Below are 132,221 nucleotides of genomic sequence, written 5' to 3' on the forward strand. Positions count from 1 at the left end.
AAAAGCGGTAGGGTTTTATTTTTTCTGCATTTTCTTGAATTTTTCCGTGCAGAATTTTAGACCACTAACGCAAAAAATATAATCGAAAATTAATTTTTTTTCTCAAATATACATAACGTAGATAAACAAAAATAAAATAGTAAGAAACTTTAACGTAGTGTAAAATTTCGAAAATTAAATAAATATAATATTATAATAATTAACGAGATATTTTTTTTGTGTCATTATAGAAAATGCAATTATTAAGTATTATAATTTATATATAAAAAATAATATAATAATGAAATAGAAAAAGAAAATTGCACTGTCGGTCCCTTTTTCTTTTAAAATTACAACCTTAAAATCTTATGACATATTATATTATATATATATATTCACCATTTTTAAATGTTTGATTCGCGTTTAATACTTCAATATCTACAGCTGAGGGATTATTTACAAGGGGAAATATAGATAACATTTTTTTCTTCTTCTTCTCGTCTCTTGAATTTTTGTATAGTCGCTACATCAATCTAGGCTTTTTATTCAATATAGATATCCTCTATTGGGAAAGCAGTCTCAATGAATTTGGTGTAGAATCGATGAAAGGCTCGTCTGTAAATTGAGACACTACTTTTAATAGTGCTTATATTTTAGTATACAAAAATTCGTTATTATTTAAATTTATTAAAAAGTTCATTTTCATTTTTTTATTTCTTAATTTAACTAAAATGTCTTAAAAATCTTTTCACTTTAAATATATATAATATAAATAATCAATATTAAAATTAATATAATTGTACCTAATTATTAAAATTAATTTTTATTTTGTTGAAAATAATTTAATTTTTATTTTGTTGAAAATTTGTTTTTTGAACTCACCCAACAGCTTCAGCAACTGGTCGAGTGGATTCCTGACCAATGAAGACGTGACAAGCGAACCTCTGCAAGGTTGGATGTTTCGTGATGAAACCGAGATAACGATGATCATGGGGATGAAATGCACAGAAGGATACGTTTTTCAATGAATAGAAGTAATCGTGACAAGGACCTCGAGTTTTCTGCAAAAGAAAGAAAATTCGAATTTATTAATTTAATTTATTTATTAATTAATAAATAAATACTAAAAAAGTCATTAGCAAAAACAATAATTAATCAGTAGTAATGAAAAAAAAATTTCTTAGGTTCAACAGCACTCACTGGAAGTTTGCTACGATCAACCATTCGAAGACCTTGATCAGAAACCTCAAGAATGCAACTTTGAGAATTAGGAGAAGATTGAGATGTATTTCCGACAATTCGTCGCACAGCCTGACAAACAACACTTGTCCCCTTGTGGGCCAGTGTCTCCACGGAGCCCAAATAACCCAGAAGATAACGTTCTCGCTTCACCTTCGGTGCCGTTGGATCAAAGTCACTGTAATCCATGTCCACCACGTAGGCAGATGGGAAAATTCCCTGACGTCCAGTTCTCAAATTCACACCTAAAATAAAATTAAAACAAAAATTAATGCCCTTTTATTATTTATTAAATTTAATGCGAAACAAAAAATACCAACCTTCGCACCAAAGATCATCAGCTTCCTTCTGAACATAAATAGGATCACCGATTTCAATTTCAATTTCATCGTGATGACGAGGAACGAATTTATGCAAACCTCTGTGAGTTGCTTCCAATAATTCAAGTTGTGTGAAAGGAATACCTACACTTCCTGTTAGAATAATGCATAATAATGTATATTAATAATCATTGTATTCCGGTAATCTGTTCGCAGTTTCAAGTTAGTTGCTCTTTGCTTTTTTATTTCCTAACAATTGTTAAATAATAATTTTTCTTTTTACCTAAATGTTTCAAATTTTTTAATTAATTTTAATATAAATACTTTACAAGAATTCAATGATTTAAAAATCATTGAAAGTATTTATAAAAAAATTTGAAAATAATTGAATTCATTTCAAGAATTTTATCGACATTTTTTTCAATACTTAATTTCTTTCGAGAAAATTTAATTAAAATTGTATTGAAAATAATTTAATTATTAGCAAGATTTTTATTAAAATTCTTTAAAATAATTGAATTGTTTTTAAGAATTTATTTCAATGTTCTTGAAAATAGTGGAGATTTTTTAAAATAATTTTTACTGAAAATTTAGAATGAATTGAATTGAATAATTGAATTTCATCAAGAATTTAATTATTTTCAATAATTGTAATTAAATTCTTTGCAAAAAGTCAATTTATAAATAATAAAAGTGTTCGTACAAAAATTCAATTATTTGTATATACCTAAATATTAAAATTCTTATCAGGCTTTCACTTATTTTCAATACAATTTTAATTAATTTCTTCGAAAATTTCAATTATTCTTAAAAAAATCTTGTAAAATTTTTTCGAGAAAAATTAATTATTTTAAAAAATAATTGAATTTTTCACAGGAGTTCAATTATTTAAAAAAAACGTTTAATATAAAATTCAATTCAAGAATTCAATTATTTTCATAAATAATGAAATTTTCGCTGGAATTCAATTATTTTAAATACAATTTTAATTGAATTCCAGGGAAAATTAAATTATTTTTAAACATTTTTTTTAAATTCTTCGAAAGAATTAAATAATATCAAATTTTTCACAGGAATTTAATTATTTTAAATACAATTTTAATAAAAATTCTTCTCAAAAAATCACTTGTTTTTTAAAATTTTGCAAAAATTCAATTATTTGTAGAAATAATAAACTTTTTCGCAGAGATAATTACTTAAAAAAAGTTTTAATAAAATTCTATTCAAGAATCCAATTATTTTCAGAAATAATTAAATTTTCGATGTACTGAAAATCCTGAAAATCATTGAATTCTTGCAAAGTATTTATAAAAATATTTGAAAATTCAATTGAAATATTTATTTAATTATTTAATGTAAATATATTAAATTATATTAAAATTATTCATAGATGATTGAATTGTTTTAAACAATTTTATAAGAATTTTTGTAAATAATTACATTTTTTTTGAGAATTTCATTAAATTTCGTAAAAATAATGAATTTTTTAAAGGTAATTTTAATTAAAAAAATTAAAAATTTAATCGAAAGTTACAAAAAATTTTATTAAAAACTTTTGAGAACAATTTATTGAATTGTTTAGATAAACTTTATTACAATTTTTAAAAATAATTGAACCTGTTAGAGAAATTTTATTAAAATTATCTTGAATGTAATTGGATTTTTTTCTATAGAAATTTAATTAAAATTATATTGAAAATAATTTAATTTCTCAGAAGAATTTTATTATTTACCAAAATAATTGATTTCTAGTAAGAATTTTATAATTTATAAAAATAATTGCATTGTTTCGAAGAATTTTTTATCAGAATCGTTAAAAATAATTAAATTTTTATTAAAAATCTTTAAAATAATTGAATTTAAAAAATATTTTTAAAAATAATTGTATTTTTTCGAGAAATTTTATTATAATTGTATTGAAAATAATTGAATTCCTTCGAAACATTTTATCATTTATAAAAATAATTGAATTCTTGCGGAGGATTTTACAATTCATGAAAATAATTGAATTGTTGCGAACAATTTTTTTTTGAATTTTTGAAAATAATTGAATTTTTTTGAAGGAATTTCTTTAAAAATTTTGAAAATAATGATTTTTGAAAAAGAATTTCATCAAAATTGTTTAAATTAATTGAATTTATATTAAAATTCTTAAAAATAATCGAATTTAATTAATTATTTTAAAAATAATTGTATTCTTTCGAGAAACTGTATTAAAATTATATTGAAAATAATTGAATTGCTCTAAAGAATTTTATTATTTATGGGAATAATTTATTTTCTTGCGAAAAATTTGTTTTGAATAATAAATAAGAATATTTAATATTATGTACTTAATTAAATGAATTCTTTAAATTTTGAATCTGTAAGCATTTCGAAAATTGATGTTTATTCTTGAAAATAAAAATCTTTTAAATTTACAAAATAATAATAAATAGAATACGCGTATCATTTGCTAGTTAAATAATAATTACTGTTAAGTAACTATGTAAATTCTCTTTTAAGTTTCATCTTACCAGGTGTACTGTCAGGCGAGACAGAGTCGATATTTTGAAGAGTACTGCAGGGAATTGGCGATACGCTTTTGGGACCATTGTCAGGTGAATGAGCAGTCGAGTGACCGCTGTCAGTTGCCATTCTTTCACTATCAGGAGAGCTGTCCTCGTGACGTAATCTAGTGTGAGATTTTCTCAGCATCAAATGATGTCTTCCCGGCGATGAATTTGCCCCAGCTGCCGCTGCCGCCGCCGCTCCCAATTCCTCCGCCAACGACATTTGACCCGTATTTGCAAAAGCTGTGTAATTATTAATTACTTATTATAATAATTATCATTTCGTACTGCTATTGAAATGATGAAATTTGAATAAATATAAGTAATTAAAATAAAGATACAATGGAAAATTACCCTTTTTGTTTTTAGGAATTTCCGGAAGTCTTCGGCGCTTTCGTTCCATTCCACCGCTGTTTGGACGATGCTCGGGAGTCGCCCAGGAACTCAATGAGGAAGATGAATCGCCAACGTCGCTGACGACACTGTCACGACCCTCGCTTCCATTCCGAAGACTGTTATTAAGTCCTGGACCGTAGATGGATCTTCCTCTGCTGTTCAGTCCATCGAACAAGCTATTATCACCGAAGGACAATCGAAATTTACCAGCTAACTACTTGTCATGCTCTAAGGACAGAATTTTCACACTAATGCGGGAAATTTTCATCAGATGGTTCTAATTATCAAATTTTTTTTCTTACTTTCTTAATTCTTTTTCTCTCTTATTCTCTTAAATGATTTATTTTTTAATTCAATTGATTGGTTTTTCAATTTAATTTATTGATTATTCAACTTATTAATATATTTGGTACTAAATTTTTTGGTTAATTATGTATTTTAATTAATTCAAAAAAATTTGTTTTAATTTCTAATTCTTATTGTTTCTATTCTTCTATTGCTTATTTTTTTTAATTTCTATATTCTATTTGCTTCAAGCAGTTGAATTTTACAAATGAAAATTTTAATTTTTACTATTTATTATTTTTTTTTTAACGAAAAATATGTCTTATTTCATATTCTTTTGTTAATTTTTAATTAATTTTCAATTAAATTTGAAATGTTACTGACTTTTTGACTTTTTTCAGAACCATCTGATTATTTTCTGAAAAAAGGGTCTATTTTTAATATTATTGCCTCTAGCATTCAAATTCCAGCAGTCATTTAATTAATTTATTAGAAATAAATTGCGCTATAAATTCACTAGCAAATTATAATTTTAATCTAAAATCAAATGAGACAATGTAAATTAATTTCTCACTCGCAGATAAATTATTTCATACTGTACTAATGAGCAAAAGTTACAGAATTTCTACTGGATAATATTTACTTGAAATGGATTAATTTTTTTATTCATTGTAAATAGAAGAAAAGTATTTAAAAATAAAAAAGGGAAATTTAAAAAAAGGATTTAAAAATAAAAATAGAAAATATTAAAAAAAGTATTTAAAAATAAAAAAAGGATTTCAAATGACTAAAAAAGTACAAAAATCAATGCAAAATGTACTAAAAAATACACTAATACTACAAAAAATAAAATATTACACGCAAATAAAATTTATAGAAAAATAAAATTGTATAATTTAAAAAAAGAAGAAAACTGTGCCGTAAAAAAAATTGTACTTAAATTCAAAGGAAAAAGTTTGAATCAATACCTAAAATCGCTGTCAGCCACTATGGAGCATCGATGTTCAAATTCAACTTCACTGTCCGGTGAACTGTGTCCACTTTGATTTTGATGCCTATGAATAACGACAACATCCTCGTCCTCAGAATCGACGACATCTCGACATGATCTACCAACATCCGCATCACTTCCCTGTGACGAAGTGGGCGAATCGTCGACCATAACATCGTGAACGAGTCTACAACAAAGCATTATTAATGATTTTTTTTCTCTCCAAAATAAGAAAAAAAATAAACAATCGTGACTCGAAGAAAATCGAAGAAAAAAGGATTATATAAGATAAAAAAAAATGGTGAAATTTATCAGTGTATTCTTTTTTTAATCTACTTTGTCAAACCCCTTGATATTAAAAATAAAACGCGAAACAAGAAAAAAGGGACATGATAAAAAATGTCATTTTTTAACATTATGCAAATGACAGTAACAGGTTTGATACTGTTTTGTCTTTTTTCATCGTCTAATTTTTGTTTTTTCATTTTTTCTATTTTTACTTTATTTTTTCACTTTATTTGTTAATTAAAATATTAATATTCAATATACTTTAATTTCTCCCTTTTTCAGAATTAAATTGAAATTAAATTTTTGTTTCCATTTTTTAAAAAATTTTTCTATTTTTTCCACTTAATTTTTAATTAAAATAAATAAATTATTATTCAATAAACTTTCATTTCTTCACTTTTCAAATTACCTAAATCTTTTTCAAATTAAATTTTTTTCTTCAAATTATATTTATTAAATTTTTATTTATATTTTTTTTACTTACTTTGTGACTAAAATAAAAGAAATTATTATTATTCAATAAATTTTAATTTCTTTATTATTTAAATTCTATTTTTGAATTGAATTTTTAAAGCTCGTATCGTTTATAATTTTTGTTTATATTTTTTTCACTTAATTTGTTATTTTTAATTTCTTCTTTTTTCAAAATTAACTTTAAATTAAATTAAATTATTGTTTCCAGTTTTTTACTTAATTTGTGACTAAAATAAATTATTATTCAATAAATTTTAATTTCTCTTTTAATTCCGAAATTAAATTTTCCCTTTTCAAATTAAATTTAAATTAAATCAAATTTTTGTTTCTATTTTTTCTTTACGTACTTAATTTGTAAGTAAAATAAATAAATTATTATTCAATAAATTTTAATTTCTCCTGTTTTCAAAATCAAATTTTTCCTCTAAATTAAATTTAGATTAAATCAAATTTTTTTCTATTTTTTCTTTACTTAATTTGGGACTAAAATAAATTATTATTATTATTCGATTAATTTGAATTTCTCATTTTTTCGAAATTAAATGTTTCCTTAAGTTGAAATGAAATCAAAATAAAAAAGAGAATTTGGTGAAAAATAAAAAAAGAAGGAAACAAAATTCCTTTGACAAAACTGATTTAATTTTCCAATCTCATCAGGAGCACTCGGGACATCTTCTGTTTTTCGGATAAAGCGAGATTCTTTTTGAGAACAATACCTGTTGAATGAAAAAACAACGAAGGATTAAAAAAGGGAAAATAATATCGAAAATAATATGAAAAGGGGGGAAAAAACGATGTGACCGCAGAGATGCAGATTGTGCTTTATGCGGCAGTCGAGCATCGATTTGTTGGCACAAGTGAAAAATAAAGAGCTGTCTCTCTGTGAATGTATTATATACGTATATACATGGGAGAGACTTGAGTATTGTACATACAGGTATTCAGGGGGCCTCTTTTACTTTTTCACTTTGCAAAGAAAAAAAGCTCTTTACATATTCGCCTTCTTATATTTCACTATATATTATTCGTGAGAAGAAAAAAAATAGATTATCTTTTATATCTGTGAGACAACTCCTTGAGATATACTTCTGCAAGCCGGGGGTTCAAGGAGGCTCACGAAAGGTGCCCTCTTCCTCCTTTTTCAAACTTTTACTTTTCACAAGGGTTTAAAAATAAGATCTCCAAAAATACTGTTTTTATTGACCTGTCTCCATTAATTAGGACTAAAAATATATAATATATTTCTTTTTTTCGACTCTTTATAATGAAATTAATAAAGTACTTAATTAATGTTCTCACAATTGTTCTCTTAATTCTTGAAAATAACTAATATTCACAAAAAAATATTAATTGTTAAAAATAATTAATATTCGAAATATTTCTCTTAATTCTTGATAATAATTCGATTTTTAATTTTCATATCTTATGCTCCCTTTGTTATTGGAAAAAATTGGAACAGAAATTAATTTTTCTTCCAATTATACTAAAAATTGACAAAATTTGATTTTTTATTTTTCATATCTAATTCTTCTTTCGTTATTGGAAAAATTTGACTAAAAAATTAATTTCTTTTCGAATAAAATAAAAATTATTCTTCTTTTAAAAAATTGGACCAGAAATTAAAATTCCTTTCGATTAAAATAGAAATTGGCAAAAAGTTACCTATCATTCAATTTCTAATTGTAATTTTTTTAAAATAAAAACTAGTTTTTATATTTTATGTTTATTTCGTTATTGAAAAAACTTCGGACCAAAAATTAAAATTCGTTTTGATTAAAATAAAAATTGTATCAGAAATTAATTTTCCCTTCGATTTAAATAAAAATTGGACCAGAAATTAAAATTCCTTTCGATAAAAATAAAAATTGGACCAGAAACTAAAATCCCTCTTGATTAAAATAGAAATTGTATCAGAAATTAATTTTCCCTTCGATTTAAATAAAAATTGGACCAGAAATTAAAATTCCTTTCGATTAAAATAAAAATTGGACCAGAAACTAAAATTCCTCTTGATTAAAATAGAAATTGGACCAGAAATTAATTTTTCCTTCGATTTAAATAAAAATTGTATCAGAAATTAAAATTCCTTTCGATAAAAACAAAAATTGTACCAGAAATTAATTTTCCCTTCGATTAAAATAAAAATTTAACAAAAAGTTTTAAAGAAATTGGAAAAAATTCAAATATTTTCCCTTAGTTTCTAATTAATAAATTAATTACCCTACATAAATGATAATTTCAGAATTGATTCGATAAAAATTGATTCACTTTAATCGTAAATAGAAAAAAAAGTTCCAATTTCTTTTTTTTAGGAAACCGAATCGCCGACCTTATCAAATTCCCCATCGGAAAGAACCCTTTCTCTCGAAATTGAAGGTTTTCGAATACAATTTCGACAATCAATTCGAAAGTACAAAAATAAAAAAACACCATTTATTTTTCTAAAGGAAACAAAAAGAAATAAAAAACAAAAAAGGAAAATATTGCGCGACAAATTTATCACTTATATTTATTAAAAATTCAAGTTCCTTACGTGCTCCACTTTTATGCCCTCCTTTAAAGAATTATTCGCCAATTGAGAATTTTCCCCACTATTTTTTTTCGCAATTTTTTTCGAATACAAAATTTACACTGTCAATGAAATGGAAATTTACAGAAAGTAAAAAAGAAAAAAATAATTTTGAACAACCTTGCTAAATAAGAGGGCGAGACTAATCTATAAACGGTCCATCCTCTTCTCTGCAATTTCTCCATAGCAAAAAATTACAAAATAGAGCAATTTTCAATAAAAATTCGGGGTGAAATTAATTTTTTTTTCTTTGTTGAATTCTTTTTAGCGAAAAAAAGAAGTTGGCGAAAAGTAAAAAAATCTTTCTTGGGAGAAGTATTATTAGTTTTCTAAGGAAATGTCATTCGAGGGTAAGAATGTTTAAAGAAAGGTGGAGTGTAATTTTTCACGAGAGAGAGAGAAAGGTGAATTTTTTTTGCTTTTTGAAAAACTCACCTGTAATTTGAGACGGGGGCTTTGATGTGTTGGGGAAGTCTTTCGAAATAACGGCGAAACTCTTCAAATTCAATGTCGGCCATTCTTGCGATGACCGTCAGTCCTGGAGATGGTGGAGGTAGAAACCCAGAGGGGACCAACGTGCAATCGTCGTCGCGTCGCTGCCGTCGAGTTTTCCCCTATTGATTCTGGCGAGGATGACGCGCGCATGTCACCCCACGTCAAACGCCTCCACCTTCGCCAATATATGTACATGTATACATACAACGTATTCCGCAAAAGAAAAATTATTTAACATCGGCAAAGACCTGCGCCTACGTTCGACCGATTTTAATTTTTCACTCCCAGAAGAAATGCAACCATTTTTTAGGATTTTTTTGGTATTTTCTTTCTCTTATCCTTTTTTTGGTTCTTTTCTTGGTCCTTGTTCTGGTCTTTATTCTGGTCCTCTTTCTAATCCTATTTCTGATCATATTTTTGGTCCTATTTTTGGTTCTCATCGTCAAAATGGATTTTCGCCCAACACCTGTAATTTAAAATTCTAATCAGTTTTATGAATAGAAAAACAATTATCTATCAAAAACATGAATTATTAATTATAAATAATCAATAAAGATAATATTAAAGAAAGAAGATATAAATATAAAAAGTAAATGAATTAAAAGACGAGAAAACGGAAAACAGAATGAAAATTACAAAATCAATTTAAAATTTAGTCCTGAACTGAGAGTAATTTGTAAAGAAAATAAATTATAAAAATAAGGCAAAGAAAATTTAATAAGATAAAAATTAAAAAAGACTAAGAGAAGTAAAGCGAAATTTGTATTATCAAGAAATAAATTTTATTCTTTTTTAAAAAAGATAGAAAATATTCCTGAAAGGAAAAAAATAAAATCAAATTATTTATTTATTTTATGAATTTATAATTTATTTAATTTGTGTTTTTTGAAAACAAATTTTTTTTATATTGAGTGAGAGAGTATAAAATATATAAGAAGTGGGACTTTTAAATATCGAAAGAAACATTTTGTTCTAAACGATGAGATTTATTTTTTGAATTTATTTAGTTTTAAATTAACGATAAGCGTTAACAATTGAAAAAATCGAAGAGAAATAGAAAAAATATTGAAAAAATTTACCTGCTGATTAAAAATTAACCGTAGAATTTCTTTTCCAATCAAAAAAAAAAAAAAAAAACCTCCGTATAATTTTTTTTCAATACAAAAAAAATTGTATGGTTCATTTAATTTATTTGCATACTTTTTATGCATCTCGTCCTTATTTTTCCTTCATTCGTGCCGAGAGTTCATTTCGAGAGGATCTTTATGTCAACTGACACTGAATATCCGTCTGCAGTTCAATGAAAAGCCGCATTCAAGAACACTTCAAAAATAATTATTCTCGTCTCCATTGAAATCTGGACAAAATTAAATAGTTAATTCTAAATATAGATAATACTTCTATGAACTTGAAATTTAAAGTACAAAAAACAAAAATAATTTTTGTCTTCAATTGAAAAAAAAAAATTATTTTGAAACTTTAAATAAGTTTTATATTCAATTTGTTTGTTAATTTCATTATTCTTCTTTTTACTGCTCGATTATTAAAAACAAAAGGCAAAAAATTCTAGTCCTCCACACACATTCAATTTGTTTTTAATTCAATTATTATTCTCTTTTTACTCCTTGATTATGAAAAATAAAAAGCAAAAAATTCTAGTCCCCACACCTTCAGAAATTGATCTAAAAAATTAATTTAAAAAAATTTAAAAACAACTATATAATTAAATTTTATAAATCGCATGAATAAAAAATTCCAAATTACAAAATAATTGAATTCAAAATTTTAAGTTTCAAAATATTTAATTTTAACATTTTTATATCTATTGGTATTTAATTAAAAAAATATATAAAAAAAATTCAATTTAATTTAAAATAAATAATTGAATTTAAAATTCCTAAATTGAAAAATAGTGGAAATCAAAATTCACAATTACAAAAAAAATTATTTACAGGAAAATAATTGGATTTTAAATTCATAAATTAGGAAATAATCAAATTAAAAATTCTAAATTATTAAGTGAATAAATTAAGTGAAATTGAAATTCTCAAATTAGAGAATATTTGAATTTTAATACAATAATTTAAAATTAAAATTCTTAAATTGAATTTTAAGATAATAATTGAATTTAAAATTCTTAAATTTGAAAATAATGTAATAAAAATTCAAAAATAAATTAATTTAAAGAAAATAATTGAGTTAAAAATTCCAAATTACAAAATAATGGAATTTAAGACAATATTTTGAATTTTAAGAAAATAATTGAATTTTAAATTCTTAAATTTGGAAATAATTGAATTAAAGATTCCAAATTATGATATAATTTGGTTTTTAAAAATTCTAGATTACAAAATAATGGAATTTAATGCAATAATTTCAATTTTAAGAAAATAATTTATTTTTAAATTCTTAATTTTGGAAATAATTGAATTACAAGTTCTAAATTACAAAATAATGGATTTTAAGACAATAATTTCAATTTTAAGAAAAAATTGAATTTAAAATTTTTAAATTTGGAAATAATTGAATTAAAAATTACACGATAGAATTTGGTTTTTAAAAATTCCAAATTACAAAATAATGGAGTTTTAAGATAATAATTTTAATTTTAAGAGAATTATTGAATTTTAAATTCTTAAATTTGGAAATAATTGAATTAAAAATTCCAAATTACGATAGAATTTGATTTTTAAAAAATAATTGAATTTAAAATTCTTAAAATTGAAAATAATGGAATAAAAATTCAAAAATAATTAATTTAAAGAAAATAATTTCAATTTGAAGAAAATAATTTAATTTTAAAGTCTTAATTTTGGAAACAATTGAATTACTTAATTTAATTTTAAATTCTTAAATTTGGAAATAATTGAATTAAAGATTCCAAATTACAAAATAATTGAATTTTAAGATAATAATTTCAATTTTAAGAAAATTATTGGATTTTAAATTCTTAAATTTGGAAATAGGGTAAGTGCAGGTATAGTCGGACAGTACTAGTAGTCGGACACTTTCGTGTTTTTTGGCAAATAAATAATAATGCATTGTGATAATTACTTTAAAAAATATACTGGACGAATGTGTAAAGTTTATATTTTATGAAATTAGTGTTATTTAAAAAAATAATTAAACAAAAAATATTTTATTTAATATTTTAAAAATCATGGTGTCCGACTATAGATACAACCATTTTCGAGTAGCGCAATGAGTAGCACAAAGTTTTGTTGATAATTAATCATAAATATTAAAACTTATAGGATTTAAACATTATATAAATAACTTTTAATTTGCTTTAATTCCATTTTCCAGCAGATAGCAATTAAAAAATTATCTGTTTTACTTTATAAATCCAAAATATCTGACAGATGTCCGACTATAGAAAAAAGGGAAAAAAGTGTCCGACTACTAAAGCATTCGGAATTTTTCATTAAAATGTTTATATTTTATTAAATACTCAAGTATTTGTAACAAATTTACATGATTTTTAATCCTGAAGAACTCCTTTAATTGATAATGTGCTTATAAACACAGTAGATATTTGTTCTTTCAAGAAAAAAAGCATAATATAAAATCGTATCCTTAAGTGTCCGACTACTAGTGCATTTACCCTATTTGATTTTTAATTTTCCAAATTAGAAAATAATTGAATTAAGATTTTCTAAATAACAAACTATTTTCGTATTTTTTTCAATAAAATTGAATTTCTGAAAAACAAAATCTCTAAATTAAATAAAATTTGTCCCTTACCATCTAATCATTAAAGAAAATAGTGGAAATTCGAACGTCAAGCTTTCAATTAATGCTTTTGAATCGAGTCTTTTGTTGAATGAACAGATTCTGTAACTATCCTCAGAAATCTCTCTTGAACCAAGGAGTGCATTGTGGTGGAAAATGGAACTCATCCTTATATAGATGGTCCCCCCAAGGAGTTTTCCTCCCCATGTGTAAAATGCTAAACTAAACGATGCGGGCAACTCTAAGTAATTATATAATTCCCATTCTTGTTAAGGACACCATTCCACTCTGTAACATTTCAAAATTTATATTAATTGTCAATTTTCAAAATTGCAACTCTAAAAGTGTATTTTTCAGTATTGAAGCATAATTAATATCTCAAATAAATAATTAATAATAATTAATAAAATTAAATTCTATTTTATTATATTTTTTTCTCAAATTAATAAATTGTTGAAACAAATAAATAAATAATTAAGTTAAACAAATAATAAATAAATAAATTACTGTATTCATTTTCTATTTAGAATTTTCTAGATATAAAATTACAGAAAAATCGATAGCAAGTAATTAGAAATAATAAATTTCATTCAGCACAAGGATTTTGAGAAGTGCAATGAAGTGAAAGATTCCTTTTCTTTTTTTTTTGACGTAAAAGGTATAAATAGTTTATTTTTGGACAAAGGATATGTAAAAGTATTGCATTAGTCTTCGAGGGGTGGAGGCGGTAGGAGAAGAAAAATATACGGTTGAAATCGTCTGGAAACACTTGATTCCATTAGTGTTAATAAAAAAACCTCGTGGTTTTATTCAAGGAGGTCACTCACGATGGTGGTGGTTGCGGTGTGTGATAACAGTAAGTGATGGGCCTCGGTAATGTGCTGCATCTACTTTATGCCAAAGAGAAGGAAAAACTCCCATGAGGCGAATCGAGCTTTGATTAAAGATTGTGTCTTGGTCTCTCGATTCTCACTTTTCTCTTGCAAAGAAAAATAATATTCTATTCTTTCAAAAGAAAAGGAGTTTTGTATAAAAGATTTGTTTTTCACAATTTCATAATATTACATATTCTTATATTATTTAAATTTTTAATTCGTAAATTAGAAAATAATTGAATTAAAAATTCTAAACTAAAGAATAAGTTAATTTTAAGAAAATAATTTAAATTTAAATTCCAAAATTAGAAAATAATTGAATTAAAAATTCTAAACTAAAGAATAAGTTAATTTTAAGAAAATAATTTAAATTTAAATTCCTAAATTAGAAAATAATTGAATTAAAAATTCTAAATTAAAGAATAAGTTAATTTTAAAAAAATAATTGAGTTTAAAATCGTGAAATTAGAAAATAATTTAAATTGAAATTCCTAAATTAGAAAATAATTAAATTTAAAACTTATAAATAAGTTAATTATAATAAATTGTTTACTTCTAGAAAATAATACAGAAATAAGAAAAAATATAGATGTCAATAAATAGAAAATAGAAAATAGAAATAAAAATAAAAAAATAATAGAAAATAAATAGAAAGTACACCAAATTTAATTTAACGAAAATAAAAAGAAAATATAAAAAAAAATTTTATTTAAAAGAAATAATAAATAGAAAATAATACGAATTTTTAATTAAAAAAATTATAAATAGAAAATAGAAAAAATAGAAAAAAAGAAAATAAATGGAAAATATAAAAAATTTTAATTTAAAAAAAATTAAATAGAAAATATTAAAAAATTTTAATTTACAAGAAATATCTAATAAATTGAAAGTAAAAATACAAAGAAAATAAATAGAAAAAACCGCTGCCAAGTTGTACATTTTTATAATTTTGGTGTTCATTTCATGAACACTTTGCTTCCTCATAGAAATAATAATAATTGAAATATAAGAATTAATTTTTATAAAAGAGTTAAAAATCATTAAATCTTGGTCCAAAAAATATAATAAGTTAATAAACAAGAATGTTGAAAAAATGTTATTTTCCACAATTTTTGATTTTTCAAATACCAATAATTTGATAATTTCTGACCGAATCAGGTTCAAAAATAGGTCAATCGAAGCCTTTTTTAATGCTCTACAAGTTGGTAATGATACTTTTGAAGTTACTTTTATAATTTTCAACAAAATTTTCAAAAAAGTGTTATTCTCGAAATATTTATATTTTTAAAACTTTAATATCTCCGGCTAATATAGACGAAAAATGTTCAATGAAGGCTCAAAAGATGCGTCTGAAAAAACTCTACAAAACTAAAGAAAAACATTTATAGGTGTCCTAACATTTTTTTTAAGTTAAGGCCAAAAAACGTTTTTTTACAAAATGAAAAATGCAAAAAAAATATAGTTAAACTTTATGAATCGGGCTGAAAATACTCTCATTTTAAGTCCCCCGGGGAGACCTACAATTTAAAAAAAATTGAGGCCTTTAGCTCTTTCTCGTTCTGAGATATTGAGGCAAATGTAATGTTAGTACACACACACACACACATCGGGACAACTTTTTAAAATCCGTTTTTTGGACTTCTGAGATAAAATTACATAAAAATTTTTTTATATTTATTTATAACATTTATACGGGCAATGCCCATTCGTGCATAAAGTACTAAAAGATTAGGTATAATGAAAAAAAGTTTGTAAATATGTCAAAAAATCACAATCAAAAATTTTGCTAATACAATCCTTCCTCTATGAGGAAGCAATATTCAAAAATTTAATTTAAAAACAATAAAAAGAAAATATACAAATTTTTAATTTAAAAAAAATAGAAAATAAACAAATTTTTAATTTAATAAAAAAATAATAAATAGAATATCAGGAAAAATTCGAAACGTTTCCAATACGAATCGAAGAATATTTATGAATACGCAGTCTTGAAAATTAGAAATTGAAGATACAAAAAGAAAAAGGGGGGGGGGGGGGTAGAAACATTGAAAGAAGAAAAGGAAGAGCAAGAAAAGATGCATTATGCACCAATGGGAATTTTTCCACCCTGTAGTCGAGGACCAATCACGGTTTGGATTTTCATTCAAGAAAACGACCCTTGTGGAGGGGTTGAAAGCTTAAAGAGCTTGCAATCAAACGGAAACGGACACAGTTACTATTGAACAACCCTCAACAAGTGGTTTTTCCCTGTTTCTTTCCTTTGAAAGAATTTCCTCAAAATTTCCATTAATCTTTTGAAAATAAAAAAAAAGTACTTTTTTCCTTTTTTTCTAAAGTGTCTTTTGTGAAATTTTTTTTTTTTTGAAAAATGAGTGGTTCCGGAAAAGGTCTTTTGGGAATGTGGTTGTACAGAAGAGGCGAGGAGTGGACAATTAAAGAAGGTAGTCCTATTCATAAACCGCGAAATGTAAGTATCATTATTACTTCAAAATATGTATTTACATTTCTTTCCGTTTGTTATCTTTTTTCTTAGCAATAAATTTCAAATTATTATTTTTTTCTCTCTGCGACATTGTCTTTTTTGTTAATTTTTTATTTGTGCGATAAATTGCAAAATATTGTACTTTTTTGTTAATTTTTTTTCTTTGCAATATTGTTTTTTTTAAATTTTTTATCTCTGCGATAATTTTAAAATATTGTCGTTTTTATGTTAATATTTTTTCTCTGCGATCAATTTCAAAATATTGTTTTTTCTTTTGCTCATTTTCTTTTCTTCTCAGCAATTAAACCGCAAAATACTGTTTTTCTTTACCAAAAAAATATTACTTTTAATTTAAAATTACGGTAATATTCATCACGCAGATTACTCACTTGGAGAAAGGAAATGAAACAAAAAATTCCGTTGTCTTCTCCCTGAAGAATCAAGTCGGCGGCTTAGCTCGTGCTTTGCAAGTGTTTCAAGTTAGTACCGATTTTTTTTTCTCTTGCGAAAACTCGAAATCTGAAAATAAATTTTTTGTTTTAAATTCAATTGAGTAATTTTCTTTCTTTGAACTTATTTTTGAAAATTTATTTTACAAAGATTGAATAAATAATTTATATCAAGAATAAGAGACAAAAAACATGGATAACTTTTTTTTTACCTTTGACAAGGATCTTGGCGTAAATGTGGTACATATTGAATCGAGAAAATCTGCGAGAAGAGGATCGGAGTATGAAATTTTGGTAGACGTTGAATGTGACTCGAGAAAAATGGAACAATTAACGAGAATGTTGAGTCGTGAGGTAGCGGCGATAAATCTTTCGCAATATGAAGAAACTGGAACCGTTCCTCATTCTCCGCACGCTCCCATGCTCTCGGCAGCTCCCAGTTTTGGTAGGCTTTTCTGTTGAAAAAGAAAATTCAAAAAAATTAATTATTAACAAATTTAATATTTATAAATAAATATATTTATTAATATCTATAATAATAATAATTGTTAATAATCGTTGTATTCCGGTAATCTGTTCGCAGATTGAAGTTAGTTGCTGTTTGATTTTTTGTTCTCTAACTTTTTAAATAATTTTTAAATGTTTTCAATTTTAAAATTAATTTACGGAAAATCATTGAATTCTTGCAAGGATTTATCAAAAAATTTGGAAATAATTGAATTCATTTCAAGAACTTTATCAACATTTTTTTTAATAATTGACTTCTTTCGAGAAAATGTAATTAAAATTGCATTGAAAATAATTTTAATTCTTGGCAAGATTTTTATTAAAAATCTTTAAAATAATTGAATTGTTTTAAAGAATTTATTTCAATTTTCTTGAAAATAATGGAGTTTTTTTTAAATAATTTTTACTGAAAATTTTGAAAGTAATTGAATTTTATGAAAATTTTCTTTTAAGTTTTTAAAATAATCTTGTTTAAAGATTGTGTGTTTATTATTAAATGTAATTAATAATTTTCCTATTAAATTATATAAAAATTATTCGTAGAAAATTAAATTCATTTAAACAATTTTATTAGAGTTTTTGTAAATAATTACATTTTTTTAAAAAGTAATTTCAATTTTTAAAAATAATTTTAATTTAAAATTTTGAAAAATAATTGAAGTTCACAAAGAATTTTATTAAAAACTTTTAAAAACAATTGAATTGTTTAGAAAAATTTTATTACACTTTTTAAAAATAATTGAACCTGTTAGAGATACCTATTTTATTAAAATTATCTTGAATGTAATTAAATTTTTTTCTAGATTTTATTAAAATTGTATTGAAATTAATTGAATTTCTCAGAAGAATTTTATTTTTTACAAAAATAATTGAATTTTTGCACAGGAATTTAACAATTTATAAAAATAATTGAATTGTTTCGAAGAATTTTATATCAGAATTGTTGAAAATAATAGAATTTTATTAATATTTTTAAAAATAACTGTATTCTTTTGAAAAATTTTATTAGAATTGTATTGAAAATAATAGAATTGCTCCGAAACATTTTATTATTTATGAAAATAATTGATTTCCTTTGAAGAATTTTATTATTTATGAAAATATTTTAATCTTTGCGAAGAATTTTCTTATTTATGAAAACAATTGAATTTTTGCGGAGGATTTTACAATTCATAAAAATAATTGAATTGTTTCGAAGAATTTTATCTGAATTTTTGAAAATAATTGAATTTTTTGAAGAAATTTTATTAAAAATTTTGAAAATGATAGTTATTTTAAAAGAATTTCATCAAAATTGTTGAAAATAATTGAATTTATATTAAAATTCTTGAAAATAATAGAATTGCTCTAGAGAATTTTATTATTCATAAGAATAATGAAATAATTTGCTAGTATTATTAATAAATTATTTCTGTTGAAAAAAAAATTAATTATTAATAATAGTACTAAAAGAAGCAATAAATTCTCTGCATAAAAATAAAATTCAAGATTGCTACAAAACTTTGGTTTTCTGATTTCCAGACAGAATCTAATATTTTTCTAAAATTTCCATAGATTTCAGTGAAGTGAATATGCAATGGTTTCCAAGGAAAATTGCCGATCTTGACAATGCTCAAAAAGTTCTTATGTACGGTTCTGAACTTGATGCTGATCATCCCGTGGGTCTAATTTTCATTATTTACATAAATTATTATTTTTTAAATTTTATTCTACTATTTATTTAATTAAAACTAGTGGAGATTTTTTCATACTGCAAAAATATATTTCAGGGCTTCAAAGATCCCGTTTATCGCAAGCGACGTGAACAATTTGCTGATATTGCTAATAATTACAGGCAGTAAGTTTTCAAAATAAAAGGAAAATTCTAATTACTGTATCTAGGAAATAAAAAATTTAACTAATTATTAGTCGAAAACTTTTAAATGAGTATTTTAATTTAAATGGCATTCGATAACTATAGGAATACAAAAATTATTTTAATTATTTTTATTTAATTATTGAAATTTCTTTACAGTGGACAACCAATTCCCAGGATTCAATACACACAAGAAGAAATAAAAACTTGGTAAATAGAGGAAATTATTGCTTCGATTTGGAATTTTTATTACATACCCAAGTTTCTTCTTTATAAATTATTTAAGTTTTTTTAGTAATTTTTTCTTCCTTTTTTTTAATTACTTTATATATTTTGATTTGTTTTTAAATTTATATTTTGAAATCTAGTTTCATTGATTTTGAATATTTTATTCATTTTGCTTCCAGTTATTTAATAATTTATTTACTATTATTTATTTTTAATTTAAAAATTCCAATTATTTCGTTTTTTTCATTACTTCTTAATTTTTTGTTTTTTATTGTTTTTAATTATTTCCTATAATTAATATTCTATGAAAAAACAATTACTTTATATTTTTCCTTCAGAAGAAATAAATTTTAATGATTTCTTTTATCAGCAAAGTTTTTAAATAATAAGAAAAAAGAAAATAAATTGGAAAAAAAATTCAAACGTGTTTCTTCGATCACGAAGGCAATTGATCAGAGATATTTTTTCTCAAGAATCTCGTTTCTTTTTTTTCATTCTTAATTTTTTTTCCCCTAGTTTCCTTCTAGTATTGAATCTGTAGCTTTAACGTACATCTTGAGTTTAAGACGACAACCTTAGTGAATTGGAGAGAATTAAGGATGCTTTCTAGTATTGAATACGTCTTAATTGCCCTGATTTGATTCATTTCGAAGCGAAGTGTTAATGCAGTTTGTTGTTTATATATCAAACGAAGGAGTTGTTTTTTCGTAAATAACTCACAATAAAATTCAATTTCCTTCATTTTTCAACGATAATTGTAAAATTGTTCCCGAAAAAAATGATTTTTAACACTTTTTTATAAAATCAATTTTCCAGTTTGTTTTATTTTTTATTTTAACGAAATTTGTTCTCTTAAACAAAATAATTTTTAACGTTTTCTCTAAAATCAAATTTAAGGAGAATTTTTTCGAATTTATATTATTTTCTATTATTTGACAGAAATTGTTTCCAAACAAAATGATTTTTAATAGTTGTTTCTAAACTCAATTTTAAGGACAATTTTTTTCCAATTTATTTCATTTTTTATTATTCAAAAAAAAGCTCCATTTTCTTTAAAATCAATTTTATGGACACATTTTTTTCAATTTACATACTTTCTTTATAAGAATATTAATTTTGAATTATTCTTTGATAGAAATTTAAAAAAGTAATTAATTATAAAACTATATTGAAATTATAAAATTAATTTTAAATACTTTTAATTAATTTCGAAATTATATTTCTCCATCGATATTTTTAGGGGAGTAATATTTCGCGAATTACATCAGTTGTATTTGAAATTTGCCTGCAAAGAATATCTCGATAATTGGCCAAAATTGGAAAAATATTGTGGTTACAGAGAAGACAATATTCCTCAACTGCAAGATGTGAGCTCTTTTCTAAAAAGTAAGTTCGAATTAATATATTTTGTTTCTTGCGAATTTTTGGGCAAAAAAAAGGGAAGAGGGTCGAATAATAAACAAAGAATCGTAAACAGTGCTAATAAAATAAAAAGGAAACTACTTACATTTTATGCTTTCTTTTATATAGGAATGACGGGCTTTCAGTTACGACCTGTTGCTGGTTATTTATCGCCACGAGACTTTTTATCTGGACTTGCATTTCGTGTCTTTCATTGCACTCAATATATTCGCCACTCATCTGATCCATTTTACACTCCTGAGCCGTGAGTCTCACAAATTGTTCCTGCGAAACAAATTAAATTAGATATTGCTAAATTAAATAAAAATACAATCAAATGACGTTAAATTTGAATAAATTTGAATGACGTTTAAATTTTACATTTATTTTCTATTTATTTTATTTAGAAACTATAATTATTTTTTTCTCTCAATGACCCAGAGTTTTGGTATAATAAAAATTTAATATGAAGAAGAAATAAATAAATTTCCGTTCACTTGAACGTTCAGAACTTTAGGAACAATTATTTAGAAATTATTATTAGTAAATTAATAAAATTAAATAAATAAAAACGATAAATTTTGTAAATGTATTTTAGGGATTGTTGCCACGAGCTTTTGGGTCACATGCCTTTGTTGGCAAACCCCAGTTTTGCTCAGTTTTCACAAGAACTCGGTCTCGCTTCTCTTGGAGCCTCCGACGAGGACATTGATAAATTGGCCACAGTGAGTTACAAATTAAATTAAAAATTCTCTCTTTCTTTTTCTTGTTTGCGTAAAAATTTACATGCATTCAATTTGAAAAATAATTCAATAACAATTAATCAGGTTGCGCACTCAATAATTTGTTTTAAAAAAGTAGCTACTATCAAAAAATTAAATTTGTCGACTAAAAAATTTATTTTAGATGATTCATAAAATTCATAAAAATTTCATTCTGTATTTCTCTGACATTTTCCTGATTTCCGTCAAAACTTTATTTCTTCCAGATAATAACTTCAATTCTAAATTCTTCTAAACTTCAATTATTTTCTAAACTTTTAAATAGAAATTTTAGAATTCTTCAAAAATTCGATTACATTACAAAATAACTCTTAAAAGTAAGAAAATTAATTTCTTTAAATCATAAAATTTATTACAATTAAATTTGACAAAATTTTCCATTAATTGGAAATTTAAATAAATATTTTTAATTTTTTTTTTTTTTTTTTTTAATTACAATTTTTCAAAAGACAATTTTTTTTATAATTATTAAATTAAATTATTTAAATTTTCAAATTTTTGTTCAATAAGTATGTAAATACTAATTTATATTTCCACAGGAATTAAAATTTGAAACAATTTTAATGTACAAAACCTTTTTCAAATTTATAACAATTTCTATAAAAATTCATATTATATTATTTTAATCTAAAATTTTATCTGTAATTTATTTTTAAATCAATTCTTATTAAAAAATTCTACAAGAATTCAATTATTTGAATACAAAAATAAATAATTGATAGAATAACTGATTGTTTCTTAATATTGAATACTAAAAAAGAATTTTACCAAAATTTTTGAAAATAATTCATTTCTTTCGAAGAATATTAATAAAACTTTAGAAAATAATTACATTTCTCGAGGAATTCTTTTAAAACTGTATTCAAAATAATTTAAATTCTGTAAAGAATTTTATTATTTATAAAAATAATTGAATTCTAGCAACGAATTTTATTATTTATGAAAATAATTGAATTCTTGTAAGAAATTTTATTAAATTTTTTTTAATAATTGAATTCCTGGGAAAAATTTTATAATTTGTAAAAATAATTGAATTTTTTTTCATTTTATAAAAATTTAAAAGAATAATTCAAATATTTCGAATAACTTAATTAAAATTAGATTAAAAATAATTGAATTTTTGCAATGAATTTTATTATTTAAAAATAATAATTTAACTATTATTAACGAATTTTGGCAAAATTTTAAAATATAATTAATTTTTTACAAACAATTTTATTAAAATATTTAAATAATTGATTTATTATTTCACATAATTGAATTACTGTGGAAATTTTATTATTCATATTATTTGAATTTTCGCTTTGAATTTTATTAAATTTTATTAAATAAAATAAATAAATAAAATAAAAACTATCAAATGATACGCGCGCTAGGACGCGGATCATTTTATTCAATTTATTATTGTTATGCAAATTACAAAATTTTTTATTTTCAAATATAAATTTTTAAAATAATTTCATAATCAAAATTTTAAAAATTCACTTATTAAGTACAAAATTGATTATTGCTGTTCATATTTTAAAAATTTTTTTAAATTTCAAGATAGAATTCAATTATTTTCTAAAATTTTAATAAATCCTTTTAAACAATTCAATTATTTTTTTAAATAGTAAAATCTTTACAAAAATTTAATTATTTTCAAAACAATTTTAATTAAATTCCTCGAAAGAATTCAATTTTTAAAAAAACTTTTATCACATTTCGAAAAATTCAATTTCTTTCTAAAATTTTAATAAATCCTTCCAAAAAATTCAATTATTTTTATAAATAGTAAAATTCTTCGCAAGAATTCTATTAATTTTATAAATAGTAAAATTCTTCGCAAGAATTCAATTAATTTTATAAATAGTAAAATTGTTTGCAGGAATTAAATTATTTTCAAAACAATTTTAATTGAATTCCTCAGATGAATTAAAATATTTTAAAATATTTCCATAAATTTCAATTATTTCCTAAAATTTTAATAAATTCTTCGAAACAATTCAACTATTTTTATAAATACTAAAATTCTTTGCAGGAATTAAATTATTTTTAATCCAATTTCAATAAAATTACACGAAAGAATTTAATTATTTTCGAAAATTTCCATAAAATTCAATTTCAACAAGAATTTAAAATTCTCTAAAAATAATTCAATTATTCTCAAAATATTTTTAAAAAATTCTATATAAAATTAAATTACTTTCAATGCAATTTTTAAATATATTCGTGAAAAAATTGAAAGAATTCAATTATTTTCAAAAAATAATAAAATTCTTGTGATGAATTCAATTATTTTGAATATAGGTACTTAATTTTAATAAAATTCTTTAAAAAAATTCCATTATTTTCGAAACAACTTTAATTGAATTTTTCTAAAAAATTCCATTCTTTTCAAATATTTCTATCAATTTCTTTATAACAATTTTATTATTTCTTAAAATTTAAATAAATTCTTCGAAACAATTCAACTATTTTTATAAATACTAAAATTCTTTGCAGGAATTAAATTATTTTTAATCCAATTTCAATAAAATTACACGAAAGAATTTAATTATTTTCGAAAATTTCCATAAAATTCAATTTCAACAAGAATTTAAAATTCTCTAAAAATAATTCAATTATTCTCAAAATATTTTTAAAAAATTCTATATAAAATTAAATTACTTTCAATGCAATTTTTAAATATATTCGTGAAAAAATTGAAAGAATTCAATTATTTTCAAAAAATAATAAAATTCTTGTGATGAATTCAATTATTTTGAATATAGGTACTTAATTTTAATAAAATTCTTTAAAAAAATTCCATTATTTTCGAAACAACTTTAATTGAATTTTTCTAAAAAATTCCATTCTTTTCAAATATTTCTATCAATTTCTTTATAACAATTTTATTATTTCTTAAAATTTAAATAAATTCTTCGAAACATTTCAATTATTTTTATAAATAGTAAAATTCTTCGCAAGAATTCAATTATTTTTATAAATAGTAAAATCCTTTGCAGAAATTCAATTCTTTTCAAAACAATTTTAATAGAATTTCTCGAAAGAATTTAAATTTTCAAATCATAAAATTCAATTGCTTTCAAAATTTTCAATTAAAATATTTATCAATTTTTTTTATAAAATTCTTTGCAACAAAATTAGTGTTAAAATTGAAAATATTTGAAAAGAAAAATTATATAAAAAAGTTAAGAAACAAAAAAGCAAACAACAATTAACTTCAAACTGCGAACAGATTACCGGAACATGTACTTTATTATTATTAACTAGCTAAACTATCCGCGCGCAAGCGCGCGGGAATGTCGTATCACACTGCTTATTTTAAACAATTTAAACTCCATTTTATTTAAAAAAATGTTTAAAGAAATAATTATTATTACTTAACAAAAAGTTTGAAATAATTAAAAGTGGAAAAAGTTAACAATTATAGAGAATTAAATTTTCATTTTATATTATTTTGAAACTTTAAAGTTTACCAAAAAAATTTAAGAACTTCGAACTTCTAATTTTTTTTTAAATTCAAATACTTTCACTTAATGGTCTCAATTTAAATAGAATTTACATTACTGGACCTGAACTATGGCTAGACATGGTGGCCACTGGTCAGGGAAAACCTGGAAGTCAGGGAAAAGTCAGGGAAAAATAAATAGGTCAGGGAAATCAGGGAAAAGTCAGGGAATTTTTTAATTAGTCAGGGAAATTGTAAAGATTATAAAAAGAAAAAAAAATTTATATAAGGGAGACTAGGGCTAAAAATTAAACAGCCAAAACAGTCAAATTGCATTATCTTTCTAACGGAAATAGTTAGATATAAATATCAAATAATTTTTATTTATATCAAATATCCAATTAATTGAGTGAAATAAATAAATTAATTGTTTCAAATAACTAATTATTTGCATTAAATAAATTCGTTTATTAGAATTAATTAATTATTTAATTGATCCAATTAAGATTTATTTGAGTTAAATAAATGTGATTCAAATAATTCAAGTTATTTGAAGCAAATAAATATTTATTAGATCCAAATAAAAATTATTTGAATCAAATAAAATTTTTGCAAATAATTCGAATTAATTGAATCAAATATTTTTTTTCAGTATATTTATGTCATTAGGCCCATAATTTTGTTTTTTATTTATAAATAAATTTTAGTTTATTAAATTTATAATTGTAAAATGTTACAAAATCAAAGTTTTGAAAAAAGAGCAAAACATTTATTTTACGCTAAAATATTAGAAGCTTTTTTATGAAATGTTGGTGAGGACAATTGGCCTATACAAGATTGATCTATTTATATATTTTTGCATCTAAACGGATTTATTGACTAAAAAACATCTTTTCAAAATTTAAGTTTTAGCCGCAGTCTCAGCTACTTTAAGATTAAAGATTTAATTTTAAAAATAAAGAATTTTATCTACTTCTACAAATTGATTCAAAAATCCTTAAAACATCCTTCTCAACTGTTTGAAATGAATAGTAGTTATTAATAATAATTTGAGAGATATATTTCTTATTTAAATTATTGTTCATTAGAAACCAAGTTAAAAACACCCAGAATATTGGTCAGGGAAAGTCGGGAAAAAGTCAGGGAAATTTTTTGACTGTTTTTAGTGGCCACCATGCTAGAACAATTCCAATTAGTATCTGGGTCATAAAAATTAATTTAATTCACAATTAATAAAAAAATAGCCACAGCCGGTAACCAGCAGGAGGTGAAAAATTATTTTTTGAGCAAATTTTATCTTTTACATTGCTTATTTTAAACAATATAAAGCCATTTTAATTGAAATATACTTTTTAAAGTATTAATTGAAGCACTGAAAAATTTCGCTAATAAAGTGAAATCTGTAGTTTATCCAGGTAAATGTTTTTTGTCGTGCATAACGAAAAAATAATTAAATTAACATCAGATTTTCTAAATTTAAAATAACGAATTCAACATAGAAATTAATCATTTTAGAACTTTACCAAATTCACCCCAGAAATCACTGAGTCCGATAAATTAGAAGAAAGTCAGACAAATGGAAGTTCTATTTTGAATTTCTAAATTTTAATGTCATATTTAACGTATTAGAAACGAATTTTAAGTGAATCCTATAAATTTTGTTAAAATACTATTACTGCTGTTAAACTTTCATGTTGTACGAAGAAAATTGAATCTCGCAAAAATTGTTACATATTTTATACTTTTATTTTCAAAATAATTTTGATTACGAAAATTTTAATTATTCCAAAAATTAAAAAAATAATTATTCATTTAGCTTTTTAAACAAAAAATTCCGTATCTTTTGAAACTACCATAACTGCAAAAAATTAAATTAATTGAAAAATAATAAAGTTAACAACTTTTAATTCTAATTTCTTTGGAAAACAAAATATCTATAGTATAAATACAAACTATAACTTGCATTAATTATTTAATTACAAGATGTAATATAATATTATAATGAAGCATAAAAAAAATATTCTAAATTCGTTTTTAGAAACAAAGAAAAAAAAATTTCAGTTAAATTTTAGGCGTATGATAGCCCCTACATTTTAATTCTATATATTGGTTGTTTAATTGAATTTTTAACTTTATAATTATTATTTACTCGGCAGGTATGTGTCCATAATTTAATGTTAACATTATTTAAATATTGGGAATAGATATTTGATGTAATATATTTTTAATTGAAAAAATTGACAATATATTTTCATTGATTTGTTGAATATTCTATAAATCACGTATTAATTAAAAACATATGAAAATTAAGACACGTTAAAAGTTAATAAAATAAACATGACATTAGACAATATTTTTATGTAATAAAAAATATAAATATAAAACTTGTATTAAATTACTATTTTATAAAATATACTTTGATAATTTAAATTTATGTTGTAGTCTTTAATAATATAGTAATTATTTTAAATTATTATGACAATAATTAATAATTTTAAATTATGAAAAATAAATATTATATTTTTAACAATTACATTATTTAGAGTTTTGCAAGTTAAAAATTTATTAAAAAGTTAAAAAACTAAATATTCTGCATTAAGAAATTTATAAAAATAAAATTCAATTGAATGTAAATTATATCAAATAACTTTTTTCAATATATTGAAATAATGTTAACATTAAATTATAGAAAAGTATTTACCTTTAGAGTAAATGATAGTTGTAAAGCTAAAAATTGAATCAAACACTATAACAGTACTGCCAGATGATTGAAACGACAAATCTTCAGAATTTTCTTATTTATCTTCAGAAATCTTTAAATTAATCAAAAAAATTTCTTCAGATTTTGGTTATAATTTTTTTTAGAATATGATAAATGAAATTAAATTTCACAAAGAATTATAAAGAAATAAATTAATATTGCTGTGTTTGAATCTGTTCGCAATTTGAAAGTAAAAGTTTTCAATGTTTTTAATTTTAAAAATTAATGCACTGAACATGACTAAAATTTTGCAAAGTTTTTATTGAAAAATTTGTAAATAATTAGTCATTTGATTTTTATAAAATATTTTTTTTAAATAATTAAATTCTTTCGAAAACTGTTATTAACATTTTTGAAAATAATAAACAAGAATAGTTAATTATGTAGTTAATCTGAAATTAAAAAATTAATGTTTATATTTGAAAATATAACATATTTTTTGATTTGCAAAATAATAAATGGAACAGTAACAATTACTTTAGTAATTAATAATTATTACATTTATTATTATAATCATAAAAACGTAAAGAACAAAAATTATAATTTATCTTTAAAAAATGGTTTATTTATATTATTTAAATGTTTATAAATATTTTCATAATTACTTGATATATACACAGCCTTCACAACATTTTCAAACAAACTTCAAGTTTTTACTATATTTCTTCCAATCTGGCAGCACTGTACAATAATAACATAAACATTGAAAAATTTGACATTTAAAAATATAAAAAATGCTAATACTTAACCCAGAAAAATTAATTTTCAAAACAAACGTATAAAAAACAAAAGAATAATTATAACTAACTTCAAGTGTGGACAGAGATCCGGAAATCTGGAATCACGACGATTATTATATATAATTTTCTAATTATTTCTAAGAAGAATTTTATTAAAATTTTCAAGAATAATTTCTTTTTTCCAACTATTAGCGAATCCTACAATTTTCTAAATTCTTTTCTAAATTTCAGTTATATTTTTTCACCGTTGAATTCGGTTTATGCAAACAAGACGGAATTCTTCGTGTATACGGAGCTGGTCTCTTGTCATCAGTTGCTGAATTAAGACACGCGGTGACTGCGCCGGAAAAAACTTTTAGATTTGATCCGGAAGTAACTTGTAAACAAGAATGTATTATAACGGCCTTTCAGAATGCCTATTACTACACAGACAGTATTGAGGAGGCAAAAGAAAAAATGAGGTAATTTTTAGTAGAAAATTTCCAATAAAAAAAAAAAATTTTTTTGCCATAGCAACAAATTTATTTTTTTTATTGGAAATTTTTTGTTATAGTATTAATAATAAATACCTGTTTTCATCCGCAGAGAGTTTGCTAATCAAATTCAACGTCCATTTGGTCTGCGCTACAATCCATATACACAATCAGTTGATGTTTTAACGGATGCACAAAAAATTACCGCACTTGTCAGCGAATTACGCGGTGAATTCTGTATTGTTTCCAATGCTCTTCGTAAAATTCAGGAACAAGACGACACTGTTGATATTGAAAGTATCACCAATTTTTTGACCCATGGAATTGATATTCCCGCAGAGAGTTCATCAGAAAGTGACGATGACAAAAGTCCCAATGAGAGAATGAAGAATAAAAATCCAGAGGACTAAAGAATTTTCTTCAAATAATTCTACTGCGAGGAACCTAACACTTTTTTCCTGCAACTAAGTCTATTAGTAAATATATTACATGAAATAAATAGAGATATTTAATTACTATAGTCACTATTATGTATATTATAATTTTAAATTAAACGTTTTAAACAACTCTATTTGTAAATGCAACAAGTGCATGAAGATTTTATTTCTATATATAAAAAAGTGTTACCGGGATTTAGAATTTATCCAATTAGAGTTGTTTTATCAAGTATAAAATAATGATAATGTTAAATATTCATCAAGTTTAAAGTTTAATTGTAAATATTTCTTGTATAATTACTTCGTGTTGTTTAAAATTTAATAAAGTCTAGTAGACAAAAATAAAAAATGTAAAAAATTTTATGACAAAAAAAAACATAACCTGTAACACAGACACACACGCGGTACAGTGATTTTTGACAAACCCACTATTTTTGTAATGAATAATTAGCAATATTTGTTCTTTAATTATTAGCACAAAGGTTACACTGTAAACAGCAAGTTTATATTATTATTAGTTAATCATAAAATTAAAAGAATGCAAAGAAAATATTTTCATCAGTTACTTTGACAGTTGACGAAAATTCGCGCCGTGTCTTCAAATGGAAAAGTACCGACAGTCGGTAAAGCAAATTCCTGTAAATCTATGCGCTGCGAGATGAAGCGGGAATATTTAAATGATTAACAAATCAAAGAACGTTTTCGAGGAGTTGAAGATTCGACAAAAAGGACATTCGTCGAAAAAAGTAAATAAATATATTGCGTTCAAATTTTTATTTATTAATTCTCAAGATATGCTTCCATTGGCAATTAATTACACAATAATATGAAGTGTTCACAAATGTATCATAATTAGTAATTGAAGCACAATTCATAATATTATTAGAATTAATATTCAAATAACGCTATAAAGATTTTTGGCATAATTTTGGGACATTTTTTTTTATTAAAATTTTTAAATATTATATTTTTTAACGTAACTTTTTTTCTAAAATGATAAAATATATCATGATTTCTCTACACACATTCTTCAGTCTATAAAATTTTCTAAATTTTCTAAATTTTCTTTAACAGAAAAATATAGTATTTGTTTTTTTTTATTTTATAAAAAATTGTAAAGCCTCTATATCAGAAAATATAATTCTATATATCTCTCTAATTATTTTTTAAATCTCTTCAAACATTATTTGTGCGTCTAATAAAAAGTTAATAAAAAATATTTCATTATATTTTTAAGTATAATCTAAAATTATTTATGAAAATATTTTCAAAAAAAAAGTATAAATCGTAGAAAAAAATTAGTAAATTGGTTAAAAAATATGAAGTAAAAAAAAAAGTTTAATTAAATTTATTAAAATATTAGGAGAATTAGAAATAATGGAAACTGGCAATGATAATTCCAAATAATGGAAATGGCACGAAAATGGCAGTTTTTTTTCAATAAGATCACCTTATTCTTTAGACTCCTTTTTGATTATCATTTTGACTGGTTAAAAAAAAATGTCACACTTTTTTTTGTCTTTCACTCTCTCTTTTTCTCCTTCTTATTTTTTTTCAGATCTATAATTCGTCTCGATTTCTTGACTCGTTGGAAATTTCTTTTTTTAGAGTGACAATATTTGAGTCTTCAGTGTCACTAATATATCCATTTTCTCCGGTATAATGCGTCGGATAAATAAGAAGAGGACTCGCAGAAAGTGCAACTAGATTCCTTTCTGGATATTGTTCCTTCCAAATGTCCCTGAAAAAAATCTACATTAAATTCGAGAATTAAGAAAATTTTATTCTTCAATTTCTAAAGGAATTAAGATTAATTGAAAAGAAAATTAAAATTATATCTAAATTGAAAAATTTCTAATTTAATTATTAGCGAACTAATATTTAGTAAATTAATAAATACCTCGGGTGTTTATCGAATAGAATTGGTAAATACTCATCTACAGGAACCATATTTTCGAGGGGTTTTGCTGCTAATAATTTCCTTGCGCCCTGAGCCGACAAAATGTAACCTAATGTCCAATAACTGTAACCAGCATGAACGAGAAATTGTGAACCCTCCACGAAAGGCTCCTCTTGTTCCTGCATTCGTTTTCTTCCCAAGTATCTAATAAGAAAAATTAACAATTTAATCATTATAATAATAATAAAAAAAACAATTCGTTTTCCTTTCAAGTATTTAATAATAATTAAATTAAATTCCCTGACTTTTCCAGGTTTTCCAGGTTAAACAAATTATTAAACAAAAAATTTAATTTTCTTTTCCCCTGACTTTTCAGACAAAATTTTTACTTTTTCCCTGACTCTAAAAAATATTCTAATTCACAGTAAAAATAATTAGACACTCAAAAAATGTTCCATTATATTTTATTTACGAATTAATTATTCGCAAACACCAATAACTTCATTTTTAAATAAATATTTAATCATTATTATTTTTATAAAGGAATCAAAATTTTCAAAACATTCAAATTCAAACATTTTTGAAATTAAACAACTTATAAAAAATTATTATAAAACATGAAGAAATCGATCACTCCGAGTCTTCGACTCAATTAAATATAAGTACATATTAGAAAAAAAAATTTTTAGTAATTTCAAAAAAAATATTCAATTAAACTTTTTTAAAAACATTAATTCTACAGAATTGTTAGTAAAAAATTTGAAAGATTCAAAGTGTCAAAGATTTTAATTTAAAATCCTTTCAAAATTCAATTATTTCTATAAATTTAATTCACGCTATACTACTTTTATAATTTTCAATTATTATCTAAAATTTGAGATTCATTTTTAATTTAATTTTTATTACGAAATTCTACGAGAATTCAATTATTTAAATTAGATACAAAAATAAATAATTTATTGAATAATTGAATATTTCTTAAAATTGAATTTTCATAAAGAATTTTATCAACAAATTTTTAAAAACTTGAAATTCTTTCGACGAATTCTAATAAAATTTTTAAGAATAATTACATTTTTCGTGGAATTCGATTAAATTGAATAAAAATTATTTAAATTCTGCAATCAGTTTTATTATTCATGAAAATAATTAAATTATTGTGAAGAAAATTAATACAAAGTATGTAAATAATTTAATTTCTGGAAAATTTTTGTTATTTATGAAAGTAATTAAATGTTTGTGTAGAATTTTATCAAAATTTTTTTTAAATAATTGAATTCTTTTGGAAAATTCTTGAAAATAATTGAAATTTTGCCAAGAATTTTATTAAAATTTTTGGAAATAATTAAATTTCGGAAAAGAGTTTTATTAATTATAAAAATAATTGAATCTCTGTAAAAAAAACTTTATGGTATTTATCGTATTTATGAAAATAATGAAATCGTTGGGAAGAAATTTATAAAAAAATTTTAAATATGTAATTGAATTCCTGTGAAATTTTTATTATATATGAAAAAAATTAAATGTTTCCGCAGAATTTTATTAAAATTTTATTTAAATAATTGAAATGTTAACAAGAATTTTATTAAAATTTTTGGAAATAAATGATTGAATTTCGGAGATGAATTCAATTTTTTTAATTATTTGAAAAGAAATTATTGCCCAGAAATAGAAAAATTTGAAGGTTTTGTATTTGATTTCAAGAATAAACACGATAAGTTTAGAAGACGACAATTGTCCAGGATTATTGTTTTCCATAATTTTGAACTAAAATTCTTCTTAAAATTAATTACCTATTTTTAAAAATTTTTGAAAAATTTTTTTGAAAATTTTCAAATTCTTTTGTTTACAATTCAATTTTACGAAATTTTATCGATTATTCAGAAATTCTTCAATAAAATATATATATTAGAAAATAAAAACTTCAAATAACTTAAAAAAAATTCAATTAAACTTTTTCAAAAAAATTAAATCTACACAATTTTCAGTCAAAAGTATGAAAAATTCAAATTAGTAAATTTTTCTATTAAATTAGTAGAAACAACTATTTGTTAGTACAATCTTAACTGAAATTCATATTTAAATCATTTTTTATTAGCAAATTTTTCAAGAATTCAATTATTTAAATACAAAAATAAATAATTTATTGAAGAATTGAATGTTTTTTAAAATTGAACACTCATAAAGAATTTTATCAACAAATTTTTAAATAGGTAGTTAAAATTCTTTTGACGAATTTTAATAACATTTGTAAAAATAATTTCATTTTTTAAGAAATTAGATTAACATTGTATTAAAAATAATTGAATCTCTGTAAAAAATTTGATTGAATTGAAAAAAGCTTTTGAAAATAATTGAAATTTTGACAAGAATTTTATTAAAATTTTTGAAAATAATTGAATTTTTGAGAAAAATTTTATTATTTATAAAGATAATTGAAATTTTAACGATAATTTTTTTAACTTTTGACCATAATTGAATTTTTGCGAAGAATTTTATTACCATTTGAAAATAATTGAACTCTTGAGACGAATTTTTTAATAATATTTTTGTATAAATACCTAATTCAATTCTTCTGTGAAATTTTATTGAAATTAATTAAATTTCTAAGTAGAATTTTATTAAAAATATTTTGAAAAAAAATTGAATTTTGTTAAAAAGATTTTCATTAAAATTTTTGAAAATAACTTAATTCTTTCAAGAAATTGAATTTCTTTGATGAATTTTAATAAAATTTTTAAGAATAATTACATTTTTCGAGAAATTCCATTAAAATTGTACTAAAAATAATTGAAATTCTGCGATGAGTTTTATTATTTATGAAAATAATTGAATCTCTTTAAAAATTTTGATTATTTATGAAAATAATTGAATTATTGCGAAGAAATAATATTAAATTAGTTTAATTAAAATGAATTTATTACTCACACAAGATCCCAGTCTGTTTTTAATCTTTGGATTTCCTTCAATACAAAGTTCACCTTATTTCTGAAATAAGGTTCGAATCGAACGTCGTCTTCCAGCACCATCACACTTTCATAATTATTCTCTATCACCTGTTGATTTAAAGCAATTTTTGTTAACAATCATATAATAAATAATTTTAATTATAAGTAAAGAAGTGAATAAAATAAATAAAGGGATAAATAAATTAAATAGCAAACCTTTTTCCAAATATAATAATGACTCAAAAAACAGCCAATCTCTCCCATAGTCATAGATCTAAGAATAGAAGAAATATTGAGCAATTTTTATTTTACGAATTTATTGTTTTTTTGTAAAAATAAGTAATTTAATTTATTCAGAAATATACCTTTTGTGATATGGATCAGCATAGTTTGACATCAATCTAATACCCATTGAATCCAAAGTTGTACGATTTAAAGTTCTGAAAATATTTAATTGTTAAAAAAAACTATTTTTTTTTTACTAATAAAATATTATTTGAAATTAAATTATTTGTTGTATTTATTTAAATGTAAATTGAATTCTCAGTTATTTTTATTGAAAATTAAATCTTCAGCTACTTTATTTGAAAATTAAATCCACAGCTACTTTAATTGAAAATTAAATCTTCAGCTACTTTATTTGAAAATTAAATCCTCAGCTACTTTAATTGAAAATTAAATCTTCAGCTACTTTAACTGAAAATTAAATCTTCAGTTATTTTAATCAAAAATTAAATCCTCCATTAATCAAAAACTAATTTCTCAACTATAGTTTAATTGAAAACAAAATTATTTAATTCAATTGTTTATACTTGAAAAATGATCCATCATTTTTTGGAAATCTTACTTTCCATCAACTGCGTCCATTATTTCTGCATCAATTCCTAATTCCTTAAAACAATTTTGCATTCGCCTTCTTCTTTCCGGTCTTCGTAGTAAATTAATCATAATAACTCGCGATACGCCAGCGGTATCTTTTTCTGGATGGCTGACAAATTTCTTTAAACTCTTACTCAATGGAAGATTTTCTTGTAAAGCTAATTGCAAAAAAAAAAGAATAATTAAAATTATATCCAATTTAACAAAAATTCATTCGATAATTTTTCTATATTTTTATATAGTAGACAATATCTTTTTTGTATAGATAAAGAATTTAAAAAGATTTCAATGATTTTTAAAGATAAAAAACTTTTTCTTTAGATTAAAAAGGTTTACCTAGAATTTCTAATTTTATATTTAAAAGTTGCTTCTTATCGTGCTCGATTCCATCGTTATTTTCTAATGGCACTGTAATGAATCCATATGATTTATCGTTACAAATATGCATTGGCACTCCTGTAATTGATAAATTTAATTACTTGTTAGTTTTCTTTCGCATTTTTTTCGTATTAATTAAATTTTAATTGAATTTAATTAACTAAAAATCCGAATTAAAATTTATTTAGAATTCTTTGAATTATTTGGATTTTAATAATTACCAGAGCGATTAGCAACGAGTGCAAAAGTTATAATATCATCGACAGGTCCATCATAGTTTTCGATACTTTTTGACGAATATGTCAAGTAATTACTCGCTTCCTTACGTAAATCTATCAACACTGCGCTGTGCACCATAGGAACTTGAAAACATCCACTAACTTCGCCCTTAAGAATCGGTTTATACTGCTCCGTTCTAATATAATAATAATCCTGTGTCATTCCAGCCCAAAAATTACTGTACATTCCATCGGATTTCAAAAGTGGTGCTGCGACAGTTAAATTTTTAGCTACCAAATTGTCCAATGTTTTAGGATTTATCAAAAATACGTCCGCATCCAACATCTAAAAGAGAAAATAAATTTTTTCCATTATTTTTTTATTTTTATTTTATACTTTTTCCATTATTTATTAGAAAAAATATTTTTTAGACTTACAAAAATAAAATCGGCCCACACTTTTCGCGCATAATTAACTGCTTCCTCTCGTAATTTGATAATGTGAGAAAATCTACTAGATGACCAATCGGTAATTCCTTTTTCATCCTCAAATCCATTTGCTTCTTCATGAAACGAAAAATCCACAGAATGATATTTCGTCTTTTCCTCTTCTATCCAGATTTTCAGAATTTCAATCGAATTGTCAATATTGTTATCGCTTCGAATCCTGTAATTGAATAAAAAATTTCCTTTTAGAAAATTCTTTTTGTATTATTTAAGAAGAAATAAATAAACTACGAACTCAATAAACTATTGAGAAATTATATCTTTGTATAGAAAAAATTTTCTTCAACAATGTTATCCTGTTTTAGAGTGTTATTTCGTTTTCTCTAAAAATTGTATAATTCAGGTAAAAAAATTTATTTAAAAAAAATAAAATAAATACAAATGAAAAGAAAGGAAAATTATTTTAGAAAAAAAAGTAATTCGATACTTAAGAATGAAAACATTTGTGGGCAGAAGTTTGTTACGTCCTATAGACACGAACTAAAGATCGAGTTACGATTATTGTAAGACTCAATAAAAAGATTATTGTGTCTGACTCATATTGTGTGATATTTATTAAACACAATTAAATTCCATCTATCTCAAGAAAGAATAAAAAGTAAAGAATATAAGTTATAACATAAGAATAAAAAAAAAGAATCCCTTTTTTTTCGACTATGGAAATAATTTTATTCAGGGTGCTCACAAGTTTCAGTAGTTTATTAATTTCCCTGACAATTTACTGACATTAAAATTATTTTCCCTGATAAAATTTTTTTACAAAAAAATATGAAAGTTTACGGAAAATGAGTAAAATTTATGAAATTTAATAATTTCTAAAAATTACAATCATAACCCTTCCAGAATTAAATTATTTTCTATATTTTATTTATTTTATCTGCGAGAATTAAATTATTTAAATACGAAAATTCAATTTTTTATAATAATTAAACTGTCCATGTTTTTTCTTCAGTTTTTGAAGGTATAATATTTTCAAAAAATAAAAATAATCAAATTTTTGAAGAATTTTAATATTTTAATGTAATTTTTTGAAAACAGTTGAATTTCTTAAAAGAGCTTTTGTATTATTTAAAAAAAATAATTAATTTTTTGATGAATTTTAATGAAAAATATTTAGAACATGATTTTTTTCTCCAAAATGTTAAAAATAATTCTAAAATGTTATTATTTATTGTATGTATTTGAATTTTCGGAAATATGTAATTGAAAGTATTGAAAATACCAAATTTTAAAAAACTAGAACCTAATTTTCATTAATTTTCATTTTTAAATTTCGCACTAGAAAAATCAAAATAAATTACATTTCATACTAAAAAGTATAATATTTTCTTGCAATGTGTGGAAGAAAAGTTGAAAAAGTAGCAATTTTTGAAAATAAGTCGAAAAAATCTCAACTTTCTAAATTTTCCTAACAAAAAATTTTTTCTCCTGACATTTCCCTGACTTTACATTTTATTGACATGTGGGCACCCTGTTATTGAAATTCTACTCTCATTATCTCAAGTATTAAGAAATAAATTACTCTTTGTAAAGAAAATATTTCTAAAGAATTCTTAAGATAAAATAAACAATTCTTTTTTATCAAAAAAAAAAAGAAAATGTTAATTACTATTCCTCCAATGTTATCTATTTTAGAGAGTAATCTCTTTTTCTAAAAATTGCATTATTCACGTGAAAAAACAAAATAAATGGAAATGCAAAAAAAAGGAAAAATATTTAAAAAAAAAAAGTAATTAATACAAACAAGACACTAAATTTTTTTTTAAATTAACCAAAAAACTATATTGATGAAAAATTATTAAATGAAACATATCAAAAGTATTATTCTTTGTCTGAGTGTATGTTGAATACATTCAACTTCAGCAGCAAATTTTCAAGCAGCGGTCATTATCTCGAAAGACTTCAGTTTATCAAGACGCATATTATTTTTTAACAAATCTTTTTGTGTCTAGAACAATAAAATACAAAATAAAAAATACTTCAACAGAAAAGGAATAAAAAATTGTATCAAGTTTGGTGGCATTTTTCGACACGGGGTGTGAAAATAAAATTAGAAAAGTAAGTAAAAACGATTTAGTAGTTTTAAAACAATTTCAAAACAAAATCTAAAACTTCTGTGAGATAAATTATTATAATTGCAATAAACAAACGGAATTGATTTAAAATAAAAATTATTTTATAACAAAATAAAATTCTATAGAAATTTTTTAGCAAAACTGCAAACAATATATTTTTAATTTCAAAAAAAAATTTCTGTAACATGTTTTATTTTTATTTATTTTTTTATTTGTTATAATTAGTCCAAGAATGTAAACTGTAATTTTAAAATTTAATTCTAATGACTAATTATTATTAATTAAAATTAAAAATAATAGATATTAAATTAAAATTAACTCTAATGACTAAAATTGAAACAGTTAAACTGTAGGTTTATAAAAATGATTATTTCCGTTTAGATAAATAATTTTATTTAGTAATTTTTGCTCATTCAGCATATTATTCTTTATAATATTTTTATTATTATTTAACCAAACGGAATAAAATAGACTACCTATAAGAAACAAGTTTAAAAACGAAGTTTTAAAAAATAAAAGAGAATAAAATAAAATTAGAATAAAAAAGTGTTAAGATATAATTTATTATTTAACATATGACTGACAATTATGACAAGTACGTATTTACTGTAAAAAGAAAAATTCAATTTTTCAACAATTTAATAAAACTAATAGAAAAAAAACACTTACTATTGTTTACCACAATTAAAGATAAATTTCGCTCACGAAGAAAAAAACATTTGACTGCCTAATTAAACAATAATAATTAAGCATAAAATTGAATTATAATGCCAACTCACCAAAGAGATATTCTATTTTTTGGATAATCAAGATTCCCGAGAAAACTGAGAAAATATGGCAATGTGTGTGCTTTATTTCGTACCAAAATTCCAATTAAAATAGTTGGTTTTTTAAAATTATCACAAAATAATTGTGCACTTTGTAAAGTGATGAAAAAAATGATGAACCACACAATATTTCCATTATACATTTTTCCTTTACTAATGTCGACGTTTCGTATATAGAATAATCATCTGCATCATGTCATTCTAAATATGTGTAATATATAAATAGGAAAGCTTATCTTAAATTTGGACAGATAATGTAAACATGAAGAAAATTGAGGGATCCATTTTTTTTTCTAATTTATAAACATACGCTACGCGCATGCGTTGAATATTCCTCGTCATTTTACGCGCGCAATTTAAATATAAAAGGAGAATATAATTAATTATTTGCACTGTAAACAATATTTTTCGTCTCTATGTACCTATTTATTTATTTATTTATTTTAGATATTAATATTTGTCACATTATGTTTTTTTCTATTTTTCTATTTGTTCTTTTCATTTGTTAATTAATTAATTATTTTTGAGAATTAATTATAAAAATTAAGAACATAAAAAGAATTATTCTTTTTATTATTTTTTTTATTAAACTTGGTCAACTTGGTATAAAAATAAAACTTTTGTCAATTTAACTTTTAATTAATTTAACTTTAGTGAATTTGATTAATTATTTGAGAAATTGTTTTAAATATTCAGAAAAATTGATTTTAAAATTATAAGTAAATTAAAGAAAAAAGTTGTTATTGTTATTATTTATCACAAAATAATTGAAAAGCAAAATTATTATTGCTATTATTATGAAAAATTTATTTATTATAAAAATTTACATTCATAATAATATTAATTATTTTTAATATGATTTATTACAAAATAATAAAAAAACGGTTTAAACAAAAAGGAAATATTATTATTATTATAAATTTTCAATTCTAAAATTAATTTATTGAAAATCATTAAATTCATGCAAACAAAAAATTTAAAAATAATTGAATTCTTGCGACGGATTTTATTAAAACTTTAAAAATCATAATTAAATTCTTTGGAAGAATTTCTTTGAATTTTTTTTAAACTAATGGAGTTTCTTTAATAATTTTAATTGAAATTTTTGAAAGTAATTGAATTTTATGAACAATTTCTTTCAAGTTTTTAAAATAATCGTGTCTCTTAATAATTGAAATATTAAACATTTAATTCTTGAATTTTATTAAAATTTTTAGAAAATAATTAAATTCTTCTCAGAATTTTTCTTTCGAAGAATAGACACATTTTAAAAATTCTTTCAAAAAATTTCTTTAATTTATTGAATATAATCGATTTTGTTAATAATTGTACAATTAAAATATTATTAAAATTATTTATAGAAAATTAAACTCTTTTAAACAATTTAATTAGAGTGTTTGTAAATAATTAAATCTGTTGAAGAATTTCTTTAAGCTTTTTTCAAAATAATGTAGTTTTTTGAATAACTTTAATTGGAAATTTTAAAAATAATTGAATTAAACAAAGAATTTTTTTCAAATTTTTAAAATACTTGTGTCTGTTAATAATTATAATGAAATATTTTCGATTATTGAAGTTTATTAAAATTATTGTATTGAAAATAAATGAATTCATGAGAAGAATATTATTATTTATAAAAAATAATTTAATTCTTGCGATAAATTTTTCTGCTTCTAAAAAATTGAATTGTTTCGAAGGATTTATTAAAATTTTTTAAAAATACATAATTGGATTCTTTCGAATAATTTTATTAAATTTTTTTTGAAGAATTAAATTGTTTCCAAGGATTTATTAAAATTTTAGAAAATAATAATTGCATTTTTTCATAAAATTGTATTAAAATTTTATTAAAAATAATTGAATTGTTTCGAAGGAATTATTAAAACTTTAGAAAATAATTGTATTTTTTTGTGAAATTTTACTACAATTTTGTTGAAAATAATTGAACTTTGGATTAATTTTACTATTTATAAAAGTAATTGAATTCTTACGAAGAATGTTATTATTTATGAAAATAATTGAATTCTTGCAAAGAATTATACTCAAATTTTTGAAAATATAAGCAATAATAATTAATTATGTACTTGATGAGTCAAGTGGATTTTTTAAATATTGATTATAAAATTATTCAAAAATAAAAAATGTTGTAATTACAAATAAATATTAATAATCAATAATAAAAAAATAAAATTTGTTAAAGATTTATCATGAAATTGATTTAAATAAATAAATAATAAAATTTGTTTATTTTAATCCAGACATGAATGCTGATCAACTTGGAAACATATTAAAAGAAATAACAAAAAGGTTCGAAGATGCATTTTCTGTGAAAGCTCAACAATCACGACAGGAACAATTTGACACAAGAGCCGTCTTAAAAATGGCAATGAATTGCGTTAATAATAAAACAGACGAGCTATTAGTGGACGTCGTCGAAATGATAACACTATTCCTGATAAGAGGGCCAAAAATTTCGAAAATCAATGAATCAATGAAGGAAATTGGCAAGCAACGAATTGATATTTTAAAGAATAAATACAAATTAAAGGATTTTGCCAGTTCCGAAGATGTGGCAACGGGAAAGGCTCTATCATTGAGAAAAATAAATTCCGCCTTTCCCTATCAATTTCTAATTATTATGAAAAGTGAAAAATATCCACGACCACTTGGCAAGGAAACACTGAATTTCGCCAAAGCACCAAACTTTCCAGGTTTTCTCAAATCAACAATTTTCCTCAGTGTCATTCCATTTCCAACGAAGCAATCAAGTGAACATCGCATTTGGTCAGCAGACAAGGAGGGAATCATGAAATTTCTAACAATAATTCATGGTGTTATTGCTTATGAATTTCTTGAATCGTTCATCGTTCATAAATGGGGTAATAATGATGTTCTCCTAACGCCCTGTAAAGCTTTAACAAATGCAATTAGTGTTGCGCAAAATATTCTACACTCAGATTTTATAAATCAAAAAATTCGCGAAGAAAATTATGTGAGTATGTTTCAAAACGAAATGAATCTGAATTTTCAATCTATTCAAAATTTGATCAATTACACTGAAAATAAATATAACGGTTTTAAAGATGTCTTAAACACTCACTTTAATTACAACATTAAAAGTATGAAATTCGATTGTCGTGCAAAAGTTTTCTGTCGACACATCGAACGCTGAAAAAGAAAACTATTTTTCTCAATTAATAATTACTTCGTGAAATTTTAATTTTTGATTAAAATTAGAAACGAAAAATTTTGTAACAGAAATGTAAAAACAAATGTCAACAAAATATTCTAATTAAAAAGAAAATAAATTTTTTTACTAATATATTTGTGTTGGAAAAACATTTTACAAAAATTATCTCTTTCTCTGTCAATAGGAACACGAAAAATATAATTACAAGAAGAATATTTACAGATTGTAGGAGTAGAAAACTTACGATAAATTGAAGAATATTTCTGTACAAAAAAATCTATCACTGTTTTTAAAAGGAGAAAAATATCACGTTGATTCGGAAGTTAGTTCGATTTCCTCTTTGTTCGTGTCTTTTTGGTCATTGGTTGTTTTCGATTTTCTTTTGGAAGAATAACTTAAACTTGATTTATCAAATTCAAGCAGCATTATTCCTAAATCACCGCTGTAACGATTTTTTGCAACTTGTAAGTACTTTTTCCCTCGAAGACTAGTGAGTCGTTTATCTTGAATAATTAATACATTGTCCGCCTCTTGACTAGCTTTTGCACTACCAAATATTGACGAGACCGATAATTCCTCATCATTTCGCTCCTTCCTCGGATGAATCACTAAAGTTACGTGACAATTATGCTTTGTTGCGAAAGTCCGAAATGTACTTATTATCTTGTCCTGTCGCCAGAAACTGAAATTTAATTATAATAAATTTAAAAACATTTCTTTCACAATTATAATTTACAACTAGCAAATAATACACGCGGAACGCGGTATTATTCCATTTTTTATTATTTTGTAAAATAAAAAATTTTATATTTTCAAGAATAAACATCAATTTTTGAATGATTACAGATTTTAAATTTAAAGAATTCACTTATTAATAAACATAATATTAAATATTCTTGTTTATTATTACTTAAAAATTTGTCGCAAGAATTTCATTATTCTCATGAATAATAAAATTCTTTAAAGCAATTCAATTATTTTCAAGAATTTTAATATAAATTTATTTATTTTCAACAGTTTTCATGAATTTCTTTTAAAAAAATCATTATCTTCAAAATGTTTAATAAAATTCCTTCAAAAAATTCTATTTTCAAAAATTCAGATAAAATCCTTCGAAACAATTCAATTTCTTTTATGAATTGTAAAATCCTCCAGAAGAATTTAATTATTTTCATAAATAAGAAAAATCTTCGCAAGAACTAAAATACTTTCATAAATAATAAAATTCTACAAAGAAATTCAATTATTTTCATAAATAATAACATTCTACAAAGGAATTCAATTATTTTCGTAAATAATAAAATTTTTCGGTGGAATTCAATTATTTTCAATACAATTTTAATAAAATTTCTCGAAAGAATACAATTATTTTTAAAAATATTATTTAAATTCAATTATTTTCAAGAGTTTTAATAAAAATTTAATTGTTTTCAATACAATTTTAATTATTTCTTTAACAGGTTCAATTATTTTTAAAAGTTGTAATAAAATTTGTTTAAACAATTCAATTGTTCTCAAAAGTTTTTAATTGAATTCTTTCTAAATTTAAATTATTTTTAAAATTTTCAATTAAAATTACTCTAAAAAATTACATTTTTTTACGACATTTAATGAAATTCTTCAAAAAAATCTTATTATTTACAAATACTCTAATAAAATTGTTTATAAAAATTAAATTTTCTATGAATAAATTTAGTATAATTTAATAGGAAACTTGTTAATTACAATTAAAAATATACACGATTATTTTAAAAACTTAAAAGAAATTCTTCTTGAAAATATTCAATTATTTTCAAAATTTTTAGTAAACATTATTTAAAAAAAACTTCACTATTTTAAAGAATTTTAATCAAAATCTTTCCAAGAATTAAATGATTTTCAATACCTACAATTTTTATTATATTTTCTCAAAAGAATTCAATTATTTGAAAAAATGTTGAGAAAATTCTTGACATGAATTCAATTATTATATTCAAATTTTTTTATTAATACTTTACAAGAATTCAATGATTTTCAGTACATCGAAAATTTAATTATTTCTGAAAATAATTAAATTTTTGAGTAGACTTTTATTAAAACTTTATTTAAATAATTGAATCCCTGACAAAAAAATTTATTATTTCTGAAACAATTGAATTTTTGCAAAATTTATTATTTCTGCAAATAATTTAATTTTTGCAAAATTTTAAAAAATAAGTGAATTTTTAAAAAGAATTTTATTAAAATCGTATTTAAAATAATTGAATACCTGTAAAAAAATTTACTAGGTATTTATTGATATTATTGAATTCTTTCGAAGAATTTAAAAATAATTTAATTTTCTTGAATTGGATTTTATTAAAAGGTTTTTAAATAATTGAACTCCTGTTATTATTAAAATATTCAATTATTTTTAAAAATAATTGAATTTTCTCGGAGAATTTAATTAAAATTGTATTGAAAATAAGTGAAACCCTGTTAAGAATTTTATTATTTATATAAAAATAATTCAATTTTTTACGAAGATTTTTATTATTTATAAATTGACTAAAGATTTTTATTACAATTATTGAAAATAGTTGAATTCGTCGCATAAAATTCAATTATTTTCAAATTTTTTTATAAACATAGATATAGAAGATAGACTAGAAAATATTTTTGTAAGATAGTAAAATAATTTACCGATCCATATGCTTTGATTCGTCAGAAATGCCCATCATAAATTGTACATTATCAATGATAACGTGAGCGATATCATGAACGTAAGTAGCGTGCTCAATTGCCTGTAAATAAAAATAACCAAAATTAACTATCACGACTTTTTGACAATTCACAAAATTACTTACCTCCATGACAACTTTGATATTCTGTTGACCGTGAAACGTCATGAAATAAATGGGAAGTTTTTCAAAATTGTCCGCGAATGTATTAAAATTTTGCAAATTCTCATCGAGCGGCACGCCAACCATTTGCTGAAGCATTGTCCTCGCTAATCTCGCATTTCTTATTTCAAAACTTCCCCAAAGTGTATTAACTCCTTGTAGAGCCAAATCCAAAGAGTATTCACTGATGAATGTCGTTTTTCCGCATCCTGAAAGAGGAAAAACTTGTCTTTATTAAAAATCAATGCAGCAAAAAATAAAAAATAATGAAAAAATGTAGTAAAAAGTGCATTAAAAATCTAATAGAAAAAAGGAGTGAAAAATGTAAAAGATAGTAAAATTTAGTCCAAAAACAAGCAGTGAAAGAACCAAAAAGAAAATAATAACCTGTCGGTCCGGTCAATATGGTAAATTCCCCTTTCCTGTGACCCTGTAAAATTCTATTCAAAGTTGGATATCGTTTCCACTTCACACCTTGAACTTTATCAATATTTTGCAAATCACTCAAAACATCTTGTCTTATTGTACTAAAAGTCGTGATACTTTTATGCCAAATTGGTTGGGCGTTCTGAATAATCTCCTTCAAATTTAATTTCTTCTTTAAAGCCTCTTTAGGACTCGTCTGTTGATTAATTGGTCTCACAATGAAGCATCGTTTCTCATTGAGTTTCTTGGCAAAATTCCTCGACACATCCCAACTCGTTGCATTATTACCAAACCATAAAACTAATTTATTATATTTTTCTAAACTCGGAAGAATTTCTTGCGGTAAATTTTGTAAATCGTATGGCAAGCATATGATAATTGGTGCCGATTTTTCAGCAACAAGTGCAAGAAAATCATTTATTGTCGGTACAATAACGGCACTATCCTCTGATTTTGTACTTCGTTGAGTGTGAATTATCACTCCACTTGTACCCGTCGGTGGTTCAGTTTTACAATGATCATTCTTCATAGACAACGATTTGTAGCCAACAATTCGTGTATTAAATGCAACTAAGGGAAAATACCACACTTGTAATTTTCCATTGTAGCTACAATTTAAATGAGACATTGTCTCTTGAGGTATATTCTAAAAATAAATCACTAAATAAATTAATTAATTAAAATAACAAAATAAAGAAAGAAAAAAAAATTTGTGAACCAAAAAGAAATAATTACTGGAAAGGAAAATGTTTTTCGAATTTTCTCGTACTCATCGACAGGAATATCAGCAACATTTTCGGAACTATTTTTTACATTATTCCACTGACAAGAACAATCATCTTCTTTATGAATAGATTTTCGAACTTCTAACAATGCCTTAATAGCTCGACTCGTCTTTTTCTGAATTATAAACTTTTCTAGGATACTCCAAGATCCTGTATGCTGGCAATTTTCACAAATAAACAAACCTGTTGACATATAATTAAATGTAAGAAAAAAATACAAAATTTCTATTATCAATTAATAATATAATTATAAAATCATTATTTAATTATTAATTTAAAGCAGGGTGTCTACTGAAAATATGACTTAAAATTCCAGGACATTTTCAGGACATTCCAGGACAGATTTCTTATTTTTCCAGGACATTTATATGTGTAACAGAGTTGCCACAAGTCAGGGAAGTCAAGGAATTCAGGGAAAAGTCAGGGAAATTAGAATTGGTCAGGGAAAAGTCAGGGATTTTTACTAAAAGTACTGGAAAAAATTTAATTTTTAGAATTTGTAGGAAAATTCTGAATTTTGGTGTCTTTTTTGTTTGCCTTAAATTATGCCAAGAATTATTTTAAAAAATTTTCCTCATTTCAATTATTTTTTATATCCACTATTTTAAAAAAATTTTCCAAAAGAATTCTATTATTTTAATAAAAATTTAACAGGAATTCAATTACTTACCAATTTCTTTTATAAACTTCTTCACATCAATTCAATTATTTTAAATTTTTTAATGAAGTTTCTCGAAAGAATTCAAATATATAAAGAAAATTAAATTGTTTTCAATACATTTCTTCTTAAGAATTCAATTATTTTCACAAATAATACATTTTTTATAGGAATTCAATTATTTAAAAGAATTTGATTAAATTTCTTCGCTAGAAATCAATTATTTTCTTTCTTGAGAATTCAATTATTTTTAAAAATTTTGATAAAATGCTTTATAAATTTGAAAAATTATAATAAAATCGGTCATAGAATACAATTATTTTCGTAAAATACAATTATTGTCAAAAATGTTTGTAAAACTCTTCAAAACAATTCAATTATTTTCGTAAAAAATAAAATTTTTCCCAAGAATTCAATTTTTTTTAAAAATAAATATTTTCACAGGAATTCAATAATTTAAAAAAAAATTTTTTTTTAATTCTTTGTCAGATTCTCTTCTTGGTCAGATTTAAAATATTTTCAATTTTTTATTGAAATTTCTAGATGGAATTTAATTATTTTTTAAGAGTTTTTAAAAATTCTGAAAAATTCAATTATTTAAAAAAGTTTGAATAAAATTCTTCACAAGAAAATAATTATTTTCATAAATAATAATATTTTTCTCTGGAATTCAATTATTTTGACAAATAAAATTATTCACAGGAATTCAATTATTTTCATAAATAACAAATCTTATAGCAGAATTTAAATTATTTTTTATAAAATTTAAAATAAAATGATGGAAAATTGCATTTATTCTTACAATTTTTTTTTTAAATTCGCCGAAAGAATTGAATTGTTATTAAAAATTTTGATAAAATTCTTCATAAAAATTCAATTTTAAAAAACATGAAATTACTAAATAAATTATTTATTTTTAATGTATTTAAATAATTGAATTCTCGGGAAATTTTCTAATAAAAATTGATTAAAAAATGAATTTCACTTAAAATTTTAAATTATAATTGAATATTAAAAACATTATAGCGTGGATTTTTAGAAATATTTGAATTTTGAAAAGGGTTAAAATTAAAATCTTTGAAAATTCGAATTTTTAGTTACAATATTCTTATGAAATAAAATAATGATTTTATTACTTTGTCATCTTAAATTTATTATAAAACATGAGGAAATCTTCATGTTTTAATGTTTTATTATAATAATATTCTCATAAGTTACTGAATTTGAGAATCTTAATTCCTATACAAAAATAATAATGATTAAATATTTATTTAAAAAAGATATTATTAATGTTCTTCAGGGTTAGGGAAAAGTGAAAATTTTGTCTGGAAATCAGGAAAAAGTCAGGGAAAACAAAAATTAAATTTTATGGCAACCCTGTGTAATATTATTTCATATTACGATTAACATAATTTAAATTAACCTACTTGAACAAAAATATTTTTAATCAATTGACAAATTAAAATTAGTTTTTGATGGATCAAAAAATTATTTTTTTAAATTTAAGTAAAATTTTTAAATTATTGAATATTGAAAAGCAAAATATGGAAAATTCAAGGACAAAAGTTCAAATTCCAGGACATTTCCAGGAATTCCAGGACTTCAAGGACCAGTAGACTCCCTGTAAAGTTAAATTAAAGTTAATAAAATACCTGTTGTTTTATTGATGTACAATTTCGATTTATTGTCACATAGAGGACAATCAGAAAGCAAACACGTATGTCCTTCGTAAAACGAAATATTACAAGACTTGAGAGTTTTTTTCATATCCATTACTGCAATTGCTGGTAAATCGTCAAGAGTATCATGCAAAAATTTTCTTTGCAAGTAAATGTATTTGAATTTTGGTTTATTGTAAATATGATGACTGCTAATTTTTATTTGTTGTCGCCGAAATAAAATAAAAAGCATTGCACACTTTTTAAATGTAAACAATGAAAATATTTAAAACAAGAATGCCTCCGAACATAACCTCACTATTGTAGATTTATATTTGTCCCGCAAATAAACACATTTTTCTCCTTTCTTTCCGGTTCATATCAATGAAAAATAGTCACTACATTTATTTTCCAACAAATTATAAACACAACAATTAAATTATCATTCAATAAATTGGTTGCTTATGTTGCTTTTTTAATCATTAACCGTACACATGTGCGGCATAGCGCATACCGCGCATACTGTTGTTAAAATTTCCCGCTCCTTAATAGATTTAAGGGAAATACAAATATTCAGATAGCCAATAGAAATTGAGTCATGTATTTCAGCGTGTTTTCATTGGCGGCGATGGACGAGGCAACCGGAAATCAAAATGCTAATTGGTTGTCAGTCATTTTTTTTCCGTTTCCGTGGTAACGGTACAAATGTCAAAATAAACTAAACTACAGTGTTATGTGCGTATGTGACATTTGTTTAATATTGTTTACTTTTTGTATTTTTTAGTCGTAAATGTAAATAAACAATAAAGTTGAAGTTAATAGAGAGAAAAAAATGAGAACCCATCCAACGTGGGTTGATAAAGTTCAAGATAAGACAGAACAATGGTAAGAATAACTTTTGTTTTTATTTTTGTCTAATAAACAATACAATTTTTATTATATCACGATTATTGTAGATATAATATAAACCTAATATAAATTACTTAAAATAATGTAGTTAATTAGTGCTTTTATTTTTATAGAATTACATTATTCTGTTTATGTAAAAATAAAGTAAATATACTGTACCTACTGTACTGATAACAGTTTGTTTATAATTGAAAAAACAATTTTTGTTTCCAGTATATACGATTTATGTTTTAATCCTGATGGATCTCAATTAGTTGTAGCTGCGGGACAGCAAGTATTGGTTTATGAAACTAGCAAAGGAGCTTTAATTCAACCTCTTAAAGGTAAGAATTCTATATACAGGGTTGCCACAGGTCAGGGAAATCAGGGAAAAGTCAGGGAAAAGTCAGGGATTTTTTTTTAAGTAACAGGAAAAAATTGAACTTTGGAGAAGTTACAAATGATTGCAGAAATTCAATTATTTTCAAAAGTAATAAAATTTTTCGCAGAAATTCAATTTGTTCAAAAATTTAAAAAAATTCTCATAAAAATTCAATTATCTTTAAGAATAATAAAATTTTTCTCCAAATTTCAATTATTTTCAAAAATTTTAATAAAATTCTTTGCAAAATTTCAATTATTTTCAAAAAATTTTTCTCAATTCTATGATTTTTCAATATCTACAGTTTTAATAAAATTTTTCAAAAGAATTCAATTATTTAAAAAAAAAAATTTTGATAAAATTCTAAGCAAACTTTGCAATAATTCAATTATTTTTATAAATAATAACATTTTTTTTTACAAAAATTCAATTAATTTCATGAATAATAAAATTCATCATAGAATTTCAATTATTTTTAATACAATTTTAATTGAATTCCTCAAAAAATTTAATTATTCTTGAAAATTTTATTAAAATTTCTCGAAAAAATTCAAATTTGTTGATAAAATTCTTTATGATAATTTAGTTTCGAAAAATATTCATTTATTCAATAAATTATTTATTTTTGTATTTAAATAATTGAATTTATGTAGAATTTTCCAATAAAAATTGATTTGAAAATTAATATTAGTTAAAATTTTGGATTATAATTGAATATTAAAAGCATTATAGCATGAATTTTTAAAAATACATAATTGAATTCTTTCGAAGAATTTTAACAAAATTTTTGAAAATAGTGACATTTTTCGAAGAATTTACTTAAAATTGTATTAAAAATAATTGAAATCCTGTGAAGAATTTTATTAATTTATGAAATTAATTGAAATCTTGCAGTGAATTTTTTCAACTTTTTTTAAAAATAATTTAAATACTGTAAAGAATCTTATTATTTATGAAAATAATTATTGAATTCATGCATAGAATTTTATTAAATTTTTTTAAATAATTGAATTCTTTTGAGAACTTTTATTAAGAAAAGTAGATTGTGAAAATATTTGAATTTCAATGAAGAATTTAATTATATTCGTGAAATGTAATTAAATTCTTACAAAAAAATTAAGAGAATAATTCCATTTTTCTAGGAATTTACTTTAAATTGTATTATAAATAATTGAAATCCTCAGAAAATTTTTGAAGATAATTTTATTTTTCGAGAAATTTATTTAGAATTATATTAAAAAAAAATTGAAACCATGTGAAAAATTTTATTATTTATGAAAATAATTGAATTCTTGCAACGAATTTTATTATAATTTTTGTAAATAATTTAATTTTTTTTTGAAATATTTTATGGAAATTAAAATTTTTATAAAACATGAAGATATCAATCACTCTGAGTCGAAGACTCGGAGTAATTGATATCTTCATGTTTTATAATAATATTCTTATAAGTTGTTTAATTTTAAAAATGTTTGAATTTGAATGTTTTGAAGAATTTTAATTCCTATGGAAAAATATTCTTTATGGTCAGGGAAAAAGTGAAAATTTTGTCTGGAAATCAGGGAAATGTCAGGAAAAAATAAAATTAAATATTTGTGGCAACCCTGATTATATAATTTATCCAAATTTCTATTTTTTGGAATTCGATTTTTATTCCAGGTCATAAAGATACAGTGTATTGTGTTTGTTACGCGAAGGATGGAAAAAAATTCGCTTCCGGCAGTGCAGATAAATCAGTTATTATATGGACTTCGAAACTTGAGGGAATTCTCAAATATTCGTAAGAATAAATATATTTATAAAAATAATGTCATTCTTGCGAAGAATTTTATAAAAAATTTGTAAATAATTCATTTCTTTCGACTAATTTTATGCAAATTCTAATTTAAATAATTGAATTCGTGAGAAATTTTTATTATTCATGAAAAGAATTAAATTATGTTTGGAAATTTTATATGAAAATAGTCGATATTAAAAATCATTGAATTGCGAAAAGTTTTTAAAAATAATTAAATTTTACAAAGAATTCTATTAAAATTATTGACAATAATAATTGAATGTCTGAGAAATTTTATTACATTTTTTTGAAAATAATTGAAGTCTTAAAAAACATTTTATTTTTATGAAAATAATTGAATTCTTGCGAACCATTTTATTAGAATTTTTTAAAATAATGGAATTTCCAAGAAGAAAAGTATTACTTTTAAAAATAATTGAATTCTTGTGATGAATTTTATTAAAATATTTAAAAATCCTAATTAAATTCTTTTAAAGAATTTCTTTGAACTTTTTTAAAATAATGGAGTTTCTTTCATAATTTTAATTGAAAATTTTGAAAGCAATTGAATTTTATTAAAATTGTATTGAATATAATTGAATTCCTGAGAAGAATTTTATTATTTCTAAAAATAATTTAATTCCTGCGAAGAATTTTACTATTTAAAAAAATAATTTAATTCTTGCAAGGAATTTATTAAAATTTTTGAAAATAATTGAATTCCATGTAAATATTTGAAAATAATTAAACTTTTTTTCAGGAATTCTATTAAAATTGTTTTGAAAAGAATTGAATTTCTGCAAAGAATTTTACTATTTATAAAAATAATTGAAATGATCGAAGAATTTATTAAAATTTTAAGAAAAATTGAATTGTTTTGAAGAATTTTATAGAAATATTTGAAAATAATTAAATTCTTCCGAGAAATTCAATTAAAATTGTTTTGAAAATAATTGAATTCTTTTGAAAAATTTTATAACGAATTAAGAAAAAGAATTAAATTCTTTCGTGAAATTTTATTGAAAATAATTATTGAATTTTTGCAAAGTAAAAAATTATTGTTTTTGAAAATAATTGAATGTTTACATATTATTATTTTATTAGGATTCTTTTAAATAATTGAATTCTTATGGGAAATTTTATTAAAAAATAGTAGATATTAAAAATAAATGAATTTCTGCAAATATTTTTATTATTTGTGAAAATAATTGAATTCTTACGAAAAATTTTCTTGAAATTTATCAAAAGAATTGAATCGTTTCAAAGAAATTTTAAAAATTTAGAATAATTTTTTATTTTAATTATTAGCTGATTTAAAGCAGTGTAAATTTAAAAAAAAAGAAAAAACGTAGCTTTTAGTGTTAAAAATCTAAAAAAAGTATCTAAATAGTAGCAAATCGTAAAAAAGTAGTAAATAGTTGGTTCTAGTAGATGAATGTGAAGCCTGATAATATAATAAAGAGAAAATAAATTATAAAATCTTTTTTTTCTAGACACAATGAAGCTGTACAATCAATGCAATTTAATCCAGTGTCTCATCAATTATTAACTTGTGCACTTTCCGATATTGCCTTATGGTCAGTGGAACAAAAGGCAGTTCAAAAATATAAATCCGGAGGAAGAGTGAATTGTTGCTCCTGGACGAAAGATGGTCAATATATGGCTCTTGGATTGGCCACTGGTTTCGTTTCCATCAGAAACAAGGTACGAGAAACATTTCTTTTTGTGATAAAACAACAATTAAATATTAACGTCTATATTAATAATTAGATAAATATTAATGATATTTATAATGTATAAATGTTTATTATAAAGAAAATAAATTGAATAAAAAAGAAGAAAATTACGAATTCTAGGTTGGCGAAGAAAAAGCGAAAATCGATCGTTCTGGAGGAACAGCAATCTGGAGTGTCTCCTGGTGTCCCTTAAGGTTTTTTCTAAATTTAACTAGATAATTTAAAAAAATCTTATTCAAAAAAACACAAAAATTAATATTGTTTATAAAATTTCCTTGAATAATGGTTACCAAACAATAATAGAAATAATGCCTGGATATAAATATTGGAAATTAATATTTATACTCTAAATTCTTTTAATTTCTAATGTCAGGCTATTTTAATATAAAAGGTTTTTGAAATTTAACTAATTCCAAAAATTTATACTATACATTTAATATTCAATTTATTATAATCCGAAATTTTAATTGAAATTTATTTTTAAATCAATTCTTATTCGAAAGTTCTATACAAGAATTTAATTATTTAAATACAAAAATAAATAATAAATAATAAACTTTTGAAAATAATTATATTTTTAGAGAAATTCATTTAAAATTGTATTAAAAATAATAGAAATCCTGAGAAGAATTTTATTATTTATGAAAATAAAAATTTAATTCTTATAAACAAATATTTATCAACATTTTAGAAAATAATCAATATCTTTCTAAGAATTTTGATTAAAATATTTTAAATAATTGATTTCTTTAGAAAAATATTCTTGAAAATTGGATTTCAAATAATTGAATTCCTGGGAAAATTTTATTATTTATAATATTAATCGAATTTTATTAATTTTTTTTAAGTAATTGAATTCTTTGGAGTATTAAAATAGCAGATTTTAATTTGTGCAAATTAAAAAAAAATAATAAATAAATGAATAAGTAGCTTTTAGTGTCACAAATTTTTAAAAAAGTATCCAAATGACGCCTCGGATAGTAGCTAATCGTGAAAAAAGTGTTAAATAGTAGGTTTTAATAGAAGAGTGTGAAGTCTGTAATGTTCTAAATCTTTAATTAAATTGACTTTCTTTTAGTTTTCTTTGTGTTCATTTTTTCACTTGACTATTATTTATTATTTATATATTATATTAATTGTTAATTTTTAAAAACTCCAGGGATGATTTAATGGACGTCTTGTGCATAGCCGAATGGGGTGGAACACTATCGTTTTATGCGATTAATGGAAAAGCAGTGAGACGAGAGAGAACACTGAATTTTACACCCTTGAAGATCTGCCATTTTCCCGAGGGTCAATATCTTCTTGTTTCGGGCAGCAATAAACGTTGCATGTTAATGACACACGACGGTATACAATTGGCAACAGTTGGCAATGAATTTTCATCCTGGGTTTGGAGTTGTGCCGTTCATCCCGAATCATCACACATTGTAAGCCGAATATTTACAATAAATAACTATAATTTGTATTTATTGGTAATTATGGTTTTAATAATTTTTCTTTTCAAATATATTTTCAATTTCAAAAATTAATGTATTGAAAATCATTGAATTCTTGCAAAGAATTTTGTCAAACTATTTGAGAATAATTGAATTTCTTCGAAGAATTTTACTGTTTATGAAAATAATTGAATTCTTGCGAAGAATTTTATTAAAATTATTCAAAATTCTAATTAAATTCTTTTGAAGAATTTCTTTACATTTTTTTTTAAATAATATTGTTTCTTTAATAATAATTTTAATTGAAAAATTTGAAAGTAATTCAATTTATGAACAATTTCTTTCAATGTTGTAAAATAATCGTGTTTCTTAGTAATTGAAATTAAACATTTAATTACTGAATTATATTAAAAATTATTGATAGAAAATTAAACTCTTTTCAACTCTTCGAAACAATTGTTTCGAAGGGTTTATTCCAATTTTAGAAAATAATTGAATTTAAAAAAAAAAATTTTTAAATTGAATTCCTTCATGAAATTTTATTAAAATTGTATTGAAGAATAATTACATTTTTGCAAGGAATTGAAAAAAAAATAATTGAATTGTTTCAATGAATTTATTAAAATTTTAGATAATAATTGAATTCTTTCGTGAAATTGTATCAAAATTTTGTTGAAAATAATTGAATTTTAGCAAAACTTTTACTATTTATAAAAATAATTGAATTCTTCTGTAGACTGTTATAATTTATGAACGTAGATTTTTGAAAAATTTTAATTATTCTAATTCTTCTGAAATTATTTAAATTTTTTAATATATAGTTTTAATTGATTATTAAAAATAATGAATTTATAGAAGAATTTTATTTAAAAAAACTAAAAGAACTTGAATAATTTTGAAGCAATTACAAATGATTGCAGAAATTCAATTATCTTCAAAAGAAGTAAAATTCTTCGCAGAAATTCAATTATTTCCAACAATTTTAATCAATCTCATGGTAAAATTTCAATTAGTTTCAAAAACTTTCCTCAATTCAATGATTTTTAATAAATTTACTACATTAATAAAATTTTCCAAAAGAATTCAATTAGTTGAAAAAAAAGTGTTAATAAAATTCTACGCAAACATTTCATTATTTTCTAAATTAATAAAACTCATCTCAGACTTTCAATTATTTTTAATACATTTTTAATGAAATTCCTCGAAAAATGAAATTACTCTTAAAATTTTTATTAAAATTCATCAAAGAAATTCAATTATTTAAAAAAATATTTTAATAAAGTTCATCTCAAGAATTCAATTATTTTCAAAAGTAATATATAATTGTTCGCAGAAATTTAATTGTGTTCAACAATTTACAAAAATTCTCGTCAAAATTTCAATAATCTTTATAAATTTTTCTCGGAAATTCAAATATTTTCAAAAATTTTAATAAAATTCTTGGCAAAATTTCAATTATTTTCAAAAACTCTTATAAAAAAAGGAGTTTTAAAAACTCTTTTCTCTTTGGAGATATTCAATTATTTTCAATAAAATTTTAATCAAATTTCCGAAAAACAAAATTATTCTTAAAAATGTTATTAAAATTTGTCCAGAGAATTCAATTATTTAAAAATTTGTTTTATAACATTCTTTATAAAAATTCAATTTTAAGAAATATTAAATTATTTAAAAAAATATTTATTTTTGTATTTAAATAAATGAATTCTCGTAGAATTTTTTAATAAAAACTAATTAATAAAAATAAATTTCAGTTAAAATTTTAGATTATTATTGAATATTGAAGGCAATATAGCGTAAATTTTTAGAAATAATTAAATTTTGAAAAGGTTTCAAATTAAAATCTTTGAAAATTTGAACTTTTCGTACTTTTTGATTAACAATTCTGTAGAATTCATTTTATAAAAAAGTTTAATTGAATTTTTCTTTAATTCTTCATGGTTATTTGTTCTAATATATATTTAATTGAAGAATGTCACAATTATCGAAATTGCGTAAAAATTAATATTGAAAATAATTTAATATTTACAAAGAATTATATCATTTTTGAAAATAATTGAATTCTTGCTGAGAATTTTGAGAATTAATTTTGAAAATAATTGAATTCATGTGAAGAATTTTGTCAATTTTAAAAATAATTGAATTATTTCGAAGAATTTTATTCATATTTTTGAGAATAATTGAATTCCTGCGAATGATTTTATTATCTATAAAAATAATTAAATTTTTGACAAGATTTTTAAGGAAATTTAGAATTAATTTTTCTCAAAAAGTTTAATGGAATTTTTTTTTTTTTTAATAATTTGAAGTTTTTAATTTCTAATTTATTTAATTGAAGAATGTCAAAATAATCGAAATTTTAGGTAAAATTGAATTGTAAACAAATGGATTTAAAAATTCTCAAAGAAGAACTTTTTCAAAAATTATTACAAAAAATTGATTTAAAGAAGAATTTTAGTTTAAAATTCTGGAAATTAAGAATTGAATTGAAATGAAAATAATTCTGAAAATAATTTTGTTATTGAATTTAAAATTTTTGAAAATCTTAATTTTTGTAAAAAAAATAATAATGATTGAATCTTCATTTAAAAACGAAGTTATTGATGTTTTTGAGTAATTTTACAATTAAAGAAATTCGTAAATAAATGTAATAGAACAGGAAAAAGGTCGTTTTGTCTGGAAATCAGGGAGTTTGGTAAAATTAGAAATAAAATTAAAATTAAAAACAAAATTTGGTAAAATATAAATGTAGTTTTAAAAATCTGGAAAAATTCCGTTTTTTAACCTGGAAAACCTGGAAAAGTCAGGGAATTTGAAATGAGGAAAAGCGTAGCAACCCTGAATGTAATTTAATTTAATAAATGTTATTAATGTAAAATTACATAAATTAATTATTTATGTAATTCCTAGGTAATAGGATGCCAGGATGGAACAATCACCTATTTGGAATTATCCTGGAACACGGTTCACGGTCTCTATGGCGAAAGATATGCGTATAGAGAGAATATGACCGACGTTATTATTCAACATCTCGTGACAAATCAAAAAGTCAGAATAAAGTGCAAAGATCTCGTAAGTCTTTTAAAAAACTCGGAGAAAATAATTTTGAAAATAATTTCCAAAGAAATTAATGAAAACAAAATAATTGTTTAGGTCTGCAGAATTGCCGTCTACAAGGACAAACTCGCCGTACAACTTCCGGAGCGTGTGATAATTTACGAACCATCGGGTAACAATGAAGGAATGCATTACCGCATCACGGACAAATTGGCTCAGGCACTAAATTGTAATATGCTGGTGGTAACGACAAATCGTTTAATTCTCTGTCTGGATAAACGATTGCAGAGTCTCACATTCACGGGGACAATTGATCGTGAATGGATTTTGGATGGACCGATAACTTATTTGAAAATAATCGGCGGCCCCGTGGGACAGGAGTGTTTAGTGGCCGGTCTAAAAACGGGACAGGTTGTCAAAGTCTATCTCGACAATCCCTTTCCAATGCATCTTGCAAAAGTCGAATCAGCCGTTCGATGTTTGGACATTAGTTTGCTGAAGGAGAAATTGGCCGTTGTTAGGGACACGGATGTTTTGTCAGTATTCGACATTAGAACCGATCAAAAATTACAGGAATTCCACGACGTACGAAGTGTTGCGTTCAATAGTGCTTTCGAGGAAATTATGTGTTTCTCGGGTGTTAATTACTTGGCGATCAAGGTCGCAAATTTTAACGAGTATCGACAGAAATTCTCCGGATTTGTCGTCGGACACAATGGATCGAGACTTTATTGTCTCAACGGTCCTTCGATCGTGACAGTTGAGGTTTGTAAATATCTTTCGTTTTTAATTCAAAAATTGTTCCCAATTTAAAAAAAATAAATTTTCAGATGCCTTTGTCGTCCGCGATGTATCAGTATTTGGAGATTGATATGTTTAAGGAAGCTTATGCAATCGCTTGCTTGGGAGTGGCGGAGAATGATTGGTTTGCCTTGGGAGTTGCCGCTTTGGATAATTTGGAATTCAATATTGCATATTCGGCTTTTGCGAGAATCAAAAAATTGCGCTACATTGAAATTGTCTCCGAAGTTGAGGAGAAATTGAAATCTGGCGAATGGGGACGTGAGGCTTGCATGGCAACAGCAGCGGCTGCAATGGGCCGACTTCGTGAAGCTGCGAGACTCTATCAAAAAGCCGGATTACAACAATACGCTGTCGATATGTATTCCGATCTTCGCATGTTTGACATTGCCCAGGAATTCATTTCGTCTGGCAATATTCAAGTGAGTCGAGAAAAGAAAAATTCACTTTTTCTTTGCTATTCTTTATTTTTATATACTCCTCCTGGAGCAGGGTTGCCACGCAACCTGGAAACCTGAAAAACCTGGAAATATCAGGGAATTTTGATCGAAATTCTGGAAAATTATTGTCCAAAGTTATTGTGTTTATTCTTAAAATGTAATTTTACTTCAATATTTCAAAATTAATTTAATTTTAAAAGAGTTGCGTTTACAATTTTCATAAATAGATGAACTTCAAAATATTTTAATTTGAAATTTTGTATAATTTCAATTTTAAATGAATTTAATTAGAAATTTTAAAAAACTAAAATTTTTTAAAAATCTTAAAAACTAAACTTCTTCTAAAATTAGTTAAATTTTTTAATATATATTTAATTGATTATTAAAAATAATGGATTTATAGAAGAATTTTAGTTAAAAACACTAAAAAAATTGAATTTTAAAGAAGTTTAACAAATGGTTGCAGAAATTCAATTATTTTCTAAAATTTTAATAAAATTCTTGGTAAAATTTTAATTTTTTTCAAAAATTTTCCTCAATTCAATCATTTTTAATATCTAGAGGAGAACGGGGCGAGGCAGCCAATTGCTTCTTATTTCTGCATAATTTTTTCAAATCGTGCGCTATTGATAATTTAGACTGCTTATGGTAGTTTACTTTAGTTGCTAACAGATGGGCATTATTGCTGCAGCAGTTTAGCAATGACAGTATCATTTATGAAAACAGACTTTTTTTGGACTTTTGGTCCTTTGGGAAAAGGGTTGTAGAAATTTTTAAGTGCAACCTACGTCAAAATGTTCTATAGCGATTTTTTAGCCAATAAGACAAGCTTTCTAACGCGATATTAAAATTAAAAAAACCTATTTAAATAACTACCTCGCAAACCAAAATGTGCCGTCTTGGCTGCCTCGCCCCGTTCTTCTCTACTACTTTATTAAAAAAACCCCAAAAGAATTCAATTAGTTAAAGAAAAAGGTTAATAAAATTCTACTCAAACATTTCATTATTTTCATAAATAATAAAACTCATCACAGACTTTCAATTATTTTTAATACAGTTTTAATGAAATTCTTCGTAACAATTCAATTTTTTTCAAAATAATTTAAATAAAATTCTTCATAAAAATTTAATTAATTTCAAAAATGTGTCATATCATAATTCAATTATTTTCAATGTCTACTACTTCAATAAAATTTCATAAAATAAGAGTTCAATTGTTTGAAAAGAAATTTTAATAAAATTCGTCTCCAGAATTCAATTATATTCAAAAATAATATAATTCTTCGCAGAAATTCAATTATGTTAAAAAATTTACAAAAATTCTCGTCAAAATTTCAATTATCTTTATAAATAATAAAATTTTTTCCGAAATTCAATTATTTTCAAAAATTTTAATAAAATTCTTAGCAGAATTTCAATTATTTTTAATACAATTTTCAGGGCGATCACAAGTTTCAGTTTATCAATTTTCCTGACAATTTACTGACATTAAAATTATTTTTCGTGACAAAATTTTTTGTACAGGTAAATATGAAAATTTACGAAAAATGAGTAAAATTTATGAAAAATAATTTCTAAAAATTACAATTAGAATCCTTCCTGAATATGAAAATTCAATTTTTTATAATAAATGTATCTGTCCAGGTTTTTTTCTTAAGTTTATTGAGGTATAATATTTTCAAAAAATAAAAAAAATCAAATTTTTGAAGAATTTAAATTTAAAATATGACCATGATTCCTCCAAAATTTTAACAAGTCCAAAAAAAGTAGGTACATTTTTATTTGCTTTATTCGAAGATAATTTAATTTGAAAAGTTTTTAAAAATATTTTAATGTAATTTTTCGAAAACAATTGAATTTCTTAAAAGAGTTTTTGTATTATTAAAAAAAAGTAATTAATTTTTTGATGAATTTTAATTAAATATTTTGAACATGATATTTTTTAACCAAAATGTTAAAAATAATCTAAAATGTTATCATTTTTTGTACGTATTTGAATTTTCCGAAATATGTCATTAAAAGTACTGAAAATACTAAATTTAAAAAAATTAAAAGCTAATTTTCAAAAATTTTCATTTTCAAATTTATGTTAAAAGATTTTTCATTAAACTTTTTAATAATTTAATTATTTTGAAAATTTGCAATTAAAATTCTTTAAAATTTGATTTTCAAAAATTCTTACAAAATACTTGAAAAAAATTAATTATTTTCAATTAAATTTTACAAAATTTCAGTTATTCAAAACCATTTTAAATGTTTATTTTGTAAATTTATATAGAAAAATAATTCAAAAATAATTTTTGAAAAGATTTGTTTGTAGTTATTTTTCGCAATATAAAAATCGAAATTTCGTAAAATTAAATTGTAAATAAAAGGATTTGAAAATTCTCAAAGAACTTTTTCAAAAATTATTTAAAAAAAAATTTATTTAAAGATGAGTTTGAGTTGAAAATCCTAGTAATGAATAATCGAAATGATGAAAAGAATTTTTGAAGAAGTTACAGTAACAAATTAGCAAGTTTTAATTATTATATAAAACATGAAGAAAGTGATGACTCCGAGTCGAAGACGCGGAGTGATCGGTATCTTAATGTTTTATAATAATATTTTTATATGCTATTGAATTTAAATTTTTTTAAATTTCAAAGTTTTGTCTGGGAATCAGGGAGTTATTTAATTTGGTGAAATATAAATGTAGTTTTAAAAACCTGGAAAAATTCCTTTTTTTAACCTGGAAAACCTGGAAAAGTCAGAGAATTTGTAATGAGGAAAAGCGTGGCAACCCTGTTGGAGAAAAATAAAAAAGAAATTGGAGTGTATAAATTTTGAAAAATAATTAAATTCAAGGATCGAACGGTGCTCCTTCGGAGGAGAGCAGAATGGGCGAAGAGTTTGGGCGAGCCACGAGCGGCAGCGGAAATGTTCCTTTCGGCGGGCGATATTCAGCGAGCAATAAAAATAATTGCCGAACACGGTTGGATTGATATGCTGATTAAAGTTGGTAGGCAGTTGGATAAAGCGGAGCGAGAGAGTTTAACGGTGATTGGAAAGAAATTGAGACAATTGGGAGCGACGCACGGTGCGGCGGAAATATTTACACGATTGGGCGATCATCCTGACGTGGCGGAAGTTCTAATTGAGGCGCAAGCCTGGCCCGAGGCTTTTGAGTTGGCCGAGAGGAATCCAAAATTAAAATCACGAATCTATGGTCCATACGCGAGATGGCTGGCGGAAACTGGACGATTCTCCGAGGCCCAAGAAGGTCAAGTTTTCTTCGATATTAAAAAAAATTTTTAGAAAATTATTATTTATCTATTTAGCAAATTTAGTTTTATTTTCTAATTGCAAAATTGTAATTGTGATAATTTTTGTAATTTAACATTAATTTTTTTATGCAGCTTTTCAAATGGCTGGCCAACCAGAGGAATCAATAGGAGTTTTGACGACTCTGGCAAAAAATGCCGTGACAGAAAGACGATTTCGCGATGCGTCTTATTTTTACTGGCTCCTCTCGCAATTGAGTCTTGATCTATCGAAAAACGTCGAAGAAATTAGAGTTCTATTCAGATCTTATTCCGAGAGAGCCGACATTTATTACGTCTATCATGAAGTTCATAAATATTTGGTAATTCAATCACATTTTTCCTAATTTTGATTCTTTGGAATTTATTATTTGATTTCCATTAATTTACTATTTATTATTTTTTTCAGGAAGAACCATTTACGTCCCTAATGCCAGAAGCGCTATTCAACATTTCCCGTTTTCTACTAATAAAAACGCAGGACAAACAATTCGAGGGCGTGTCACAGTTGACAATAACTTATGCGCTAATGAAACAAGCACGTCTTTTGGGTGCCAATAAATTGGGAATACAATTACTCGAACGCTTGAGGGGAATGAAGATACCAAAAAATTTATTGGCACAAATTGAAACGTGGGCAATTGCCGCGAAGGCATATCCATATCGTGATCCTGAGGAATTACTTCCATTGTGTTATCGATGTTCAACGTTTAATACACTTTTACCTACGAATAATACACCGGAAAATAGTTGCGTTCAATGTGGTCTAAAATTTCAACACTCGTTTGTGATGTTTGGTAATATTTTTTCTTCAATTTTGAAATTGAAAAATACATTTCACCGCAGAATTGATATATAATTTAATTTTTTATTTCTACATACTCTTATATTCTTACTGAATATGAAAAAGCGATTCAGAGAAATTTTGCCAAATTGACATTATTTCTTTCTTTTACAGAGATTTTACCTCTCGTGGAATTTGAACTCGAAGAAGGAATTACTGACGAAGAGGCGGAGAAATTAATAGAAGAGCCAATTCAAAATTCCGAGGAATTGAATTTAGTGGAAGATCAATTGACAATAACGACTAAAACCGATCTTTTCACTGATCGTTTAGTTCGTTATGAAGTATGTATTTGCATTTTGTGTATTTCTCTAGCTCTTGCAGGGTGGTCACAAGTTTCAGATTATCAATTTCCCTGACAATTTACTGACATTAAAATATTTTCCCTGACAACATTTTTTTTACAGGTAAATATGAAAATTTACGAAAAATGAGTAGAATTTATGAAATTTAATGATTTCTAAAAATTACAATTAAAATCCTTCCTGAATTCAATTATTTTCTACAATTTTCAACTAAACTTCATCTCTAATTCAATTTAATTAAATAATTTTCCGAAATATTTTGAATATGATTTTTTTCTCAAAAATGTTAAAAATAATTCTAAAATGTTATAATTTTTTGTTATGTTACCTATTTGAATTTTTGGAAACATTTATTTTATTTATTTAACAAATATACGGGACAAGCTCTTTCGTAAACATGTAATTAAAAGTACTGAAAATAATAAATTTTCAAAAATTAGAAGCTAATTTTCACTAATTTTCATTTTCATAAATTTACACTTGAAGATTTTTCATTAAATTTTTTTAAGAATTAAATTATTTTGAAAATGATTTTCAAAAATTCTAACAAAATACTTGAAAAAATTAATTATTTTCAATTAAATTTTACGATATTTCAATTATTCAAAATTTTTTTAAATGTATATTTCGAAAATTTAAATAGAAAAATCAGGGCTCGAACTAGATCCGTAAATCCCGTAAAAGTCCGTAAATTTGCTTGAAGTCCGTACAAGTTAGATTTAAAAAAAAAAAAGTTCCGTAATTTTATTGAGAAAAGACGAAAAGTTCGCATGCAATTTAGAGAATTTTAGAGAAATTACAAATGATTGCAGAAATTCAATTATTTTCAAAAAAAAAATAAAATTCTTCTTATAAAATTCAACTATGTTCAAAATTTGAACAAAATTCTCGTAAAAATCCCAATTCTCTTTATAAATAATTAAATTCTTCTCCGAAATTCAATTATTTCCAAAAAATTGTAATAAAACTCTTGGCAAAATTTAAATTATTTTCAAAAATTTTTCTCAATTCAATGATTTTCAATATCTACTAGTTTAATAAAGTTTTACAAAACAATTCAATTACTTAAAAAAATTTTTAATAAAATTCTCCGCAAACCTTTAATTATTTTCATAAAATAATAAAAATTTCATAGGAATTCAATTATTTACAAATTTTTTATAAATTTCTTCGCAATCATTCAATTATTTTCATAAATAATAAAATTTTTACACGAATTTAATTATTTTCGTAAATAATAAAATTCTTTTTAGGAATTCAATTATTTTCGCAAATAATAAAACTCAATGCAGAATTTCAATTACTTTTAATACAATTTTAATCAAATTCGTCGAAAAATGTAATTATTCTTAAAAATTTTGTTAAAATTCGTTAAAAGAATTCAATTATTTAAAAATTTATTGATATAATTCTTTATGAGAATTCAATTTTAAGAAATAAGGAATAAACAATAAATTGTTTTTTTTATGTAAATAATTGAATTCTAGTAGAATTTTCTAATAAAAATTGATTTAAAAATGGATTTCAGTTATAATTTTCGATTATAATTGAATATTAAAAGTATTAGAGCGTGAATTTTTAGAAATGATTGAATTTTGAAAAGGTTTCTAATTAAAATCTTTGAGAATCTGAATTTTTCCTATTTTTAACTGTGGAATTAAATTTTTTTTGAGAAAGTTTAATTGCCGACTTTTTTTTAAAATTATTTCAAGTTTTTATTTTCTAATATATATTTAATTGAAGAATTTAGGAATAATTGAAATTTTGTAAAATTGAATTATATTATACAAATGAATTTAAAAATTCTCAAAGAACTTTTTTAAAAATTATTTAAAATAATGCTTATAGAAAAGAATTTTAGTCCGTAAAGTCCGTATTTTTAAATACTTTCTCTGGTTCGAGCCCTGAAAAATGATTCAAAAATAATTTTTGAAAAATTTGTTTATTATTATTTTTCGCACTATAAAAATCAAAATGATTTACATTTAATACTAAAAAATATGATATTTTGTTGGAATATTTGGAAGAAAAGTTGAGAAAGTCGCAATTTTTGAAAATAAGTCGAAAAAAATCTCAATTTTCTAAATTTCCCTGACAAAAATTTTTTTTTCCTGATATTTCCCTGACTTTACTGACATGTGGCCACCCTGGTCTTTTCTTTTTTAAAGCAAAATTTCCTTTTTTTATTTGCAAAATAATTGCAGAATAAACTGGGAGGTTCGACCGTTCTCGTAAATCGTGGAATTCTGAAAAGTTTGGAACCCTCAAGTGTCTTAATCGTCAAATGGCCGCAGCCATTCAAAACCCGATATTTTAAAAATCTACTCACTGATCTTCAAGTCACCTCTTGTAAAACATGTCTAAAGGTATTTAAAAATAACCCGAGGTTATTCACTAAATCTAATTTTCAATTTAATTTAATTTAATTTAATCAAATTTCTATAAATTACATTTTCAGCTATTTCATTCGGACGATTACGAATTGGCCTTACTTAGATATGGACACTGTCCATTTTGCCGAGCACCTAATACTTCAACGAATAACGTCTAATCTATTAGGCTTTTCAATTGTAAATATTTATACATATATTTTCATTCTGTAGAAACACTATTTCGCACTCGTATTTTTTTTACAAAATAAATTGTTATGAAAATTCATAAAAATTGTTAATAAATAAAATCTAAAATAATAAGAAAACTGAAATTAAGTAAAAGAAAGAAAAGTAAAAATTTCAATAAGGAAATATTTTCAGTTTTCGAGAAAATAATAAAAAAATTTTAATAACTTACTTCTTTAGACAATTTAATTAATTTAATTGCTGCCGAAATTTAATAACTTTCAGAATTGAAAAGAAAATTATGAATTTATTAAATGATTTCCAGAGTGTGACTCGACTTTCTCCTTCATAGCGTAGTACCATGTTGATAATTTTGTATTCGCTAGTGTGTCATTAAAAGCTTCTAAACCTTCGATACTGTTGAGAATTCCATAAACGGACAAATCGGACAAATCGGGATTCTGTCCTCCCATAAATGGTCCACCGCGTGCTTTGATTCCTCTCAACCAATATGTTACCTCGTCATACAATGACTGTCGAACGTCTTCCTTAAGTTGATATTTTCTCCTCAATCGATCGCCGAGCCACCACATCGCAACAGCACCGACATTAATCATCACCCATCGTTGCCAAAACGGAAAATATTCTTCCCAGTTTCCCACCTTTAAAGAAAAAAAGTAAAAAATAACAGTAAAAGTCAAAGTCAAAAAAGTAAAAAAATATTTTAGTGTTTAAATTAAAATTAACATAAATTAAATTAATCAAGTGAATACAAATAAAAAAAATTATGAAAATATTTAATAAAATTAATTAATTACGTAAAGAAATTAAACATACTTTTGAGAATTTTTCAAACGATCTATATGATTCATCTAAAGTTCTATAAGCGTTTGGCGAGAGAGTGTGAACAAGGACATCATCGGCCCATTTTCTCCATTTTCGTTCTTCTCTGCAAAAAAAGAAGGAATTTTAATAGAAACAAATTTCCAATTTCGCGCAGAATTTTTTAATATGTACTTACACAATATCATTCATTGTCATCTCTTTGGGAATCGAATTTTGGTACATCAAGAAATATTTGTTGACAATTTCATTTTGAAATTTGCCCTTATCATCGTGTAAGGCAATACTCGGATAAAATTTAATGAGTTCCTCTATTTTATTCGTACTATCGTAAAAATAGGAAGCTAAGAGAGAAATTATCATCGAACTGTCGTTTAATGGTTGATAACCGCCATTTACTTTTGCTAATAAAATTGGCACCTTTTTGTAACTTGACCATTTTGCTTCCGTACGAAATACAGGATTCACTTCAACAATATCGTAAGAAACTCCATAATAATCCAATAAGGCTCGAACCTAAAATGTTAATACACTTTTATGGACTGAAACATTTTTTTAGGTGCAACATTCAAAATAATAGAAAACAACTAAAATTATTATATTATAATTAGGCCTTGGATCGACTTTAAGACACAAAGAACAAAGAAAGTCGCATTAGTCGATTGGAAATACAAAAAAAAATCGAAAAAGTCGTTTATTTAATTCAGTGTTGCAACAAAATTAGCAATTTTAAAAATAAAATTTAAAAATTTTCTAATTTAAATTTTTGTTGAAAACACTAAAAAAATTCAATTTTGGAGAAATTACAAATAATTGCAGAAATTCAATTATTTAAAAAAAAAAATAAAATTCTTCTTATAAAATTCAACTATGTTCAAAATTTGAACAAAATTCTCGTAAAAATCCCAATTCTCTTTATAAATAACAAAATTCTTCTCCAAAGTTCAATTATTTTCATAAATGTCAAAAAAAATTCTTGTCCTAATTTCAAATATTTTCAAAAATGTTTCTAATTTCAATGACTTTCAATATCTACTATTTTAATAAAATTTCCCAAAAAGAATTCAATTATTTAAAAAAAATTTTAATAAAATTGTATGCAAACATTTCATTATTTTCATAAATAATAAAAATTTCACAGGAATTCAATTAAATAATAAAATTTTTTTAAAGAAATTCATTTATTTTCAAAAAAATAATTTAAAATTCTAGAAAATAATAATTGAATTAAAATTATGAAAATAATTTTGATGAAGTTACAGTAACAATATTCTTATAATATAAAATAATAATTTTATCTCTCGGTCATCTTTAATTATTGAAATTTTTGAATGTCTTAATTCCTGTGGAAAATCCTGTTCCAAAAATAAGATTAAAAATAGAAATTGTGCAAATATTTTTCTTCTTTTTCTAAAACAAAATAATAATTTTGTTAAAAAAATTGTGATTCACAAAGAAAAATAATGCAAAATAAATAAATTTTCTATTTCTTAATCACAGTTGTTTAAAAATTTTCTAATTTTGTTTAGAAGTAAAGAACAAAAATCTGCATAATTTCAATTTGACAAATCATAATATCTAACAAAATTTTAGTCTTTTAATGAAAAGAAGTGAAAAAAATTCTGATGATTTATATTTGTCATTACAATTTTGAATTAATTATAAAATAAAAATAAAAGAACATTCAAATTATTATACCTAGTTAATTAAAAAATTTCCAAACAATAGAATTTTGGTAAATTAATCTTTTAAAAATAATGGAAATTTGATTTATCAAATTTATCTTTTTAATTTTTTTAATCTTTTTAAACAATTGAATTTTAGTAAAATCGTTTAAAAATAATTGAAATTTAACAAAATCTTTTAAAAATAATTGAATTTTTGAAAAATATAAAATAAATAATTAAACTTTTCAAGAATTGTAATTATAAATATAAACATGATTTTTACGAAATTTTAATAAGAATCTAAAGAAGTAAACTTAAAAAAAATTTAATTTTCTTTGTTCGAAGATAAGTAAATCTTAAAAAATTATTATAAAATAATTCTAAGAATTAGTTCCTTCATAACATTCTAATGTAATTTTTCGAAAATAATTTAATTTCTTGAAAGAATTTTTGTATAATTTAAAAAAAAACTAATTAATTTTTTGAAGATTTTTAATTAAAAATTTTCAAAATGATTGTTTTCTCCAAAATTTTTAAAATAATTCTGAAAAATTTTAATGTTTTTATTATTTTTTGTACAAAATTCAAATACATAGGTATTTGAATTTTCGGAATTATATTTTTGAAAATATAGAAAATAATTGAATTTTAAAATTTTATAATAAAAAAATTCTAATAATTACTTTTTAAAAAAAAATTTAATATTAGTTTTTAGAAGCTAGTTTTCATTAATTCTGATTTTCATGAATTTACACTTGAAGATTTTTCATTAAATTTTTTTGAGAATTCAATTATTTTCACAAAATTTGCAATTAAATTTCTTTAAAAGTTGATTTTCAAAAATTGTAATAATAATACTTGAAAAAAATCAATTATTTTCAATTCAATTTTACAAAATTTCAATTATTCCAAATCATTTTAACTGTATATTTCAAAAATTTAATTAGAAAAATTATTCAAAAATAATTTTTGTTGTAATACTTGGAAGAAAAGTCCAAAAAGTCGCAATTTTTGAAAATAAATCGAAAAAAGTCGCATTTTTGGAAAATAGTCGAAAAAGTCATAATATCTGAGGCCTGTATATTATATATATTAATAGGTAATAGAAAACAACAAAAATTATATATTCATAGTGAAAAATTTAATAGTACAAAAAACCAAATTTGGAATTTACCTTGCAGCAAAACGGACAAGATTGATATTGATAAAGCGTAAGATCCAAATTGGTTGAATCAACCGGCGATATAATCTAAAATATATTTAAATTCATTAATTACCTGCTGTAATTGCTGTCAATACGTAAATGCAAAGAATTCGAAAAACAAAAAGAAAATATAAAAAAACTTCTAGGTTATGTCAATAAAGATTACAATTTATATTCGCATACTGACACTTCTCGAAGCAGAAATTGGAGGTTTTTCTAATAAAATTTTCCTCTCAACTTGTGTTCCTTCTAAAGCCAAATTATCTCTGGCTTTATTTATTTTTTGTGTAGAATAAATAACACCGACTGCTGTTCCCAATGCTGCACCGACAAGACTAAATTTCACGATTCCTTTAAAACGTTTTGACCTCGGCTCTTGTACAAATGTACAATATCTCCGTAAACTCGAATTTCCATTGAAGAGCACTGATTTTTTTAATGATTCACATCTGTTTGTGAATTTTAATAATTTACAAATTACTGCCATTTTTAAATAACTATCAACTGACGAGAATAATTGACCCCCCACAACATGAAAACTATATATTGAAAAGATGGCAGCAGTTATTGAAATGTAAATATTTACAGAAGTAGTTAAAGTCACTTGCGAATATATTATACATGTTAGTGAAATATATAGTGGTGGGTTTTATTTTTGCACAATTATACGCAATAACAATATGTAATATTGATTTAGTATGACATTGTAATTATAGATGTTATAGATATTTCTATAGTATTTTAAATTTAGCGCTCTCTCAGTTGAACACGTGATCAATTAACAACAGCGCTCTGGCGGGTTGTTTCCGAGTTGGAAAGATTCCTAGCCAATTTTGCCAACTTAAGTTTTTATATTCAAAAAATAAAAAACTTAATTTGTTTAAAATTTATTAGTTTTTTTTGTAAATGCTCTCACAAGTAAATAATGTCCTAAATATTGTAGTTTAATGCAGTATTCATAGATTGTAAAGAAAAAAATCCGTTATTTTGTAGTTTTTGATCAAAATTATCCTTTTAATGTAGTAATATTTTTTTTTACTGCTATTCAATGTTTTATTGTTGTTTAATACAATTTTGAGAAGGGAATTAATGATTAAGACACTTTTCCTTTATGTTTAGAGTTATTTTATTGAAAAATAGAATTAAAATTAAAGTTTTAAAAAGTTTTTGGTTGTCTAGGAACATTTTGTTGTTTAGTTGGGGATTTGGTGTTTGGGGGGCTTGTTGAAAGGCGAATGCCCAGCGAAGATCTTCATTTTTCAGGCACTATGGCGCCAAATATCAGTATCTACTTTTATGTAAATATATTATCGATTTGGAATGTTTGGAAATCAAAAAACGCGCTCACGTTATACGGTCGTGGGTGTAATTAATTGAATGACAGCCAGGAATCGTTGGAACGCTTCAGAGTGAGTACTGCTGAGATCTCTAATGAGGACATGTTGGTTATCCTGTGACAGATACGCACTTTGCGGAATAAAAGAATTTGCTTTTCCTGCATCCCGGCACGGTTTCGCGTGCACTTTTCTGTGAAATCACGTGTACATTGGCCGCGCGCGCGAAAATCTATTCCTCTAATAGATCAATAATAAGGTATTTAATGGAGGATGATTTCCGTCTGTGTGTGATTTTTGTGTGTGCGATGGTGCTGCTATCTCGATTGTCAATGTTGTCGAACATCAGGAGCAGCAGCGCAGCGTAATGGCATTTTCTCCCGTGCGAACCCAGTTTTCCTACAATTTTCGACTATTGTTCGCGTCAGTGTTTATTCGATAATATAATAATTTATCGAGGTTTAATCGTCTTGTGCTTATAGTGAATTCGCAAAATCCCCAAAAACGCATACTATGGCTCTCAACTCAATGTTTACATGTTCTCTAGGATGGGAGCAACCTTCCACGATTTTTCCCGATCTTGCGATTCCTCGCCGATCCTAAACGTTCACACGTTAAATAATATCCGATATTCATCTCCTGGACGAAGCGTGTCATTGTGTTTTTGTCGCGGATCACTGTTTTTTATAACCTCTACCCCTTCCTTTGCAACTTAGACACACCAGCAGTGCAATTTTGTCTTCGGATCACTTCCCAGGATCACATTTTCACCGGCTATTTTCATCCTCTGCATGGACTCCGATGACGCACGCACGTGAATTTCATCCAATGGTGATTCTTCTACCCTATGGGGTACGATCCAACAAGTCCACGAGATCCTATCATCAAAGTAGCCCAACCACCTCCATCTCTCATCCTTCATTATTTCGACATAAATCCTTTTTTTGCATGATTATTGTCAAGTTTTTTAGGTAAAGAGCTTTATTTTCTGTTGTAAATAGTCATTTGTTATTTGTAAACATTGCATTATTCATGTCCCATTCACTGCTTTGCTAACATTCTAAATTGCTCTTTAAATCTCCAAATTTACTCCAAATTCACAATTTTCCCTTTTTCTCCCCAATATTCATAATGTTTGTTATTGTTCCTTATTATTCCAAATATTTTTTTTTTTCATCACCACTGTATTTTAGTGAGAAAATGAACATTCTGTTTAAAATTGAATAATTTCTTATTTCGTCAGTAATATTGATTAATTTATCGATTGCACTTTAAAATAAGTTAAATTTTGATTCTGAACACTTGTAGAATTGTTTTGCTTAACTTAACCAACATTGCTCCTTGTGTCACAAAAGGCTTTTCAGAATTTACTTTTAAGAATGTAAATCATTTTCTCAGTTATTTGACAGTATGATAATAAACTTATTAATATTTGTTACAGTTCCGAAGGATTTTTGTGTTCCAGATAATAAATATCTAGACAGCTATGTAGTGAGTATTGTTGTGATAAAAAGTTTCTTTTTTCTCTAGAAGAAAAAGAAGAAATTGAATTTAATGAGATGAAAATTTGTCTATTTTGATTAGGATGCGCACGGCTCTTTTGCATGTGCCGCATACCACTAGCTCAATTGGTATAGTAGAATGGCACAACGAGGCAAGAGAATTAATAGAAACGATAATGACTCGGCTTCTGGCCCGGGTGCGGTTAAGAGAAGAAAATGCAGATTGGGTCCAGCAGTTGTGGGCGCTACGCTGTCGGCAAGCGCCCTTGGGCCATCCGAAGAAGAAGAGACGATGGCATCGTCCAGTCAAGGGGGAGCATCCTGGACCCCCCGACCTCTCAGTGACATTAAGATTTCCAGTATATATAATCGATCCGCTGCTGAGGCTCCGGCCGAATTATTTCGCAAGGATTTGATTAGTGCTATGAAATTGCCAGACAGTGAACCATTAAGTTCAAATGAATATTGGGTTATAACTGATCAATGGAAGCAAGAATGGGAAAGGGGTGTACAGGTGCCCGTTAATCCGGACTCACTTCCTGAACCCGTGGTCACTGTCAATCAAACTACATCTACGAACAAATCCACTGGCGAATTCAAATTGTAAGCAACTATTTTCTTTTCATATTTACTCTTACTCATCTTTTCCGAAACTTCTAACAATTTTTTCTTTTTTCCTTTACTTTCAAAACAGGCCAAAAAAGTTTATAAGAATATCTCGGGATGATTATTTCAGTACCGAGGAGCATCATTTGAGCAATACACCAGCACGAGCAGAGAAAGCTTGTGCTTATGATCTCGATGATACTGACATTGCGTGGCTCGATCTTTTAAATGGAGAACGAGCACTGGTAATTTTTCTTCATTTTTACACCGTTTTTAGGAAATTTTTCCTTTTTAACATGTCTTTGCTTTTTTGTTGTAATACGTTTACACGTTTATGTTATTTAACATGTTTTCATATTTATTTTGAAAAAAAGGCTGGTCAACCTCCGGTTTCGGAAGCACAACTCGAGAGAGTAATAGAGGAACTTGAAATTCGATGCTGGGAGAGGATACAAACAATAGTCAAAAATGAAGAAGGTCTCGGCATTGAATTTGATGAGAATGTCATTTGCGATGTTTGTAGATCGGTGAGTTAACAATCAAAGACTCGGAATTAAATTCCAGCTTTTAATTTTAATTTACATAATGAATGTCATTTATTTTATTTACAGAATGAATTTCATTCATTTTATCTCTTTTTTAGAATTCATTTTATCTAATTTAACTTCTTCTTCTTCTTTTTAAATGCAGCCCGACTCCGAAGAGGGAAACGAAATGGTCTTCTGCGATTTTTGTAATATTTGCGTACACCAGGCATGTTATGGAATCACTTCGATTCCCGATGGCTCCTGGTTATGTAGAACATGTTCCTTGGGACAACGTCCGGAATGTGTTTTATGTCCAAATAAGGGCGGTGCAATGAAATGTACGCGAACTGGCCAAAAATGGGCGCATGTTTCCTGTGCCCTTTGGATCCCAGAAGTTAGCATTGGTTGCGTTGAAAGAATGGAGCCAATTACTAAAATATCTAGTATTCCGGTTAGTTTTCACCAAAAAAAAATTCCCATTTTTTTTATTAATCATTTTCTATTAATATTTTTTGTGTTTATTTTGATTTTATTGTGTACAATTTTATTACAGCCAAGTCGATGGGGTCTCGTTTGTGTATTGTGTCGTGAACGCGTTGGGGCCTGCATTCAGTGCAGTATAAAAACATGCAAAACTGCGTATCACGTGACTTGTGCTTTTAAGCACGGTCTCGAGATGAAGGCCATCATCGAAGACGAAATGGCAGATGATGGTGTCAAATTGAGGGTAAATTGAAAATTTTTATCCGAAATTTCCTTTCTTTTGGTATTTAAAAACTTTTCTTTAATTTTATGAATTTTTGTTTCTGTTTTCAACAGTCGTACTGTCAAAAGCACAGCAGAACGAATACGAAAGATAAAGTAGGCGTCGGAGGAGGAGGAGGAGGTGGTGGAGGCGGTGGTGGCGGAGGCGCAGGTGTTGGAAACAGTAGCACTAAAGGCAATTCCGATTCTGAAGATGGCGAATCCAGAAAACGAAAACGCAAAGACATGACATCTGAGGAGAAAAATCAGGCACGCGCGGCAAAGTGAGTAAATTTTTCCAAAAACTCTTTTCTATTACAAAAAATAAATAAAAACAATGAAAAAAAAATGAAAAACCAAAAACAATTTTCAGATTACAAGAAATTGAAGCCGAGTTTGATAAGCACGTTAGTTTAAAAGATGTGACATGTCAACAATTGGATGTAGATCAAGACACAGTTGTCTACATTTACAATTATTGGAAATTGAAAAGAAGAGTGAGTATTCATTTTGAAATCAAGATTTAGATAAATTTACAAAGAAAATAATTTTCTACGTTTTTTTTTTCTTACAGGCTGGCAATAATAAACCACTTTTGGCACTGCGATGCGGTGAACTCTCTGGCGCGGGAACACGAGCTCAAGGTCAAGCTGCAGACATAGAGAAAATGAAAACATTTGTACAGTTGCGACAAGACCTTGAACGTGTGAGAAATCTCTGTTATATGGTTAGTAGACGAGAAAAATTATGGCGATCAATGTTGAAATTACGTGAGCAGACCTTCCATAAACAAAAAACAATTATGGAAGGTCCAGCATTACCACCAGCGACAGTTGAAGCAGTATTGTCAGCAAATCACGGCCCTTCCATTTACGATCGTCTTTATTCACATTCAGAAGTCGAAAATTATCCGCGAAACATTGAGTCACTCCTTCTCAGGATATCGGGTGCAGAATCGCCCACGCCTACATCCAGTGATGAGAAGAAAGTGCAACCCGATTTTAATGGTGCGTCAAATAAGAAACTTTACTTTAATGGCACCGTGAAAAGAAAGAGTTTATACGGTAGTGATATGTCATCGATAAGCAGTAGTGAAACGGACATAAAACCGCAAATAAAATCCCCCTCAAAATCACCTGGAAAATCGCCTGCAAAATTAACAACTAAAGCCACAAGCAAATCAAAACCACTGAAACTCAAACAGGAAACTGACTCGAGTACGGAGGAGGAAGCTGTCGCCTCTACCAAGTCGAAAGCCGTCAGAAGAAAGGCCAAGAAGACTGGTGCTCCGGATCGACCGAGAAAATCAATTCGCGACAAAACCACAACAAGGTCACGTACATTGCAGCACATGGAACGTGAACTCGACAGTGCATCCGGAAGTGACAGTGACGAACTGGTTCTCCTCAGTAATGCGAATACAGCCGCGAGACTTGGTCCAACTTCCGTTGCGGCAATATACTCCGACACTGATTCAAATTCCCAGGAACCAACTTCGCATTCCAATGTTCTCATCACAAAAGCCGCTGTTAAAGAATTTTCAGCAGCCGATCTCTCCAAGAATTCGCAAAAGTCATTCGCTGGCAAGGAAACACGACCGGAACCAGAGGAGGAAGGACTGAAAAATAAAGAGAATCTAAAGACTGCCAAGAAGAAGGAGTGTCTACCATCGGCTCTCATTGTTCCTCAGCGACAAGCTGCAAAGAAAGCGTCCGAAATTATGCAACGCTCGCAGAACAAGAAGGAAGTGACAGCAGAAAATGTCGAGGCAATTAAATCGCCACCGGAGGAGAAAACACCAAAACCAATCAAGGAAAAGAAAGAGACAGTCAAGAAGCAAAAGGACATCAAGAGTCAAACTGGCAAGGACGCCAAAAACAACGACATTTACGATTTCGATAAAGAATTTGGTGACGGCTCAGAGATCCTTGCCTACGTTCCTCAACGTCAAGCGGCAAAGAAAGCTGCCGAACATATCAAGAGTGGAATGGGCTCAAAAGCCCCACCGCAAACCGAAAACGAAACACCGGAACTCAAAGCAAAGAAAGATTCACCCGATTCTAAGAAGAAGGAAATCAAGAAGGACGAGAAGGAAGTTGTTTCTCCAAAGAAAGAGGAATCGCCCAAGAAGCCCAAGAAGATTGTACAAGAAAGTAAAGCCCTCTCGGTACACTCGAGTAACAGTAACAGCGAGAGTAGCACGAGCAGCAGTTGTAGCAGTTCCTCCGACAGTAGCAGCGATTCCGACGACGATGGAAATTCATCATCCAAAGATCAAGCAGCCTCGACGAGCACATCGTCTGAAAGTGATTCAGGACAGCAGAAAACTAAAACACCAGTTAAACGACCAACAAACAAATCTCTTGATTCCTCTGATGCTGACAAGAAGGCAGCGCAGTTGGTGGGGCGGAAACTCAAAAAGCTGCCCGATAAGAAGCTTAAAACTTCCGACGGGCGGCGTGGAACCGAGTTTCAGCCGCCGCCTACTGAGAGAGAGGAATCATGCAGAACCGCGTTGTTCAAAGAGCAACCAACTGGCAAAAAGCAAGCAGAACAAAGAGACGTCATCAAAAAGCCCTTTCTTGTATCAGACCAACAACAACAACAACAGCACCACCACCAACAACACGAAGAGCAGCATCAATCTTCTTCAGCAGCATCATCATCTAACCAAAGTGTGCACAGTCGGTCTCGAGATAATGATGGGCCAAGAAATCTATCTGGGGGCAAATCTACAAAAAAGCCAACACCACCAGCCAAGCAAGCCCAACAAACCACTCCCAGGAGTAAAGAGGAAACTCCCGGAGACAAAGCCAAACTTGAAGCACGAAAGCGAAAATCAAGTGAAAATACCCAGAAAGAGGAGAAGAATATCAAAGAGGCGTCTCTGGTCAAGAAACCTGAAAAGAGGCTGAACGACAAACACCAAAAGAAACCCGACGATGACAAAGAGAAACTACGAACCGAAAAGGAGAAATTAATCCGAACCGAGAAGGAGAAATCCCAAAAATCCGACAAGGTTCTCCTTGCCAAGGTCAAGGTTGACAAGGAAAAGGAGAAACCACCAAGGGACAAAGAAACAAGAAAAACGGATAGAGAACGTACCCTCTCAGAACGGGAAAAGAGTTTAGAAAAGTTGTCCGAAAAATCAAAAGAAGAAGAGAAGGAAAGGGAGAAAGAGAAGGAGAAGGAGAAAGAAAAGGAAAAGGAGAAAGAGAAAATGAAGGAACTTCAAAAGGAAAAGGAGAAACTCAAAGAAAAGGAGAAGTTAAAAGAGAAAGAAAAGACCAAGGAGAAAGAGAAAGTCAAAGCAGATCAGGAGGCGACGAAATCAACCAAAACTGAAACACTCCAATCACCGAAAGTCGACGACAAACGAAAGAAATTCGGTAGTAAGAACGCAATAAATATTCTCGAGGAGGAAATAAAGCAGAGAAAAGCCGAGAGAGACAGTCCCAAGAAATCGTCGAAAGGTCTAGAGAAACTTCTCGAAAAACGTGAACATCTCGATATGTTGTCGAGAACCCGTGACACAACAAAACACAAAACCCTTCAAGAAAGTCTAAACAAACTTCACGAAAAACACGAACTTGAAGTACTCATCAAGAGTAAAGAACTCGCCAAACAGAAGGAACCACCAGAAACAGAAGAGAAGCAACAAAAATCAAAATCAGTCTCAAATCTCCAATTGAAGGAACACGATAATGATGATGATGAAGGACGGAAAAATAACGCCAGAAAATCAAATACAGTGTTCAGCAAGGAAGAAGATTCGACTAAACCAGAAATCGAAAGATCGAGCGATCGTCGAGTGATCGAAATAGTGAATATTCAACACGAGAGCGATACACGACAGAAGGAGGAAACAAAAGAAGTTCTACCGAGCGAAAATCTCTTCTCATCAAATCTCTCAAAACCAACAACCGAGAAATTTGGCGCTAATGAGATTATCGAGAAGGAAACGATCAAACGAAGAAGATCCATTCAGCGCTCAATATTCTCCCCACAACACGGAAGCAAAGATCCAAGTGTCTCGGAATTATTCGACTTTGACCAGGATCTCCTCACCGACGACATGGTCAACGACGACGGTTTTGGTATACACCGCGACGTCGAGGAACGTTCAGCTCCACTGTCATTCTCCTTCCCCAACGAATTATGGTTCAAGGAAGACTCCAAGGAGGACAGTGCTAGGGAAACACTGCATCTCGTCGAGAAACTTCGCATGGAACTCAACAAAAAATCCAACACCAATCAATCCGAAGTTGAACCACCATCGAGCGACGATAATCTCAAGAAAGAAGACCGCCTTCCCGAGAGTGCAAAGAATCACCTCCCAGAGACCAAAATCACCGAGGAACCATCACGAGTCTACGAAATCAAGACCAATGACACTCAAAGAACCGACGATCTCACGTACAAGAATCACAGTTTCGAGAATAAACAGAAACCCTGCTATGGAAACAGTGGCGAGCAAACGTACGATCCATACAGTAATGAAACTCTCGAGAGTGGAAAGGTGACAGTCGCCGAGAGGTCGAAATTGGACCGTGCCGAGGCAGACGAACGATGGGTACCGCCCAGTATGGAGACATTCAATCCCAACGACGTCCAACACATGAACGCCTTGATGGAGAATCAAAATCATCGCTACACTCATCAATTCCCGAACGATATCGCAGCCGTTATGTCGGAGACAAATGTCGAGAGTTTGGCCCACTCGCAGCTAAATATGAATATTCAGGAGCAATATCAACTTCTTCAGCAGACACAGGCACTGGTGCGAGGTCAACAGCATTTGGAGAGTCACGGCGACGGGAGAATGTCGCAAGTGCCGATGTTGGATCAGCCGATAGCGGGTCAAATGGTCGACGACATCACGCCCATGGAAATGGTGAACAGACACTTGATCAGTCTGCCGAATGTTGTTGGCGATCAAGGGAACGAAATGGACCACAGTCTGGAGAAGGAGGACCTGGATCCCAGGCAGGACTACACGCAGAATGGTTCGCCCTACAATGACATCAGTGTGACTAGGCAGGACACCCGCTGGGCAGAGAGTCAGGTTCTACCCTCGCGAAGGTCGACGTCTTCTTCCATTACTTCCGCCTCGTCGGCCGAGGAGCACTCCTCAATTCCACCGTACAAAAGCGTGCCACCCATGTCGTTCCCTCCATGCAACATCGACGCTGGACCCTATCATTCGTACTCGGAGACTGGGGCTTCTTATCCCGGTGCTGTCTCACTATTCCCGCCTCAGAACTGTCCGGGACCACTTCCTTATCCTTCACCAGGAGGTACGTTTCAAAAATATTCTCTTATTTCTCATTTCTTCTTCATCAGGCTGAAATTGGCGCACAGTTGTCAGCATCCACTTGAATTTTTGAAATTCAATTTTAAACTTATTTTTATTTTACACTTAAGTGCAAAGTTTAACTGCATAAAAGTGTTTAACGTTAAAATTTAATTTTCAAAATTAAGTGGGTGACAGTTTCAGCTTCATTTCTTCTTCAGGGTTGCCACAAGTCAGAGAAATCAGGGAGTTCAGGAAAAAGTCGGAGAAAAATGTGATCAGGAAAAAGTCAAGAAATTTTATTAAAATTACTGGAACATTTTTTATTCTTTGAATAATTGAATTCTCAAAAAAAACTTGTCAAAAATCATTAAAAATATATCTACTACCGGTCAAAATTGAGAGACCACCCATTTTCAGGCGAATGAAAAACATTTTAAAACGTAAAATGTGGAAACTAAAATTTTTTTCTTATTTTTTGAAAGATGATAAAACTTTGAAAAGCAGAAGATCTTTCAGAAGTCATTTGACCAATACTTTATTTAGATACTAGCCAAATTGTCTGTTTATTGGAAACAATTTCAAGTCATTTTAATTTAAGTAATTTTTAAAGAAATACTTATTATGGCACATAACTGAAAAAATAGAATTAAATTTTTAAATTATATTATATTTTTAAACTTTAAAGTATATATAAAAAAAACTTTAACAAATTTTGATACTAATTACAAATTTGACATCCGTTTTTTAAAATTGAAAATAATTAAACTTTCTTGTACGTGAGGAAAATTGAATTTCGCAAAAAATGTTATTTGATACCTAAATTAAAAATAATCTTCATTGCGAAAATTTTAATTATTCTGAAGAATAGAGAAGGTAAAAAAATTATTATATAGGTATTCAACTTTCTGAATAAAGAATATAAATAATATTTTTTTAGAGAATTTCCACTACTTTTAATTCGCTAATTTTCAAAAAAATTTCGAAAAAATCAGTTATTTAACAAAATTTTATGTAATTTGTTTTGCACAATAATTCAATTACTTTCACTAATAATAAAATTTTTCATGAAAATTAAATTTTTTTAAAAAAATTTGATTGAATTCTAAGCATGAATTTAATTATTTTCATAAATAATAAAACTCATTGAAGAATTTCAATTATTTTTATTACTATTTTAAATTCATAATCGAAAAATTCAATTATTTTCAGAAATAAAGTATTCCACAAGAATTCAATTATTTAAACTAATAAAATTTTCATAATATTTATTATATTTTGAAAAAATTAATTATTTAAAACAATGTTTTTAAAATTCTTATGAAGAATTCAATTACTTTCAAAAATAATAAAATTTTTCACAGAAATTCAATTATTTTTGAGAATTATAATAAAATTCCTAGCAACTATTCAATTATTTTCATAAATAATAAAATTCATAGCAGGATTTCAATTATTTTAAATACAATTTTACAGAAATTGTTCAAAAAATGCAATTATTCTTAAAAACTTAATTTCAATTCCTCGAAAAACTGAATTATTTAAAAAAATGTTTTTTAAAAATATTTTTTGGAAGGATTGAATAATTATTTTCCAAAATTTAATAAAATTATTCGAAAGAAATTAATTGTTTTAAATACAATTTTAATAAAATTTTTTTTAAATAATTCAATTATTTTTTTAAATTTTAATAAAATTTTTTCTAAGAATTCAATTATTATTTTCATAAATAATAAAATGTTTTTTAGGAATTCAATTATTTTAAAAAAAATTTAATAAAATTTACCACAGACATTCAGTTATTGCCAAATTTTGTAATAGAATTCTTTGTCAATTTTAATTATCTTTAAAAACTTTTCGCAATTCATTGATTTTCAATATCTACTATTTTTCATAAAATTTCCAAACAGAATTCAATTCTTTAAAAAATGGTTTGTAATAATTTTCGTAAGAATTCAATTCTTTTCATGAATAATAGAAAATTTCATCAATTCAATTATTTAAATTAGAATTTGCATAAATTTGTTCGGAAAATATTAATTATTTAAAAAATTATTATAAAATAATTCTTCGCAATAATTCGATTATTTTTATAAATAACAATATTCATCAAGAGAATGCAATTATTGTCAAAAGTAATAAAATTTCTCTGAAAAATTAAATTATTATTGAAAATTTAAAAAAAATTCTCATCAAGATTTTTCAGTTATCTTTAAAAATAGTAAAATTCTTTATTACAATTCAATTATATTCAAAAATTGTATTAAAGTTCTTTATAAAATTATAATTATTTTCAAAAAATGTTCTCAATTTAATGATTTTTAATTGAAAACAGTAGATACTGTCGCCTTGAATTATTTCTCGAAAAATGCAAGTATTGTTAAAAATTTTATTAAAATTCGTCGAAAGAATTCAATTATTTAAGAAATTTCGTAGAATTTTCTAATAAAAATTGATTTCAAAATGAATTTTTAGAAATAATTGAATTTTGAAAAAGTTTCAAATTAAAATGTTTGAAAATAATAATTTTTCAAAGATTTAACTAACAATATTTTGTAGAATTAAGTTTTATTAAAAATTTTAATGGAATTTTTTGGAATTATTTGAAGTTTTATTTTCTAATATATATTTAATTGAAGAATTTTTGAATAATCGAATAATCGAAATTTCTTGTAAAATTGAATTGTAAACAAATAGATTTGAAAATTTTCAAAGAACTTTTTCAAAAATTATTAAAAATAATAATTGATTTAAAGAAGAATTTTAGTTGGAAATTTTAGAAAATAATACCTAATTGAATTGAAATGGTGAAAATAATTTTGAAGATGTTATAGTAACAATTGTCTTATAATATAAAATAATGATTTTTTCACTTGGTCATCTTTAATTATTGGAAAACATGAAGAAATCGACTCGGAGCAATCGATATCTTCATGTTTTTTAATAATTTGTTTTAATAATAAAAGTTTTTTAATAATATTTTTAAGTTTAATTACAAAAAGGTTTGAATTTGAAATTTTTTAAAATCTTAATTCCTATGGAAAAATAATAATGATTAAATATTCATTTAAAAAATAAGTTATTGATCTTTTCGAATAATTTTACAATTAAAGAAATTCGTAATTAGGGAAATAGAACAGTTTTTTAAGTGTCTAATAATTTTTTGACTGAATCTGAATATTCTTTTGTGTGAGGGAAAAAGTGAAAATTTTGTCTGGAATTCAGGAGAAAACAGAATTTAATTTTTGTGGCAATCCTGTACTTTTTCTTTTTTTTCTCTTGTTTCTAAAATTCTATTTTTATTGCACTAATAATTCAATCACGTTTACTAATACACAATTATTAAATATTGTACAGAGTTTTGCTTCTCAGGAATGTTTCCTCCACCGTTTGGAGCGCCATTTCCAACGGCTCCAACATTACTTCCCCATGTACCGAAGCCTCTAGAGGACTCGCTCAATCTCCAGGCGTCACCGTGCACAGCTGCATTCACATCCTCATCTCACAATATGGCATTAACTGCAGCTATGGTTTCACCGACGAAAATTTCCACACCACCACCTCCGCATCAACTTCAAGTACCACTTCCATCGTCCGAACCCGATCAGCACGTCCCCCAGGATCTTGAGCCCCAAGGCAGTTCACCGGCAATGCCCATCTCATTCCTCAACAACGTTCCCGACGTTCACGTCGCCGAATCTCATCCGCAAGAACCACAGGAACCTCAAGTACCTGAACAAGTACCAGAACCCCAACTACCAGAATCGATAGTAACACCCGAAACTCGCTTATCTGAAGTTGTCGGCGAAGAAACGGACGTCAAGATCTCATCTCAAATCGGTAAAAAATCACCATCGAAACCCACGAGGACATCGGCTAGAGTCACATCCTTACAGGCGAAATCACCGGGTAAATCCCCACGACAGGAAGTCGCCAAACCACAAAGCGCATCACGAAGTCGTGGACGCACTGCGAAAAATTCCCATCAAACGAATTACCGAGGCCGTGGTCGTGGACGAGGCAGAGGCAGAGGTCGAAACAATCACACTTCACTCGCGTCACTATCACACCACCACAGTGACGATGGAATTCAGAACAAACTCGTCGGCACCGTCTACGACTTCGACTCCGACGAGGACTCGCCAAGTGAGGCGAACATCGCCGACCTGCGAACAATGCGCGAGAGAAAGAAATCAACCGAAGTGAGTGAGAAACGTGACAGTATGAGTGTGGCGAGCGATGGAATGCAATCACGTCTCTCCAGTCCCGGTGTTCACAAGAAATACGACGACAAAGTACTCACGCCGCCTTCAACACACAGCGATTCGGTAATCACCGAGTCGGAAACATCAGGACAGACATTCACAAATGCTGTCTTCCCGGTCATGCCCGGTCCAGTCGATATGCGAACGTACTCAACATTCGACGGACAAGTGCAGTCGTCCTACACGAATCATTTGCTCGGCTCATTCGTCACCGGCTCGGCAGATCCATCGATTGCCGACATTGAAGATCTTGACAAGAGTCTCAACTCGTCGATGCAAGAGCAAATCAGTGAATTGTGCTTGAAACCGAATGTGAACAGTCCATTGGTGATCACTTCGCCCAATGCTGGCGACACCACCAACAAGGTTTCATTGACCGATTCGCGAAATCAGTTGAAGGTGAAAATTAAGGGACCTTTCTTGGATGCCAATTATGTGCCGACCGCCGCCGTTCCTCCTTTGGCTCAGCAGGCGCCTGTTATCATTCCGCCAACGGCCACCAGTGCTTCCGTTGCGTCTGGCACTTCGAATCTTCGACGGATGCGAAAGAAGGAACTCCTCAGACAATATTGCTCGCAGGTGAATTATTTTTACGGTTTTTTACAAAAAAATCTTTCCATTTCAAAAACTTTTTTTACGTATTCTTATCACATGCAGGGTTGACGCAGGTCAGGAAAGTCAGGGAAAGTAAAATTGGTCAGGGAAATCAGAGAAAAGTCAGGGATTTTTAGTAAAAGTACTGGAAAAATTTGAATTTTTAAAATTCATGAGAAAACTCTGAATTTTTATGTTTTTTGTTTGCCTCGTAAACTATGAAATTACCACGAATTTTTTAATACAAAACCTTCAATTTTTTCTATTTCTGATGATCCTAAAGTTCTGAACGTTCAAATGAACGAAATTTATTTATTTTCTTTTTTAATTTAAATATTTATTACAATAATTTTTTGTCAATATAAAATAAATGAATTATAAAGTTTCTAAGTGTAAAATTTAAGTTTTTAATTTTTATTGCAAACAATAAATTATAAAAACATTTCTAATAAAAAGTGTTTCGTTCATTTGAACGTTCAAAACTTGTGGATCATTATTTCTGACAATAATTTCTTTTTAAATAACTTCATTGTTCAAGAACTATCATAAAATTATTACTTAGAAATTATTTAAAGAATAGTTTTTACAATTTTCATAAATACTATAGATTGATAGAAGAATTTTAGTTAAATACTAAAAAAAATGAATTTTGGAAAAGTTACAAATATGATTTCAGAAATTCAATTATTTTCAAAAGTTTTAGAGATTCTTCTCAGAATTTCAGTTATGTTCAAAAATTTTTAAAAAAATTTTCGTCAAAAAAATTTCAATTATCTTTATAAATAATAAAATTCTTCTCCAAAATTCAATTATTTTAGAAAAATTTTAATAAAATTCTTGTCAAAATTTCAAAGAAATTCAATAATTTACAAAATTTTTAATAAATTTCTTCGAAATAATTCAATTAAATAAAAAATTTCATAAAATTTTTTAAAAAATATCAATTATTTAAAAAAAATTTAACAAAGCTCTCTTCAAGAATTGAATTATTTTTATAAATAATAAAATTTATCACCGAAATTAAATTATTTTTATAAGCTTGAATAAAGTTCGTTGCAAGAATTCAATTATTTATATAAATAATAAAATTCTTCACAGAAATTCAGTTATGTTTAAAAATTTTTTAAAAATTTTTATCAAAATTTCTAGTATATCTTTATTAATAATAAAATTCGTCTCCGAAATTCAATTATTTTAGAAAAATTTTAATAAAATTCTTAGGAAAATTTGAATTATTTTCATAAATAATAAAACTCATCGCAGGATTTTAATTATTTTTGATACAATTTTAATCGAATTCCTCGAAAAATGTAATTATTCTTAAAGATTTTATTAAAATTTGTCAAAAGAATTCAATTATTTAAAAATTTGTTGATAAAATTCTTTATGAGAAAGAAAGTTTTAATAAACATTTAATTATTCAATAAATTATTTATTTTTTAATTTAAGTAATTGAATTCTTCTAGAATTTTCTAATAAAAATTGATTTAAAAATGAATTACCGAATAATCGATTTATTATTTATGAAAATAATTGAATTCTTGCAAGGAATTTTATTACATTTTTTTAAAAATAATTTAATTTTTTGAGAAATTTCACTACTTGTAAAAATAATTGCATTGTGGCGAAGGATTTTTTATTAGGATTTTTGTTTAAATAATTAATTTTTTTTAAAAAAATTTTATGGTAATTCAAATTATTAGAAAACATGAAGAAGTCGATCACCCCGAGTCTTTGACTCGGAGTAATCGCCTTCTTCATGTTTTGTAATAATATTCTTATAAGTTGTTGAATTTCAAAAAGGTTTGAATTTGAATGTTTTGAAGAATTTTAATTCCTACAGAAAAATAATAATGATTGAAATTTATTTAAAAAAGAAGTTATTGATGTTTTTGAATAATTTGCAACTTTTGAAGAATTTTAATTGCAAATTTTGCGAAGTTTTTACATTTTAATTTTTAACAATTTAATTATTTTCAATATTTTCAATTACATATTTCGGAAAATTGAAATACATAAAAATAAATAATAAAGTAAATAAAATTAATTTTAACATTTTGGAGAAAAGAATAATTTTTCTAATTGAATTTTCGCAATATAGGTACAATTAAACGGATTTTGAATAATTGAAATTTTGTAAAAATTTATTCAAGATAATTGATTTTTTTTTCAAGTAGGTATTTTCTTAATATTTTTGAAAATCAACTTTTGAAGAATTATAATTGCAAATTTTAGAAAAATAATTGAATTCTCAAAAATTAAAATGAAAAAATCTTCAAGTGTAAATTTTCAAAAATAAAAATTAATGAAAATTAGGTACTCAAAAAATAATTTCTGAAAGAAGTTAAACTTCGAATTTTTTTCATTCTAATTTTTTAAAATTCAATTATTTTCAATATTTTCAATTACAAATTTTGGAAAATTCAAATATATACAAAAAAATAGTAACTAAAATAAATAATAAAGTAAATAAAATTATTTTTAACATTTTGGAGAAAAAAATCATGTTTTTTCAAAAAAATTTTCAAAAAATTATTTTTTTTAAGTTATACACAAATTTTTTTAAGAAATTCAATTATTTTCAAAAAATTTGCATTAGAATATTTAAAATTGTTAAAAAATTAAAATTGTTTAATTATAATTTTTTTAAATTCAATTATCTTCGAATAAAGTAAATTAAAGTTTTTTAAAATTTACTTTTTTAGATTTATTAAAATTTTGGAAAAATCATTTTCATATTTATAATTAAAATTCTATCACAAATTTGTTTATTTTTTATATCTAGGTACTTTTTAAAAATTCATTTCCAAGTGTTTATCAAATTTCAATTATTTTAAAAAGAATTTACTAAATTTCAATTATTTTTAAAAGAATTTACCAAAGTTCAATTATTTTTAAAAGATTTTACCGAAATTCAATTGTTTGGAAATGTTTAATTTTATAAGGATTACAAATTATTAAATTTCAAAGTGTTTTACATTGAAATCTTTTAAAATTTTATTTCCCGTGGAAGAACAAATAAGATTTATTTAAATATTTTTTAAACAAAATTATACTATTTTCGAAATAATTGAATTTAGAAATTAGTGAAAGATCAAGGAAATACAAAATAAAATTTATGTGACAACAACTTTTTCGGATTTTTTTGTATTTTCAATCGACTAAAGTGACTTTTTTTGCCCCTAAAAGTCGATCCAAGGACTGTTCTTTTAGTTTCCGTCAAATTTGTCTTTTTAACTTCTTTGCTGGCTATTTAAAAAAAAACTAATATCTCCGTACTGATCTTACCTTTTCAGAATAATTTATTTTCTAAGCATCTAATGAACCTTTTAATAGTAATTCAATGGTAAATAAATTGTTTTAACAAATTTTATAAATAGTGAATAAGTTTACTAAATCAACTTAATTTTACAAATTTAAGAAATTATTTTAATTTAACAACTTGAATAAATTAATTTAATTTAACAACTTTAACAAATTAGTTTAATTTAATAACTTGAATAAATTAGTTTAATTTAACAACTTTAAGAAATAAATTTAATTTAAGAAATTTTGTTTCGAAATTGACTTGAAAATCGTTTCCCTTCCCCGCAGGATATGAACATGGACGATCAGAGGAACGTGGCGTCGGCTCCAATAGCAACTCCACCAGTGAGTCGAACTGGCATCACAATTCCAAAGGCGGTGACTTCAATGACCAGCATTCCAACACGAGAGGACTACAAGGCCGTTGTCGACGCAAATATGGAAAAGAAACGAAGAAAAGAACGCGGCGGCTTCCTCGATCCACCGGACGACGATCTCGAGAGACGACGAAGTTCCGTTCAATCAGGCGCCGTCGATCGTCGCCGAGGCAGACAAACAAGACCCTCAACTGCCTTCTCGCCCAACAGTGGACCACCGAAACTAAAAATCAAAATCGGCAACAGCATCATTGGTCCCGATCCAACGAATCTACAGGACGACAATCGCATCCGACCGCCAAAGAAACGTCTCAGTAACATTCCCAGTAAGCCAAGTATGGAGGACCTGAAACGCGAGAGCATGAAATATCGACGCCTAGTAATGGCCGATTTTCACAGCGAGGAACAGCCAAAGGTCAAAAGTAAAAAGGACAAAAACGGCAAGCGAAAGAAGCGACAAAATAAAAAAGACTGTCGCGCCCAACTCGTCGAGGACGGCGGTGTTGCGCCGCCAAAAATTATAATTCGCCTCGGCAAAAGTAGTAAAACCTCCACAACCACCACCAATGATGAGAGCGAATTGAAACTCGACGAGCAAGCAAGTTGCAGCGATAATACAAGAGTCGAACCGCCACCTCCACTCGAATCAACAAACGAAGAGACAACCTATCCCCCAATTGATGTACAATCAAACGAAAAACAATTATTATCAACGGATCCAGGCGCTGGACCCGCAACAATCGGTAACGTACGTTCAGCAAAAGTGACACCCATTAGATTAAAACTGACACGCTGTCATGAGGGCTACGAACTAAAAGCGCCAGCGGCGAGCAGTGCCAACAAGGACACCGCGACAATTCCATCGGAAACTGGAACAACAACAACAACAACAAAAACCACTGAAACAAAGTCCGAATTAACGACCACTAATGTCCAGGATACGACGGAGAAATCTTCCAAAGAGGACGATATTCCCCTTTTAAACGAAAACGTCACTCTCAATACGTCAGGCTGTCCACCTGCACCGCTCCCGCAAGGATGCCAAGTTAGGTGATAATTAATGATACTTGTATAATATAGTAATTAACGGTTCTTATTAGAAATTATCCAATATCAATATATAAATATATATATATATTTATATATATTAAATATAATGCAAGAAAAATATATATATTTATATATATGTATATAAATATTATGATGAATATATTAGAGACGTGTTTATTATACATATAAATATGTATATGTGGGTCGTTCCACCTGCACGTGTAATATATTCAAAAAAAAGTGTTGAGACAGAGACTCGCTAGAAAAGAAAAAAGAGGAAACGCATTGTAAGTGTGTAATATAAATTATTGAACTGTATATGTAAATGATCTGAGGGTGAAGTGAATTGTCACAAAGTGCCCAAAATTCACCGTTATTCATTCACGCATTTCTCGTGGTGTATCGTATATTGGTGAATCGTAAGGTGTCTTTCGTTAACGGTACAATCCTTCGTCGCAGATCTTTAGTTTTTAAAGTGTTTCGTTCATTTTTTGTTTATTTTGTTTCTTTTGTTTTTGTTTTTTAATTAACTGGTGGTACTTTGCATTGGTTTTTCTTGATAATGGCACTTTTTTAAATGCAGAAAAATTCTTTTCCAACGCGTTATTCTAAAATAGAAAATTCAAAAAAAATATGCATGCAATAATTAGTAATCATTAAAAAAATATTAGTTTGTAATATTAATTTTGTATTGAAAAATATTTTGTAATTTTGAAAAAAAGTTGTTGAATGGAAGAAAATTTTATTCGTTCTCTAAGAAAGAGAGAACTGGTAGAAAAAAACTTTTACTACAAACTTTCGTAGTTTATTGAAACTTTATATTGAAATTTTATTTTCAATTTTCTAAAAATATTTTCAATACAAGAAATTTTATTACGAAAAATGATTTTTTAAACTTGTTTTTGTTTTTAATAGAATCGTGTATAATGCAATTGAATTGAATTGCCATTTACGGAGTTAAAATTATTTATTGTTAAATAATTATTAAAATTGTGCTATATGAAATTTTATGTAAATTACATATTTGAATCTTAAGATTTTAGTTATCTTTTTTTCTTTTTTTTTTAATTAATTTATTATGACTTTACGAAGAAGAAATTTTTTTTAAATTTATTTATCATGTTTTTAAATTTATTTATCACTCGATTTTTTAAAACTATTTATTTTACAAAAATATAAATTTTACATAGAAATTTATTACTTTTTCCAAATTCAGGGTGGCCACATGTCAGTAAAGTCAGGGAAATGTCAGAAAAAAATTTGTTTTCAGTGAAATTTAAAAAATTCTGTTTTTTTCATCTTATTTTCAAAAATTGCGACTTTCTCGACTTTTCTTCCAAATATTGCAACAAAATGTCATATTTTTTAGTGTTAAATGTAACTCATTTCGATTTTTATAATTCGAAAAATAACTATAAACAAATCTTTCAAAAATTATTTTTGAATCATTTTTCTATTTAAATTTTCGAATACAATTATTAAAAAGATTTAGAATAATTGAAATTTTGTAAAATTTAATTGAAAATAATTATTTTTTTTCAAGTATTTTATTAGAATGTTTGAAAATCAACTTTTGAAAAATTTTAATTGCAAATTTTCATAATAATTGAATTATCAAAAATTTTAATAAAAAATCTTTAAACGTAAATTTAAAAATGAAAATTAATGAAAATTAGCTTCTAATTTTTTTAAATTTAGTATTTTCAATACTTTCAATTACATATTTCCGAAAATTCAAATACTTACAAAAAATAATAACATTTTAGAATTATTTTTAACATTTTGGAGAAAAAAATCATGTTCTAAATATTTTTCATTAAAATTCATCAAAAAATTAATTATTTTTTTAAATAATACAAAAGCTCTTTTAAGAAATTCAACTGTTTTCGAAAAATTACATTACAAAATATTTTTAAAAACTACTTAATGTCAAGGAAAATGTCAGGGAAATTGAAAAACTGAAACTTGTGACCACCCTGAAATTGAATACTAGAAATACTCAAATTAATCTAGAATAAAAAATACCAAGTCAAATTTTCATCAAACAAGAAAAAGAAGAAATAGAGTTCTTGTGAAAATAATGTAACAAAAAATCATTTTACAAAATTGTACAATTTTTTTAACACAAAACTAATTGAAAATTATTTCAATAATCTCAAATTGTTATAGATAAAAAAATCAGATTTTCTAGAATTGTATCTTTTTGTATATTAAAAAATTATGCAAAGTCTACCGCAGAGAATAAAATTATTTCATTTCTACATTTTTACAAACTTTTTTAAATATAACAACAACAACAACATCAACAAAAAAAAACCACAAAAGAAAAGTATCCACGCCGAAAGGTATTATATGTCAATTCCAGTGCAAAGAACTCATTTATATAACTAATTAGAAAAAAAAATCATTTATAGAAAATCCAATATTGTGTATTGTGTACAGAAAAGAAAGAAAAAAAATACTCTTCTCGAAACTAGTACAATTTTTGATAAACTCAAGAAAAACTGCGACAAGTGAAGAGTTAACGTTCGAAAGCTGCTCAAGTTGCGATGGATACCTTAGCAGGCGCCATAAACTTGAAATTAATCTGTACAAAAGAAAAAAATAAGAATCAAGTTAGAATTAAGCGATTTGAAAGCGCTAAAAACCTAACAACAAAAAATACTAATGAATATATTTCTAAAAAAAAATTATTATAATCACTACTGAATGATATGTCAAAGAAAATAAATTTTTCTTTTGCGTGTTAATATTCAATTTTTAAATACTTTTTTGTGCGTTTTTTTCGAAATACGATTTCAGCCCTGGTTTTTATTTTTTGAGAGGGGGAGAAATTTTTGTATTCCTCCCCTTTAAATTTTTCTATTCTCTTCAAAATAAAATTTTTCCTTTTCCATTATTTTGAATGGGGAGGGATAAATTTTAAAGGGAATGAAAAAATAAGAGAAAGAGGAAAATTTGCAATACTAAGGACTGAATTGGTTTAAGATGTTAGTACTTTTTAAATATCAATCTATAAATGAGTATTAAGTAATAGTTATTAATAAGTGACGAGTTTATTGTGAGAGAAAAATCGGGGCTGAAATCAAAATTGTTCTCGGAAGGAAATTTTCTATTTAGAAATGCAAAAAAATATTTTCTTTTTCGTCAGATATTCAAGAAAAAAGAATTTTTTTAACGATACATCATAACGTCCACTCATTATTACGACGAGCCAGTAACAATTCTGTCGAGTCATTAAATTAAGTTTCACGTTTTATATCAGTTTTTTTTTTGAATAAATAATTGCAGCTATTTAGATATGTTTAGTCCATTGTTGTATTTTTTGTAAAGAACGATTTTTCTCCAAGAAAGCTTTTTTCGATTAAGAAAGATTTTTTTTGAAGAAATCTTTCTCAAAGAAAGGTTTTTTTCAATGAAAGTTTTTTTTCGAAGAAATCTTTTGCAAAGAAAGATTTTTTCAGAGAAAGTTCTGTATCAAAGAAAGATTGTCTTCAGAAAAGCTTTTTTCAAAGAAAATTTTGTATCAAAAAAAGATTTTTTTCAAAAAAGCTTTTTTCAAAACAGCTTTTTTTAAAGAAAGCTTCTTTTAAGGAAAGATTTTTCTAAAGAAAATATTGTTTCCAAAAAAGATTTTTTCAATATTTCTAATATTTTTCTCAATATTTTTATTCAAACTCTTTTTTTACCCAAAAAAAATTAACAGACAAATTTTTTACTTTTTTATTACCAATGGATTGAACATTCTTAATTTATTACAGAAAAACTAAAAATAGATTTTACATTAGTTACTTTATTACCACTCTTTTAGAAGAAAAGCAAAAAAAAAAAAATTTCCTTCGCGACCTCTTGCTCTCGATTCAGTGAGTAGTTTGTATATTTATTTATGATACGAGATATTATTTATTGTGAGATGATAAAATTTTTATTGATTGCTTCGAAAAAGGAAAAGGTGTGGAGAGATTATTCGAGAGAAAAAAAATTGTGTGAGAGATAGAGAAAAAATGACTTGTAATCGACAAAAATACGCGATTACAATTTTTTAAATACTCAAAAGAAAAAAAGGTTTGTGCCATTTTGTACCAGTGTTATTTGTGAATTACGGGTCAGGGGACAAAAAAAAACCTTTCTTTTTCGTGGTGACCAAATTTTATATACAAATATTTTTTTTTCTTTTTGTTTTTTTTTTTTTTTTTTTTATAAATTATAAATCGTGAGACAAAAAGTCATGAAGTTTATTTATTAAGAGATAGAAGAAATACACCAAAAAAAAAAAACAATTCTCGGAATTATAATATGCGCAAGATAAAATGAGATGTTGCTCAGGTCGTTTAGTCTTTAAACAAAAATAATAATTATAATAATATTAAATAATAAATAAATAAATAATAATATTAATAATAATATTAATAATAATAATTATAATAGTAATAATAATAATATAGAGTATGTAATATACGCAGAGAGCGATTGCAACGTATGTGAATTTTTTCCCAAAATTAAAAAAAAAAAAAGGGAACAACGTCGAATCAAAAGTTTCCAGGTCCCGAAATTGTAGTGCCTAGAAATTCAATGAAAGTTAAATTATAATCTTAAAAAATGAAAATGTGGGGAAAAACCTATTTACATTCTGATTCGGCTATTTAAGACAATTTATCTGCGAAAGTCTCCGACAGAATTTTTATTATACAAAATTTTCTATTTGTAACTAATTTACAGTTTTTTTTCCAACTTAATTTGTATTTCTTTTTTTAAAGACGATAAAATTAAATTAAAAGAAATTAATCTATCAAAAAACGAAAATCATGTCAAAAGAAGTAAAAATAATTCCAGAAATGAAAATCATGTCAAAAGAAGTAAAAATAATTTCAGAAACGAAAATAATTTCAAAAGTAGAGATAATTGTAAAAGAAATAATAATTTCAAAAGAAATAAATTCTGTCAGAATAATATTGATTTTATTCAAACTTATCCAGATTATTATTTTTCAGTAAGAAACTATCGCAGATTGTCTTAATTTATTGTTTCTTCGACGTTTAACGATAGAAGGAGCATCTGATCTATTTTATTGTAAAAAAAAGAAGAAAAAAGAAAAACTTCATCACCTTGTGTCTCACGAAAAAATTGGTCTCGAGCGAAAGTTGAAGAAAAAGAGGAAAAGTTGAAAAAAAACTAGGTTGAATATGTTGTATATAATCTTAATTTGTTGAATATTTCTTCGCTAGGCGAATTTGTAATTGATGTACGAAGTTTATATTGTAAAGGCTGTGTAATCATTATACGGTCTTATTCTTCCACGCACCTTTTGTTAAACTCGAAATAATTATTGTTAAACAATTCAGCGCTGAAAGGGAGATATTACTTCCATTGAGCTTATTTTTCTAAATAGATTTTTTTCCCTTTTTTATTTCTTTGGTAGTAAAATAAATTTTAAAGTTTTCATCTCCACCAAAAGTGGGGTTTTTTTTTTCTAGAGAAAGAAAAAACAACTTTGCGTGTAAAATAGTTTCTTCGTAATTTACTGAATTGTAAAAAAATATTTCTATAGTTAAGAGATACTTTGTGCACAGTCTTTAAAATTATTCTCTTAGGTCTTTTTTTTTACTCTAACTCTTTTAACTAGAAAATACATTCTTTCTAATTAATTAATTTGAAAGAGAAAAGTTGTCCTCTCGTAGAATTATTTTTGTGAAATATTTATCTGTATCGTGCACTGTAAATATTTTTGAATTTTTTGTTGTAAATTTTAAAGACTGTTCACTGTTTTTGAATATTCTTCCATAATGTAAAATAAGAGTTTACAAATGTTATTTCGAATTTTTTTTTATTTTCTCACTATTTTTTATATATCACTATTTTTCTTTGTAATATTTCTTTTTTTTGGGGTCTTTTTCTATCTCTAACTCCTTCTCTTTCTTCGTATAAGACAACAAATACGCATCTTTGTTTATGTAAAAAACTTGACGAATGTTTATTTTATTTTTTTATGAAAGAAAAAGAAATACTTGTGTATAATAATAATAATAATTGAAAAAAGTCAAGAAAAAAAAACCATGTAAATTTGGTGTCAAACACGAACAAGTTGGTAGCTAATGTCACTGTTTTTCATGATCTTTACTTAGTTTATATAAACAATTTAAACATAAAGATGAAGATGAAAAAAAAAATGAAAAACTACGCAATTGATAAGGAATTTTCAAAAACCATATTTCATACCTTACAATGTACTGTATATTATTATAAAACTATTATTGTCAGTGATAAGAAAAAAAAAATGTTTTAAGAGCCTATATTGTACAGAACTCGAGTAACACAAATTTGTTTTTAATTTTTAATTGTTTCTTACGATTAACGATATACCGCTAATAAATAACCATGAGAAATCATAGTTATGATAATAAATTTAATATTATATAAATACATAGTTTTATTATAATGCAAATATTGAGTAATATGATTTTTAGTTATTGTAAATAGTGTACAAGAGCTGGTCTTGTAAGATAAGGTGTTTTAATGTGCACATAGCCGCGTCATTGTCAATAATCATATTATTACGATTAATAATAATTACAATTTTTTAGATCCTGTCTTTTATTTGTGTTTCCTTTTCTCTGTATTTTAATGCCTGTGGAAAAGGAAGAAAGTTTTAAGACCAAATTAACGAAAAATTAAATTTCCATTTTTCCATATTTTATTCCAATTTTATTCCATACTTTTTTTAATTTGCACGTTTTTTTTATTTCTATCCTTTCTTCTTTAATTTTTTCTCCCTTTGACGCTTTTTTCCTCTTTTGTAGTAAAACCTTTACAAAAAAAACGACTGTTTACAATCACGTCTTTCTAGAACTTTATCTAAAAAAATTATACTACTTTATAATAATCGTAAGTTTCCTTTCCGTTAGCAAATTCTCTGCATCCATTTGTTTGTTTTGGAAATTAATTTTTGTGTCTTGTCATTTTTTTAATGTCAAAAAATAAAAGAAAAACAATTCGTTTTATTCACTTCGCAAAATTGACAAAAATTCCATTCAATATTTTTAATTTTCCTGACTTTTTCCTAATTTTCATCAAAAATATTTACTTTTTTCTTATCCTGCTAATAAATTGAATTCCTGCTACGAATTTTATTATTCATCAAAGAATTTAAAATATATTTATAAAAAATAATTTAATACTTGCGAAGAATTTTATAAACATTTTTAAATAATACATTTCTTTCGAATAATTTTATGCAAATTATAATTTAAATAATTGAATTGAAGAAAATTTTTATTGTTCATGAAAAGAATTGAATTTTATGAAAATAGTAGATATTGAAAATCATTGAATTGCGAAAAGTTTTTAAAGATAATTAAATTTTACAAAGAATTCTAGGTACTAAAAAATTTGGCAATAATTAAATGTCTGGGAAATTTTATTAAATTTTTTTGAAAATAATTGAATTCCTAAAAATAATTTTATTATTTACGAAAATAATTAAATTCTTTTCAATGATTTATTAGAATTTTTTAAAATAATGGAATTTTCAAGAAGATATTTATTACTTTTAAAAATAATTGAATTATTGTGATGAATATTGTTATTTATGAAAATAATTGAATTTTGAAAAGAATTTTATTAAAATACCTCAAAATAATTGAATTTTTTTGAGTAAATTTCTTATTTTTTATCGACATAATTGAATTCTTTCGAAAAATTATTTGTGTAAATAATAATTGAATTCTTCGAAAAATTCGTATTAAAATTGAAAAAAAATAATTGAATTATTTCAAAAAAATTTAATTTAAATTGTATTTAAAACAATTAATTTCTTTCGAATAATTTTATTAAATTTTTGAAAATAATTATTCAATTCTTCTAAAAAATATTTAAAAAACATTTTTTTAAATAATTGATTTTTTCGAGGAATTGAAATTAAGTTTTTAAGAATAATTACATTTTTTGAGCAATTTCTGTAAAATTGTATTAAAAATAATTGAAATCCTGCTATGAATTTTATTATTTATGAAAATAATTGAATTATTTCTAGGAATTTTATTATAATTCTCAAAAATAATTGAATTACAGAAAAGAATTTTATTATTTTTGAAAATAATTGAATTATTGCGGAAAAGTTTATTAAAATGTTTAAAAAGAATTGAATTTCTGTGAAAAATTTTATTATTTTTGAAAGTAATTTAATTCTTCATAAGAATTTTATGAACATTGTTTTAAATAATTAATTTTTTCGAAATATAATAAATATTATGAAAATTTTATTTGTTTAAATAATTGAATTCTGGTGGAAAACTTTATTTGTGAAAATAACTGAATTTTTCGATTATTAATTTAAAATAGTAATAAAAATAATTGAAATTCTTCGATGAGTTTTATTATTTATGAAAATAATTGAACTTTGGAGAAGAATTTTGTTATTTATAAAGATAATTGGGATTTTTACGAGAATTTCGTTTGGATAGTTTCTATTAGTTTTCGAAAGAAGAAAAAAATAACAAATTCAGTTTCAATATTCCTTTGTTAATAATTATAAATATAATTTCTTTATAGTGTATAATACAGAAAAATGTTTTGATCGTCAATGGTCAGGAGAGATGTAATAAGTCTTAAGTTTATCCACAAAGAGGATGCAACTTCACATAATTTTTTCTCCACTTTATGTTTTCGTATTACATTTACAATTTGCTTTTTGCAATTCAACATTTTCATTCTTATAAAAGTAATTTATTGAAGAAAAGAGAGCATCGTAAATGAATAAATAAAATTCTTATTTCTTAAAAACCACATTTTATTAAAAAAATGTTTAATTTATATTTTTACACTTTCATTAATTTATTAACTTTATAATTTAATATTCATTAATTTCATAATTTAATTTATTTATTCATTTTATAATTTAATTCTTTCACTCAAAAAACATAATTTAGACATTCAAATTTCTTGACAAAGAATATAATTCTAGTCCAGAAGCAACCGAAGCTCTCCTTTCTTCTTAAAGTAATAATTATTAAATTAAAAACAATCTCAAGTGTCGAAATTTCACACATACAATAAATAATTTATTACTTAAACATAATAGTATGTAACATTAAAAATCCGAAAATATGACGAATAGTAATTTTTTTTTAAAGTGTTTAACGAATAACACTGTGTTTTTTTTATTTTTTTTTCATAGTAAAAGAAAAACAAAATTCATAAAACCATTTTCTTCAGTATAGAAAATTGTCGTCAAGAGCCACAATCTAAATGCAATTTTTCATCATTTAAAATAGAATTTGCAAACATTATAATACATTAGCTTTAAAAATATTAAATATCAAAACCAAAAAAATTTTATAAATTCGTCCATTATTTTTTTTACAGTTACAGATTGATTTTCTTTTGTTACACTTTCTGAATTGTTAGAGCAGAGTTCTTAAATATATATGTTATTTACAGAATTTGTTGATTTTCTTTAATTTTCTTTTATACAGTTAATTATGACAAAGAGAAGAATCGAAATAGGAGGAGATAAAAATGTCGTATAACAAGAAAAAAAACATCGATTAATAACTGAAAAAATTAAAATTAGAAAAAAATTCCTATCTCAAAAACTGATAAATCTTCGAACTAATGAAATATTTTCTCCATTTTATAGAAAGACTAAAGTTTTTTTTCTTTAAGAAAGGAAGACTTGAATGTCGGAGTAATATGAAGATTACGACAAAAATCTCTTTCTCAATGTGTCTGATTTCGGGCACAATTCAAAAATATCTAAATTATCTTCAGTCGCAATCCGAATTGAAGTATATTTTCAATGGCTTTTCCCTTCGATGACTATAATAATTTGGAATTCCTGAACCATATGAAAGTAATCTTTCACTCTTCATAAATTCTGCAGTCTCTTCGGGATTTAATTTCTTTAAAGGCTCTTGCGAATTTCTGAAAAAATCAATTCAATTAACATTTAAATAATTGCTTTTCCAGGTCTCGAACTATGTCCGTAAATCCCGTAAGGGTCCGTAAATTTGCTTCAAGTCCGTAAAAGTAAGTTTTTTTAAAAAAAAGATCCGTAAAGTCTGTAATTTGATTGAAAAAGAACGAAAATTTCGTAAATAGGACGGTATAATTTGGATAATTTTAGAGAAATTACAAATGATTGCAGAAATTCAATTATTTTTAAAAGTAATAAAATTCTTCGCAGAAATTTAATTATGTTCAAAAATTAAAAAAAAATTCTCGTAAAAATTTCAATTCTCTTTAGAAATAATAAAATTCTTTTCCAAATTTCAATTATTTTCATAAATAATAAAATTTTTACAAGATTTAAATTATTTTCGTACATAATAAAATTCTTTTTAGGAACTCAATTATTTTCATAAATAATAAAACTTATTGCAGAATTTCAATTATTTTTAATACAATTTTAATCGAACTCCTCGAAAAAAAAGTAATTATTCTTAAAAATTTGATTAAAATTCAATTATTTTTAAAAGTAATAAATTTCTTCTTAGAAATTCCATTATTTTAAAAAATTCTAATAAATCGTTGGAAAAAATTCAATTATTTTCATAAATAATAAAATTATTTAATTAGGAATTTAATTATTTTAAAAAAAATTTAATAAAATTTCCCACAGACATTCAATTATTGCCAAATTTTTTAATAGAATTCTTTGTAAAATTTAATTATGTTTAAAAAATGTTCGCAATTCAATAATTTTCAATATCTACTATTTTCATAAAATTTAATTCTTTTCATGAACAATAAAAATTTTCTTCAATTCAATTATTTAAATTAGAATTTGCATAAAATTATTCAAAAGAAATGTATTATTTAAAAATGTTTATAAAATTCTTCGCAAGAATTAAATTATTTTTTATAAATATATTTTAAATTCTTTGATAAATAATAAAATTCGTTGCAGGAATTCAATTTATTAGCAGGATAAGAAAGAAGTAAATATTTTTGATGAAAATTAGGAAAAAGTCAGGAAAATAAAAAATATGGACTGGAATTTTTGTCAATTTTGTGAAGTGAATAAAACGAATTTTTTAAAAACAATGGATTTATAGAAAAATTTTAGTTAAAAAAACTAAAAAAAGTTTTAATTTTGGAGAAGTTACAAATTATTGCAGAAATTCAATTATTTTCATAAATCATAAAACTCATCGCAGAATTTCAATTATTTTTATAACAATTTTAATCGAATTTCTCGGAAAAATAAATAAATATTCTTAATATTTTTATTAAAAATCGTAGGAAGAATTTAATTATTTAAAAATTGTATTGATAACATTTTTTATTAGAGTTGAATTTTTAGAAACATTGAATTATTTAATAAACTATTTATTTTTGTATTTAAATAATTGAATTCTAATAGAATTTTCTAATAAAAATGGATTTAAAAATGAATTTCAGTTAAAATTTTAGATAATAATTGAATATTAAATGGAATATAGTGTGAATTTTTAGAAATAATTAAATTTTGAAATTAATTTTTTTGAAAATTGTCAGAGAACTTCTTCGAAAATTAATTGAATAAAAGAAGAATTTTAGTCAAACATTCTTGAAAATAATAATTGAATTGAAATGTTGAAAATAATTTTGAAGAAGAACAATATTCTTATAATTGAAAATACTAATTTTATCAGTTATCCATCTTTAATTATTATAAAACATGAAGGAATTTAATTTATAGTTTTAAGTAAAATGTTCTTTTATTTGACTCGGACTGATTATATTTTTGTCAGTAATTGGTCTTTTTCTAGAAATTTTAATATTTTTCCAGTACTTTTAAAAAATCCCCTGAAAATAATTTAAGAGTTAAAAAATTATTAATACCTGTACAAGATAACGATTCCAACATATAATTTAATTAAGGTCTTCTCGTTCTCTTGACTTTCCGTTCTCCAATTTACTTCGCTATCCAAATTAAGCCAGCTTCTACAATCACATGGAAAATCACCTTTCCCCAGTGCTATTTCGAGATTTTCTCTCGGTATATTTGATAAGGACGCAATCTGAAAATAAAGTATAAATTAATAAAGAATAGTATTTCCCTTAATTAAAATAAGAATAAAATGGAAAAAGAATAAAATAAAAAGAGAATAAAAAATAGTAATAAAAAATAAGACATAAGTAACATAAATAAAGAGTATACAGAAATAATAAGAAAATACCTTCTCCATCATATCAGAAAGATTATTTCTTTCAAACACAATCTCTTGACAGGATTGAAGTTCAAGTGTACTTCTCGACCAATATCGAACAAATAAAACAGTTTGATTAACCGAAAAAACAGTCTCATCTTCCTGTAATTCTTGAATGACAATTTCATTTTCCTTATTAAGAAAAACACTTCCCATTTGCATATCATTAAACAGTATGTCCGACATAAATGTATTCAATTTCTCCCTGAACCTGAGCCTATTCATTGGAATATCAACATTACATTTCCGTTTTACTTGATCAATCATTATTTTCTTTACTTGAGCAACTGTCATGTCTTGAGAAGTAGTGTAGGTCATTAAATATCTATGCGGCTCATGTGTCGACGTTAGACTTAATACATAAAATTTCAATTTTATTTCATTCTTTCGAAGTGCACCATCTAATACAATGGAAAATCTTTGGCCATTGCTATAAACACCAAGTTTATTATTTAAACCAATAGCTTCCGCTTCTGAAGAATCTGAATTTTGTTGTGTACAAACATTGAACGAATCAACCGGAACTCCAACAATTTTCTCCAATTTTTTCTTTAATGTCTTAATTGTTGTTCTATAGTCCGCGTATACTTTCAACACTACAACAGTAAAAACAAAAATATAAATTTTCTTCTTACAATTGTAATAATTAATATACTTAATTAATTATAATGTAAAACTTATTATTCAATTTATACTGATTTAAAAAATAAAACTTACGACTATTATTTCCTTCTGAAGAATCGAAAGTACTCTTGAAATAATAATTAGGTTCATCATTGGTTTGTGAATACTTTTGACAGAGTTTATCATAAACTGAATCAATATCGTAGAATGAATTATTTTTTACAGAACTGTTGTCCACTAGTGTTTTTTCACTATCGCTTAGACTACTATCTTCACTGGCACTTTCTAAACCCTGACATTTCACATTAGTTTCATTTGAATTATGAATTGAACATTTTTCTTTTAAACCATCAACAACGTCTAAACTCTCAAATGGAATTTCCGATTCACTTTTCCCTGTTGTTTGATCAATTGAATTCTTTTCATTTGAATCTGTACAATTTTCCTGTGATGGAGATGATTCCTTATCAACAGATTCGACCAAATCGGAATTCAATGAATCTATCGGTTCATTGGAGATTGTTTCCTCTTTAGTTTCCAAAGCAAGGTTCTGCAATTCCTCCGTATAATCTAAATTTTTAAATAAATCATTAAAATCCTAATGGAAATCTTTATTATAAATGCAATTATGAAGATTAAAATTTTAAAAAAAATAATTATTCATTTAAATCTTTAAATTTAAATTCTTTTAATAATTTTTCTTTTTAAATTAATGTATTGAAAATTATTGAATGTTTGCGAAAAATTTTATCAAACAATTTAAAAATAATTCAATTGCATCAAATAATTTTATCAAAATTTTTGAAAATAATTGAATTCTTTCAAGAAATTTTATTTCAATTTTGAATTTTTTTTAATAATTCACTTATTAAATACACAATTAATTATTATTGTTTATATTTTCAAACATTTTAATATACTTCGTCACAAGAATAATAATATTTTTTGCAAAAATCCAATTATTTTTAATATAATTTTAATAAAATTTCATGAAAGAATTCAATTTCTTTTTTAATTTTTAATAATATATTTTTTGAAAAAATTGTATTATTTTCTACAATTATTATAATCCTTTGAAACAGTCCATTTTTTTAAAATTTATAATACAATTTTTCGAAAGAATCAAATTATTTTCTAAAGTTTTAATAAATATTTGGAAACAATTTAATAATTTTTATAAATAATAAAATTCTTCTGAGAAATTCAATTACTTTCAATACAATTTTAATAAACTTTAATAATCAAACATTTGGTTAATAAATATTAAGACACGATTATTTTAAAATGTTCAAAAGAATTCTTTGTTTAATTCTATTATTTTTAAAATTTTCAATTAAAATATTCAAAAAATTATATTACTTTCAAAAAAACTTAAAGAAATTCTTCAAAAGAATTTAATTATTTACAGAAATTCTTATAAATAAAAAAAAATAATTAACTTTATTAAAGTCTGTGGTTTTTCATTCTGTCCGTTCGCAGTATGAAGTTAGTTGTTAGTTATCATTTGCGAATTATTATCATGATTTTTTTGTTTGTTTATATTTTTCGTGATGTTTTGACATTTCCGATGTTATGTTATGCGGTAGTGCGGGTGTTTTTAAAAAACGTTAAATTGTGACAAGAATTATTGTGTTTGAAAAATCGTGGAAAAATATCTGGTATCAGGCGAGAGGTTACCGTTTTCAGTGGAAAAAAAACTGTAGATTGGTAAATTCTAATTATTAATTAAAATTTTCTTCTTAATTAAATCATTTATATTATTTCATTTTATTTTGTTAAATAAAAATCTCAAAATAACTTAAAAACAAATTTTATTCGTATATCTTATTATTATTATTATTATTATTTTTTTTTTATTTATAATTATAATTGATAATATTTATTGTATTTTGATTTATTATTATTATTGAAAATTTTATGCATTTTTAAAATCTAAAAAAACTGAAATATCGAATTGTCAATAAAAGTTGTATTATTTTCAATTTTCAACGATTATTAATTTTAATTAAAAAATTCAATTTTCCTGAATCAATAAAAAATATCGTTCTAAATTTTATTACATTGGTCGTTTTCGTAAATTACTGTTCAATAATATTAATTATTCAAAATAATTAATTTTTTAATATTTAATTTTTCAAAAATTTAATTAATCTTCAATTATTAACTTATACAGTGCAGGATCTAGAGTCTAAATTTTTTGGGAAGAGCGATCCCTTTAGTGTGTGCTTTTTTTGATTGCTATTATGAGTGATAATAGCTCCTGGTTCTTTTATGTTTAAAAAATTGTTCGAAATAATTAATTTTTCAAAAATGAAAAAAAAAATTCAATTGTTTCAAATTTTAATTAATTTTAAAAAAATGATTTTACACAAAAAATTTATTTATTTTTAAAAATAATTGCAATTCAAAATCTATTTGAATTTAGTATTTTAATAAATTACTTTTTTTATTATGTTAAAAATAAATTGTTTTTTAAATATTTTATTAATTTTTTACAATATTTGAATTTTAAATAATTCAAAAGTCAATTATTAATTATTCAAAAATAAATCAAACAATTTTAATTAATTCAAAAATAAATTATTCTGTTTTTAATAAAAATTTAATTATTTTGAAATCATTGAAAAATGTAATTGTTCAAAATAATAATTAATTATTCAAATATCAAAAATACAATTAATTCAAAATTAAATTATTTCATTTTAAATAAAAAATTGAAATTAATTTATTGGCACTTACGTAAAAAATAAACGTATTTCTGTGTGTGTTTGTGTGTAGAATTAACTTATAAGTGCTTTCTTTTGCAAGAATTAAACTTATCGTTATCTTCTGTTCAAATAAAATATAAAATGTTAACGTTTTTTTTAACACAATATTATAGAAAATAGATTTTCTAAAAAGAAAAAAAAATAATGAACTTAAAAAAAATACTTTAGGCACCGCCTTTCATTTCAACTATTTAAATACTATCAAGTCTTTTAAAGACTATATAAAGTCTTCAAATCATGAAAAATACATAATAAAAAATTGAATTATTCCGAAATAAAATTCAAAAATCAACAAAACAATCAATTTACAATTAGGGCCATTTGGGGTAATTGTAAACAAGGGATAAATGTAAACAATAGATGTTTCAACTAAATTTACAAATTTAAAAATTAGTTTTAAAAACTTGAAAAAAATTGTTCATAAATTTAAATTACTTTAAAAATATCCAATTAAAATTATTAAAGAAACACAATTATTAAACAAAAAATAAAAAATAATTCTTCAGAAAAATTTAATTAGGGTTTCCAAAATTGATTTAATGATTTTTAGCGAAAATTGAATTATTTTCATAAATAATGACATTTTTTGAAGAAATTCAATGATTCTCAAATTTTTTGCAAGAATTTAAATGAAATTCAATATATTAATTTTAATTAAAGAGGCATTTCACGTCAGAAATATCACGATTTGCAAAGGGTATGCCGATTTTCGCAAAAGTTTGTGGGATTATAGTTCTATATAAGAGACTTCTTTCCCCCAAATTTTTTCAAAAAAAATTCAAAATTGTTGAAGATACGCCATTTTGAATTTTAATATTAATTTTATAAAATTTTGAATATCTCGGAATATTGTTTATGGATTTTTATGAAATTTACACATTTTTCAGGTAAAAGTATGTACTTTAAAATGCAAATAAAGTTAATAAAAAAAAAATTAATTTTTAAATAAAAAATTAAAAAAAATTTTTTAAAACAATTTTTTGTTTATTTACTCCTCTCTGAGAAAAATGTTATTAACATATTTGGATTCCTTATGAATTCACCTTTAATTTCATAAAAAAAAATTGATGGAGACTCAACTGGTTCCAGAGATATTGAATTTTTTGTAAAAAAATAGTCATAGTTACAGCAGCAATGCACGACTGCGGTAACGTACTACGCGACTTGTGCAGTATGGTGCTATGGCGCGGCGACGCTTTTTTTTACAAAAAATTCAATATCTCCGGAACCAGTTGAGTCTCCATCAATTTTTTTTTATGAAATTAAAGGTGAATTCATAAGGAATCCAAATATGTTAATAACATTTTTCTCAGAGAGGAGTAAATAAACAAAAAATTGTTTAAAAAAATTTTTTTTAATTTTTTTATTTAAAAATTAATTTTTTTTTATTAACTTTATTTGCATTTTAAAGTACATACTTTTACCTGAAAAATGTGTAAATTTCATAAAAATCCATAAACAATATTCCGAGATATTCAAAATTTTATAAAATTAATATTAAAATTCAAAATGGCGTATCTTCAACAATTTTGAATTTTTTTTGAAAAAATTTAGGGGAAAGAAGTCTCTTATATAGAACTATAATCCCACGAAGTTTTGCGAAAATCGGCATACCCTTTGCAAATCGTGATATTTCTGACGTGAAATGCCTCTAAAATTAAAAATATTGAAACATAAAATTATTAAAGAAGATAGGAAACAAAAAAGTAAATTACAACTAAATCAAAGAAGATAGAAGAAGAAGATATTAATATAGAGAGAAGATATAAAGATAGAAGATGTTAATTGAATAATTTTATATTTCTAAAAAAAATGTATTTTTCATTCTTTCCAGCATTTCCATTTTTTAAATTTATTTAAAACATTATAACGTCATAATAATAATTAAAATACCCTTAAAAATAATAATAATCATTTTAAAGAATTGCTATTTTAATAGAAAAAATATATTTATATATATATTAAAACATAAAATTATTAAAATATTAAACAAAAAAAAAATATAAACTGCGAACAGATATTTTCAATTAATAAATAAAAATTTTAATTTATTTATATAAAAAAAGAAAATGCAAAAATATATTAATTAATAGAAGATGAAATAATTTCTTTAATGGCATTTGAACCATAATGACGTCACAATTTGTTCACAGCATTTGCTAAAAAATTGTGACATCATAATGGTTCAAATTCGCTGAAAAAATAAAGTTTTAATTATTTAAAATAAAACGTTGAAAAAAAAATGCACGCGCGCTCGCGCGCGTCAGTTTTTGCTAGTTGAATTTATTAAAATTGGAGAATTTTAATCTGTTCGCAGTTTGAAGTTAGTTGTTGTTTGCTTTTTTGTTTCCTAAACGTTTTAATCATTTTTCTATTCAAATACTTTCAATTTTAAAATTAATCTATTAAAAAGTTTTTGTAAATAATTAAATTCTTTTGAAGAATTACTTTTTTGTGTATTTTTTTCAAATAATGTAGTTTTTTAAATAATTTTAAATCAATCTTTTGAAAATAATTGAATTAAACAAAGAATTTTTTCAACTTTTTATAATAATCGTGACTGTTAAAAATTATAATGAAATATTTGATTTTTGAAGTTTATTAAAATTGTATTGAAAATAATTGAATTCCACAGGAGAATTTTATTATTTATAAAAAGTAATTTAATTTTTGCTATTAATTTTACTTCGAAAGGATTTCTTGACAAGAATATGTATCAAATTTTTGAAAATAATTGAAATCCTTCGAAGAATTTTTCTATTAATGAAAATAATGGAAATCTTCCAAAGAATTTTATTTTTTATGAAGACAATTGAATTTATAGAAAGAATTTTATTAAAATTTTTGAAAATAATTCCAATCCTTAGAAGAATTTTATTATTTAAGAAAATAATTAAAATCTTCAAAAGAATTTATTTTTTATGAAGATAATTGAATTTTTAAGAACTTTATTTAAATTTTTGAAAATAATTAAAATCCTCTAAAGAATTTTATTTTTTATGAAGATAATTGAATTTTTAAGAAGAATTTTATTTAAATTTTTTGAAAATAATTGAAATCCTTAGAAGAATTTTATTATTTAAGAAAATAATTGAAATCTTTAAAAGAATTTTTCTTTTTATGAAGTTAATTGAATTTTTAAGAAGAATTTTATTAAAATTTTTGAAAATAATTGAAATCCTCAGAAGAATTTTATTATTTAAGAAAATAATTGAAATCTTCAAAAGAATTTTTCTTTTTATGAACATAATTGAATTTTTAGGAAGAATTTTTTTAAATTTTGGAAAATAATTGAAATCCTTTGAAAAATGTTGTTATTTATGAAAATTATTGAAATTTTGCTAAGATTTTAATTAAGATTTTTGAAAAATAATATAATGAAAATTTTAATTCTTTGGAGGAATTTAATTGATATTGTATTGAATATAATTGAATTTTTAAAACGAATTTTATCAAAATTTTTTAAATAAATTGAATTCTTTTGGAAAATCTTATAACGGTTAAAAAAAAATTATTCCTTTCGTGAAATTGTATTAATAATTGAATTTTTGCAAAGATTTTACTATTTTAAAAAATAATTGAATTGTTTCGAAGAATTTATTGAAATTTTGTTGAAAATAAAAAATCTTGTAATTTGCATAATAATAATAAATTGAATATCACGTTCCGCGCGCTAGCCCGCGGAACATAATTGTTAGTACTTATTTAAATAATTTAAGAAAAATGTAAAAATGAAAAACCTTTGTCAATGTCTGGTAATTGGATATGCAGCCACATTACTCTTTGAAAATTGTCAATAAGATCAAGAATTTTAGTTGAACCCGATTCTTCAGATTCAATCGGAGTTGTGACGAATATTTTATAAGAACCTTCTAATTTATAACTCTGTAATACTTTCTCATCGTCAAATAAATGATAGCCACTTCTTAAATGATCTCTTTTATAGACATTCATATTTTGTGGTTCGATATTTATAATTTTCGACAGTTGTTGTTTAAATTCCGCTCCACTTTGACAATTATGACCTCTAACACTAAATGGTCCTTCAATAAAATCCTCATTAATTGGATCTATAACGCACACTTGTAACGGGATACCTAAAAAATCATGTCAATTGATTAATTGAACAATTTTACATATTTTTAAAAAGTATTAAAATTCAAATTACCATTTGGTTTATATGTTTCAAATTCTTGATCCTTCTCACGAATTTCAAGGAGCAATACCGGATCTTCAGTGTAATTTTTAAAAATTTCACCAATTAAAGCGTTCTCCTTGCCCTTGTACGTTTGTTTAATTATATTTTCTCTTGAATCGTAAAAAACAAGTCGACACTGATCAAGATCAACATCTCCATAGAGACTAAATTTTTCATAAGCCTTCTCCTTTAATTCAGCAAATGTTGCATACTGTCCTAAACGTATCCATTTCATCATTAATTTCTTCGCTTTTGGATGATTGCAATAAACTTCAATTTTACAAAACAATTCAATGCGAACTTGACAATTTTTATCAGCATCCTCAGATTCCTTCATTTTTTCCAATAATAATTTAATGTGCTCGGGAAAATCCTTCTCTTGCATTGGTACATCATTTTTAGTTGGATCTATTTGTCGATACATGAGCATATAGGCATTTGTACTACTTGAATATGCTTTCGTTGGCCCACCACCATAAACACGTTCAATATGACTGTCCGTTATCTACAACATTTTTTTTACAATTTTTAATAAATCAAATCAATCAACAAGTTTAATTTTTACAACAAATTTTTAGATATTTTTAGATTTTAACAATGTTTTTTTAAATTAAAAATAAAATTTTCAATTCAAATGAAATGGAATTCATGAAAATTCGATTGTTCCGAATAAAAAAACAAATTCCTACTGTATTGACAGTTGTGTCATTGAAGCACAGCCATTGATTGGTCGTAAAATCTTTAATATACGCATAATAATGACCACCACTAGCACCTCCATTGTGAATCATAATTGAAAAAAGATCATAAATATATGGACTATCATCTTTTGGACATTTTTCAATATTCTTTCCAGTTTCATGGGAATTTGCAACACCATTTGTCGTGGCAATTCCATTACTCATATCTATTCCTGTCGATAAGAAATGAAATTCGTCTTTTAATTCTTTATTTTCAAAATAATAATAAATTTACGTAATAAAATATTTATTTTTCAGGAAATTGATGTTATTTTTCGTTTCGACTTACGTAGAATTTTTTTAATAAAAAATTTAAAAGAAAAGAATTAAAAATTAATTAATTTAATTAATTAAAAATTAAAAAGAATTGCCTATGAAAAAATAAAATAAATATCAAAGTAATAATTTAATTATCTATTAATAAAGTATTGTAAAATAATAAATACCCTCGTCATTTTCTTGATCATGCGCCACATTATTACAAGGTGGACAATCATCTTCTACAGTTCCACTGTCTGTCGTCGAGGTATCATCAAATTTAACACTCATTCCAGCATCTTCTTCTAAACAAGGAGATTCTTTACTCACTGCCTTCTCAATAAACGAATTTAAATCAATATAATACGGAAAAGTAACTCTGAAAGTAAAATTTTTATTTAAAAAAAAATTTAATAACATAAAATAAAATTTTTTGTTTTATAAAGAAAATTGTTAAAAATAAAAAATATTGCAAACAATAAAACATATTGCAGAAACTAAATATTCAGAGTTGCCACGCTTTTGCTCATTTCAAATTCCCTGAATTTTTCCAGGTTTTTAAAACTACATTTATATTTTACAAAATTTTTAATTAAAACCTTTTTGAAATTAAACAACTTATAAAAAAATTGTTATAAAACATAAAGAAATCGATCACTCCGAGTCTTCGACTCAGAGCAATCGATTTCTTTATGTTTTATAATAATTAAAAATTACTTTCATCATTTCAATTCAATTATTGTTTTCCAGAATTTTTAACTAAAATTCTTCTTTATAAAGTTTAAATTAATTATTATTAATAATTTTTGAAACATTTCTTTGAACATTTTCAAATCCTTTTGTTTACAATTCAATTTTACGAAATTTCATCGATTATTCGGAAATTCTTCAATCAAATATATATTAGAAAATAAAAACTTCAAATAACTTAAAAAAAATTCAATTGAACTTTTACAAAAAAATTAAATCTACACAATTTTAAGTTAAAAGTATATAAATAATTCAAACATTCAAAGATTATAATTTGAAACCTTTTCAAAACTCAATTATTATCTAAAGTTTTAACTGAAATTCATATTTGAATCAATTATTATTAGAAAATTCTACGGCAATTCAATTATTTAAATACAAAAAAAAAAAAATATTTATTGAAGAATTGAATGTTTTTTAAAATTGAACTCTCATTTAAAGAATTTTATCAACAAATTTTTAAATAGGTAAAATTAAAATTCTTTTGAAGAATTTCAATAAAATTTTTAAGAATAATTTCATTTTTCGAGAAATTAGATTAAAATTGTATTAAAAATAATTGAATCTCTGTAAAAAAATTTCATTGAATTGAGAAAAGTTTTTGAAAATAATTGAAATTTTGACGAGAATTTTATTAAAATTTTTGAAAATAATTGAAATATTGCCAAGATTATTATTAAAATTTTTAAAAAATAATTGAATTTTGAAGAAAAATTTTAATATTTATAAAAATAATTGAAATTTTGACAATAAATTTTTTAAACTTTGAATCATATTGAATTTCTGCGAAGAATTTTATTACTTTTGAAAATAATTGAATTCTTGAGACGAATTTTTTAATATTTCTTTTTAAATACCTAATTATTTTTAATACAAAAATAAATAATTTATTTAATAATTGAATGTTTCTCAAAATTGAATTCTCATAAAGAATTTTATGAACAAATTTTTAAATAATTAAATTCTTTTGACGAATTTTAATAAAATTTTAAGAATAATTACATTTTTCGATGAATTCGATTAAAATTGTATCAAAAATAATTGAAATTCTGCAATGAGTTTTATTATTTATGAAAATAATAATTGAATCCCTGTAAAAAATTCTATTACATATTTATAAAAATAATTGAATCTCTGTAAAAATAAATTGAATATTTTTGATAATAATGGAATTATTGCAAAGAAATTGATAAAAAATTTGTAAATAATTGAATTGCTAAGAAATATTTGTTATTTATAAAAATAATAAAAGGTTTGCTTAGAATTTTATTAAAAAATTTTTAAAATAATTCATTTCTTATGGAAAATTTTATTAAAATAGTAGATATTGAAAATCATTGAATAGAGGAGAATTTAAAAAAAAATTGAATGTATTAAAATTTTTGAAAATAATTGAATTTTGGAGAAAAATTTTAATATTTATAAAGATAATTGAAATTTTGACGATAATTTTTTAAAACTTTTGACCAAAAAACTTTCTGCAAAAAATTTTATTACTTTTGAAAATAATTGAATTCTTGTGATGAATTTTTTAATAATATTTCCTTTTAAATACCTAATTGAATTCTTTTGTGAAATTTTATTGAAATAGTAGATATTGAAAATAATTGAATTTTGATAAATTATATAGAAATTAATGAAATTTCTACAAAGAGTTTTATTAAAATTATTTTGAAAAAAATTGAAGTGTTAAAAAAAATGTCATTAATATTTTTGAAAATAATTTAATTCTTTCAAGAAATTTAATAAAAAATGTATGACAATAATAATTAAATTATAATAAATAAATTGTAGGAAGGCTTTTTAAAATAATTGAGTTTCTTTGATGAATTTTAATAAAATTTTTAAGAATAATGACATTTTTCATTAAAATTGTATTAAAAATAATTGAAATTCTGCGATGAGTTTTATTATTTATGAAAATAATTGTAAATCTATAAAGTTTCTTATTATTTATGAAAATAATTGAATTATTGCGAAGAAAAATTGTAAAGGGTAACTCTTTTAAAATTGAATTAAGATATTTAAATTAAGAAAATTAAATTAAAGAAAAATTAGATTTCAAGAATAAGCACAATAATTTTAGAAAACAATAACTTTCCAGGATTCCAATCAAAATTCCCTGACTTTTTCAGGTTTTTTTCAAGGTTTATAAAATTCCCTGACATTTCCAGATTTTCCAGGTTTCCAGGTTGCGTGGCAACCCTGATATTTACAAAAGTAAAAATTGTAAGAAAAAAATTAACAAATATTTCAAAATATAAAAAAATTGTAAGTAAAAATAATGTTCTAAACTATAGATTACAAAAAAAAAAACGTAACTCACCTGTCGTTAAGTTTCACTCTAAAAAGTGTTTTGTAATCGAAATCAAATCTTTTTAAATGCAATGTTAATATGTAAGGAAACTTTGTGAACTTAAGACCTTTATGTGCATCGCATTTTTTATTACACTTTTCGCAATGATATTGATTGTTTCCATCTAATGTTTCATATTTTACAAAAGCCGTTAGTGCTTCCTCCTAAAATTTCAATATAATATAATAGTAATCGATTAAATTATCAGCTTTATATACATATTGATTAAATGTCATTTTCCAAAAACTTATTCTAAAAAAAAAGAGAATTTTACTAAGAAAGAGCAAAAAAAATTATTATTAATTATTATTTGAAAAATTGTCTTCTCTAAATTTATGTTCCAAATCAATATTTCTTTCCATAATTTATTCCATTTATTGTAGTTAAAAAGCAATATAAATACGAACCACGCTCTCATACGCAGTTGTACTATCAAATGACCTCAGTGGTAATGGGATGTCAAGAAAAGTGTCCTCTCTCGTCTTTTCTGTTTTACACTCGAGACACTTTACATAGTCTATCATTTTTCCTATAAAATAGAAAAAGTAAAATAAAAAAAATCTTTTTACTAATTAATTTTAATTCCTTATTAATAAATTAAGATCATTTTAAATTGAAATATCATTTTTCTTGCAAAACAAAAAAAAAATAATTTAAAAATTCTTTTTACTAAGATATTATAACTAATTACTTTTGATTACTACTTACTGAATTAAATATAGTAATTAATTTTTAATTACTAAATTAAATATAGTAATTAATTACTAATTACTAAATTAAATACTTTTTTAACAATTTCTCTTTTTGAATGTTTTCAATTTTAAAATTAACGTATTGAAAATCATTGAATTCTTGCAAAGAATTTTATCAAAAAATTTCAGCATGTAATTGAATTCTTGCGAAGAATTTTATTAAAAATTTTCAAAATCCTAATTAAATTCTTTTGAAGAATTTATTTGAATTTTTTTTTAATCTTGTTTCTTAATAATTGAAGTTAAACATTTAATTATTCGATTTCATTAAAATTTTTAGAAAACAATTAAATTCTTCTCAGAATTTTATTACAGTTTTCTAAAATAATTTAATTCATTAAAGGAATTTTATTAAAATATATAGAAAATAATTAAATTATTTCGAAGAATAGTTTTTTTTTAGAACAAATGTAGTCTTTGAATAATTTTATTTGAAAATTTCAAAATTAATTGAATTAAACAAAGAATTTTTTCAACTTCTTAAAATAATTATTTCTGTTAATAATTACAAATTAAAAAATTGATTATTATTTTAGTTTAAAAAAATAATTGAATTTGTTCGTAGAATTTATTAAAATTTTAAGAAAATAATTGAATTCTTTCGTGTTTTTTTAAAAATTAATAAAAATTGAATTGTTTCAATGGAATATAAAATTTTTAGAAAATAATAGAATTTTTTCCAAAAATATTATTAAAAAATAAAACAGAAATTGAATTCTTTCATGAAATTTTATTAAAATTATATTAAAAATAATTGAATTCTTCCGAAAAATATTATTTATGAAAATAATTGAATTCTTGTGAAGAATTATATTAAAATTTTTGAATTGTCCGAATGTTTTCGTTTATTTTCCTTCATCTATAAATAATAATTAATTATGTACTTAATAAGAGAATTTTTAAAATTTTGTTTATGAAATTATTCAAAAATTTATATTTGGAAATAAAAAATTATATAAGTTTTATAATAATAATAAATTGAATATCACGTTTGAATATAACATTTACTAGTTAATTAATAATTACTAATTGAATACCAAACAATATTAATAACCAATTTGTAATATATATAATAATTTTGCTAATATCTCACCCTCATAAAGTCGATTGATAAGATTAGAGTGTTCTGTATTTTTGAATTTTTTTTCTAAGGCATCAAACATAACTCGACAGAGTTCTTGAATGTCGTGTTGCTGCCAAGCTTCCGAGGAATCCCAACCAAAACTTTTCGTTAATGATGTTGTTTCAACAGCTGGTTTCGTTGAGGTCTATAATAACAACAGAAAACAAAAGCAATTTTTCTTCAAAATTAATTTACAATAAATATTAGTCATAAATAAAGAATAAAAAAGTGTGGGAAAAATTTTTAAATTTACCTGTAAACTGAGAAACAATTTTTGTAACTGATATGGTATACTGGTAGACTGATCTTTATCGGAACCATCAGAATATTCCCAATTGTATAAAGCATTTCTAAATTCTGGAGTCATGTACAATGCTTGCAGTAAACTATTTAAATAGCAAGTCATTGCTTGATTCACTAAACCCACATAGTCTAGGACAAAAAGAAAATATTTAGATAAATATATTATCTAAATAAATAAAAGTAATTGGAAAAATAAAATTTTTTAAAAAATAATAAAAATACAAATTACAAAATTTTTAGTAAATTTAAATTTTAAAAAAGTTTCAAATATAAAAAACTTAATTTTTTTTTCAAAATGCATTACTCAGTTTTGAATTAAAAATAGATTACTCACTCTTTGTTGGTTGACTGTTAACAAACTCGACTGATCGACTTATACTAGGAGTAGGAGTAGGTTTGTAACAATTGTCAAGTTCTTTTCCATTTGAATCCTTTTTAAATGCGATACATATGTCTTCCCAAATATTTTGAATTGTCGCTTTTGGTATATCATTTATTTCTATTGTAATTTCCTCAGTCGATTGTTTCAAACAATTAGGAAATAATTCAATTAATGTCCTAGTAATATAATTGTCCTTCATCAAGTTAGTCTATTTTGTAGAAGAAGAAAAAAACAATTCTCTGATTAGATATGCACAGAAATGAAAAACTCTTCACAGAATTCAAAATTTAATACCACAATAATTAGTGAGAATTTTTTAAATCTACCCACCTCATTGTAGTGAATTTCAAAGGTAAATGGTTCACATTTACGAAGTCTTGAAATTATAAAATGGAGTCCCAAAATGGACGTAGACGTTGGAAGTGTAAAAGTGCAAAATACAGATTTTTCCTCTCCAACGCAGACCACGCATTTCAATTTAACTTCATTTGCCACACACACCATTTTTCTGTAATAAATAAATTAGAATTAATCAGTTTTTAATTAATAATAAAAGTATATTTTCTTATGTAATTTTCAATTTCAAAATTTGAAATTAAAAACAAAAATTCTTACATTTCCCTGAAAGAACAAAATTTCTGATTGAAGTGTGTTAAAACTCAACGAACTCGCGTGAATCTCTTGAAATCGTTCTATCTAAAGATAGCTTTTTAAACATTATGTATTGAAGATAAGCATGTTTGTATCGTTGTCAAAATGATGATCATTTCTCTGATTTACTTTTTAAACTGACAATCAATCATGACTGATCAACAAATAAAATTTGGAATAATGAATTTTCGAACCAAAATTTATTTGGTCATAATTAATTAGAAGAAAAAATGAAGTAAAAATCCACGAACCGGAGCTGGATGCTCCTTAATACGACACGGCACTACACGAAAAGAAAGACTTGTGGAGCCTATGGTTATATTTAGACAGTCTAAACCAAGACTTGGAAAATCTCTCTCCTCACCTCTTCTCTATAATTCTTCTTCGGCTTTGCGACGAAATTTCGGTGACGTAATTAGTGAAAATGGAAAAATTTCCCAACAGAATAAACAGAGAATGAAAAAAGAAAGAAAGTGAGAGGGAGATGAAAATATATACTCAATAAACAATTTTACTCTTCATTCTCCTAGGAAATTTTGCAGAAATGAAAATTAAATAAGTAAACATAAATAAAGTTTCTTGTCAAGAGTTTTTACAGTTCCACGCAGGTCTGAAAGTTTCATACAACTTTAGCAGGTGCAAATGAAAGTATTTAGAAAACAAACTCTATGAATCATTTAGAACTAAAATTAGTGACTAAATGATATAAAGAAATCAGTTCAATAATAGAACAACGAAAGATATTAATAACTTTTCTCAGTCTTAATTATAAACCGCACTATTAAGTAATAACGATAATAATCGCTTTTAATTCAACGATATTTAATAAGAATTCCATTAGGAAATAAATAAAATAAATTAAATTCTAACTCAAATTTCCAAACTTAAAACTAAATAAATAATTTAAATTTAGAATTTTAATTCTAAAACAAAAGTTAAGAAAAAAGTACTTTTAAAAATAAAAGTACAAAATACATTTATTATCAATGTTTTAGTAATAAAAAATGACTCACCTGCAATAATTTTAAATCCACTGCGGAATAATATTTTAAAAGGCAATTTCTTAAAAACCTGCAAAAAAATGTCTCATTAATCCCAAGAATAAAAAATTTGAATATTATTTAACACCAAAGAAAATTATATAAGGACAATTGTTTTGTTTAAACTTGTAATTTAAATATAAACACTATTTTATAAAAATGTCTTCTCTCATTTGACATTATATGTTAAAATTCAAACAACTTCTTAATGTAATCGAAATACCTATTGTTTTCAAATATTAATTAAAAATATTGACAAAAAAAAAATGAATAAAGTCAACAAAAAGCGTTTTACAATAATGAAAACAATTGAATACCCCGATGCAAGAACTAAACATAAGCTTTTTGAATTTAAATTCCCAATGTCTGGTTCTTGCATCAAGGAATTGAATTCTAAAAAAAATTGAGTGATACATAACGGTAATGATTTCGACTTACAATTTGAAGCACGGCAAGATTTACAGATACAATTAAATGATAAGCAATCACATAAGGAGTTTTCTCTTCTTTTTTTTACTAATTTTTGTGACACATGTGTAACAACGGCTTTACGCCATGTTTTGTCTGCATTTCACACCAAAAAAAAAAACAGATTCCTGTAATTCTATAAATTAGTGCAACAAAAGCCTTTACACAACTAATTGCAGAAAAAACAAACAGTATTTTCACTTGAAACTGATAAAATATATAACACTCTATGTGTTAATAATTACCTCGCCTATTAATGATTAAAACAAAATTTATTTACACCAATAATAGGTACGTAAACTCAATAACATATAATATGCTGTCCTTCCGGTTTGGACAACTTTTTGAAAAGTGGTGTGTCTTCTATAAGAATGTTTTAAGTCTATGGACTTGAGTCTTAAGAGAAGTTCATATTTCTAACGGAATTGCAACAATTTGCAAAAATATTTTTTTCCACATAAATATATTATTTGATAAAAAAAGAGTGAAAATACACATTTTCATCTGATATTTATAATTGCGAAAAGATCGACTACTTTTTAATGGATTATTACCATATTCAACAATATTTATATTTAAAATTATTAACAGGTAAAGGTCGATTTACAAGTTTGGACAAATGTAAAATTGTAAATTAAAAAGAGTTTTTCAATTTAAGAGAAACTGAATAAATATAGTAATAATCAAACTAGAAACACAAATTTTTCTTGTAAATTATAAATTATAGAATAATGAGAATAATAAAAAATATGATTGGATAAGTTTAAAATAAATCCTAGAGGCGGGAAATTGAAGATTCAAATTTAGAATTTACATATGTACTTACGTAACTTACGTAGTCGCAACTTCCGCAAATTGAATTTAAAGGCTAGTACACACTTCAAGGCAAAATTTGCACAGCTGACATTTGCTTCTCGGAAGAACAAGATTGGTTATTAAGGACCAATCAAAAGATTTATAAATAAGGGTGCCGCGGGTGGTTGCGGGGTGGGTATTTGCGTAGGTAGATCATTTTGTGAAGTCTCGGAAAAGTTTTTAATTTTTATTGTCTTACGTTAAGAAAAAAAATCCAAGGAACAATGTCTCATCAAACAGGAATCAAGGGTAAATAATAGCAACAATCAATATAGTTCTAAATATTCGAATACGTGATAGTAATTCATTGAAATGGTTTTTGTACTAGAATTCTAACCTCAAAATAAACTCCCACTCGTATATATAGATTTTTCTGACGTCTTTTTGTTTATTTTCTCAGCGAACGACGGTTTAAAGAAAATTTTCGCAAAATGCAGAGATGGAAAAATAAGAGTATTAAAAGTTTCGATTGAAAATGGTAAGTAAAAAACTAATTTTTAATTTTTATTGTCATTTACGTTCTTTATGTCTTCTAAGATAAAAATTTCATTTTTTATGAGAACAGACCTCGGATATTACAACTTTTTCGACTTTTTTCGACTATTTTCTAAAAATGCGACTTTTTTCGACTTATTTTCAAAAATTGCGACCTTATCGACTATTCTTCCAAATATTGCAACAAAATACCACATTTTTAGTATAAAAAATTGCAAATTATTTTGATTTTTCCAGTGTGAATAATAACTACCTATAGAAAAATCATTCAAAACTTATTTTTGAATAATTTTTCTAATTAAATTTTCGAAATTTTCAATTAAAATGATTTGGAATAATTGAAATTTTGTAAAATTCAATTGAAACTAATTTATTTTTTTCAAGTATTATTACAATTTTTAAAAATTAACTTTTGAAGAAATTGAATTGCAAATTTTGTGAAAATAATTGAATTCTCAAAAAAATTTAATGAAAAATCTTCAAGTCTAAATTTACGAAAATCAAAATTAATGAAAACTAGATAGCTTCTAAAAACTAATATTAAATTTTTTTTAATATAAATTTTTAATATTCAATTATTTTCAATATTTTCAAAAATATAATTCCGAAAATTCAAATACATGGGTACAAAAAGAAATTCAATTATTTTCGAAAAATTACATTAGAATACATTCAAAAAAACTAATTCTTAGAACTGTTTTATCATAATTTTTTAAGATTTACTTATCTTCGAACAAAGTAAATTAAATTTTTTTTAAATTTACTTCTTTAGATTCTTATTTAAAATTTCGGGAAAATCATGTTTATATTTAAAATTAAAATTCTTCAAAAGTTTGATTATTTATATTATATTATATTATAGAAAATAATTGTATTTCTTTAAAGAATTTTTGCATAATTTTAAAAAACTAATGAATTGTTTGATGAATTTTAATTAAAAATTTTGAACATTATTGTTTTCTCCAAAATGTTAAAAATAATTCAAAAATGTTATTATTTTTGGAAATATGTAATTAAAAATATTAAAAATAGTGAATTTTAAAAAATTAGATGCTTATTTTCATTTTTAAATTTACTTTTAAAGATTTTTCATTGAAATTTTTGTTAATTCAATTATTTTCAAAATTTGCAATTAAAATTCTTCGAAAGTTGATTTACAAAAATTGTAACAAAAATTTATTGATATAATTCTTTATGAATTATGAGAATTCAATTTTAAGAAATTTTCAATTATTCTGCAAAATTTCAATTATTTTCAAAAATTGTAATAAAATTCTTCTCCGAAATTCAATTATTTTCAAAAAATTTCCTCAATTCAATGATTTTTAATATCTACTATTTTCATAAAATTTACGAAAAGAATTTAATTATTTAAAAAAAAAATTTAAGAAAATTCTACACAAACTTTTAATTATTTTCAAAAAATAATAAAAATTTCACAGGAATTCAATTATTTACAAATTATTTATAAATTTCTTCGCAATCATTCAATTATTTATAATTGATTATAAAATTTTTACACGGATTCAATTATTTTCGTAAATAATAAAATTCTTTTTAGGAATTCAATTATTTTCATAAATAAAAAAACTCATTGCAGAATTTCAATTATTTTTAATACAATTTTAATCGAATTCGTCGAAAAATGTAATTATTCTTACAAATGTTATTAAAATTGTTGGAGATTTATTATCTCATCAAAACAAAACTATACATTTATCGAGTTTGAATGTAGTATGATATATGTATATATCTATATTACGAATTGAGTAGATTTGTATTAGTTTCTTCTATTTCGGCTTCTTATATTTTCTCGCATTATTCTGAAATAAGTCAGTAGGCAGAGAGCGCCTAGAATGTAAACACCTCTGAAGTTCATGTCTAATAAAGTCTTATAATTTTGTTAAGCTGAATAACTGTTTCATAATTTATTTAAAATACAACAAAAATTCGTCAAAAGAATTCAATTCTTTTGAAATTCAAGTAGAATTTTTTAATAAAAATGGATTTCAGTTGTAATTTTTTATTATAATTGAATATTAAAAGCATTAGAGCGTGAATTTTTAGAAATAATTAAATTTTGAAAAGGTTTCAAATTAAAATCTTTGAGAATCTGAATTTTTCATATTTTTAACTGCGGAATTAATTTTTTTTAAAAAGTTTAAATTGACAATTTTTTTTAAAAATTATTTCAAGTTTTTATTTTCTAATATTTATATTTAATTGAATAACTTAGGAATAATTTAAATTTTGTAAAATTGAATTGTATACAAATGAATTTAAAAATTTTCAAAGAACTTTTTCAAAAAATTTTTTAAAATAATGCTTATAGAGAAGAATTTTAGTTAAAAACACGAAAAAAAATTTAATTTTGTAAAAGTTACAAATTATTGCAGAAATTCAATTATTTTCAAGAATAATAATATTCTTCGCAAAAATTAAATATTGTTAAAAAGTAATAAAATTCTTCTTAGAGATTCAATTACTTTCACAAATAATAAAACTCATTGCAGAATTTCAATAATTTTTATGACAATTTTAATGGAATTTCTCGAAAAATGTTATTATTCTTAAAAGTTTTATTGAAATTCGTCGAAAGAATTCAGTTATTTAAAAATTTGTTGATAAAATTCTTTGTGGAAATTGAATTTTAAGAAACATTCAATTATTAAATACATTTTTTATCTTTGCAATTGAATAATTGAATTCTAGTAGAATTTTCTAATAAAAATTGATTTAAAAATGAATTTCAGTTAAAATTTTAGATAATAATTGAATAGTAAAAGCAATATAGCGTGAATATTTAGAAATAATTGAATTTTGAAATTAATTTTTTTGAAAAAGTTTAATTGAATTTTTTTGTATTATTTTAAGTTTTTATTTTTTAATATATATTTAATTAAAGAATTTGCGAATAATTGAAATTTCGTAAAATTGAATGTTGTAAAGAAATGGATTTGAAAATTCTTGAAAATAATAATTGAATTGATAATGATTTTATCACTCATATTTTTGTCAGTAATTGGTCCATAAATGGTCCGTAATTTTTCATTTTTCGTTCGTAGAGTCCGTATTTTTAAATAGTATCACTGGTTCGAGTCCTGAAATTGAAATGTGGAAATTAGAAAATTAAAAAAATATAAATTCATGTATAGAATGTAAATGAAATAGCATTTTCTTTCATAGAGGAATTATCTTCTTCGTCATCATCGAAACCAGTGGGCAAATGGCAAGATGATTACGATAAAATGATAAAACCATTAATCGAGGAGAATCAACCAGCTTATATTCTCTATCGTCTCGATACAAAATCAGATTCCGGCTATGATTGGCTTTTCATTTCCTGGTCACCGGATACTGCGCCAATTCGACAGAAAATGCTTTACGCCTCGACAAAGGCAACGCTTAAACAAGAATTTGGCACCGCATCGATTAAAGAGGAATTGCACGGCACTGTACCGGAAGATATTAATTTAGATGGATATCATAAGCACAAAAGAAATGACGCTGCCCCTGTACCATTAACAACTGCCGAGGAAGAATTAGCTGAATTGAAAAAAACAACAGTCCACACGGATTACAGTGTTGAAACGAGACATCAAACATTGAGCGGTGTCGCTTTCCCCGTGACAGACGAGGCGAAACAAGCAATTACCGATTTAGGAAAAGGAATTCATGATTACATTCAATTGAAAATTGACATTGATGAAGAAAAAATTCACCTTGTCACAGCTGGTGATGTTTCTCTAGATAAACTACCGACTAAAGTCCCTTCGGATTCTGCGAGATATCATCTCTTTAGTTTCAAGCATACTCACGAAGGAGATTATATGGAATGCATAGGTAAGAATTTCACAAAATAAATAATAACTTAATACAAATTTATTAAGTTTATTCTATTTTTTATTCTTTCTTATGCAATCTCAGGGTTGGCACAGGCCAGGAAAAAGTCATGGATTTTTACTAAAAGTACTGGGAAAAATTTAATTTTTAGAATTCACTAGCAACAATTTGCGCGCTGAAGCGCGCGGCTAACTTTTTACTACCTTTTTTAAAATAAAATTAGCAATTTTAAAAATAATAGAATTTAAAAATTTTCTAATTTAAATTTTTGTTGAAAACACTAAAAAAATTCAATTTTGGAGAAATTACAAATAATTGCAGAAATTCAATTATTTTCAAGAAAAATAAAATTTTTCTTATAAAATTCAACTATATTCAAAATTTGAAAAAAATTCTCGTAAAAATACCAATTATCTTTATAAATAACAAAATTCCTCTCCAAAATTCAATTATTTTCATAAATGTCAAAAAAAATTCTTGTCCTAATTTCAATTATTTTCAAAAATTTTTCTAATTTCAATAATTTTCAATATTTACTATTTTAATCAAATTTCCCAAAACGAATTCAATTATTTAAAGAAAATTTTAATAAAATTGTATGCAAACATTTAAATATTTTCATAAATAATAAAAATTTCACAGAAATTCAATTATTTTTATAATAAATAATAATTTTGTTAAAAAAATTGTGATTCATAAACAAAAATAATGCAAAATAAATAAATTTTCTATTTCTTAATTACAGTTGTTTAACAATTTTCTAATTTTGTTTAGAAGTAAAGAACAAAAATCTGCATAATTTTAATTTGACAAAACATAATATTTAACAAAATTTTAGTCTTTTAATGAAGAGAAGTGAAGAAGTTATGAAATTAGTTAAATTTTTTAATATATATTTAATTAATTATTAAAAATAACGAATTTATAGAAGAATTTTAAATAAAAACACTAAAAAAATATTGAATTTTTGAGAAAAATTACAAATCATTGCAGAAATTCAATTATTTTCAAAAGTAATAAAATTCTTCTTTGAAATTCAATTATTTTCAAAAATTTTCCTCAAATCAGTGATTCTCAATATCTACTATTTTAATACAATTTTAATGAATTTCCTCGAAAAATGTGATTATTCTTAAAAATTTTATCAACATTCGTTGATAAAATTCTTTATAAAATTTCAATTTTGAAAAACATTCAATTATTCAATATATTATTAATTTTTGTATTTAAATAATTAATTAAATAATCTTTGAAAATCCGAATTTTTCATACTTTTAATTATAATAATTCTGTAGAAATATTTTTTTTAATTTTAATTTAAATTCTGTTGAAATTACTTGAGTTTTTTAAAAATAAATATTGAATATTATTTCAAAAATTTTAAAGCAATTCTTTGAAATAATTCAATTATCTTGATAAATATCAAAATTCCTTTTAGAAATTAAATTATTTTCAGGAATTTTAATAAAATTCTTTGTAGAATTCAATTATTTTTATAAATAAAAATATTCATCACGAGAATTCAATTACAGTGGAACTTCGATTTTCCGTCTCTCGGTCTATCGTCACCGCGGTTATCCGTCACTGTCCAAGATCATTTTTTTTTTTTATTTAAAAAATTGACTTTGCAAGTTCATTCCAATATATTTCTCTGAAGAGAAATATCTAAGCAGCCAAAACCTCTAATTTCCTGCAGTTTAGATATTTTCTTCAGTCTGTTTTCGGCTTTTTTAAATAAAAAAATAAGATGTTACGTTTTTTTTAATACTAATTTTAAACTAATTGTGTAATTGTTTTGTAAAATTGTTTGTTTACATGTTGAAGTCCAAAATATAGACAAGTATAGGTTATAAAAATCTCAAATCACTTGTAACTTCGACTATCCGTCATTTTGGTTTTCCGTCAAGGTGTTGGTCCCGTGCCTGAAAATTTAAAAAAAATTCTCGTCAAGATTTCAATTATCTTTAAAAATAGCAAAATTTTTCACTGAAATTCAATTATTTTTAAATATTTTAACAAAGTTTTTGTCAAAATTTCAATTACGAAAAATTTAAATTTAATTTAATTTAATTAAATTTTTAATTTAATTTAATTTAATTTTTAATTTAAATTTAAATTTCAATTATGAAAATATACATTTTCAAAAAATTTTTTCAGTTTAATGATTTTCAATATTTTATTTATTTTATTTTCATGAAATTTCCCGAAAGAATACAATTATTTAGAATAAAATTTTTATAAAGTTCTACGCAAACATTCAATTACAAACTTTCATAAATAATCAAAATTTCACCGAAATTCAATTATTTAAAATAGAATTTACATAAATTTTTTCGAAAATAATGAATTATTTAAAAAATTTGTATACAATATTATTCGCAATAATTGAATTATTTTCAAAACTATCGAAATTTCGTTAAATTGAATAAACAAATGGATTTGAAAATTCTCCAAGAACTTTTTCGGAAATTATTGAAAATAATTTATCTAAAGAAGAATTTTAGTTACAAATTCTAAAAAATAATAATTGAATTGAAATGATGTTTTATATGTAATAATATTCCTACAAGTTGTTGAATTTCAAAAAGGTTTGAATTTGAAATTTTTGCAAATTTTAATTCCTATGGAAAAATAAATAATAATAAATTTTATGAAAATAAAATAAAATAAATAAAATTTTGAAAATCATTAAATTGAGAAAAATTTTTGAAAATATACCTAATTGAAATTTTTCCAAAAACTTTGTTAAAATATTTAAATATAATTGAATTTCAGTGAAGAATTTTGCTAATTTCAAAGATAATTGAAATCTTGACGAGAATTTTTTTTAAATTTTCCAAAAGAATTAAATATTAGTGAAGAATTTTATTACTTTTAATAATAATTGAATTCTCGTGATGAATATTTTTATTTATGAAAATAATTGAATTTTGATGTTTTCGAATAGTTTTACAATTAAAGAAATTCGTAAATAAATGTAATAGAACATTTTTCTGAATATTTAATCATTTTTAAAATGAATCAGAATATCCTTTAGTGTCAGGGAAAAAGTCAAAATTTTTTCTGGAAATCAGGAAGAAACAAAATTAAATTTTTTTGGCAACTCTGAATCTTCTAAATGTAATTGTAATTTATTTATTTAATTTACTCAATTTGAATTTTTATTTTATTGAATTAGTTTAAATAATTCATTTAATTTATTAACTTAAATTTAACATTATAACTGTAATTTCCAGTATTCATATACAGTATGCCGGGGTATAAATGCAGTATTAAGGAGAGAATGCTCTACTCATCATGCAAGGCTCCACTTCTCGATCTTATTCAATCGTTAGGCGTAATCATAGCCAAAAAAGTGAGTATTCAAACTAATAATTAATTTTTTCCAACTGGCAGTGCATGAAAAAATCTGCTTTTAGTCATAATTAAAATTCATATTCAAAACAATATTTTCTTAAACAAAAAGCTGCTTGAAACTAAAAAATTTACTGCCCTGCATTAAAAAAAATTGCGTCTCTGAAAAAATTGCATGTCTAAAACTTAAAACAAAAACAATTTTTTTTATCACTGATATATTGTCGAAAAATAATTAGTTGGAAGTTAATGGCGGAGAAGAATTAGCTGATATGTTGGAAGATCCTCCAATCATAAGGGAACCGGGTACAAATACACCAGCAACTCCTTCAACGCCGTGTAACAATTCAAATCCATTTACCGATAACAAAAAATACAAGCAAAAGCGTTCTTGCGTATTGAGTTAACAAAATTCAATTTTCTCAATAATTGCCGTCTTCTTTCAAACTGATTTCGTGTTTCTCGATTCGTTAAATAATCGTTTTATCACATAAAAACAAAATTTTACATTTGTGATAGTAAAATAAGATATATTTTTTTTTATTTTTTAATATTCTTCCCACGTTAAAGCTTATAAAAAGCAGATTAAAACTTTACCTGCCAAATGAAACAAGAAAAAAAATTATGACAACGAGATTGGAATAATAAAATTCTTTTTTTTTTCCATTAGCATGTAAGTTGACAAAGGAAATGAATTCTTCCAGAAAAAGGTGAGGATTTAACTGCTTTGAAAAGCTAAAGAAAATTGAAGGGAAATTAAAAGAAAACTAAAAGAAAACTTTAAAAAAAAGAGATTCAAAGAAGGAAATATCCTAAAAACTTGAAAATACAGAACCTTCTTCTCGTTAACGTTTCAATGACAAACATAGTTTATTGCTTTGATTAAATTTTATTCAAATTCTTTCATTACCGTCTTGTGACTCGGAAAGTTCTATAAAATATTATCAAGTTTTTTTTATTATTAAAAACCAAGATTAGCTTTCATTTTGAAAATTTCCTAGCAACTTCTTCAAGAAATATATATTTAATTAACGAAGTGATATAAATGCTTATGTAGACAAACAGAATAGATTAAAAAAAAAACAATATTTTTCTAAATTCTACGAAGTAAAATTTCCATCTAACTTTGAGACGATAATATCTAACAATTGTAACGCGTCTGTGGTAAAAAAAACAAACAAACAAAATAATTCCATATTTTAAGAAACTAGTAAACACTAGTAGAACAAGAGTCAGTTTTATTTTATCTTTGAGATTAAGCTCGTGAATTTTTTTTTTTTTTACTATTTTTCCTCCGTGACGAATGGAAGTCGAGTCTTGAGAATTAAGTCTACTTAGATTTATTAGCTGAAACCGCTTGCATATTAATAAATATTAATTATTAATTACTTGATATTAATTAAACATTCGAATTTAATAATTAGACGTGATTAATTAATTATTATCAAACGTAAATTATAATTAATTAATTATTTTCAAATAATAATTGAAATTAATTATTATTTATTAATTAATAAACTCAATTTGTATTTATTAATTAATAAATCTGATTAATTATTAATTAACATTAACAACAATTTATTAGTAAATAATAATTTTTCCCTCATCGTTTTTTAATGATAATAATAATAATTACCAATAGATTATTAAACACCTATAAATAGAGATTGAATTTCATTGTGAAACGCACAATAAATAAAGTGCAGACTGATAAATCAGTGATTTATATTTTAAAAAGATTTGCTCAATTAATTAAATCGAGTCTTGCTTTATTGCATCTGAAATTAGTTCCTAGTCTTGAGAAAGTGATATATACATTAATATAAGTTTATCGTTTATAATTTTTTGTTAAATAAGACTCGACTTCTAGAAAAAGAAAAAAAAATTCATGAATCGGATATTTAACTTGATAAATAATATAGAAGTAGAATTTTTGAATGCTGTATAGAAAAAAGTGATTTTATCTCTGAAAAACTAAACTTTGGCAGTTAAGATGTCATTATGTGATTAGAAGAGAGTTGGGTAAAATTCAAAGTTTAGATAATTTAAAAGTAAAAAAGAAAAAGAATAAAAAGAACCGCCTAACTTCTCTGTACATTTTTATCAACGATATTGTATTAGTCAAAGGATCTGATATATATATAATAATTATATATATATTTAAATATATGTGAAAAATGTTCTTGCCCTCATGTTGGATGTAGACAAATATATAAATATATTATATAGTCGGTACGTGATCGCGTTTAGTGATAATACATATTATAATGTTATCAACGCATATTAGTTTAACAATATATTCTCTATAATCTTGTAAAAAAACAAAATTTACCTTCACAAAAATACAAGTAATTTGTAAGACTGATTGTGCGAGTCCCATTTGCCCGAAACAATTTTTTTTTCACTTTTTAGAAAATAAAATGAATAAAATCTAGAAATTAATCAAAAACTTACGTTTTTGATTAATTTCTAGATTTTATTCATTTTACTATACTTTTTCGAAAAATGAAAAAATAAATCGAATGAAAATTCAATTATAATTAAATTGTCAGTCACTCTATTTATTTTTCGAGAAAAAATTTTCCGAAATAAAATTTCGATATTTCTCTATTGAAATTCGTCTTTCAATGTTTTTTTTTCACCAAAAAGAACCAACTACAATTAAACTTTACTTTTTATTTTCATTATGCACAATTTCATAAAATTGAATTCGAATTAATTATTAAAATTAATTAATTACTATTTAATTAAAAAAAAATTTCGTTTTCAAAAAATAATGTTTGTGTAAAATTATTTATAAATAATAAATTTAAATAAAAATTAATATCTTTCTTGACAATGGAAAAAAATGCTACCGACCAATAAAAATATATTCAATAGAAACAATTTTCCGGCAAATGGGACTGTGAGAAATGAAAAATTCCAGAAGTGTTCTATTTTTTGTGATGCATATTTTTTTAAAGCCAATTTGCGGCGTGACATAATGACGCAATCCTCAAATATTTTTTTAAATCTAACGTAGCTTTTTATATTAAAAAAAAACAAAAAAGGAAACAAAATAATCGAATCTCAAAATTCGCGTCAGTCAAAATTTTTACCTCTTGATTGAATTTAACACGATCAAGGAATAATAATCAAAATAAAAAACAAAAGAAAAATAAAAAGGCGAAAGAAAAAAGAAAAGTCGAAAGAAAAAATAAAAACGAAAAAGCAAAAGAAAAAAATAAAAAACAAAGAAAAACGAAGAAGCAAAAGAAAAAATAAAAAAACAAAAAAAAAAACAGTAGCTTAAAATTAGACAAGAGCATGTGAAAATATATATTCTGCTCTACGATTATAAATCAATCATTTTAATTTGCACTTAATAATTATTTAATCATTATTAAGTATACTTGATATTTTTATTAATACAAAAATCGTTTGTGATTAAAAAATATTCATTGAGACTAAAATATCTATTTCTTCCAATTTTTTTTAAGTATTTTAAAAGAAATTTTTACGCCTTAGTTTTTAAATACTCTGAAAAAATGACGACGCACATATTGTGAGCCTGGATAAATACTTTTTTTTCTTTTTTTTTTAAATAGACTAACTAACGCCACCAGGCCTATTCTGTAATTTGTGAATTTGTCCATTTTATTTCGCATCAGTACTATATCGATCTTAAATAAAAATGTATATCTTGCCGATATTTACTATATTAGAAACAATAAACAATTTAATGCGTTAAACCAAATTATTTGTTTACTTATTGCATTGAGCAATTTTTCGCCCTTTTTTTAATCGAAAAAAGAAAAGTAAATTTTCAATTAGGTTTCTATAGAGAAGAAAGGATCAAGCTGACTGCAAACTGGTATGTAAATATCTAGATAAGATTTAGAAAGAGCAATAATTTACAGAATAGGCCTAAAAAAATTCTCTCCTTTTATCACTTCAAATTAATTTTTGATTAAAAAAAACAAAAAAACAAAAAATTCTACAAAAATCGAAATAATATCGTAATGAAATTTTTGATTATTTAGCTTGAAATAGAGGACGGAAAGGAACTGACTGAAGAATTTTTGCAAGAGGAATTACATCCTAAAGTCAATTTACATCGACCAAAGTTTGCCAAACCGAAAGGTCCACCGAATCGAGGCGCAAAACGGATAACTAAGGTTCAAGAATTAGGACCTTCGGAACAAGAAGTTTAATTAATTTTTATTAATAGACGTAATTTCTTCTACTGCCCCCTTTTTTCCTTTTTTATTTTATTCTGAATAGTGGGATTGAGTGTAGAAAATAGTTGCAGGGTTTTTTTTTTCATTTTTTTCCTCCCTTTTATATGTCAATCAATTTTCCTCCCCGTTATATATATAATATAAAATAGTAAATATAAAATAAAAAAGGGGAGATGAAAAACTTAGGTAAAGTGTGAAACCCAATATTTTTATTATTGCGAAATGTGATTACGCTACTTTCAGATTTTATATCTTCTACAATTATTTATCCTTCTATAAAATATTATAACGTTATAATACGTATATTTTTCGATTTCATGTTAAATTATCAATGTTTATAAAACAGTGAAATAAGCAGCTCACAAAAAAAAGTACAATGAATCGTGACTAAAAAAAAGCTATTTTGTAACATCAGGCCTATTCTGTAAAATGCCACTTGTTTTTATATTCGATGGAATTTTTTCAAAAAATCTGTTTCTATTCACATTTTCTCGATTTCAATGTTTACTTTCTGTTTTACAAAATTGTTTTATTCTTTTTATTTTCGTTATTCTTTTTTAGAATTTTTTTTAGAATAATTCATTTTTTTAGAATTTTTTTTTCTTTAGAATAATTAATTCTTAATTTCTAATTAATTAGTTAAATTCTGATTAATTAGTCAATACGAATTAAGTATAACTATAATAATAAATTAATAAATTTGAACCAAGTGACATAGATTATTTGAAATCTTTCTATTTTTAGTATTTGAAAAAGGAAAAGGAAAAAAAAAATTTATTTTCTTCGTGACTGTCATTCTTGTCAATATGTATTTGTTTATAATTAATTCATGAATGTAGTATTCCAATCGATTATTGTAAAATTTACAGGTGAAATATTTTTCACTTATAAGCTTACAGTGTTTTTTTAAATACCGAAACAATATTATTTCTCGTTTAATGGCCTAGAATGTTGATTTT

General features: G+C 24.3%; 10 protein-coding genes across 21 annotated transcripts; 5 read left to right on the forward strand and 5 right to left on the reverse strand.

The window, feature by feature from the left end:
- Positions 1–380: 380 nt before the first annotated feature.
- On the reverse strand, positions 381–10,006 carry LOC122497927 (JNK-interacting protein 1). 2 transcript variants are annotated; one of them, XM_043605353.1, is made up of 8 exons: positions 9,529–10,006; positions 5,740–5,949; positions 4,445–4,662; positions 4,055–4,333; positions 1,539–1,691; positions 1,180–1,463; positions 862–1,040; positions 381–594 (listed from the first exon to the last, which is right to left on the reverse strand). In XM_043605353.1, the coding sequence occupies exons 1-8, from the start codon at positions 9,609–9,611 to the stop codon at positions 522–524; spliced, it is 1,479 nt and encodes a 492-aa protein (XP_043461288.1). In that variant the 5' UTR covers positions 9,612–10,006; the 3' UTR covers positions 381–521. The 2 variants fall into 2 exon arrangements, with proteins under 2 accessions (XP_043461288.1, XP_043461289.1); XM_043605354.1 differs by having other exon boundaries at positions 4,445–4,641; positions 9,529–9,970.
- A 6,415-nt stretch (positions 10,007–16,421) lies between these two features.
- On the forward strand, positions 16,422–30,034 carry LOC122497926 (tryptophan 5-hydroxylase 1). Its single transcript, XM_043605351.1, has 11 exons — positions 16,422–16,662; positions 17,058–17,156; positions 17,349–17,571; positions 19,188–19,291; positions 19,403–19,470; positions 19,648–19,698; positions 20,957–21,102; positions 21,247–21,382; positions 21,716–21,842; positions 29,065–29,294; positions 29,419–30,034. The coding sequence occupies exons 1-11, from the start codon at positions 16,564–16,566 to the stop codon at positions 29,714–29,716; spliced, it is 1,581 nt and encodes a 526-aa protein (XP_043461286.1). The 5' UTR covers positions 16,422–16,563; the 3' UTR covers positions 29,717–30,034.
- A 468-nt stretch (positions 30,035–30,502) lies between these two features.
- Positions 30,503–39,773, reverse strand: LOC122497813 (glycosyltransferase 25 family member). The gene is made up of 10 exons (XM_043605121.1): positions 39,428–39,773; positions 36,505–36,733; positions 36,070–36,412; positions 35,807–35,926; positions 35,439–35,628; positions 34,957–35,031; positions 34,808–34,865; positions 34,572–34,699; positions 31,644–31,847; positions 30,503–31,484 (listed from the first exon to the last, which is right to left on the reverse strand). Exons 1-10 carry the CDS (start codon positions 39,616–39,618, stop codon positions 31,304–31,306), a joined length of 1,719 nt encoding a protein of 572 aa, XP_043461056.1. The 5' UTR covers positions 39,619–39,773; the 3' UTR covers positions 30,503–31,303.
- On the forward strand, positions 38,327–42,772 carry LOC122497815. The gene is made up of 2 exons (XM_043605125.1): positions 38,327–38,631; positions 41,734–42,772. The coding sequence occupies exon 2, from the start codon at positions 41,736–41,738 to the stop codon at positions 42,645–42,647; it is 912 nt and encodes a 303-aa protein (XP_043461060.1). The 5' UTR covers positions 38,327–38,631; positions 41,734–41,735; the 3' UTR covers positions 42,648–42,772.
- Positions 42,773–42,820: 48 nt separating this feature from the next.
- On the reverse strand, positions 42,821–49,586 carry LOC122497812 (twinkle protein, mitochondrial). The gene is made up of 6 exons (XM_043605120.1): positions 49,048–49,586; positions 46,688–46,920; positions 45,914–46,598; positions 45,491–45,735; positions 45,327–45,427; positions 42,821–43,347 (listed from the first exon to the last, which is right to left on the reverse strand). The coding sequence occupies exons 1-6, from the start codon at positions 49,304–49,306 to the stop codon at positions 42,972–42,974; spliced, it is 1,899 nt and encodes a 632-aa protein (XP_043461055.1). The 5' UTR covers positions 49,307–49,586; the 3' UTR covers positions 42,821–42,971.
- A 125-nt stretch (positions 49,587–49,711) lies between these two features.
- Positions 49,712–66,771, forward strand: LOC122497811 (intraflagellar transport protein 122 homolog). Its single transcript, XM_043605119.1, has 15 exons — positions 49,712–49,938; positions 50,176–50,285; positions 51,983–52,103; positions 53,594–53,804; positions 53,957–54,030; positions 54,996–55,266; positions 58,186–58,347; positions 58,429–59,097; positions 59,163–59,555; positions 62,421–62,835; positions 62,972–63,198; positions 63,285–63,672; positions 63,834–64,003; positions 66,229–66,390; positions 66,483–66,771. Exons 1-15 carry the CDS (start codon positions 49,886–49,888, stop codon positions 66,573–66,575), a joined length of 3,519 nt encoding a protein of 1,172 aa, XP_043461054.1. The 5' UTR covers positions 49,712–49,885; the 3' UTR covers positions 66,576–66,771.
- A 98-nt stretch (positions 66,772–66,869) lies between these two features.
- LOC122497814 (prostaglandin E synthase 2) lies at positions 66,870–70,855 on the reverse strand. Its single transcript, XM_043605122.1, has 5 exons — positions 70,484–70,855; positions 70,267–70,341; positions 67,604–67,941; positions 67,420–67,531; positions 66,870–67,244 (listed from the first exon to the last, which is right to left on the reverse strand). The coding sequence occupies exons 1-5, from the start codon at positions 70,781–70,783 to the stop codon at positions 66,882–66,884; spliced, it is 1,188 nt and encodes a 395-aa protein (XP_043461057.1). The 5' UTR covers positions 70,784–70,855; the 3' UTR covers positions 66,870–66,881.
- Positions 70,856–71,470: 615 nt separating this feature from the next.
- LOC122497821 (PHD finger protein rhinoceros) lies at positions 71,471–89,972 on the forward strand. 6 transcript variants are annotated; one of them, XM_043605139.1, is made up of 12 exons: positions 71,471–72,482; positions 73,072–73,121; positions 73,215–73,735; positions 73,827–73,983; positions 74,113–74,265; positions 74,429–74,716; positions 74,819–74,992; positions 75,085–75,293; positions 75,383–75,506; positions 75,584–80,306; positions 83,660–85,146; positions 88,756–89,972. In XM_043605139.1, the coding sequence occupies exons 3-12, from the start codon at positions 73,272–73,274 to the stop codon at positions 89,896–89,898; spliced, it is 8,922 nt and encodes a 2,973-aa protein (XP_043461074.1). In that variant the 5' UTR covers positions 71,471–72,482; positions 73,072–73,121; positions 73,215–73,271; the 3' UTR covers positions 89,899–89,972. The 6 variants fall into 6 exon arrangements, with proteins under 6 accessions (XP_043461074.1, XP_043461080.1, XP_043461076.1 ...); XM_043605145.1 differs by having other exon boundaries at positions 83,675–85,146; XM_043605141.1 differs by having other exon boundaries at positions 71,471–72,461.
- An 8,418-nt stretch (positions 89,973–98,390) lies between these two features.
- Positions 98,391–118,807, reverse strand: LOC122498020 (ubiquitin carboxyl-terminal hydrolase 47-like). Of its 4 annotated transcripts, XM_043605511.1 has the most exons (17): positions 118,741–118,757; positions 118,466–118,591; positions 118,001–118,058; positions 116,667–116,844; positions 116,289–116,544; positions 115,905–116,083; positions 115,622–115,796; positions 114,184–114,305; positions 113,747–113,940; positions 110,859–111,049; positions 110,362–110,585; positions 109,643–110,177; positions 109,215–109,571; positions 102,800–103,276; positions 102,053–102,678; positions 101,715–101,893; positions 98,391–99,812 (listed from the first exon to the last, which is right to left on the reverse strand). In XM_043605511.1, the coding sequence occupies exons 4-17, from the start codon at positions 116,838–116,840 to the stop codon at positions 99,656–99,658; spliced, it is 3,846 nt and encodes a 1,281-aa protein (XP_043461446.1). In that variant the 5' UTR covers positions 116,841–116,844; positions 118,001–118,058; positions 118,466–118,591; positions 118,741–118,757; the 3' UTR covers positions 98,391–99,655. The 4 variants fall into 4 exon arrangements, with proteins under 4 accessions (XP_043461446.1, XP_043461444.1, XP_043461447.1 ...); XM_043605509.1 differs by having other exon boundaries at positions 118,466–118,807; XM_043605512.1 differs by lacking the exon at positions 118,466–118,591 and having other exon boundaries at positions 118,746–118,763.
- A 665-nt stretch (positions 118,808–119,472) lies between these two features.
- On the forward strand, positions 119,473–131,326 carry LOC122498022 (twinfilin). 3 transcript variants are annotated; one of them, XM_043605515.1, is made up of 5 exons: positions 119,473–119,599; positions 119,751–119,828; positions 123,032–123,688; positions 126,925–127,043; positions 131,065–131,326. In XM_043605515.1, exons 1-5 carry the CDS (start codon positions 119,575–119,577, stop codon positions 131,233–131,235), a joined length of 1,050 nt encoding a protein of 349 aa, XP_043461450.1. In that variant the 5' UTR covers positions 119,473–119,574; the 3' UTR covers positions 131,236–131,326. The 3 variants fall into 3 exon arrangements, with proteins under 3 accessions (XP_043461450.1, XP_043461452.1, XP_043461451.1); XM_043605517.1 differs by lacking the exon at positions 131,065–131,326 and adding an exon at positions 127,713–128,441; XM_043605516.1 differs by lacking the exon at positions 131,065–131,326 and adding an exon at positions 127,282–127,476.
- Positions 131,327–132,221: the final 895 nt, after the last annotated feature.

Source organism: Leptopilina heterotoma, unplaced genomic scaffold, assembly GCF_015476425.1.
Source record: "Leptopilina heterotoma isolate Lh14 unplaced genomic scaffold, ASM1547642v1 Lhet_14, whole genome shotgun sequence".
In the NCBI taxonomy this organism is placed as follows: domain Eukaryota; kingdom Metazoa; phylum Arthropoda; class Insecta; order Hymenoptera; family Figitidae; genus Leptopilina; species Leptopilina heterotoma.

Bases quoted from the DNA above. Each gene is read 5' to 3' on its own strand.
- LOC122497815 (XM_043605125.1), top strand. From the start codon at position 41,736: ATGAATGCTGATCAACTTGGAAACATATTAAAAGAAATAACAAAAAGG.
- LOC122497821 (XM_043605139.1), top strand. From the start codon at position 73,272: ATGGCACAACGAGGCAAGAGAATTAATAGAAACGATAATGACTCGGCT. The intron at 74,993-75,084 runs GTAAATTGAAAA...TGTTTTCAACAG, and splicing joins ATGATGGTGTCAAATTGAGG to TCGTACTGTCAAAAGCACAG. The intron at 80,307-83,659 runs GTACGTTTCAAA...AATATTGTACAG, and splicing joins TCCTTATCCTTCACCAGGAG to AGTTTTGCTTCTCAGGAATG.
- LOC122497812 (XM_043605120.1), bottom strand. From the start codon at position 49,306: ATGCTTTTTATTTTATTTCGGCGACAACAAATAAAAATTAGCAGTCAT. The intron at 46,921-49,047 runs GTATTTTATTAA...ATATGTCAACAG, and splicing joins GTACATCAATAAAACAACAG to GTTTGTTTATTTGTGAAAAT. The intron at 45,428-45,490 runs GTAAGTAATTTT...TTTTATTTACAG, and splicing joins ATATCAAAGTTGTCATGGAG to GCAATTGAGCACGCTACTTA.
- LOC122497811 (XM_043605119.1), top strand. From the start codon at position 49,886: ATGAGAACCCATCCAACGTGGGTTGATAAAGTTCAAGATAAGACAGAA. The intron at 50,286-51,982 runs GTAAGAATTCTA...TTTTTATTCCAG, and splicing joins TTTAATTCAACCTCTTAAAG to GTCATAAAGATACAGTGTAT. The intron at 63,199-63,284 runs GTAATTCAATCA...TATTTTTTTCAG, and splicing joins ATGAAGTTCATAAATATTTG to GAAGAACCATTTACGTCCCT.
- LOC122497926 (XM_043605351.1), top strand. From the start codon at position 16,564: ATGAGTGGTTCCGGAAAAGGTCTTTTGGGAATGTGGTTGTACAGAAGA. The intron at 17,572-19,187 runs GTAGGCTTTTCT...AAATTTCCATAG, and splicing joins CTCGGCAGCTCCCAGTTTTG to ATTTCAGTGAAGTGAATATG. The intron at 19,699-20,956 runs GTAAATAGAGGA...CGATATTTTTAG, and splicing joins CAAGAAGAAATAAAAACTTG to GGGAGTAATATTTCGCGAAT.
- LOC122498020 (XM_043605509.1), bottom strand. From the start codon at position 116,840: ATGGTGTGTGTGGCAAATGAAGTTAAATTGAAATGCGTGGTCTGCGTT. The intron at 114,306-115,621 runs GTGAGATATTAG...TCTATTTTATAG, and splicing joins TATCAATCGACTTTATGAGG to GAAAAATGATAGACTATGTA. The intron at 103,277-109,214 runs GTTTTTCATTTT...TTAAAAATTTAG, and splicing joins ATTACCAGACATTGACAAAG to ATTATACGGAGGAATTGCAG.
- LOC122497814 (XM_043605122.1), bottom strand. From the start codon at position 70,783: ATGGCAGTAATTTGTAAATTATTAAAATTCACAAACAGATGTGAATCA. The intron at 67,942-70,266 runs GTAAATTCCAAA...TTAACATTTTAG, and splicing joins CTTGTCCGTTTTGCTGCAAG to GTTCGAGCCTTATTGGATTA. The intron at 67,245-67,419 runs GTATGTTTAATT...TTTTCTTTAAAG, and splicing joins CGTTTGAAAAATTCTCAAAA to GTGGGAAACTGGGAAGAATA.
- LOC122498022 (XM_043605515.1), top strand. From the start codon at position 119,575: ATGTCTCATCAAACAGGAATCAAGG. The intron at 119,829-123,031 runs GTAAGTAAAAAA...TTTCTTTCATAG, and splicing joins AAAAGTTTCGATTGAAAATG to AGGAATTATCTTCTTCGTCA. The intron at 123,689-126,924 runs GTAAGAATTTCA...TGTAATTTCCAG, and splicing joins AGATTATATGGAATGCATAG to TATTCATATACAGTATGCCG.
- LOC122497927 (XM_043605353.1), bottom strand. From the start codon at position 9,611: ATGGCCGACATTGAATTTGAAGAGTTTCGCCGTTATTTCGAAAGACTT. The intron at 1,464-1,538 runs GTTGGTATTTTT...ATTTTATTTTAG, and splicing joins TGATGATCTTTGGTGCGAAG to GTGTGAATTTGAGAACTGGA. The intron at 595-861 runs GTGAGTTCAAAA...CTCAATTTACAG, and splicing joins CCAGTTGCTGAAGCTGTTGG to ACGAGCCTTTCATCGATTCT.
- LOC122497813 (XM_043605121.1), bottom strand. From the start codon at position 39,618: ATGTATAATGGAAATATTGTGTGGTTCATCATTTTTTTCATCACTTTA. The intron at 35,927-36,069 runs GTAATTATTAAA...TATCAATTACAG, and splicing joins ACTCGTTGCTAATCGCTCTG to GAGTGCCAATGCATATTTGT. The intron at 31,848-34,571 runs GTGAGTAATAAA...TTTTCTTATTAG, and splicing joins AAAACAGACTGGGATCTTGT to ATACTTGGGAAGAAAACGAA.